The following is a 144,179-nucleotide window of genomic DNA, read 5'->3' as shown; positions in this document are numbered from 1 at the left end:
TGAGAGAGAAGGGCTGCATTCTGTTCTACTAGGCCCTCTGCACCACCAACTCCCCTGAAGTACTACCACCATATCCTACACCCAACTCAGTAGTGGTCTTCACTGAGGTGCACGGCTGCAAATTTTGTCCTGCATGACTGGGAAAGGCCCAGAAGATCCTACATCTGGGACCTGATGATCCTACATCAGGTCCCGGAGGAGTTGAGTCCTAGGACCAGGCCTCAGGACTACCTGGCCTGATGACTCCTGGCTGTCCCCGTCCCCATTCCACCTGGTCGTGCTGTTGATCCAGTTCCTGCTGTTTTGCCTGTGGCTATGGAACCCTGAACTGTTCACCAGACGTGCTACCTTGTCGTGCTGCTGCTCCAGTTTCAACTGTTCTGCCTGTGGCTATGGAACCCTGACCTGTTCACTGGACGTGCTACCTTGTCCCGGACCTGCAGTTTTCAATCCTCTCCCTCGACCTCTGAATGCTCGGCTATGAAAAGCCAACTGACATTTACTCCCTCGGTCCTGACCTGTTGCACCGTCTACACCCAGTGATTATTATTTGACCCTGCTGGTCATCTATGAACGTTTGAACATCTTGAAGAACATTCAGGCCTTAATGGCCATGTACTCTTATAATCTCTACCTGTCAGCCAGAAGAGGACTGACCACCCCTCAGAGCCTGGTTCCTCTAGATTTTTTCCTAGGTTCCTGCCTTTCTAGGGAGTTTTTCCTAGCCATCGTTCTTCTACTTCGCTTGCTGTTTGGGGTTTTAAGCCGGGTTTCTGTATAGCACTTTGACATCTGCTGATGTAAAAAGGGCTTTATAAATACATTTGATTGATGCACCTGGTTTGCATCTCAATATTGTGTGCATTGTTTTCACAGCCCTTTAACTTCTTAGTGATCCCTTCGTGCGCCAATCCCGTTAACGGGATCGATTTGACAACACCCAGTGAAATAGCAGCGCGCCAAATTCAAAAACAGAAATACTCATAATAATAATTCATAAATCATACAAGTGTTATACATCGGTTTAAAGATTAACTTCTTGTTAATCCAGCCAGTGTCAGATTTCAAAAAGGCTTTACGGCGAAAGCAAACCATGCGATTATCTGAGGACAGCGCCCAGCATACCAACACATGAAAATCACATTTCAACCAGGCAGGCGCTACACAAAAGTCAGAAATAACGATATAATTCATGCCTTACCTTTGAAGATCTTCTTCTGTTGGCACTCAAATATGTCCATTAAACATCACAAATGGTCCTTTTGTTAAATAAATTCTGTCGTTATATCCCCAAAATGTCCATTTATTTGGCGCGTTTGATTCAGAAAATACATTGGTTCCAACTCACGCAACATGACTACAAAATATCTAATAAGTTACCTGTAAACGCTGTCCTAACATTTCAAACAACTTTCCTAAAACTTAAATAATCGATCAAATTTAAGACGGGATAAACTGTGTTCAATACCAGATAAAAACAATGTGAAGCGCGTGACCTGGAGCGCACATTAAAACATTAGAGAGCACTAGGCTGGACCCTTGTTCTGAATAGCCGTACTTCTTCATTTCTCTAAAGAAAAACATCAACCAATTTCTAAAGACTGTTGACATCTAGTGGAAGCAATAGGAACTGCAACCAAGTGCCACAGAAATCTAGGTTCCCATAGAAATACAATTGAAAACAGTCACCTCAAAAAATGTAATTCCTGGATGGTTTGTCCTCGGGGTTTCGCCTGCCAAATAAGTTATGTTATACTCACATACATAATTTTAACAGTTTTAGAACCTTTAGAGAGTGTTTTCTATCCAAATCTACCAATTATATGCATAACCTAGCTTCTGGGCCTGAGTAGCAGGCAGTTTACTTTTGGCACACTTTTCATCCGGACGTGAAAATAGTGCCCCCTAGCCTTAAGAAGTTTGTAATGAGACTTAGACCGTGACGATACAATTAGGAGTAAAAGGACTAAGCATGTGTGGGCTACTATGCTATCTGGACTATGTATGCAAAGACAGACCGTTCTACACATGTGGCTCAGTTGGTACAAGCAATAAAAAGACTTATATGACAACAAAAACATAATGGGTTCAAATGTTTTATTTGGAGTTAGAGTACCAGTTTGGACACACCTACTCATTCATGTGTTTTTCTTTATTTTGACTATTTTCTACATTGTAGAATAATAGTGAAGACATCAAAACTATGAAATAACACATATGGAATCATGAAGTAGCCAAAAAAAGGGTAACTGCTTAGCGAAACTGTTAACCAAAACACAGGGCCCATACATGAGTCACAGAGAGGGCAGTACAGACATACTTTTGTAAGTATTAATTGAGGACCCAGTTGAGGAGGGACAATACACTAATACAATGTAACAGTACAGTCTCACATCAAATGCAATGCAAGCCAACAATAATAGTTCCCAACCAAGTGGCATGTAATGCGTGCAGCTGAACATTCCTTGAAAATATATTCTTCAGGTTCTCCATGGCTGAGGATAGCTGACTGTGTTGCATCCCAGCATATTTTACATACTGACAAAATAAAAGTCTGTCGTTCTGCCCCTGAGCAAGGCAGTTTATAACCTGCTGTTTATAACCACTGTTCCCCATGGATGTCGATTAAGGCAGCCACCCGCACCTCTCTGATTTAGAGGGGTTGGGTTACAGGTGGAAGAGGCAATCAGTTGTACAACTGACTGATGACACATTATATAAACTCTTTAGTGTTTTATTTACATTTTAGAGATGATAGGTTGGACAGGTCGGGTGAGAACCACACGGCTTGTCTCCCCCTTTCCCTATCACAGTAGGTTTCGCTTCCCCACCCGCCATTTTTAAAAAGACCCTACGGAGCTTATTGCCTTCTTCAATCATGCAGAGACAGGCAGCAAGGTCTCATCACTGACTTTTCTGGAAAGGAGAGAAATTGTGCTTTACATTGGCTATCATATTACAGTTGACCGAGAAGTATTAGGTTTTTTTGGGAGCTAAAATAAGGTAAATTGTACGTTACAGCGCGATGTACAAAAGTGCGTTAGCTAGCTATGGCTCTATACCGACTGTATGAAAAAACACTTTACCTAATCGATTTTCGTAGCTAGCATCAGACTAAAACATTATAGTTACAAACTCTTAATAACAATGACTTGGACAATAGCTTCCAAAAACGTATTACAACAAAGAAAAAAGCTTGCCAACTAGCCATAAAAGAAAGACATTTAAACTTACCCGCCATGACAACTAACAGGTGGACATCGCGCAAGTGGTAACCTGGTAATGTACGTCGTGATTGACAGGTGGTTGCGCCAGACAACACGGCCCATGTGAGCTGTCACCAACCAACCAGTGTAGAGTATACTGGTCTATGAAAACCTCATCTGATGTCCCACCTCGCGCACTCTCTCATTAATAATTCTGCTGGACGATTTGGCATAGACTGTAATAACTGTCACCTTAATAAATACTTTACAATTATATTATGTGAGCTAAACAAAAAAATAAAACATAAAAAAATACATATTGTTTTTATGTACCATTTTGGGAAATTAATAATGTTACTGTCCCCACTACAACAAATACATACTTAAATACATGTCATTGTCACGTCCTGACCAGCAGATGGAGCTAGTGTTTTAGTTTTGGGGTCAGGACGTGGCAGGTTTGTGTTTGTATATGTTGGTTGGATGATTGGGACTTCCAATTGAAGGCAGGTGTGTATAGTTGCCTTTGATTGGAAGTCCTATATAGGTGTGTGTGTTTGTCTTTGGGGTTGTGGGGAATTGTTGTGAGCACTGCTGCGTTTGTTTGAGCCTGCCACACTGTTGCGGTTGTGAGTATTGTTTGTTGTTTTGTTTTTTCTCAAGTGGATACCTTACATGTTTTTATCAGTAATAAACATGAGTGTCCACAATCCCGCTGCGCCTTGGTCCTTCTATCTCCCATACGACATATTCAACGACAAGTATGACATTTTCGGTGACAGAATTCCCCACCAACACAGGACCAAGCAGCGGAAGAAGGCTGGCAAGGACTGGGAGACCGAGAGGCACCCCCAATAATTTTTTGGGGGGGGCACAAGGGCTGTGTGACGGAGCTGCCCGCCAGTCAACAGTCGTCAGAGCTGCCCGCCAGTCAACAGTCGTCGGAGCTGCCCGCCAGTCAACAGTCGTCGGAGCTGCCCGCCAGTCAACAGTCGTCGGAGCTGCCCGCCAGTCAACAGTCGTCGGAGCTGCCCGCCAGTCAACAGTCGTCGGAGCTGCCCGCCAGTCAACAGTCGTCGGAGCTGCCCGCCAGTCAACAGTCGCCAGAGAGGTCAGACTGCGCTGAACTGCCGGAGTGGCCAGACTGCGCTGAACTGCCGGAGTGGCCAGACTGCGCTGAACTGCCGGAGTGGCCAGACTGCGCTGAACTGCCGGAGTGGCCAGACTGCGCTGAATTGCCGGAGTGGCCAGACTGCGCTGAACTGCCGGAGTGGCCAGACTGCCCTGAACTGCCGGAGTGGCCAGACTGCCCTGAACTGCCGGAGTGGCCAGACTGCCCTGAACTGCCGGAGTGGCCAGACTGCCCTGAACTGCCGGAGTGGCCAGACTGCCCTGAACTGCCGGAGTGGCCAGACTGCCCAGACTGTCCCGAGTTGCCAGACTGCCCAGACTGTCCCGAGTTGCCAGACTGCCCAGACTGTCCCGAGTTGCCAGACTGCCCAGACTGTCCCGAGTTGCCAGACTGCCCAGACTGTCCCGAGTTGCCAGACTGCCCAGACTGTCCCGAGTTGCCAGACTGCCCCGAGCTGCCAGACTGCCCCGACTGCCCCGAACTGCCAAAGTGGCCCGACTGCCTGGAACGGCCAGAACCGGAGCCACCTCCAGGATAGGTGGGTTGGGGAGGGAGGGTGTAGCACAGTGCCGTCGGTGACGGCAACCACCCTCCCTTCCCTCCCTTATGGTTTAGGGGTTATTGTTTGTTGGGTTTTGTTGGGGTATTGGGGATTTTCTTGTGTTTTTCTTGTGTTTTTCTTTTTAGGTGCATTCCGGGGACTGCACCTTGAGGGGGGGGGGGGGTACTGTCACGTCCGGACCAGCAGATGGAGCTAGTGTTTTAGTTTTGGGGTCAGGACGTGGCAGGTTTGTGTTTGTATATGTTGGTTGGATGATTGGGACTTCCAAATGAAGGCAGGTGTGTATAGTTGCCTTTGATTGGAAGTCCTATATAGGTGTGTGTGTTTGTCTTTGGGGTTGTGGGGAATTGTTGTGAGCACTGCTGCGTTTGTTTGAGCCTGCCACACTGTTGCGGTTGTGAGTATTGTTTGTTGTTTTGTTTGTTTCAAGTGGACGCTCTACTCCTTTTTTTGAACATTAAAAAATATGAGTATCCACACTTCCGCTGCGCCTTGGTCCTATTTCACTGAAGACAATCGTGACAGTCATTTTGTACTTGAAACATTTAACTGAAATACTGTAGAATACCATTCATTCCGATGAAGGCTTGCTTCTACTGGGGATTGGAGTCGCATTTCAATGGCTCAGACACGAGCCGTATGTGGCAAGGACTCCAGACAATCACGGATTACAAAGGGAAAAGACGTCACATTGAGGACACCGACGTCTTGCCACCGCACAAGCTAAACACCTTCTCCTGTTTAGAAGATAACAATGCCACCGACGCAGGCCGCTCCCAAGAACTGTGGGCTCACATTCTCTGTGGCCAATGTAAAACATTTTAAGCGTGTTAACGCTCGCTAGGCTGCTGGCCCAGACGGCATCCTTAGCCACATCCTCAGAGCATGCGCAGACCAGCTGGCTGGAGTGTTTACGGACATAAACTCCCTCAACGTCAACAAAATGAAGGAGCTGATCGTGGACTTCAGGAGACGAAAGAGGGAGCACGACCCCATCCACATCGACGGGGCTGCCATAGAGAAAGTGAAAAGTGATTTTCTTGGCTCCAGCGACACAATCCCTCTATTGACTGGGCTACTGGTGCCATTGTGGGTGGGAGCCCGGGCGGGAGCCCGCCCTGCCACACTAATTGCCTGAAATCAGCTTTGCCTGCCCCGGGATGTCTGCCTGGGGTCTTGGAAATTGCCCCGGACCTTTCCGCCAGCCCCGCGGAGTACCAGGACCTCCGGGAGGGGATCAGTAAGGCCCGGGCCACTTCTGTAGCACTGACCGGTATCCAGATGCGCTGGCTTGACCTGTCTTACAGTTCTTTGTCTCCTTTTTCCCAGAAGGTTCGACCTGGGGGCAGGGGATTCCAGTACCTGGTTGACTGGGAGGGTTATGGCCCGAAGGAGAGGTTTGGGTCTTAAACGTGATAATACCAGGCAGTGTCAGAGGAAGGTCCTAAAAATTGTCAAAGACTCCAGCCACCCTAGTCATAGACTGTTCTCTCTGATACCACACGGCAACCAGTACCGGAGCGCCAAGTCTAGGTCCAAGAAGCTTCTAAACAGCTTCTACCCCCAAGCCATGAGACTCCTGAACAGCTAATCAAATGGCTACCCAGACTATTTGCATTGCCCCCCCCACCTCCCCCTCTTTTACACTGCTGCTACTCTCAGTCATTATCTATGCATAGTTACTTTAATAACTCTACCTACATCAAATCAAACTTTATTTGCCACATGCGCTTAATACAAGTGTAGACTTTACTGTGAAATGCTTACTTACAAGCCCTTAACCAACAGTGCAGTTCAAGAAAAATAAAATATACTGCTCAAAAAAAAGGGAACACTTAAACAACACATCCTAGATCTGAATGAAAGAAATAATCTTATTAAATACTTTTTTCTTTACATAGTTGAATGTGCTGACAACAAAATCACACAAAATAATCAATGGAAATCCAATTTATCAACCCATGGAGGTCACACTCAAAATTAAAGTGGAAAACCACACTACAGGCTGATCCAACTTTAATGTAATGTCCTTAAAACAAGTCAAAATGAGGCTCAGTAGTGTGTGTGGCCTCCACGTGCCTGTATGACCTCCCTACAACGCCTGGGCATGCTCCTGATGAGGTGGCGGATGGTCTCCTGAGGGATCTCCTCCCAGACCTGGACTAAAGCATCCGCCAACTCCTGGACAGTCTGTGGTGCAACGTGGCGTTGGTGGAGGGAGCGAGACATGATGTCCCAGATGTGCTCAATTGGATTCAGGTCTGGGGAATGGGCGGGCCAGTCCATAGCATCAATGCCTTCCTCTTGCAGGAACTGCTGACACACTCCAGCCACATGAGGTCTAGCATTGTCTTGCATTAGGAGGAACCCAGGGCCAACCGCACCAGCATATGGTCTCACAAGGGGTCTGAGGATGTCATCTCGGTACCTAATGGCAGTCAGGCTACCTCTGGCGAGTACATGGAGGGCTGTGCGGCCCCCCAAAGAAATGCCACCCCACACCATGACTGACCCACTGCCAAACCGGTCATGCTGGAGGATGTTGCAGGCAGCAGAACGTTCTCCACGGCATCTCCAGACTCTGTCACGTCTGTCACGTGCTCAGTGTGAACCTGCTTTCATCTGTGAAGAGCACAGGGCGCCGGTGGCGAATTTGCCAATCTTGGTGTTCTCTGGCAAATGCCAAATGTCCTGCACGGTGTTGGGCTGTAAGCACAACCCCCACCTGTGGACGTCGGGCCCTCATACCACCCTCATGGAGTCTGTTTCTGACCGTTTGAGCAGACACATGCACATTTGTGGCCTGCTGGAGGTCATTTTGCAGGGCTGGCAGTGCTTCTCCTGCTCCTCCTTGCACAAAGGCGGAGGTAGCGGTCCTGCTGCTGTGTTGTTGCCCTCCTACAGCCTCCTCCACATCTCCTGATGTACTGGCCTGTCTCCTGGTAGCACCTCCAGGCTCTGGACACTACGCTGACAGACACAGCAAACCTTCTTGCCACAGCTCGCATTGATGTGCCATCCTGGATGAGCTGCACTACCTGAGCCACTTGTGTGAGTTGTAGACTCCGTCTCATGCTACCACTAGAGTGAAAGCACCGCCAGCATTCAAAAGTGACCAAAACATCAGCCAGGAAGCATAGGAACTGAGAAGTGGTCTGTGGTCCCCACCTGCAGAACCACTCCTTTATTGGGTGTGTCTTGCTAATTGCCTATAATTTCCACCTGTTGTCTATTCCATTTGCACAACAGCATGTGAAATTTATTGTCAATCAGTGTTGCTTCCTAAGTGGACAGTTTGATTTCACAGAAGTGTGATTGACTTGGAGTTACATTGTGTTGTTTAAGTGTTCCCTTTATTTTTTTGAGCAGTGTATTTACCAATAGGCTAAAATAAAAAGTAACACAATAAGAATAACGAGGCTATATACAGGGGGTACCGAGTCAGTGTGCAGGGGTACAGGCCAGTTGAGGTAATCTGTACATGTAAGTGGGGGCGAAGTGACTATGCATAGATAACAAACAAACAGCGAGTAGCAGCAGTGTACAAGAGGGGAGGGGGTGTCAATGTAAATTGTCTGATGCGGTAGCAGAGAAAACAGTCTATAACTTGGGTGACTGGAGTCTCTGACAATTTTATGGCCATTCCTCTGACACCGCCCGTTATATAGGTCCTGGATGGCAGGAAGCTTGGCCACAGTGATGTACTGGGCCGTTCGCACTACCCTCTGTAGCGCCTTACGGTCAGATGCCGAGCAGTTGCCATACCAGGCCGTGATGCAACCGGTCAGAATGCTCTCGATGGTGCAGCTGTAGAACCTTTTGAGGATCTGGGGGCTCATGCCAAATCTTTTCAGTCTCCTGAGGGGGAGAAAAGTTTTGTCTTGCCCTCTTCACGACTGTCTTGGTATGTTTGGACCATAATAGTTTGTTGGTGATGTATACACCAAGGAACTTGAAACTCTCGACCTGCTCCACTACAGCCCCGTCGGTGTTAATGGGGGCCTGTTCGGCCCGCCTTTTCCTGTAGTCCACGATCAGCTCCTTTGTCTTGCTCACATTGAGGGAGAGGTTGTTGTCCTGGCACTACACTGCCAGTTCTCTGACCTCCTCCCTATAAGCCGCCTCATCGTTGTACATATTACCTCGATTAACTGGTGCCCCCGCACATTGACTCTGTACCGGTACCCCCTGTATATATCCTCACTATTGTTATTTTACTCTTAATTATTTGTTACTTTTATTTCTTATTTTCTAGTTATTTTTCTTAACTGCATTGAATACCTATTGTATTCGCGCATGTGACAAATCAAATTTGATTTGATGACACCGGTATGGTAGACCCCAGTCAGTGAGGTTGACTTATATCTGATCTGTTTTTGTAAACTCAACCAAGTTAAGCCAGATGGTACACCTTTGGGGGAGGTAAGTGCTAGCAACAACATTGAGTGAAGATTTTGAAGAATGCACATTCACAGGTAGGTACTTAGAGCCTATTGAGCCTTCAACCTTTCTAACCTTGGACACCCAGCGCATCTGTCCACAAGAGATTACCGCCTTTTGTGACAGTTATTACTTAAATCGGATGTAGCTGAAAAGAAACTAAACACTAAATTGGTCATTTCAGTGGAGACTTTCCCATTTGCAACAAGCATGGTAACAAGCATTTGTTGTTACACCTCTGCAATTAGACTGCAATTACCACCAGTTATGTTATTACAGTGTAAATATGAGTTACTACAATTAACTCTTAATACTTTACAATGTAATTACACATGTAATTACACTGTAATAAGGACCCCTTAAAATGAAGTGTTACCCATTTTTTTATACGTCACCCTTTTGTATCAATTGCAAAGACTTTGTATTTGTAGTCTACTTTGTTCTGAAGTTATAGCCAGTCACAGAGAGGGCCGAGGGAGGGCAAAAGAGCATCTAACGACGTACTTAGCTGTTATACGAGTGATCTGAGGTAGGCGTTAGATTAAGAGCATTTTCAAGTGCAACCTTAATAAATATGGTTTTGGGAAACAGCTCAGAGATTTAACGATGCTCCTACAAAGATCCTTTTGGATAACCGGGTCCAGTACCGTTTTCATCTCATTTGATGTAAAAACCTGTTAGGTTAAGTCATTGTATTTAAGTTGAAGTTTTACACTCATTTCAATGTTTACAACACTGTTGGAAATGAGATAAAAACAGTACTGATTGATATATCTTTACAAATTCAAATGTGTTATCCACGTAGATTCCACATCACAATAAATTGACAAATTACGTTGAAACAACGTTGATTCACTTAGCCCATACCCATTAGGTGTTTACAGATCAGAGAAGACTAGAATCTCACCAGATACAAAGTAAGTGATAGATACGGTGGAGGGTGGTTCGCCTATTGTGATGCGGAAAACACATTTAGATTTGATAAAATGTATCAATCAGTACTGTTTATCTCATTTCACTCTTACGAAAAAGATTGCATTCAGAGTGCAGTATAGCTGCAGTATGCTGCAAATACTGCATCCAAAATACCATAGTCAAATGCAGTTACTGCACTTTTAAAACGGCTATCTTTTTTTGTAATGGCAACCAGTGTTGTAAACACTGAAATTAGCATAAAACTTAAACTTTTCCAAATCGACCCTTTCCCCAACCCCCTAGGCATTTGTGTCGACCTGAAAGCGTGGGGGGGGGGGGGGGGGTTCTCTATTGGGTGCATGCTCTTGCACAAAAACCTTTTATTGGCCTAATAATAAATATGTCATGTAACGGTAAAAATTAATTACCTTTTAATGTGGCATAAACACAAACAGTCATGATGTTTATCTGATTGTCATACAAATTACTTTTAAAAAGTAGGCTACCTGTGCATGTTAGTCCACTCCAAAATAATTCCAGCATCCAAACAGTATACTCGTGCCATTTGATGAATGGAAATAGACATCTGTTTAAAAAACACCAAACATTGTGCCTGTTTCAGTGATTGCCATTGATTAGGCCTACATGAATTGACGCATCTTGTCTGACAAATGTACCTTTTTTTGCAGCATGAAAAGCCGGGACACGTGAAATGGGTCTGAAACTGTCGTGGATAATGGTCAGCCTAACACACAGTCAATTTACTTGGCTAAGCTACAATGTGTATTACCATGAACTTCCAATAGGCAGTGGTGGTGGTAAAAAAAAAAAAACAGGTAGCCTACATTCAATATAATAGGCCTACATGAGTTTAATCAAGACACGTTTACACCCTAGTTCATGAGTTGTCCATGATTCATGAGTTAAATACTTGGAGTCTTCACAGATCATGTGACATAAAACACTACCTTTCTTTCCTTACGTTAATAACATGTATGACAGTGCTATGTCATTATAAAGCGTTTAATAATTGAATTTGAACATTGAACTTAAACCCTGTAGGAATCCTGGATATCTCAGGAAGTGCACGGTAAGTGTAACTATGCCTATGTATTCATTATGTTTCGCTGTAGAGGTCAACACAGCCCCCAAAAGGACAATTCTTATCAACTGTATGCAAGTATTCCTTTGTGTTGTCTTCGGAGTGCTTCATTATCTTGCCAAACCACATTGCTTCTCAGAGATGTGACAGAGGTTCTGTTGTGGTTGCATCATATATGTCTGATATCTGATTGGAGGTTAACTTTATAGCAATACTATTGGTCAACAACTCAGATTTTGAATCCAAACAACTCAGATGCTTATAAAAGTGTCTTAGATGCATTGTTCTTTTTCTCTCTTTTGTTCCTGAACTGCTGTGGTGAGATTCTCTCTCTCTCCACCACATGGACATCTGGGGCATGGCCTTTCAGGCTATGATATCTATTTCTCTCTCTCTGAGTGGCGCAATGGTGTAAGGCACTGCATCTCAGTGCAAGAGGTGTCACTACAGTCCCTGAGGCTGTATCACATCTGGCTGTGATTGGGAGTCCCATAGGGCGGCGCACAATTGGCCCAGCGTTGTCTGGGTTTGGCCGTCATTGTAAATAAGAATTTGTTCTTAACTGACTTGCCTAGTTAAAGAATAATGCTCTGTTAATGTTAGTATTGCCTTGTAACTTAAGCTTTATGCCTTGTATGTGAATCCATACATTTAAAAGTAATTAATTACACTTGTATTTGGAATTACATTGTCAGCTATTTCATCATTGCCTATTACTGTAATGCAACTATAGTCTCCTGCATATTGCTGTTTCTTTTGGAATCAGATAAACATTTTAATACACTAATTGCTTAGTCTTATTACTGTGATATAGATATATACATATAATATACTGTATATACTCACATCAAATTACTGCCCACTACATCGCCGTGAAAACTGTTCTCATGGGCACACAAATGCAAAATAATGTTGGCCTATGCCATTGCAAAAACAAATTCTAACCGAGAGTGAACTATATGCTTACTGTTATTAATGTATACTTGGATCGATTGGATGGGCATTGGTGACTAGCTGTAGGCTAGTGATAGTCGACCATCAGCTGATCCAGTAGGAGAAAAGAAAGAAAATGAACTCCTTCTGGCTGCGGACGGCACGGAGAACACCAATACACCTGAAAAACAACGAGCACTCTAAACAGCTGATTGACAAAAGCAAACAATGATAAATCAACGGATAAATCTAATGCATTGGAATATTAGGCAATTTTTTATCAAGATGCAAGGCCAACAAATTGTAAAAATGAGGAAGTACAAAGGAAAATCTGTGTGTTTAAAAGCTCGGCTGAGGCCGAAATTCAGCACTGAGTGGACAGTGCTGCTATAGAATTCTACAGTACCATTCGTGGACAGCGAGACTTTGTGCAGCCACATAGTAATAAACTGTTTAAACCATTATTTTCATATTTACCACTATAAAAGATATGTACCACTGCATTTTAAACAAAGAATGGTTCAATTAGCATTATGTAGGAGGCCCCACCCAAAACACTACTTTTGTTGCATGTAGGAGAGCTAATGTGTCAAGGAAGTTGAGCACCCAACACCCCCTCCCCTGTCATTTATAGCCTGCTTGAAAGGATTGGATAGCTGTATCAGGGAAAGGTGATCCTACTACCAATTTAGTCATGATCTTATTTGTAGGCTAGGTGGACCCACTGCTGTATTGGCTAAACACACACCTTTTAGATTAGTGAATGGAGGGGTAAGAGCTAGAGGAGGCTACTGAAATTCATCTCTGCAGTGCTGACTAGCCAAACAAATAGGAACCACAATTGAGTAGCCTAGTTCTTATTCACGTCGTCAAACTTTTAATGACAAACGAGCAAAACAATAGATCTGATGAAAAAGGCTGATTTATTATAAAATGATATTGAAATACGAGTTCAATTCCACCTTCAGCACATTGACAGGAAACCCAAGAGGAAATCCCTTAACTTGTAGAAGGATCAGCCTGAAATCCCTCAGCCTTAACTCCTGTATCCAACAGTCAACGCGTGGAATGAATGAAAGGTTCATGAAATATTGAGGTGAAAACTGGAAAGGCGATTTATGAAGGAGACAAATCCTGAACAAAATAAATATCCATGTGATGTTAAAGGTGTAGCCTACACACCAATGTTTTGTGGCACAGTGCACTCCACTTTTAAAGAATCCACTGATTAATAGTGAAATCCTTTGATAGAGCACTATATTAAAAATATGAATACATTGTATTTCAAATACCTATAACATAAGGCAACGCCTTAAATGTATAATGCTAAAATAACCTAGTTTGTTTTTTTGACAGTAGTACAATACACCGTGTAGACAAAACATTAAGGACACCTTCCTAATATTGAGTTTTGCCCTAAAAACAACCTCGTAGGGGCATGGACACTACAAGGTGTCGAAAGTGCTCTACAGGGATGCAGGCCCATGTTGACTCTAATGCTTTCCACAGGTGTGTCAAGTTGGCTGGATGTCCTTTGCATTTCTTGACAAACCGGTACACCTTGCACCTACTACCATACCCTGTTCAAAGACACTTAAATCTTGTCTTGCCCATTCACCCTCTGGGTGGCACACATACACTATCCAAGTCTCAATTGTCTCAAGGCTTAAAAAAAAAAAATACTTCTTTAACCCGTCTCCTCCCCTTCCTCTACATTGAAGTGGATTTAACAGGTGACATCAATAAGGGATAATAGACTGACCAGGTGAAAGCTAAGTCAAGGAAAGAGCAGGTGTCCTTAATGTATTGTACACGCAGTGTATGTGGACTAAAGGAATATGTTACTGTAGTTCAGGCTATCGTGTTGGAATAAGGCACATTGTAAAGTGAAAGAACAAAAGAAAGCGAGAGAAAGGGCAGTGACAGAGCTCTGTGATTCAGCGCAGCATCAGTGAAAACATTCATTCCATACCATTAAAGGGTAAATGCATCGTAAAACTACTCTGTCATTGGAAAACATGAGTACATTACTCGCACCAGAGAGAACCCTCAGAAGAAACATTTTAATGGAAAATGTCCCCTTTAGAGAATTTCCCTGGTGGATGAAAAAAAAAAAAATCCCTCTGGAATGAAAAAACAATCCCCATCACATCAGGAACGGGGAGTTTGAGATTCAAATCATATACTTAACAGCAGAAGGGAAAAAATGAAAACAATTTCCACAAGCATAAACATCTAGCCAGGAACATTGACTTCCTGAGCAGAGTGTTTAGTCCCCCATAGCCCTGGCAGGCAGCATTAAAATCCCAGAGTGCCACGGTAATTCTCAGGGAGCAGAGGGAGAGTGATGAGTGTTGTTGTGGGAGAGGGCACCAAAGCTGGGCTGCTGGGCCCCAGAGGCAGAGTCAGTAATCTCAGAAACAGAATCAATCAGAGAGATGGAGTGGAGCCATCAACTCCCCGCCATTACCGACGCTTTTTGCAACAAGGCGCTGCCTCGGTTGTTGGAACAGCCCAGTGCTGGCTTCTTCAATCTGAACCCCGCCACAGCGGGGATCACGGTGGTAAACCACCCCCATGAGATCCTCTTTATTTTCTGTCAGAGGTGCCGGGCTAGTCATTGATCACGGATTGTCTGACTGCCAGGTGACGTTCAAGTTTTCAACAAACACAGCAATGAACATGAACAGCGCCTAAACATGGTGAAAATATTCACGGCATGTTTCTTCAACAGTGGCCGAGAGATTGAACAAATATTACACAATAAAATTGGCCTAATGTTTTCTTGGTTGCCTTCTATCTACAGTAAATACAACATTCAGTCAGTCATTTCATATTTCAACAGTTTGAGGCACTGGTTTATATTACAGACAAAGATGGGTGGGGTGGCCCCTGCATTGCTGAACAGAAAACCCCTTATTTAATCTCGCCCTCAGTGGCCAGGCCACATAATATGGGAGTGGTCCATAGACACTCGCGGATCAGAGTGTCGAGCCCTCCATGAAAAGTGAATACACACGACATTGTTGGATTCCTCCGTAGCCCTCCAGACTAGGCGGATCAGACACGACATGCACGATACCCAAAATGGCACCGTCTTCCGCCCCTCCTCAATCAGACTTGTCCTTTTTCTTGCCCCCTCCAATAGGAACTTTACTGGCTACCGCTGAGCCTACTGCGGACACGCCTCCTGCTACAGCACACACCCCTCCTTTCACCAGCCCCACCCCGATGCTGGGTACAGCGGCCACCGAGGAGACAGCGGTCTTGGTCAGGTCGAAGCTCTTCCCTCCTATCCAGGCCACCCCACCCACAGTGGCTCCCACGGCACCTTTAGTGACACTGAAGAGGCCGCCGGTCACTCTGGAGAACATGCCTGGCTGGGGCACGGGGTGATCCTTGTTGCTGTCTGATGAGAGACAATAGGGTTTTAGTGTTGAGAGAAGTTAAGCAGAAGAACAAAGTAACTTCCCCAGCTTATGGAAAATGTTCTTCGTTCCATACTGCACAGAATGAATAGGCTACTACATGAAAGTTTGTGTCAAACCATGACTTCTGCTTAGAATTGGCCATTATACGGTAGTAACCCCAGTAGAAAGTTAAAACCAAAAAAATAGTAATGACGGCCTTCAATAGCCCTCATTGCTTTGAATGACAAAATAATCAGTGTGTGGTGGGCTAGACAGAAACTGTAGAACCACTAACAGTGTAGAAGATGGAACGGTAATGCCACCTAGTGGTACACAAACACAAACGCTTCAGACAGAGATCCTGACGGCTTCCAATTTGTGAGGAAATTAAAATCTGACGCCGATGACATGGACGTTGATTAAGGCAGCCCCCCGCACCTCTCTGATTCAGAGGAGTTGGTGGTAAATGTAGAAGACACATTTTGGTTGAATGCATTCAGTTGTGCAACTGACTAAGTATTCCCTTTACATTACTGAGTGTCAGTGTACATTTTTTTTTATCAATGTCCATCAGCATGTGAGTGGCCACTAAGGAGACTGAACTGACCTGCTGGAGGCTCATCTTTGAGGTATGCTGGGACTATATCCTGCTGATCACGTTGACTCATCGTCCCTCTAGGCAGGAGAGAAAACAGGTCAAGTCAACCAATTCCTCAATATTCCCAAATGAGGCACCAATCTCTGAAGGACTGTAGAGAAAATGTTTCCCTCTGGCAGTTAAAATGGCTAGTTCTTGAAAAACAAGATGGAGAATGATTGCTCATAGGCCTAACCATTCCTCAGTCTGACTTCATGGGTGTGCTGCCTGCTTCTAACACCACCAAACAATGCAGTCCCTGTTTACTGTTGAAGCACAGGATAAGCAGAGATAGAAGACTCAGTGAAGGAATACTGGGCCTGATTGAGACAGCCTAATCATCTGTTTTCCCCCTGGCTGTCTCAACTATGTTCAACAAGATAAAAACAATGAAAGAACATTTAAATAAATTGATTTCACTCAAGCACTGCTGTTTTTTTGCCTTTATCTGACAGACTGCACCACCTGCAAAGTAGGCTCAATAAAAACCTTTCAAGACCAGAGCAGCATGTCATAACTGCATCAGTTATGACTTGCCGCGGCAATGTAACATTCATAGCGTAGTTTAGGAAAAGTTTTTGTAAAACATGCACCTTAGGCTACAGTTGGTAGAGCATGGTGTTTGCAACGCCAGGGTTGTGGGTTCGATTCCCACGGGGGACCAGTACAAAAAAAAATGCATGAAATGAAATGTATGCATTCACTACTGTAAGTCGCTCTGGATAAGAGCATCTGCGAAATTACTAAAATGTAAATTACTAAAATGTCAGCCTTTATTCTTAGTAGAAAAGCCTTGAACAGTCATGACCATTAAATGCTTGCTGAGGGCCTATGAACATTCTCATAAGCCTAATTACAATGTTGAAATGCATGTGCTGCTCAACAGCCCAGCTACGTGCATGTGGCAGTAAAAATGGCATCAAACTGAACTTCACACTACAGTAGCCAGCAGATCCGACCAGCTTGCCTACAGCTGCACTATGGTCAGACAGCCTTCCTGTGTAGATTAATAAAACAATGCGGAGCAGGTGTGAGACGTGGCTAGGAAAACGTCATCCGTGGATTTTGGTACGCTTTCCGAGGCATATCTCGTGCCGGCTCCGCGTTGTCTTGGGGTGCTTTCGTAAATTCACCCTGGCTTCTCCAATTTCAGAGCACTCTCGTCTGAGTGTACCAGAGTGCAGAATAACTGACGAATTTACAAACCCTCAACACCCGTTGAATATGGCCGGTGTCAGTAAACGTCGGCAAAAAAACGTAATTAAATTGTTGCAAGCAGCAGTTAGTCACCAACACTCTGGATAACATGAAAACAGCCTAACCAGCTCCGCTAAGGCGAGTAAAATGGTCAGAGTGAGAGTTGATTAACAAACACACCTTTAATCTACACAGGAAGGCTGTCCTACCCTAGTGCTTGTTTAGCTGTAAGCAAGTGGGTTGAATCTTCTGGCTAACACTACAGTAAACTATGCTAGTCTACAAGCAAACTTTGCTCTCCATGTCCCCGCATTGCACACTCACAGATACATCATTGTGTAAAAGCTTTCATTAGCCTATCCTTAGGCAAAGTACTAGAATGGAAATTAGAAATTGACCAACACATACATACGTGCTGGCTAAAGTACATTAATTTCACAATAAAAGGGTTTGATTGTCAATTGTATTCAGTAAGCGACAATTGAAAACAGTTTATATGGCCACCCAGTAGGCATATAACGTTAGATAGCCATGCGGTCATTAATCTAGATTCAATAGACCCAATTTGTGGAAAATCAATTGATATGGTTCTTGAAGTTGAAGGTGTGGAGCTGGAGTTAATTTAGTTATATTATCTAAATATCAAACTTGTAGTACTAACGTTAGCTAGCTAGTTAAAATAGCTGTGCCCATGATAAACATACAAAAGATGTTCAATTTAAAATTGTTCGCGTTATCTACGTTATGGATTACTGAGTGACGACGTGGCAACAGGCTACCCAGTCCAACTGAGTTGACGTTTGGCAACTAGCTGTGTAGCTAGGATAGCAACCACTAGCATAGACTGTTAGCTAAATTAGCGTTTGTTAGCAACATGTTTTAGCAAAATATGCTCTCATTCACTTCGATTTTAAACTCCACTTGCTATGTGAAACACTTTTCTTTAGGCGCGCACGGGCGAAAAACAACAACCAACTTTTAGCTAGCTAAATCACTCATCTTGACTGAAGCTGCATGGCTAGCTAACGTTAGCTAGCTACTAGGTAATTAGAACACTAGTTAGCTAACTAACGCTAATTTGTTGGTTGGAAATGACTTAATGTAGTGCAGAATGCCTTTCTATTTGAATTGTGTGATAACACAAAATAGTTGGAGTTCAAATAAATCGATAATTGTTTTAGCTAAATAATATAGCTAGCGTTATGTTAGCCAATTTACAACGTACCTTGCTGTTTGTGTGTCTGTTATCTCTGACTCTGACACCACAACTACCATCAGCAACTTTTCTTTTGAGAGTAACGTTAGCTACAGTAGCCAGGCATTAATCAGTAAACTACAAGCTTTGTTTCCACCCCTAGCCAGAAAGGTCACAATACCTTCATTTATACTGAACAACAATACAAACGCAACATTTTCAAACATTTTAATGAGTTACAGTTCATAGAAGGAAATCAGTTAATTTAAATAAATTCATTAGGCCCTAATTTATGGATTTCACATGACTGGGCAGGGGAGCAACCATGGGTGGGGGGGAGCCAGGCCCAGCCAATCAGAATGCGTTTTTTCCACACAAAAGGGCTTTATTAGAAACAAAAACATACTCCTCAGCACCCCAGGCTCCCCTCCTCAGACCATCCCGCAGGTAAAGAAGCCGGATGTGCAGGTCCTGGGTTCACAAAACCTTGAATACATTTCTTCTTAACTGCCATTTTCTCCTTAACTTTAGATTTAAGAAGAAGTTAAGCAAAGTTGCTATTCCTCAAAGTTATTGGAAATGTTAAGGTTTTTCCTAAATTTCTTCCTAAGAGAAAAGTTAAGAAATGGATTCTTGAAAATAATTATTCAGGATTTCTTCTTGGAAATGTACTTAACTTTAGGATAGCTAAACCCTTGTCTTGAGACGAATGGATACTTTTCTTGCGCCACAGACAGTTGGCTACCGGATATTTAAATACAGCAATAATACAAATTAAACACACATTATCTAGCTAGCTAGTAATTAACAATATATTACAATATTCTAGAAGTGTTAAATAGCTAGCGCTATCTCGTCAATTTGCAAAGAAGAACTTGGCTAACTTAGCTAATGTTAACGTCATTAGCTATTTTGGCTTTAATGTCTTTACACGTTAGCTAACGTCCCTCTACCACCATCTCTATGATGGACTACACCTTCTCCTCCAGCTGGCCCACATGAATGGTCTCTCAGCACCCTTCTTAGCAGCTTACTTGATGTCGGACAACTTTTTTACTGTGTCACTGTCCCATTGCCATACCCCCGACGGCAGAGAGACTCGGCCACTCTCGCCCATCCTTTCTTTTTGGTCTCTGCAGTTATCAAGTCTCCCCAGCAGCAACCTTTTCCTGGCTGCTCTCTCTTTTCTTGGTTATCCATTTTTGATATAGCTAGTCTGATGGCTATAATGTGTGAAAAATAGTGAAATAACCAAAGCCGATCATCCCTGTCACATAGGCTTTTTTTTATTGGTTTCAAGCACGTCACTAATGTCAATGCCACATAAGATATTTATGAAGTTCCTAAGAAAACTACGAATTCCTAAGAACATTTTGAGGAATTGCATTTACGAACTTCCTATTTTTGTCCTTAATAAGAAACTTGCGTTTTTTCGTAAATAAGGTTTTGTGAATCCAGCCCCTGGGCTGCCGTGGTTACATGTGGTCTACGGTTGTGAGGCCGTAGACCACATGTTCTGCAAAATTCGCTAAAATAACAATGGTATGGTTCAGCTGTTGCCAGAGAATTTGTTAATTTCTCTACCATAAGCTGCCTCAGTTTATAGTAGAGAAATTAACAATCAATTCTCTAGCAACAGCTGTGTTGGACATTCCAGCAGTCAGCATGTCAATTGCACGCTCCCTCAACTTGAGACATCTGTGGCATTGTTTTGTGTGACAAAACTGCACATTGTCGAGTGGCCTTTTGTCCCCAGCACAAGGTGCGCCTGTGTAATGATCATGCTGTTTAATCAGCTACTTGATATGCCACACCTGTCAGATGGAGGGATTATCTTGGCAAAGGATAAATGCTCACTAACCGGGATGTAAACAAATTTGTGCACAATTGACAATGTTTTTTTGTGCATATGGATATTTTTTCAGCTCATGAAAATTGGGACCAAGACTTTACATAGAAGGCTGGTGTGACACAGAATCTGAGTTTACAGGAGACTGACTACTGCGATCCTTGATCCAACCCTTTTGAAAACCCATTCTGGTTGACAGCTTAATACATTGTGTCATGACAAGCATTTTGCTACACCCTCAAGAGCTGCAAAACACACATGTGACAAAGTTTGACAGGCTCAGTCTGGTGGCACAATTTTCCAGCATAGGCCTATTAGCCATACATTTTATTGGTCTTTGAGAAAGGTTATGCATCTCTACAAAGAACTGGGAAATGTATCAGTTATATACTGACACTGCAGACGGCACATCTCGCAATAATGTTAATCAGAGTCAAATATTGGACAATGTAACACCTACTCCATATGCAGGTTGTGTTACCATTGACAATGCTTGATTTACACTAGTCAGATATTAAGTTAATCTTCCCAATTTACAGTTTAGAGACACCTTTTGGCTTAAATAGTCAGGTGCAGTCTGAATGCACACAAAATGTTACTTGCAGATGTACCAACAATTCCTGTTGCCATGTCAATTGCTAATCTTCTTTGAGTATGCAAATTAGCCTACCCCGCCCAAAGTTGAGACACCCTGCTAGGACCTTATTGCAATTACACAGCCACACCTGCCAAGTTCCAAACCATCATACATAAAGAAATGCAATGTAAAAAAAGCAAGAATTTAAATGCTTGGAGTTTCATTATAATTAGACAAGGAGCTGAAGTATACAAATTAATTGGAGGCAAATGTAGTATTAATCTTCTTCACAACCATCACCAGAGTCTGCCCCCACCTCTTCATAATCCTTCTCCAGAGCAGCCATGTCCTCTCTGGCCTCAGAGAACTCCTCTTCCTCCATGCCTTCACCCACATACCAGTGCACAAAGGCCCACTTGGCATACATCAGGTCAAACTTGTGGTCCAAACGACTCCAAGCCTCTGCAACAGCTGTGGTGTTACTCAGCATGCACACAGCTCTCTGCACCTTGGCCAGATCACCCCCAAGCACAACAGTAGGTAGTTGATCCCCACCTTGAATCCTGTGGGACACCAGTCACCAAATTGCATGGATTTGCGGGTCTTGATGTGGGCAATGGATACGTTGACATCTTTGGGCACCACATCACCACAGTGCAGCAAGCTATGTACTTGCCAAGCCTGGGATCACACTTCATCTGGTTAGCCGGCATTTGTGATCTCAGGAACAGAGAGTTTCTCGTGATAGGCCCTTTCTGCTGAGATGATGGGAGCCTAAGTGACCAGGGGAAAGTGGATACGGGGGTAAGGTACCAGGTTGGTCTGAAACTCTGTCAGGTCCACATTGAGTGCACCATCAAAGCACAGGGAGGCAGTGATTGAGACAATCTGGGCAATGAAGCGATTCAGATTGGTATAAGATGGACACTCCACACAAATATTATGCTTGCATATGTCAAAGATGGCCTCATTATCCACCATGAAAGAGCAAGCCGAGTGCTCCAGAGTGGCGTGTGTGTTCAGGATGGAGTTGTAGGGCTCCACAACTGCTGTAGACACCTGGGGCGCAGGGTAGACAGAATTCCAGTTTGGACTTCTTGCCGTAATCTACAGACTCCATCAACAGCGAAGCAAAGCCTGAGCCAGTCCCACCCCCAAAACTATGGAAGATTAGGAAGCCTTGTAGTCCAGTGCATTGGTCTGCCTGAGAAAATTCACACATTAAACCATTTATCCAAATATCACCATACAGGGACTTGCAATTAGACATTTAGAGCCACTCACCATTTTACGCATCATGTCCAGTACAGACTCCACAATCTCCTTTCCAATAGTGTAATGGCCACATGCATAGTTATTGGCAGCATCCTCCTTGCCACTGATGAGTTGTTCAGGGTGAGACAACTGACGGTAGTGCCCGTTCCTTATCTCATCTAGAATAAATTATATTGACACATGCAGAAAGGCACAAAATAAAACTACACAGCACAAAATTCAAGATATTACATGCCGATGAACACCATGACATTTGAATAGCATGATCAACATCTTCCATACCCATAACTGTAGGCTCCAAATCTATGAAGACATCCCTGGGAACATGTTCCCTGCCTCCAGTCTCATTGAAGAAGGTACCAAATGAGGAGTCAGCCAGGGATGCAGTTCTAGACTCATGTATTCTTCCATCTGGATGGAAACCATGCAATACAACACCCAACATGCATTGCCCATCTGGATACCTGCTTGGCCAATGTGTACAGAAATGCACTCCCTCTGTCAACAATAAATAATTGGATTCCATGTCCATATCAGTTATTGTTTTCAATTTACTATACTACATGTAGCCCAACTATTGAGGTTCACTTACAGGGAAGTAGGGTTCATAACACATTTTTTAGGAGATTACCTAAATACTAGTGCAAACATAACTCCAGAGAAAAGCTCAAGCGGTACCATTTGAAAAGGCCATTATATATTTGCTTTGTTATGAAACAATTCAGCTTACCATTGTTCAGCAGCTGCAAATGGAATGTGATTTCAAAATGGGACACTTGACCAAAAACTGAAACAGTTTAACAGAGTCAACATGTAAACTACAAGTGCAAACAAAACAAATAATACATTTTCATGCCCACCTGGTAATACTACACACTTCAGTCTAAAGCGTACCACAACAGTACACTCACCTTGCACAGACAGAACATTGTTAATGGGCCTGGCTTATAAATTATTCAGCAATCAAGTGTGGGGGTGTGGCTTTCAATTGACTTTGATTTAAAGAGAAGGTTAGTTGAATTAACCAAGCATGTTTGGATAATGAGCTAAAAGGTAAGGAAAGGCTTAGGACTAGCTAAAAATAAACTACTTTTGACATCAATTAGACAAAAGCTGTTTCCCATCCAGACATGGCTGTACTATAGCCCAGGGGTATTCAAATCTTACCCGACGAGGTCTGGAGCCTGCTGGTTTTCTGTTCGACCTGATCATTAATTGCACCCACGTGGTGTCCCAGGTCTAAATCAGTCCCTGATTAGAGGGGAAGAATGAAAAAAGCAGTGGAAATGGCTTCAAGCGAGGTCTAGATTGAATTTGCGGGATATAGCCTATCTATTTAATGATTCATTAATGGAAATGCCCTTCTGATCACAGGAGGCTGCTGAGGGGGGAACGGCTCATAGTAATGGCCGAAATGGAGTTAATGGAATGTCACCAACACATGGAAACCATATGATATGATACCATTTCACATATTCCGCTCCAGCCATTTTTATGGCACCACCAACTTCCTGTGCTAGTGATTTTCTTAGGAGCCCCAAATCAAAGCCTAGTCATGGACTAAAAGGCACTTTCAATAGAGGGGTCATTCTACGTATAGAGTGCCTTTTGGGTAGGGTATTTATTTCACCTAGAGCACATGAAGAGTACATCTATAAAGAGCACATGTTTTACCATCTCGAGGTTAAATAAAAATAACTATAAAAGTGACAAGGTTGACTGTAACAGGGTTGACAATTTCATCTTAAATCAGCAAAACTCCCCTTGTAGCAAGGGGAATGGAAGATTGGGAAGGGAAATTTAATGCAAGCTTAACAATGTTACTTTTTAACAAATATTTAAAACATGGACAGTTTTACCATATTAAAATAAGAGTTCAGTTCATGTTACAAGGCTGACCTTAAACCGTAGGGACAAGTAAAGTCATCACCAATCACATAGAAACAAGTGGTTTAAAATGCCATTCATTAAGGACAACTCATTTAATTTAATGAAAACACACTACTGATGAACATTTTAATATGGTTTAGTTTGTACAGTAGATGTGCAGTATTTGATCCAACTGTTCAATTGAGTGTTTTTTCAACAATTGCACACATAAAAGGCACTCTATTGGTGGAAAAACCCTGCGATTCTCCACTGAAAATGCTTTTTAGTTCAGGACAAGGCTTACTCATTGTCTGGGAAACCAGCCCATAATCTTACATAACAGGACCTTACTTAACCTCCTGTCCATCCGCCAGTAATTCAAGTTGGAAATTCAAACATTGCAGATTGTCAAATTAACTTTCGATATAACAGAATACTAATCAGCTAACATTTGATTATTTTTTTTTTTAAATATACAGCTGTCCTGTATAGGCTACCTAAACCTGCATGACAGGAGCCGTCCTCCCGCTCTCTCCCAGCTTGGATAGAAAGTTGTTGTGCGTAAAACTCTATTAATGCCAAATAATACAGTCACTCTACCCTCAAACTACTAGGAATTGTTTTATTATGGAGTGTACTATCTATAGCTATACCGTCTTTGGCAGTGATTTGGGTGTTACCTATAAACGTTTTATACAAATTTGACTACACATCAAATAGCCTAACAATGAGGAAAAGGTAATTGGCTTGAAGATAAATTCAGCCTCTATTTATTGTTGAACTCAGCGGGTTTTGTCTGGCTAATAACCTACACAAATGGGCTGCAATATTCAAGGTAAAATAAATTAGGCCTAAATCAAATTAAGTCTAATTTGAGATTCCCTTGGTGTTCAAAAGCTGCGAAGTATTTGTAGTTAATCATATCAGTAATTTTAGTTCATCATATCAGAGCTGTAGCTCCAAACACCGGTGAAGAGGAGCAGAGCATGCTGGGCGATTTCCAGCTCAGAGAAGATCAGCTCGAGAGAAGTAAAGCGAGAGAAAGTTCCAGCCATCCTTGTGCTTTCATTGTGTTATCAACAAGGACGCACACTGGCCTTGGCTATGTAAGTACATCTCAAACTGGCTCTAACCAGAATAGAAAGAGGAGTGGGAGGCCCCGGTGCACAACTGAGCAAGAGGACAAGTATATTAGAGTGTCTAGTTTGAGAAACAGACGCATCACAAGTCCTCAACTGGCAGCTTCATTAAATAGTACCTGCAAAACACCAGTCTCAACGTCAACAGTGAAGAGGTGACTCCGGGATGCTGGCCTTGTAGGCAGAGTTGCAAAGAAAAAGCCATATCAGACTGGCCAATAAAAAGAAAAGATTAAATACTTACTTCCCTCATTAAAATGCAAATCAATTTCTAACATTTTTGGCATGCGTTTTTCTGGATTTCTTTGTTGTTATTCTGTCTCTCACTGTTCAAATAAACCTACCATTAAAATTGTAGACTGATCATTTCTTTGTCAGTGTCAAACGTACAAAATCAGCAGGGGATCAAATACTTTTTTCCCTCACTGTATATATATATATATACAGTGCCGTTGGAAAATATTCAGACCCCTTGACTTTAAACACATTTTGTTTGGTGAGGGTGGATTTGGTGCCTATGAGGAGTTCCATTTTATCACTGTTGAGCTTGAGGAAGCTTTGTTGCATCCATGTTTTTATTGCAGAGAGGCAGGATTCAATGTGGGTCATAGGTGTTTTGAGGAGGGATTTGGTGCCGAGTTAGATCTGGGTGTCATCAGCATACCAGTAGATGTCGAAGTAACGGAGGATCTGACCAAGGGGGAGGATGTAGATGATAAAGAGTAAGGGACCCATTACAGAGCGCTGGAGGACACCCTGTAGAACTGCAGTTGAGTCTGAGGTGTGGCCATTGAGGGAGATGTAGTCAGTCCGGTTTGTGAGGTATAATTATGGCAAGGAGAGTGTGGTGCCTTAAACACACCCTCAAGCCTGGTGAGGAGGATCTGATGGCTCACTGTGTCAAAAGCGGCACTCAGGTCAAGGAGAATCAGGATGTTGAGGGCACCAGCATCAGCAGAGGTCAGGAGGTAATCAACAACTTTGAGGAGTTCAGTTTCAGTACTGTGGAGGGGGCGGTAACCAGACTGGAGGGGCTCGAACAGGTATGTAATTGGGAGGCAACAGTACGTTCCATAGTCTTGGCAAGGAATGGGAGGTTGGAAATGGTTCGGAAGTTATTGAGGATGGTGGTGTCCAGTCCTGGCCTTTTTAAGATGGGAGTGACTGCAGCTGTTTTGTAGGGGACAGTTCTGTGGGCGAGTGAGTGGTTGACGATGTGTGGGATATATGGACACAGAGCAGGAAGTCAGACTTTAATGAGAGCAGTGGAGAGAGGATCCAGGGAGCAAGTTGTAGTCTTGGATGACATGAGTTTTGAGATATATGGACAGTCAATGGGGGCGATTTCAGGGAGCCGGGCGTCAGGGGTGACTATTGGGGAGTTGACAGGGGGAGGGGAGGCTGAGATATTGATCAGTCACATAATTAGTCATTCTATCCCGTGTTTTACTGCTTAAAGAATAGTATCTTGTTATATGCTAGTGTTCATTCTAACAACATACAAACTTCTCTTGGTGTGACTTATTCATAAGACTGGGCTTACAGGTAAGTGATGATTGGGTGCAACCGTAGCATGTGGGTTTACTATCTAAGAAAGTCACATGTACGGAACCTTGCAGAAAGAAGTATAATAGTGTTTGTTGTTTTGAATGCAGTTAGACGGTTGAGCCCTCGGGTTAGCCACCTCGTGCTATCTTAAAGTCTGCACAGACAACTAATTTCCTTTTACACACTATCTGCTGACTGCCACATATACAGAAAGGGGTTGTATTTTCTCTATAAATGCAGATACCTGGCTATGTTTGTTAAGCTTTCAACTCTGAACCATTCTTGGTGATGTTGATTGCTTCATTTTTGCAAATCTTATAATAAAGCTGTTGTTGGAAGAATTTACAGTCTCTCTATTCCTATAGAATTACCCTGACAAAATTGAGCTTGCTGATTGCTCCCGAGGAGACCAAGGTTACCTACGCACAGGGCTGCGTTAGATGTGGCTCGGGAGCCAACAGAGCAGAAATGGACCCGCCTCGGACCGGCTGGGAGTGTCAGTGAGTGGATACGCCATTCCAGACAGACAAAATAGATTAAGGGTGAGACTGATTTTCTTTTAAACACCATAGAAAATCCTGTTCTGGGACAGGTTGTGCACATTATGTCTTTGTTGTAGCAAAGACACCCCTAGTTAGAAGTTTTGTTGTAGCAGAGTTATTTCTGAATAGAGGAAGTCCTGGAAGTAATTCTAGGGCAAATATCCTGTTGAAGCAGGGTGATCTCCAATTGGGATCTTTTTGTTCAAGCAGAAGTATCCTGGTTAGAGACAGGGGTTGTGTAGGACGCGGTTACAAGTTATGTGATCCTAGGGCACAATCCTGAAATAGAAATAAATACATTGTAATAATGAAAATTAAAATGAATTAGTGTACTGGTAAAACATTTGGTTATGATTGGGAAACCAGCTATACATTTGAAAACCTGCATGGGAATTTGCATAGGAGGAACTACCATGTGGGCATAGCATTTAAAATTACATAGAATAATTCTATTAAAAAAAATGTAAAAGGAAGGAAGGAAGACGTTCGTTATTAAACACTGTTGTTTGTATGTTTGTGTTTGAGTGTGTGTGTATAGCGGAGTTTCACAATGGGAGCCATGAGCAGCAAGAGAGAACCTTGCCTGCCCGAACCACTAACCAGACCAGTGAAGGTCATGGCGGATAAATGGGGCGGGGATATTCTGGAACAGGCACCACTCTGGCACAAAGTAGCAGATTTTCCCTTAAAAGGCACATTGAGTGAAATTTTATTAGCAGAATATAGAAAGAAATTAGAGAAGTTTGAGGAAACCAAGAAAGGCAAGACATGTCTAATAGATTGGGGAAAGTTTAGAAAGTGGCAGAGGGAAGCCAAAAGACAGTCAGACAGGAAAGTTAAAGGAATAATGGTGAAAGAAAGTTAGGAGAAACAGGGATGATGATGATAATGACTTTCCACCCCCCTATTATACCCCTGTATCCACTGTACCAGCACCAGCCCTGGTTGTTCGAGAGCAGCTCGCTCAGCCGTCTCCCATACCGCAGCTCTACCAGCAGACCCCTCGGGGGTGGCCCATGAGCAGTGGAAATCCATGCACCGCCCACATTGAGTCCCATCTCTGGTGTTAATGGACTCTGGGAATATAGTCCACCATCGATGTCGACCCCTACCACGCAGCTAAGTCCCTCATCCGCAACAGTCATGACCAGAACAGGTGAAAAAGGGGACCCAAACACAACCTTTCTCCAGGCACCTCTGGTAATGTTCCCTAATCCACAACAGCAACCTGTGGACGGTGAGGAGGGCCATCATGAATGGCACCCACTTGCCAACATCCAGAAGAATTGGAGACAGGACAAAATTAAGGACATTGCTAAAGAACTTCCAGATTCTACAAAGGACGCTGGTGATTTTACCACACAGCTACTTGAGATGGCCCGGCTGAACAAGCCATCTGCAGCTGAGATCGCGCACATTTGCCATATCAAGATGAGGCTGCGATGGGCGGACGTGGAGGGAGGCTTTGATTAAAACTTTCAATGGGAAGGGGGTAAAGCCTATCAGACCCAACTGGCTATGCTGTGCGATCGCATAAAAGAACATTACCTACCCATGACCGATTGGGCAGCTATCCATAGTTGCACGCAGAAAGCTAAGGAGTCATTGGAAGACTACAGACAGACTGGAGACCTGCTACCGTAAGCATAGCGGGCTCAAACCAATGACTGATGGCTGCCACAATGATGACTACAACAACCTCTTTAAAGCTGCCCTAATGAATGGACTTTTGCCAGCCCTTGATAAACAGTTTAAAACGACTTGCATTGGCTGGGAAACTACCAGTCTACAAGCGGTTATTTAACACTGTAAACATGCTGAGAGGCAGCAACTGTCTCAAGAAGACAAGACAAAACAGAATAGAAAAAGAAGGAGTGAAGTTACAAGCTGCACAGCTGGCTTTTATCAAGAACAGGGCCAGCAGCGGCAGGCTCAGGAAAGATCTCAAAATGATGGACAGAGGGGAAGAGGAAGAGGTAGAGGATGAGGAGGGGGAGCCAGTGCTGAATGGTGGGCCAGACAGCAGCAACAACAGGACAGGAACTTTGTTTGTTATAACTGTGGAAAAGAAGGAAATTTTTCTAGAAAGTGTCGAAACACAAGTGAGCAGGGAGCAGCAGGGGGTAGTTGGAAAACCGGACCTCTATCGAAACACCTTCCTCACCTCTGCAATGAAATCCTCCAGATGACGACAAATGGCGGATTGTTGATCCCAAACTGCCGTAGCCCAGGAGAGCGCCCTTCCTGAAAATTATCGTAATAATATACGCTATCTTTGATCGGTCCGAAGGAAACGAAGATGGCTGATGCTCCAAAATATTGGAGCATTGAGAAAGAAAACCCCAGCAGGTACCCGGATCCCCAGAATATCACTCCGGAGGAGGTAAGCGGGGTTCTTGGAGAGCCGGGGTAGCCTGTACAAACTCACCCCTCATAGGGAAAAACTTACTGGGTGGTTGGGGGGTTCTCAGAGGTGGCAGGCTGCCTATGAGCTAACTCCCTGATTTGCTCCATAATAGCCTTAAACCCTTGGTCGTGGCGTTCAGTCAGGGAATGAAGCCCTTCCAGAAGGTCCTGTAGTAGCTCCTCATGCCTCCCAATGGTGGCTCCCTGCAGGGAGACAGCGTGGCTGAGCTGGTCCAGGTCTGCTGGGTCTGTTATGGCCAGTTCGTACTATAAGGATACAAGGCCAGACCCAGATGCAGACACGGGAGGCAGATGGTTTGAGTCTCTGATATTTATTGTATTCCAAAAGGGTAGGCAAGAGAATGTTCGTGGACAGGCAAAAGAGTTCAGGGGGTACAGTGTGGCAGGCAGGCTCGAGTTCAAGCCATCAGAATGGTCAGGCAGGTGGGTACAGAGTCCAGAAACAGGCACTACCCTAATAGGGTAGTGTCAAGCACTACCCTATTCTGTATGGCCGTGAGGCGAGCGGCTTGCAATTCTGTCTTATTATCGAAAATCCTCAAGTGGTTAAATTTACCAGTGATTGTAAATTATATCCTAATCGATCTAAACCATGGGCATTTTCCGATGCCCCATACCAAGGGATTAATATGTGGGTATCTGGAAACCGCAGTCAATTCAGCTCCTCCTCATTAAGTCCCCCCACATACCTGATGTTTTGGGTTTTTCTTGGCTCCAAAAACACAACCCAGATATTGACTGGACTACGGGTTCCATTCTGGGTTGGAACTCATTTAAGTATTAAGTATGGCCTTGGATCTCTCTGCCGTGCCCGCAGAGTATCATGACCTCCTGGAGGTTTTCAGCAATGCTCATGCTACCTCCCTTCCGCCACACCGTCCTTACGATTGTGCTATTGACCTCCTTCCGGGCACCACACCGCCTCGAGGCCGGCTATATTCCCTATCTTGTCCTGAGACCAAGGCCATGGAGGAGTACATCGAGGACTCACTGGCTGTTGGGAGCATTCACACTTTTGCCTCTCCTGCCAGCGCAGGATTCTTCTTTGTGGGGAAGAAGGACAAGACCCTGCATCCATGTATTGATTACCGGGTCCTCAATGATATTACGATTAAAAATCGGTACCCTCTACCACTCCTCTCCTCAGCTTTCGAACCTCTCCAGGGGGCTACTATCTTATCCAAATTAGACCTTCGGAATGCCTACCACCTTGTGTGGATACGCGAAGGAGACAAGTGGAAGACAGCTTTCAACACTGCCAATGGACACTATGAGTACCTGGCTATGCCGTTTGGACTCAAGGACTCACGTCTAAGGTGCAGCTCCAACGGTTTCTGGGTTTTGCAAATTTCTACCGCCGTTTCATTCAGGGCTCAGCAACCTTGCGGCTCCCCTCTCTGCACTCAACTCTCCCAAGGTACCGTTCACATGGTCCCCAGCAGCAGACAAGGCTTTTGGGGATCTAAAGCAGCGATTTACTACTGCTCCCATCCTCATCCATCCGGACCCAACTTGTCAGTTTGTGGTGGAGGTTGATGCTTCCGACGTGGGAGTAGGGTCCGTTCTTTCCCAGCCATCAGTCCAGGACCAAACGCTTCATCGCTGTGCCTTCATGTCCCATCGTCTCAACTCTGCGGAGAGGAATTATGATGTTGGGAACCGGGAACTCCTAGCAGTTAAGATGGCTCTGGAGGAGTGGAGACACTGGCTGGAAGGTGCGGAACATCCATTTCTGGTATGGACGGATCATAAGAATTTACAATACCTCCGCACTGCCAAGCGCCTCAACCCAAGGCAAGCTCGTTGGGCTCTGTTATTTACCAGGTTCAATTTCACCATCTCCTATGGCCCAGGGTCAAAAATTGTGAAGCCAGACGCTCTATCCCGTCTGTACAGTTCCACTGCCACTCCCTCTGAATCTGAGACCATCCTCCCTGCCTCTTGTTTGGTGGCTTCTGTTGTTTGGGAAATTCAGGCTCTGGTCCGCAAGGTACAGCATTCCCAGTTGGACCCTGGGGGGGCCTGGCTAACCGGCTGTTCGTTCCTGATTCGGTCCGGCCTCAGGTCCTGGAATGGGCTCACTCTTCCAGGCTTACCTGTCGTCCTGGCACTCGTCGAACTCTGGCTTTCCTTCGTCAATGCTTCTGGTGGCCCACCATGGTTCTCGACATCTCGGCCTTCGTTGCCGCATGCATGGTGTGCGCGCAAAGCAAGATTCCGCGGCAAGCTCCTTCTGGCCTCCTACAGCCACTCCCTGTCCCTCATCGCCCCGGTCCCATATTTCCCTGGATTTTGTCACTGGGCTTCCTCCGTCAGATGGCAACACCACCATCCTGACAGTGGTAAATCGGTTCACCAGGCCACCCAATTCATCCCTCTTCTGAAGTTACCTTCAGCCAAGTAGACGCCCCAGTTTATGGTGCAGCACGTCTTCCGAATCCATGGACTCCCGGCTGACATTGTCTCGGATCGGGGTCCTCAGTTCTCGTCCCAATTCAGGAAGACGTTCTGCACTCTTATCGGGTCATCAGCCAGCCTGTCATCTGGGTTTCATCCCCAATCTAACAGCCAGTCGGAGCGAGCCAATCAAGATATAGAGACGGGACTCCGGTGTCTTGTTGCTAGTAACCCCAACACCTGGAGTCAGCAACTGGTCTGGGTGGAATATGCCAGGAACACTCTCCCCTGCTCGGCTACTGGACTATCCCCCTTCGAATGCTCCATGGGGTATCAGCCCCCACACTTCCCAGAGCAAGAAGTTGAGGTCAACATACCTTCAGTCCAGATGTTCGTCCGCCACTGTCGGCGTACCTGGAAAAGAGCTAGTGTGGCTACTTTTTCTGAGATTGTCCTACTAACGGTGCGTTGAACTGTATTCGACCCAGGATGCCCACGATGCTGCACAGCTCTAACTGTGTCCTCACAGGGAAGATGGTCATGGAGTACTCCAAACTCAATGAGTGCCCTCTGGGCTCTGGTAGGCAAAACCTAGCTGAACACCTTACATGGTGGCCACTCTGCTCCTGGAGGGCTGCCTGCAGTATGTGCTGCCTGCAGGTAGGCTAGAATAAAAAACATGCACACACGGTGGCCCATCCCTAGTACCCTAGAACGTGTGTGTGTGTGTGTGTGTGTGTGTGTGTGTGTGTGTGTGTGTGTGTGTGTGTGTGTGTGTGTGTGTGTGTGTGTGTGTGTGTGTGTGTGTGTGTGTGTGTGTGTGTGTGTGTGTGTGTGTGTGTGAACTTGTGTCCTCTCTACATCCACAGGGGGCCACTTCATTGTCAAAGGTCAGGAGAAGGTCATTCTGATCCAGGAGCAGCTGTCAAAGAACTACATCATCGTGGGGCAGGACAGGAAGGGAGCAGTGGGAGCCTCTGTGCTGTCACTCATATCCAGAATGACTCGACTAGATTGTGAGTCTCCCTAGTTAGGCTCTAGCTGCAGTTTGGTGTAGACGCTTTGCTCCTATTGATATTTCCATACCTGCTTTCTTTCATCATTTATTGCTTACTTTAGTGCTTTATCATTGTAAGACTGTATTCGCATGTCTGTTTATCCAAACGTCAGTTCACTTGCCACCACACTCAACTCAAACTGCTGTGTAAATGTGGTTACAGTTCTACCCATGAAAATAAGAGCAGGACTAATATGATCGTTAAGCGGAGACGATTCTACCTGAGACACAACACACTGTCAGAGGACGCCCCCATCGCCATTATTTTCAAGGTAAGAATGTCACCTGAGTCCACATGAGGGCGCTGTCTGACTAAAATATGCCAACAGAATACAGATAATGCCAAGCTCTTCCACCTCGCTACCCTGTTCGGCCTTGTTGTTCAATGCATTGGTAGTGGAACCCACTTGTGCTACTCATTAAGACCTAATTTGCTAATGTAATGTAAAATTAGCTAATCTAATGTTTTAGCTAATTTCAGTTTGTGAACATGCTGCATCTATTACCATTATATAACAATTGCTAAAAAATTTTGAGCTGAAAATTTGATTGGATTCATTCAAGCAACAGCAGAACACTTTTAAAAAAAGATCCTTCTACTTTCAGTGAGTTGTCTTAGCTTTCAGTCATCCGCTACTGTTAAACATTTGGGCATCTCTATCACTCAATATGGTCCATATCCGTGACACCCAGATTAAAATTGCTCTATTAACCTGTTGGCAGCAGTAGCATCGCTGATTACCTCTTGGCCAGCCCTCTCCAAACATGTCCAATGTGGCCTTGTAGCATTTTGAGTAATCACCAGTGTGGAGTGTTGGCCTGCTTGGTTTGTTTGCTCTGCCTTCATGCATCCTGGGTGAATTCCTCCTGGCCCTCGCCGCACTCTGCAATGCTGCCAACCAGCATGGCCCCAGATGCATTGTGGGCCAGCCAGCCCCGTTCCCACAGCTCCTCAATAGCATAAGCAAATGTCAGAGAACCTGCCTCACCTCTCCCTGACTTCTCGTGTCTGTACCTCTCCCTTTCTCTTTTCCACCTTTCACTCTGTGTACACCCACACAACCCCTTCCTCCACCCACTTCCTCACCTCTCCATCTCCTGCCAACCTCTCTTTTCTTCTGCCATCCATCTCTCCCATCCTCTTTGTCACATTACATCCTTTATACCTCTTTCTCCTCCACTTCATCATCATCCATTCACTTATACATTTCCACCATATGTCCTCACCCCTCCAAACTTCCCTGATACCTCCGTCATCCACCTCAATTCTTGCCCTTAAACCACCTCCTCCACATTTCTCCTCTATTTTGCCCTTATACCTTCCCTCCATCCCTCCCACCCACGCTTAGTCTCGTTCATACCTCACCCTCTAATAATGTCTTCCTGAGGACTAGGACTTTGACTGAAGAATAGAATGTATTCTAGCAAGAGGAGATGAGTCTTGCGTTTGGGACACAGCCTTTGTCTTGCCTAGTAATTAAAGAATAATCCTCCTCAAGTAATTTCTCAATAGGCCAACGTGTCCTTTTTGATATGTGTTGATAAATGCAATACCCCAATTTGTCTGAATAAAGACCCTTATTCAGTAGGAGGAACCAGCAATGCATTGACGAGGGCCATATTAGCATCCTAGCAACGGCCGTTGGATCAGATTTGAATGCATGTTGTTGATGCCTTTTCAGTGTTGTTCTCATTATACCTTTGATGTTTGATACGTCAAACTATGTCTCAGTAGACATATAGCCTTAAATAGATATTAGACCAGGGGTGGGCTCCTGGGTGGCGCAGCCGTCTATGGCACTGCATCTCAGTGCTAGAGGCGTCACTATAGACCCATAGAGCGCCGCACAATTGGCCCAGGGTCGTCCAGGTTAGGGGTTTGGCCGGGGTAGGCCGTCATTGTAAATAAGAATTTGTTCTTAATTGACTTGCCTAGTTAAATAAAGGTTCAATTGAAAATAAAATAAAAACCTGAGATTTAGAAATTCAACAGAGGGCGGAGGGCCGCACAGATTTTTGGGGGACTAATTTGTTGTTCAAAATCTATTGGTGGGCCAGGAAAAGGGAATTTATCAAAACATATATAGGTCCATTAGAATTTGTACATAGTGCATTCAGAAAGTATTTACACCCCTTGACTTTTTCCACATTTGTTGTGACAAAATGGGATTAAAATGTATTTAATTGTCATTTTCTTGTCTACGAGCTACACAAAATACTCTAATGTCGAGGTGGATGAAAAATTTGAACATTTGTAAAAAATAAATAAATATATACATGTTTCCCATGTTTCATGAGCTGAATAAAAGATCCCAGAAATGTTCCATATGCACAAAAAGCTTATTTCTCTGAAATGTTGGGCACAAATTTGTTTACATCCCTGTTAGTGAGCATTTCTCCTGTGCAAAGATAATCCATCCACCTGACAGGTGTGGCATATCAAGTAGCTGATTAAACAGCATGGACATTACACAGGTGCACCTTGTGCTGGGTACAGTAAAATGCCATTCTAAAATGTAATGTTTTGTCACACAACACTGCCACAGATGTCTCAAGTTTTGAGGGAGCGTGCAATTGCCATGCTGACTGCAGGAATGTCCACCAAAGTTGTTGCCAGAGAATTGAATGTTCATTTCTCTACCATAAGCTGTCTCATCGTTGTTTTAGAGAATTTGGCAGTACGTTCAACTGGCCTCACAACTGCAAACCGCAGACCAACCGCAGCGTAAGCTACAAACAGCGAACACAATTGCATTTTATCGATGGCAATTTGAATGCACAGAGATACTGTGACAAGATCCTGAGGCCCATTGTCAAGCCATTCATCTGCCTCCATCACCTCATCTTTCAGCATGATAATGCACTGCCCCATGTCGCAAGGGTCTGTACACAATTCCTGGAAGCTGAAAATGTCCCAGTTCTTCCATGGCCTGCAGACTCATCAGCCATGTCACCCATTGAGCATGTTTGGAATGCTCTGGATCGACGTGAACAACAGCATCCAGCAACTTCGCACAGCCATTCAAGAGGAGTGGGACAACATTCCACAGGCCACAATCAACAGCCTGATCAACTCTATGCGACGGAAATGTGTCGTGCTGCATGAGGAAAATAATATGAAATCCATAGATTAGGGCCTAATGAATTTAGTTAAATTGACTGATTTCCTTATATGAACTATAACTCATTAAAATCTTAGGAATTGTTGCATGTTGCGTTTATATTTTTTGTTTAGTAAAAATGAAAAATTAAACACTAATATATCTTGATTAGATAAGTATTCAACCCCCTGAGTCAATACATGTTAGAATCATCTTTGGCAGCGATTACAGCTGTGAGTCTTTCAGGGTAAGTCTCTGGATTGTGCAACATTTGCCCAATATTCTTTAAAAAATTATTCAAGCTCTGTCAAATTGGTAGTTGATCATTGCTAGACAACCATTTTGCGGTCTTGCCAGGTAAATTAATCTTCCAGTGTCTTGTGGAAAGCAAACTGAACCAGGTTTTCCTCTAGTATGTTGCTTCCATTCAGTTTGTTTCTTTATCCTGAAAAACTCCCCAGTTCTTAATGATTACAAACATATCCATAACGCGATGCAGCCACCACAATGCTTGAAAATATGGAGAGTGTTACTCAGTAATCAAATCAAATCAAGCTTTATTTATACAGCACATTTCAGACATGGAATGCAACGAAATGTGCTTCACAGGAAAAAAAACAAATAAAAACAATGAAACTAAAAGCTGAAATATTTACTACACAACAGACATAAGACAAAAAAAACTAAAGAATGACAAACTGAACAACATAACACATAAGTAATGTGTTGTATTGGATTTGTTCCAAACATAACACTTTGTATTCAGAACAAAAAGTTAATTGCTTTGCCACATTTATTGCAGTATTACTTTAGCGCCTTGTTGCAAACAGAATGCATGTTTTGGAATAGTTTTTATTCTATTAAAGCTTCCGTCTTTTTACTATGTCAATTAGGTTAGTATTGTGGAGTAACAATATGCTTGTTGATCCATCCTCAGTTTTCTCCTGTCTCAGCCATTAAACTCTGTAACTGTTTAAAAGTCACCATTGGCCTCATGGTGAAATCCCTGAGTGGTTTCCTTCCTCTCCGGCAACTGAGTTAGGAAGGACGCCTGTATCTCTGTAGTGACTGGGTGTATTGATACACCATCCAAAGGGTAATTAATAACTTCATGCTCAAAGGGATATTCAATGTCTTTTTGTTGTTGTTACCATCTACCAATAGGTGCCCTTCATTGCAAGGCATTGGAAAACTTCCCTGGTCTTTGTGGTTGAATCTGTGTTTGAAATGCACTGCTCAACTGAGGGACCTTATAGATAATTGTATGTATGGTGGGGTACAGAGTTGAGAGAGTCATTTTAAAATCATGTAAAACACTATTATTGCACACAGAGTGAGTCCATACAACTTATTATGTGACTTGTTAAGCACATTTTTACTCCTGAACTTATTTGGACTTGCCATAATAAAAGGGTTGAATACTTATTGACTAAAGCATTTAATTTTTTATTAATTTGTAAAAAAACATCATTCCACTTTGACATTACGGGATACTGTGTGTGACAAAACATCTCTCAATGCAATCACTTTAAATTCAGGCTGTAACACAACAAAATGTGGAAAAAGTCGAGGGGTGTCAATACTTTCTGAAGTATAAAGAACATTGACTATACAAAACATTAAGAACACCTGCTCTTTCCATGATAGACTGACCAGGTGAATCCAGGTGGAAGCTATGATCCCTTATTGATGTCACTTGTTAAATCCACTTCAATCTGTGTACTGTAGATGAAGGGGAGGAGATGGGTTAAAGAAGGATTTTTAAGCTTTGAGACAATTGAGACATGGATAGTGTATGCGTACCATTCAGAGGGTGAATGGGCAAGACAAAAGATTTAACTGCCTTTGAACAAGGTATGGTAGTAGGTGCCAGGTGCAACGGTTTATGTCAAGAACTGCAACGCTGCTGGGTTTTTCACGTTCAACAGTTTCCCGTGTGTATCAAGAATGGTCCACCACCCAACGTACATCCAGCCAACTTGAAACAACGATGGGAAGCATTGGATTCAACATGGGCCAGCATCCCTGTGGAACGCTTTTGACACCTTGTAGAGTCCATGCCCTGATGAATTGAGACTGTTCTGAAGGAAAAAGGGGGGTGCAACTCAATATCAGGAATGTGTTCCTAATGTTTGGTATACTCAGTGTATATCGAAGGCTACTCATGTAACCACGGGTCTATGAACCAAGCGGCGCATTTAGTTAACTACAATTTGTTTTGATTAAATTGTTTACGCTAAATCCACTGCAGGCCGCTTTTAATTGGCCGTAGTTTGCCCCCCTACTATATACTGTAAGTATGTCTATTTAAATGGAAAATATGTTGTTTGTTGAAGCAAATAAGCTTTATAAATATCCATGTTCCATTGTACATGCATTTCATAAAGCTCACAAATGGACTTCAGATTTACTCTTTTTACATAAGCCATTATTGTAGTGTAAAACACAGGACAGGACATAGTTGAACAGGCTGCCATGGTTGACTCTTCACTGGTCGTCCTCAGTAGCCAATGGTTATAGCCTGCAGGGTGGGTGGTCTGGGAGGACGTGCTCAGTCTCACTGACCATCTCTCTAGAGCACGACACAGACTATTGCTGACTCAGGTGTGACGGTGGTGTGTTTGTGTAGTGTGGGTGTCGAGGGGGGTGGGGCATAAGGGCGGACTCATCCCTGGTCGTGGCTTTTGTGAGTCACTTGACCTGCTGCAACTTTGATCCCTCAGAATGTTAACTTGTGTCCTTCTTTTCTTATCGCGATAGTAAACGTGCGTCTCACATTTTCATTACTTTAGAATTACACCTCTGGTTCTTTCTTTTAAAGTTTGTCACTTTGTGATCTGAGATACAGCTTGCCTGTTTTATATTGCTGGGCAGTTTCAGAGTTTGTACTCATATCCCTCTGCATGTGTGTGTACCCTAGGCTCTGAAATACATTGGGAATAAGTGCGGAGACAGCGCGGGTGGGGAGGGCACAAGAAGACCAAGATGGAGGAGGCTAGAGAGCTTCCCTCATCCTCCCTTATGTAAGTGCTATCAGATTGACCACACCAACAACAGCTTTATACACATCTGCGCTGCCCAGTGTGGCATGGGATTTACTATGGACTATCAGCAGTATCAATGAGATAGGTGTTGGTAGGGTTAAAGCACTGTGCTCACCATACCATCAGATGATTTAGTTTTGTCACCTGTACCCTTACCTACTCTTTATTAATATGGCTATAAGTGTGTTAACATAGAACCGATTCCATATCATTTAGCTAGGTGGATGAAGCCTCATTATTTTGTATATTGCAGTCAAAAACGTTCCTTATTGGTCCACTTAGGTTTGATCGAGTGACTTCCTACTACTACCAGGGTTGGGGTCAATTCCATGCCAATTCAGGAAGTAAACTGAAGTTCAAATTCCAATTTTCCTCATTGCTTATCTGAGAAATTGTCATTTCAGTTTACTTGCTGAATTGAATTTGAAATGGAATTGACCCCCCCGAACCCTGTCTTTTATTCCACATCCAGGTGAAGGAGTTTAAATTCTGGGCCAAGTGTATTTAGCTGGCGGTGATGGTGTGCAGGGTGATCCTGGCCCAAGGAGAGAACAAGGTGGACGACAGAGTCTACTATGGCAACAAGCGTCTGGAGTTGGCTGGACAGGTAGCTCCATCTACGGAATCAGGGTCTGTTTTTCTCTATCCTAACATAACCTCTCTGTCCTAATATAACCTCTCTATCCTAATAGTAAAATATTACTCTTGCGAACCTCCTCTGGTGTGTTTAGTTTACCCCCTCAGTTAGTAGACTCCAGCACATTGTCTATGCAGACTGCACATTGGCCTATAGAGATGCACTTTATCACATTGGGATGCACAGACTTACACTATATATACACCCCTTCAAATTAGTGGATTTGGCTATTTCAGCCACACCCGTTGCTAACAGGTGTATAAAATCGAGCACACCGCCATGCAATCTCCATAGACAAACATTAGGAGTATAATGGCCTTACTGAAAAGTTCAGTGACTTTCAACGTGGCACCCATCATAGGATGCCACCTTTCCAACAAGTCAGTTCATCAAATTTCTGCCCTGCTAGAGCATCCGCGGTCAACTTTAAGTGCTGTTATTGTGAAGTGGAAACATCTAGGAGCAACAACGGCTGAGCCACGAAGTGGTAGGCCACACGAGCTCACAGAACGGGACCTGCGAGTGCGTAACAATCTTCTGTCAGTTGCAACACTCATTACCAAGTTCCAACCTGCCTCTGGAAGCAACGTCAGCACAAGAACTGTTGGTCAGGAGCTTCATGAAATGGGTTTCCATGGCCAAGCAGCCGCTCACAAGCCTAAGATCACCATGTGCAATGCCAAGCGTCGGTTGGAGGGGTGTAAAGCTTGCCGCCATTGTACTCTGGAGCGGTGGAAACGCGTTCTCTGTAGTGATGTATCACACTTCACAATCTGGGTTTGGCAGATGCCAGGAGAACGCTACCTGCCCAAAAGTATAGTGCCAACTGTAAAGTTTAGTGGAGAAGGAATAATGGCTTGGGCTGTTTTTCATGGTTCGGGCAGGACCAATTAGTTCCAGTGAAGGGAAATCTTAATGCTACAGCATATAAATACATGCCCGACCTCACTAATGCCCTTGCGGCTGAATGGAAGCAAGTCCCCACAGCAATGTTCCAACATCTAGTGGAAAGCCTTCCCATATTAATGTGCATGATTTTGGAATGAGATGTTCGACAAGCAGGTGTCCACATACTTTTGGTCATGTAGTGTACCTGAGTACATTGGGCTGTGCAAACTTCCTATAACACATTTCAATCAATCAATTAATCAAATGTATTTATAAAGCCCTTTTTACGTCAGCCGATGTCACAAAGTCCAAAACAGAAACCCAGCCTAAAACCCCAAACAGCAAGCAATGCAGATGTAGAGCACGGTGGCTAGGAAAAACTCCCTAGAAAGGCAAGAACCTAGGAAGAAACCTAGAGAGGAACCAGGCTCTGAAGGGTGGCCAGTCCTCTTCTAGCTGTACATGGTGGAGATTATAACAGTACATGGCCAAGATGTTCAAATGTTCATAGATGACCAGCAGGGTCAAATAATAATAATCACAGTGGTTGTAGAGGGTGCAACAGGTCAGCACCTCAAGAGTAAATGTCAGTTGGCTTTTCATAGCCGAGCATTCAGAGTTAGAGACAGCAGGTGCGGTGGAGAGAGAGTTCTAAACAGCAGGTCCGGGACAAGGTAGCACGTTTGGTGAACAGGTCAGGGTTCCATAGCCGCAGGCAGAACAGTTGAAGCTGGAGCAGCAGCACGACCAGGTGGACTGGGGACAGCAAGGAGTCATCAGGCCAGGTAGTCCTGAGGCATGGTCCCAGGGCTCAGGTCCTCCGGGAGGGGAGGGAGAGTGAGAGAGAAAGAATTAGAGGGAGCATACTTAAATTTGCCTGTACAGACTTCCTTTACCACATTTTCCTGTACAGCCTTCCTCCAGCACAGTGGCCTATAGTGTGCTGCTCCACAGTGTAGATAAGCAGAGGCTGCATGCTCTGGGTCTATCTGCACAGCACGACTCACTCACTCTGTAATTCAATTAAGATGACTGTCAGCGTTTAATGCTAATGTTTTAAAGGGGCTGGTTGTGTGACAGTGCTGTACAGGCTCACTGCTGGTGCCCATGGGATGAATGGTTTTAAAGCTCCCAGGTAGAAGTTTCCTGTATTCACAGATCTTGGTCATTTTACCATCCTCTAATCCCAACCTTAATCCTCAGCGGTGAAACCCCAAACTGACTTTAGATCATGACTTTTAATCCGTTCCCGCTCCCCAGTCAAAACGATGGTCTCTATACGCAGTGCTACATCTCTACGTACTTTGTACTTATCTGAGAACTGATCCCAGGCCGCTGGTAGTTGAGACGGACTCTGCACCAGCCTCCCCATGCCCTGATCCCAGGCCTGCGCTAGTGGATACAGACTCTACACCAGCCTCCCCATGCCCTCACCTGCGTCTTTATTCTCTCCCTCCTTTATTAATACCTTCATTATTTTCCTCCTGCTTTGTTGTTGCCTGTTTTGTTTTCCTCATTCTCCCCCCACCCTCATCCCTCCTTCCCCGCCTCGCTCTGTATTCCCGCCTTGACTGGCTTTGTCAGGGGGAGAGATACGCAGCAGCCGCACCGAAATCCCAGGGCCGGGGAAGCGGAGGGATTTTTTCCACGCTATGACAAAAGAATGGCCGCCTTGACTGGAGCGATTGAGCTAATCCTGCAGGCCTCAGGTCTGATAATGTAATTATGGCTGTCTTAAGGCCTTTAATTTCCCCCCATCCCGACCTGCTCTGGCTGAGGAGTGGGGGCGAGGAGGTGGGGGTGGAGGGGGGTACAGGGCCTCCTTTCAATAGGGGGCTTATGCACTTAGAACGCCCAGCAATCTCCTCTCTCTCCAATTATGATTCCCTGACATTCAACTAATTGGCCCGGCTGTGCAACGGAAGCTTAATTTCTTTATTATTAATTTTGCCGGTGCTGCTTGTTTGTTTTGATGTATGCAAATGTGTCGGGAGGGTTGGTGGGGGGTTGAGCGAAAGAGAAAGAGAAGAGAGAGGTTCCCCAGTGAAAGCCTTACTGGGTAAAGGAAAGGAGAGAAGAGAGACCTGGGAGAGAGGCCAGGTCAGGCTTATCTCAGGGTTGGCACACCTGGTTATTAAATCTGTCTCTTTGGTCATTTTCTCTGAGCTGATAACGGAGAGGAACAGAACAACTGGCAGCAGAAGCCAAGAGAACTGGGAGAACAGAGGGTTTGATACGACTATCTCTCGGAGTATTGTTGTTTCACATCTAGTTTGTTGCATCAGATACTCGGTCTGTAACTTCCAGTGTTGAGTTTTGATATTTCCAATGTGTCAGTTTTGCCTTTTAGATCATAATTAATCGGATTGTTATGGACAGGGAGGACCTGATCCTAGATCAGCACTCTTTCTCAGAGACACTTAATAAATATGGGCCCATAGGTTCTGACTGTACTAAGAGAAAGAAAGAGAAGAGAAGAAAATGTAAAATGTAAGAGCTCAGACACACCAATAGCGTTTGCTGGCCGAGAGTACATAGCACCTTTGAGTGTAATTTGCGAACCAAGCGTGCACCGATTTTACATGTAGAATCGCATGAAAAATGTTGTCAGTCAGACATCGACAGCGGGTGGTCCCTGAAACATTGCGCTGAATGATCGGCAGACGAACGCTAGATCTACATTCGGTGCAAGCCTTAACACTCTCTCTCCCCCTCTGTTCACTTCAGAGCTGAAGAAGATATCAGACCAGATCATCCCCAAGCAGCCCAGTTCGACATAGTCAAACGTATGCACTAGGACAAGTTCACCAACGGCATGGTCAACGCCATCTCCGCCGTGAGTGCTGCCCCTGTATCAAGATCTGGTCCCTTATGCCAGACAGAGGATCCAAATGGTCTGACATATGGCAAAAGGGGATTTGACCTGTCCCTCTCTCTGTGCCCCCGGGGGAACTGGTCCCTGAAGAGGTTTAAGATGGACTGTCAGGGTGTGACACAGGTGTTGTCCAGTCTCTCCTTCATCTCGGCTCTGGGCATGATGACCAGGACCTCCTCCCAGTTTAGAGAAGATCAGGAAGGTCATGGGACCCCGCTCCCTGCAGCCCTCCCAGTGGGGCATGCTGTGCCCCTCCGACACCCTTGAGGGAGAGATCAATCAGCGAGAGAGAAAGAAACACATGAAAGGACAGATAGACAGTCACATATATACTGTATATATTGGCAAGCACGTACACATAAATGAGCAAGCGCGCACACACACACACACACACACACACACACACACACACACACACACACACACACACACACACACACCCACCCAGAGGCTCGCATGCACGCCCACATGCGTACACACCAGACATCCAGAGGCATACGCATAAGCACTTGATATGCATAACCAGCAGTAGGCTCTCAAGCCAGGATGGTTGCTGCTGGCTTTTCCCTTGTGTTTGATTACTTACAAACTGCTTCTCTTCTTAAGCCTTCCTCTGCTTTTCAATACAATGCCACAAACATGAAGGGAAAGAACATGGAATGTCCAGTTTACAGAAAGCATATGTTGTGCTTCATACAGTGTGTCTGATAAGCTACTAATTTAGTGCTACTAATGTGCCATGAAAAAGTCTGGACTGGGTTCATTAATTAGTGTGTATGTTTTTCAAGCCACTGATAACTGTCAAATTATGTTGACTGTCTGCCACCAGGCTTAATTAATTAGTAACAGCAGGTGTCAAAGCGCCACAGAGCGCGCGCAAATCCTCCCACACACACGGAGCCATTTCACTGTGGCTCCTCCATTTCCTCAAGTTCAATATGCACAGAACCCCTGCTGGAGTGTGTGGCTCTGCAAACTGTGTGATAGATACAGTAGCCAGCTGGACGTTTTGTTCTATGCATTATTTCTGTGCACGTTGATCAAACAACCCCTAATAAAGTCACGACAGTAAGAACTGAGAGTAAGGAACTCTGCCTTACAGTCGTTCTCTCTGGGTGTGTCCATCCTGTCCACAGGTAACATCCTGGGGGTGATCCGGGACCACCAAAGGCTGGTGTACACCTTCAGACTTATGCGCAGGGCCGGCTTCATCAACGAGGTTGTGTCCATCTCCACCAACCTGACCGACTGCTGTGTCTACATCTCCTTATGACTCAGCCCGGGTTCTGCACTCATTTTTTTATACTAGTTCACTCCTTCATCTCTCGCTACCACCCACCTTTTTTTAAATGGTGCTATTTCTCCTGGCAGACCGTACATCATTGTGAAGGTAGAGCAGCCGATGGTCAACAACAAGCACATCAAGGAGTTGACCCAGGTGGGCTCCAGATCATCAGCTCATACAGCTAACGTTATTCAACACAAAGAAACTAGCGTCATCTACCGCCAATGAATTTAGCTCTGATATGAGCTATGAACTCAGCCAAGTGTACTTTTTTAGGGGGGTAAAATGTTAACATTAGTGGTGGAAGTTGTGGATTTTTAAAATGTTTACATGTTGATGATCTTTTATTTCATTGCTGTCAGAACCTTAGAGGAGCCTGGTGGAAAACCTGGATGTGAACGAGGAGAACGACTGTCAGATCGCCCTCTATGAGCACATGATTAATATGTGAGTAAGCCATGGCTCTCTACCATGGCTCTCTACCATGGCTGTCTACCATGGCTCTCTGCCATGGATCTCTGCCATGGATCTCTGCCATGGCTCTCTACCATGGCTCTCTACCATGGCTCTCTACCATGGCTCTACCATGGCTCTACCATGGCTCTCTACCATGGCTCTCTACCATGGCTCTCTACCATGGCTCTCTACCATGGCTCTCTGCCATGGTTCTCTGCCTTGGCTCTCTACCATGGCTCTCTGCCTTGGCTCTCTACCATGGCTCTCTGCCATGGCTCTCTGACATGGCTCTCTGCCATGGCTGTCTACCATGGCTGTCTACCATGGCTCTCTGCCATGGCTCTCTGCCATGGCTCTCTGCCATGGCTCTCTGCCATGGCTCTCTGCCATGGCTCTCTGCCATGGCTCGCTTCCATGGCTGTCTACCATGGCTGTCTACCATGGCTCTCTGCCATGGCTCTCTGCCATGGCTGTCTGCCATGGCTCTCTGCCATGGCTCTCTACCATGGCTGTCTACCATGGCTGTCTGCCATGGCTCTCTGCCATGGCTCTCTGCCATGGCTCTCTGCCATGGCTCTCTACCATGGCTCTCTACCATGGCTCTCTACCATGGCTCTCTACTGTCTGAAACGTTAGGCCTCTTTTGTCTTGCTGCATACTTTTTTTTCTTGTACTCAATATTATCTGCTGATGGATATGATTCTTATCAGTCCTAATGCTCTTGTTTACAAGCATTCCGCTACACTCGCATTAACATCTGCTAACCGTGTGTATGTGACCAATAAAACTTGATTTTGTACTACTAGGAGTCTGTGCTGGCCTGATCCCCTACCCCCATCACAACATGTCCCTCAGGAATACATACCACTGTGCTATGGGTAAGCAGGCCATGGGTGAGACACCTCTCCAGTCCTCTGCTACTGTCTGTAAAGGGTGGCTGTTTTAAGCTGCACCTTTGAAGATCAGGCAACAGTACTCATCAAACATCCTCCACAGGAGCACTGTGTACCGCTGTGAACACACACACACACACACACATTTCTTGTCAGAATGCATTTTGTGTGTGTGTGATTGAGTGTTTGTGTGTGTGTCAGTGTGTGTACGCGCATGGACATCAAACATGGGGTGCTTGCGTAGGCCCTCCTTTGTGCCCTGTGTGTGTGGAGGCCCTTTCCCTGCCAGTCACCCAGAGTGTCATTAGCAATTCATTGTGTCTACTGGTCGCTGTGCTCAGGGGGTCAGTGTGCTCAGCTGCTAGGGAGAGACCAGAGTGCACACCCAGGAGCTCCCTGGTAACCAAAAGTTCTCCAAAAGACACCACTAACATTCGCAAAGACCTAGTCAACCCCATCCCCCTCCCTGTCTCCATCCACCCCCTCCTCCTCCCTTCCCCCATCTTTACACAAAAACACTGCTAGTGGCACTATATTTGGCCCAATATCCTCTGCCGTGTCTGTTTTGTGTGGCCAGGCCTATACATGTGCAAATGTGGCTCTATGGGTGGGGGCCTATTATCACAGGGCTCTGTGTCTTGTAGCCTGATTGTGAAGTAATAGCATCTGACAAATGTCAAGGCCTCCAGGGAGGGCAGTCATTATGCCATAACTTGCCCTGCCCAGCTCCTCTCCCCTGTCTGTAGCACAGAGCTGGCCCTGTTGGCCCTGGCTCAACCCCAGCCCATGGAGAAGCAAGATTAAAACAACTCAGCCACCCTAGGATATTCTCTGAGACACTGCTTGGTTAAGTGGCTCAAGCATTGACATTGAGAAAAGTTTGTTGTTTCTTGGTGAAAATGTGTTCTTATTTTTGCTTTGTCTTTGTCAATTGATTAATCAAATACTTAGGAAAGTTTTAAAGACTTGAATAGGTATGTCCATTCTAATTGTATTTCTATGGTTTCTCCTGTCAGGTACAATTGGCAACAACCATTGGAACCGTATAGACACTGATGTAAAGTTGAAGTCGGACGTTTACATACTCCTTAGCCAAATACATTTAAAACTCAGTTTTTCACAATTCCTGACATTTAATCCTAGTAAAAATTCCCTGTCTTAGGTCAGTTAGGATCACCACTTTATTTTAAGAATGTGAAATGGCGGTTTTTATGGCGGTTTTTGAGTAGTGGCTTCTTCCTTGCTGAGCGGCCTTTCAGGTTATGTCGATATAGGACTAGTTTTACTGTGGATATATATACTTTTGTACCTGTTTCCTCCAGCATCTTCACAAGGTCCTTTGCTGTTGTTCTGGGATTGATTTGCACTTTTCGCACCAAAGTACGTTCATCTATAGGAGACAGAACGCATCTCCTTTCTGAGCGGTATGACGGCTGCGTGGTCCCATGGTGCTTATACTTGCGTACTATTGTTTGTACAGAAGAACGTGGTACCTTCAGGCGTTTGGAAATTGCTCCCAAGGATGAACCAGACTTGTGGAGGTCTACAATTTTTTTTCAGAGGTCTGGGCTGATTTCTTTTTATTTTCCCATGATGTCAAGCAAAGAGGCACTGAGTTTGAAGGTAGGCCTTGAAATACATCCACAGGTACACCTCCAATTGACTCAAATTATGTCAATTAGCCTATCAGAAGCTTCTAAAGCCATTACATAATTTTCTGGAATTTTCCAAGCTGTTTAAAGGCACAGTCAACTTAGTGTATGTAAACTTCTGACCCACTGGAATTGTGATACAGTGAATTATAAGTGAAATAATGACTTGCGTCATGCACAAAGTAATGTCCTAACCGACTTGCCAAAACTATAGTTTGTTAACAAGAAATTTGTGGAGTGGTTTATTTTTAATGACTCCAACCTAAGTGTATGTAAACTTCCTACGACAACTGTACCTGCTGGGTTAACTCCTGAAACCCATGGTCACGACTAAGACCATAGAGCTGATAGACTTTGAGAAGCAGCCAGCAGGACAGAACGCCACAGTGGCTGTGATGAGATACAGTGCTTATGACATAGAGGATGCTCTGATCCTCGACAAGGCCTCTCTAGACAGAGGTGAATTACTGATCTACGTTAATGTATGTCTATTAGCTGAGCAGGCAAATTGTATTGTATTCTGCTGGGGTTAAAGTCTCAATTCTGTTTGTACACTTGTTTACATGGATATGCTTCTTAATAAAAACATATTTGAAACGAGCCATTACACTTCGTTATTATCATGTCATTTCATTATTATTATTCAGTTTATTACTTCTAAATATTATTCAACAAATTAAGAAATGGCAAGTTGGAGAGGATCTGTCACATGTTTGTATTGACACAACATTAACAGAGTGAAAATAAAGATATGCCTACGTTGGCTTTGTCTGTTAGCTTTTCTGCATATAATTGATCCTATTTCGACGCAAAAACCATTAAAACAAAGTTCAATGGGTTTTCTCCCCCTTTTCCCGAAATATATGCATAAAGTTACAAACCCTGCTGCGGCCATTCGACCGTTCTTCAAAGAGAGGACGCCGTAATGAAAGAAATAATGTAGCCTAAACTACAGAAAATTGGCCTTTTACAAGATTAAATCGTGACAGGAGTGTTCGATTCTTATTAAAGAGATGGCGTCCAGATAGGCTACTTTAGGAAGCGTTCTCGATGGACATAATTTTAGGCCTACTGAGAGAATCAACAAACTCACCCACGCACACCCCCATAAAAGCACCTGGAAATCAAAGCCATTAGCGTATGTCGGAACAAGCAAATATTTCTCCTTTCCTTAAAACGTATGAAAAAAACCTAGACCTACCTTAGGCTTTGCGAAAGTAGGCTATAAGATAGTGAATTGACGAGGAAAGTATGAAGGGGACAGCTATGCTATAGTATGAAGATGAAATTGACAATCATTAAAATAGAAACAAATAAATAGCCTATTTATCAGCAACGCTGATTATCGATGGGGAGAGTTGGAAAGATTTTTCAAATACCGTGGCGAACTATTATAATTAGAATGATGTAAAAAAAAATGTTTTAAAAACTACTTCATTGACTTACTGTGTGAGGTGAAGAAAAAAATTACTAAGAAACCCAGCTGGGCACTTTCCTACATTTTACATTTGCGAGAATCAAGCCAGGAGAGCGTGAATGATGGTATGAAACACTTTTCTTACTGAAGTGGCATAGCCTATAGCGCTCTACAGCCCGCACATCATCAGTTGGAAACGGAAGAAGATGTGGAAAGTTTAATAGACAGAATAGCAAAACAATTCCTTATAATCATTAGTAAACACTCCCGCTAATAGGTTAAGTTTATCTACATGGAAACAAAATCAAACAAAACCAAAATTTTATCCTAAAATGTATTTAGACAGTCATTTTATTTTCATGACTGTCTTCATCCATAACCATCAGTTACACGGTTATTCAATTACCATCACAGCCCTACTCACCGACTTCTGAACATAATCACTGATTCATTTTAGATGTAGTGTTCTTGTTACTCTATTTAAATACACAGAGTTCACTCTTCTGGTTCACTTTTTACTGGCAGTCTAATGCCATCAGACTGATACAATACTGAACTCTGTCCCTCTTCTTCCATTCATTCCTCCCCAGGGTTCGGGAAGGTGCCTGGTCTACAAGAAAGCCAAGTGCACATTGAGGCTCTACACCAATCAGACCTTTGACAAGGTGATGGGTCCCGTGCTGGAAGCGGCCACACACAAGCCCATCTGGAGGCACAGTATCCTGGACCCTGACAGCATCTGCTGCCCAGGCGAGTAACCAACAATTAGTAGAACCTCACTGTCACCCATTTTATTGTTACAACCTGTTGGTTACATCCATCTCCCTATAGAAACACGCTGAAGGATGTATTTGTGTTTTATGCAACCTAAAATGTGTATAATATGTCTAAGATTTGACATTCATACATAAAGAACTAGCAAATATGGAAACAATGTGAGAGATACGTAAGTAATTGTGTGCGTCCCAGGTGAGAAGGTGGAGAACAAGCAGGTGCTGGTGAACAAGTCCATGCCCACCGTCACCCAGAAACCACTGGAGGGCAGTGCCCAGCCAGGACAGCCCCAGTACAGACACATGCCCATCAGGTGGGTCAGCCAGCCTCCTCCCCTCACCACTCATACACCCCTGCCTGCCCCCACACAGAACTATTATTATAGACTGGGTGGTTCAAGCCCTGAATGCTGATTGGCTGACAGCCGTGGTATATTGGAAATATACCACACCTCCACTGGCCATATTGCTTAAATATAACGTTTGTTCCTCATCTACTATCTCTTCTGAACTTTGAGCAAAATACTTAGTGTCCACTATATGACATCAAACAACCAAGTCCTTTCAGGTCTCTTTCAGCGACCTGAAAGAGATCAGGTCAGCTGATACACGTGCTTCCCTCTCTTCCCTACAGGCGCTCCACAGACTCCTACCTCGAGAAGGTGATTATCTCCTCCAATTCAGACGATGCTTTCCTCATCAAGATCCTGCTGAGACAGACCAGGAGACCAGAGATAGGAGAGTTCAGCAGTCGGCACTGACAGAAAGGTACTACTGACCCTCCCTTATCTGCCCTCTCAGGGCCATCTGATGCTTATGATCGGGAAAGCAACTGATCTGTCGCAGGCCTGAAGTGTCTGTTGTCTGCATGAACTGCAGAGTCTCAGTGCCCCATGTCAACATTTAGTGACGGGAGAATATACAGATGTAATCTAACACAGTGTTGACCAACTGAAATGGTAGATTCCTTTGCAAGACTTTGTGTTTGTGTGTGAGCGTGTGCGCGCATTAGTGTGTGTGCACGTGTGCATTTGTGTGTGTTGAGTCAGGCCCCAGTGTTGCCAGTAGTTCCAGTGAGGGCCTCTCTCCTCGTCTTTCGAGGGGCTCTGCTTTTCAATTAATTGGCTCTTTGTCCTGCGCCAGACTATGCAAATGTATTACACCCCAGCAGTACACTGCCGCTCCTGGGAAAAGTGTTTACAACCGCCATTGTTTTGCTGCTGCACCTCCCTCTAGAAGAGAGGGCCTGTATGATGTTTTAATCGGAAAGCTAACTGGCGCCATGCATAATTTACTCACTTCATTAAACGGGGTCGCTGCTGGGGCTGGCCGGTCAGTATAGTCATGGGACAATGTCCTCTGTCTCTTACAGGAGTGAGGGGTCACCAAGGGGTTAGGCATAGCAGGAGAGGGGGAATGCTAGAACTGGGGAAAGGCCCGGGATGGAGCTACAAGTGAACAACCTGAGAGTAGTGCTGTACTGTAGCAATGCTGGAGTGTGTTCTTGGGTTGTTTCATGTTGGTGCACTAAAGAGCTATCTGGATTTTTTTCCTGCTGACATCCTCACAAGGATTTTGTACGGAGTGACGGACTGTTAGTACTGTTGTATACACTGTAAGGGTGGTATAAGTGTTGCAAATTACTTCGTTTTTTGTGAAGCAGGCTATATATTTGTTATATGAAATACAGAGAATCCACTTTCAAAAAGCAATTCTGTATTAGTTAAAAAAAATGTGTTTAGCTGAGTTTTGGCAATTGCATTAAATTCTACGTCTAGCTGGTCATGACAAGTCTCATAAGTTATTGTAATCAGAGCAGAATAAGTTGGGGCAGCAGGTAGCCTAGTGGTTAGAGCGTTGGGCCAGTATTTCAGTTACTGGCCCAAATCCCCAAGCTGACAAGGTAAAAATCTGTCGTTCTGCCCCTGGACAAGGCAGTTAACCCATTGTTCCCCGGTAGTCAGTCATTGTAAATAAGAATTTGTTCTTAACTGACTTGCCTAGTTAAATAAAAAAAATTAAGTAAATGATTTAGCACACACACACACACACACACACACACACACACACACACACACACACACACACACACACACACAGCTGCAGGCCAGGGGTGGCGGGCGGGGGTTGGTGTGTGTGGTTGTGAGTGCTGGGGGCCCATTGTCCTTGCCGCCAGTGTGGAGCTGTATAGGGCGTGATGGAGGGCTGTGGACCCTCGCTGTTGTCTTGGCTTTCTCTGCCGATTTCATGCCTCTTTTATCATTCACTTTCACACAAAACAAACAACACAGAGGACGTCTGCTATGGGAACTAGTCTCTCTCTCTCTTTCTCTCTCTCTCTCTCTCTCTCTCTCTCTCTTGCCTGCTCCTTCTCTCTCTCCATTTTCCCTCTCTCATTTTATGCCTTTCTCTCCTTTGCCCTCTGGTCTATTTTTTCCTGTTGCTCTGCCCTTTCCCTCCCTCACACTTCCCTCCACTCCTGTTTTTCCCTCCAATATCCTCTCTCTCTCGGTCTCTCTCTTTCTCCCTCTGTATAGCCTATTAGACGTTTGCCCTTTCTTGGTTTTCGCTCTTCCTGTCCTCTCCTTCCTGCTGTTGGATGGGGCTCACTCTCACAAGGCATGGACCTCCTTAGTCCTTAGAAAAGCACTGTTCTTGTTCCCAATCAAAACATTTTACATTTACATTTTAGTCATTTAGCAGACGCTCTTATCCAGAGTTAGCTAAGAGGTACAACCACATATTTCAGTCATAGTAAGTCAATTCTTCCTCAATAAAGTAGCTATCAGCAAAGTCAGTGCTAGTAGGGGGGAATAGTCAAGTGCGAGTGTTAGTTCACGAAAGGCATGCTTTTTTTGGGGGGGGGGGGATTATTTAAGATACTGTTTAAAGAGGTAAGGTTTCTGATGTGGGAAACTGGTTCCACCATTGGAGTCCCAGGACAGAGAAGAGCTTTGACTGGGCTGAGCAAGAGCTGCCTTCTTGCAGGGGTCTATGGCACTAATGGACCACTAAGTGTGGCTAACACTAACAGATCTGCCTGAACTTTACTCATGACTATCTGTAGAACAGTGACGCCAGCAGAGGTAACAACCATAGAAATAGAATGTAGACCTATTGAATACACATTTTTATTCTATGATGAAACCCCGTCATAAACAAGTGAATGACTGATACCTAATTCAGAAATACTACTACCCATCATCTTACTGGTATATGTCATTGCAGGGAAATGGGTTAAAGGGTAAATCCATTTGAATTCAATCACTTTTTGACGGCATTTACCCGTTTTGCATACCCCACAATACCATGAGACATCCATGTCTTCATCACTGGAAAAGATAAACGATTGAGTTCAATACCATTAAAAAGCTTACAAAAGGGTTGTTAAACTATTTTATAATTTCTTGGTAAAAAGTTTTTAATAAAAATTGAAGTTTTTTTACCTTAACATCAATTATCTAAAAATGGGTCTGATGTACATTAGCTTAGACATTACATAATCTGAGTTTTTTATGTTGCGCTCGCCATCGGTTGAGACACACCATGCTCCACAGGGTGGGTGTCATTTCAATCATAGAAATACAATTCACAGAATGGATCTATCCCTTCAGACCACTGCAATGTAGCAGGTACCCCATTGAAATTCCAACTGATTTGAGAAATGTTTTCTCCTAATTACTACCACCGAGATGGCTGCTGGTCCACCCACCATTGAATGTCAACTTAAATGGTCATGCCTATTCTGTTATCTATATTTCTATGATTTCAATAGGCTTCCTATGGAGGATTGACATTATTTAGAACAGATATTCCCATTCAAGTCAACATTCTCTGATATCTGGACCTCCAACCATCTTTGTGGTACCATTTGTAAGTTGACATTTCAATTTGATTCCCATTTTGGACCATTTGATTTAGTACATTTATCAGCCAACACATCCACCTTGTATTCAAGAGCATGTTGTGTCTCAGCCGATGGCGAGCACAACACAAAAACCTCAGATAGTGATGATATGGTGGGGTATGCAAAATAGGTCAACTTTGAGCACCTTTATCTCTTTAATGCTTTGTCATTCAGGGCCAAAAAGTTACTTTTTGAGCACTTCCAATATGGACAAATATGAATGGAAGGTTTTGTTCAAATCAAAGGGGTGCTGTCAAAAAGTGATTGAATTCAAATGGATTTACCTTGAAGGCATTTCTCTTATGTCAAATTGGAACTTTATTTTATTATCCTCACATATAGTATACACAAAACTACAGGAACATTTGTTTGGGTGATGTTAGGCACAGCGTATTTAGGGTGTATCGTTTAGCGTTCCCCATCTAGTGACCAACAGGTTCTACAGTTACAGTGAGGGAAAAAAGTATTTGATCCCCTGCTGATTTTGTACGTTTGCCCACTGACAAAGAAATGATCAGTCTATAATTGTAATGGTAGGTTTATTTGAACAGTGAGAGACAGAATAACAACAAAAAGATCCAGAAAAATGCATGTCAAAAATGTTATAAATTGATTTGCATTTTAATGAGGGAAATAAGTATTTGACCCCCTCTCAATCAGAAAGATTTCTGGCTCCCAGGTGTCTTTGATACAGGTAATGAGCTGAGATTAGGAGTACACTCTTAAAGGGAGTGCTCCTAATCTCAGCTTGTTACCTGTATAAAAGACACATGTCCACAGAAGCAATCAATCAATCAATCAGATTCCAAACTCTCCACCATGGCCAAGACCAAAAAGCTCTCCAAGGATGTCAGGGACAAGATTGTAGACCTACACAAGGCTGGAATGGGCTACAAGACCATCGCCAAGCAGCTTGGTGAAAAGGTGGCAACATTTGGTGCGATTATTCGCAAATGGAAGAAACACAAAATAACTGTCAATCTCCCTCGGCCTGGGGCTCCATGCAAGATCTCACCTCGTGGAGTTGCAATGATCATGAGAACGGTGAGGAATCAGCCCAGAACTACACGGGAGGATCTTGTCAATGATCTCAAGACAGCTGGGACCATAGTCACCAAGAAAACAATTGGTAACACACTACGCAGTGAAGGACTGAAATCCTGCAGCGCCCGCAAGGTACCCCTGCTCAAGAAAGCACATATACATGCCCGTCTGAAGTTTGCCAATGAACATCTGAATGACTCATAGGACAACTGGTGAGTGTTGTGGTCAGATGAGACCAAAATGGAGCTCTTTGGCATCAACTCAACTCGCTGTGTTTGGAGGAGGAGGAATGCTGCCTATGACCCCAAGAACACCATCTCCACTGTCAAACATGGAGGTGGAAACATTATTCTTTGGGGGTGTTTTTCTGCTAAGGGGACAGGACAACTTCACAGCATCAAAGAGACGATGGACGGGGCCATGTACCGTCAAATCTTGGGTGAAAACCTCCTTCCCTCAGCCAGGGCATTGAAAATGGGTTGTGGATGGGTATTCCAGCATGACAATGACCCAAAACACACAGCCAAGGCAACAAAGGAGTTGCTCAAGAAGAAGCACATTAAGGTCCTGGAGTGGCCTAGCCAGTCTCCGGACCTTAATCCCATAGAAAATCTGTGGAGGGAGCTGAAGATTCGAGTTGCCAAACGTCAGTCTCGAAACCTTAATGACTTGGAGAAGATCTGCAAAGAGGAGTGGGACAAAATCCCTCCTGAGATGTGTGCAAACCTGGTGGCCAACTACAAGAAACATCTGACCTCTGTGATTGCCAACAAGGGTTTTGCCACCAAGTACTAAGTCATGTTTTGCAGAGGGGTCAAATACTTATTTCCCTCATTAAAATGCAAATCAATTTATAACATTTTTGCCATGCGTTTTTCTGGATTTATTGTTGTTATTCTGTCTCTCACTGTTCAAATAAACCTACCATTAAAATTATAAACTGATCATTTCTTTGTCAGTGGGCAAACGTACAAAATCAGCAGGGGATTAAATACTTTTTTCTCTCACTGTACAGTGTATTGTTAGACAGAATTTTCCCACATGCACTGATTTGATGTCCCCTCTCGAGTTGAGTTGATCCCCCTCCACTTCCTCTCTGGGCTGGACTGACTGAAAGTCATGTGTGTGTAATCCTGGTCTCACTGTCAGGCTAATCACCTCTCTCCACTTCCTGCTCCCTTTCTTTTCACTTCTCTCCCTCTCTTTTTTGGTTTGCAAATGGGCCTACAATCTGTTTGCTCTAGCCAGGGATGGAAGAGTGCCTCAGCCCCTGGGCAAACATTTGCCCTCACACTTAAGGCCTCCAGTCCCAGGCAGCTACCGGAGGCCCGGGGCCCTTGCCTCTCACATCATGTGAATCTAAAGAGGGCCACACCAGACAACAGCAGCATGGCAGTGTATGCTGCACTGGGGGTAACTTAGTGTGGAACATGCAAGTGTCACATTTTCCTTCAGTTAGTGTTGTTTTTTAGCATGCTCCACCAGAAGCAGCAAACTGAGGCAGAAATCAAAAGCTCAAGCCACTATCAATTGATAACGCTTCAGAGATGTGCATAGAAACTCTTGAAATAAACTTGAAATGTAGAAAGACTTCACTCACTCTTAGCTGTAGCATGGCTCATTGATTACAGTGGGTCCTTTTCATCCCCATGTCCAGTATATAATTTGTGCCTGCACTTGGACCTCTTCAACTCAATCTCCCTCTCTGAGATGTGTGACAGGTGTGTGTGGCCTCATCGTTCCTACGGAGGACCTGCCTTTCTGTGACTCGGGCATCTGCCCTGTTATCATCACGAACCCTCACGACTACCACTCCAGAATGACGATACAGTACCTCCACACAATTCAACATTACCTATTCTTTGCTTTGGGGGGTACAAAGTCCCACTCAAGGGAACTGGTAGCTAGCAGATTTTAACAGGCTAATGTGGACGAAGATAGTGTCGGCAAGTTAAGGTTGGTCGAAAATTCTCTGTGCTACTCCGAACAGTACCTGTCCTGTAACGGCTAATGGAGCATCACATCCGCCCGTCACAATCTGCTAACTAGGGTACTGGATGTGGAAGATCAGACTTATCAAAGTATCCCAAGTTTCAAGCTTCAATAACTCATGGGGAAAATGAATGAACATTTGTTTTGATACAGTTTGAAACCTAGCCCCCCGAACCACTTATGGAGAAAATAAATCAACTTTAGTTTTGTTTTGGGTTGATAGTTTGATACCTACTCCACAAATCTCCCTCACTTTCTCCATTTTGCTCTCTCTGATATCCAACAGAAGCAGAAGCCCAACACGACTGCTGTGTTGACCCTCACTCTTCACAGGTTTGAATTAGCCCTTCTGAGACAAAGCGCTCATTATCCCCCCTACTCCATTGACTGGGTTATCATGGGCTTCCAGAACACACGTCCATTGACAACACTAAGCAGTCAATGTTATTGTTCACGAACAGATATCGGTTGCTGTGGAAACCGCTGTTAAGGAAGTCGCTAGCTTCGTAGCTACTGGTATTCCAACTTTTTTTTCTTTCTGAGTTTAGAATAGAATAGAAAACGAGATTTTACAATGGACCTAAAACGCCGAATGACACACGATGAAACCTTTGTCATATGTTGCAATGGTATTTATTTGATATAAATGTCTGGACTGTTCAGCAGCATTACACATGTCCCAGTCTTTGATCTGTCAGTGTACTTACGGTCTCTGTTACACATACGTTGTTTTAGATACAGTTCAATTTGATCCGTCTTTTTGAGAGAGTGGTTCCTTATTATTGGCTAGTGTTGTCTGAGGTTGTCATGGACAGGACACAGCAATGTTTGGCCAGAGAGGATGATCATGTGTGCTAAAGTCAGAGGTTAGAGGTTAGAGGTCAGAGCTCTTCCTTCCTGTGACCTTAGTGATGGCTACTGCTTTTCAGTGGAATGGTCTGGAGTAGGGGGTGCACTGTACATTACCCTCAACAGCAACACTCATGCTGAATTTTTTTTTCTCTCTGGCACTTAATTGATCAATCACTGTTATTGATTATCTAGAGAATGCACACTGGTTAGCCTGTTATAAATTTGTCTCATTAACTTCTTGGGGCTATGTGGGACGTTAGCGTGCCACCCGTGGCGCACCCTATCAACAGCAGGTGCATTTCAAGAGCGGCAAATTTGAAACCAAATAAATGTCAAAATTCAAATTTCTCAAACATACAACTAACTTACACCCTTTGAAAGATAAACATCTCCTTAATCTAACCACGTTGTCCGATTTCAAAAAGGTTTTACGGGGAAAGCATAAAGTTAGGTTATGTTAGGAGAGTACATTGACAATTGCTGTGTGTAATGTATTGTCGATTCAAAGACAGGCGTCACCAAAACCATAAAATCAGCTAAAATTATGCACTAACCTTTTACAATCTCCATCAGATGACACTCCTAGGACATTATGTTAGACAATGCATGCATTTTTAGTTCTATCAAGTTCATATTTATATCTAAAAACAGCGTTTTACTATGGCGTTGATGTTCAGGAAATCGTTTCCCTCCAATACCGGCAGTCAAGTCATGACAACAAAATAATGAATTAATATTAGAAAACATTGGTAAAATATTATATTGTCATTCAAAGAATTATAGATTTACATCTCTTGAACGCAATACTATATGATTCCATATGTGTTATTTCATAGTTTTGATGTCTTCACTATTATTCTACAATGTAGAAAATAGTAAAAATATAGAAAAACCCTTGAATGAGTAGGTGTGTCAACTTTTGACTGGTATTGTATGTATTGTTTTGAAACGTATTGTGATGAGTTGAAGGATGGCGCGACCTGTCTCCCGGGAGTTATTCATTAGGGCACACTGTTGCAAAATGTTTTGCAGGTTCAGGTTGTCCCTCCCTATTTCAGTCAGTGTTTTGTCCAGTTTGGTGCATATTGAATAGCATGTCTCCTCCACCAGGTGGGGAAGATGATCGAGCTGCTGGCTGGGAAAGCAGGGGTGCTGGACGGAAGGTTCCACTACGGCACCGCCTTCGGTGGCAGCAAGGTGAAGGCTGTGTGTGAGGACCTGATCCGCTACGGGTACAACTACCAGGACAAGGATTAAGTCACCTCGGGCATCACTGTGTAAACACATTTTGAATAAAAGACATGGAATGGAGGAGTGTTGTATGTCAGCTTGGTTAAACCAGACTGTTTGATAAGTGAAACATTGGTGAGCGCGTTGTTCAGTCTGATTTAACCTGCTAGTTGTATTTAAGAATGTATACGTCACTTATGAGCATTACACTATGGCTACGGACATGACTTCTGTGGCCAATAATTTAACAGTATTATACAGTATTATAGCCATTCTCTAGCTCAGTGTTTCTCAATTCTGGTCCTGGGGACCCAAAGGGGTGTACATTTTAGTTTTTGCCCTAGAACTAACACAGTTGATTCAAGTAATCAACTCAACACCAGGCCTTTAATTTGAATCAGGTGAGTTCTAGGGCAAAACAAAAATATACACCCCTTTGGGTCCCCAGGACCAGGATTGAGAAACACTGATCTAGCTGTAAGCCCTCGAATTTGATGATGTCTTGTGTTCTCTCCTTCAGAGAGCCAATTGAGGCCTATATTTGGACCAGTGTATTATCAGAAGCTGAAGCACATGCATGCCAGATGCATGCCAGAGCCCACGGCCCCAGAGCTGTGCTCACCAGGTCAGATAAACCCAGGAATGTTATGTGCAGAACCATATGCAGAGTTTGGCCAAGTTTTACACAGAACGCCATGTTAGCACCTTTTATCAAGCTGTTGGTGACGTAACAATACCAGAGCTCCTTAAAGGTCTACATGGCTGTGGTTGTATGATACCTCCCCTATCCAATATTACAGTACTGTACTCCATTGTGTCATATTGACATTTCAATTTAATATTTGTCTGCTAAGTACAGAAAGTCATCCTCAAGCCATACCTGACCTGATCCCCCCCCCCCCCCCCCCCCCCCATCTTACCTGCCTGCTGCTGTCCTGTCCATGTCGGCACCCCCCCCAGACAGCCCACAGAGGGGCGCTCTAGAGACAGAGGCCTGGGTCTGGGGGAGATTGAGCGCGACTGTCTGATTGGCTACGGGGCCAGCATGCTGCCGCTGGAGCGCCTCATGATCTCCAGTGATGCCTTTGAGGTGGATGTGTGCGGCCAGTGTGGCCTGCTGGGATACTCTGGGTGGTGAGTGTCCTTTTTCGTCCATCTGTAATACCGGAGAATAGTAGTTAGAATCGAACTTGATACCAAAGGTTCAGTTTCCTTGCATTGCAGCTGCAGATTTTTACTGTGCTTACAACCAATAAAGTATGTGATGTGTGTGTGTCTGCTCTGAGCAGATGACTGAAATTAAGCTAGCTATAATCAAAAGATGGGCTTATAAGTTCTCATAACAAAATACATTTTCTTTATACAGAGTAGTGAGACAGACAGTGGTGTGTCAGGCTGCAATGAAGGAGGCAAAGGAGATACACAGAGAGAGGAAACGATGAAGCAAGCAGGGAGAGAGGTTAGTAGTACAGTGGTTCCCGAACTTGGGGTCCGGAACCCATGTGGGGTCCCCTAAAATTTTAATGGGGTCCCCTGAGATAGTCTAATCTTTTCAAACACATTAAAATTGTGTTGGGACAGCCTGTGGGACCTAAAATGTTGTGAAATGTAAAGACAATTTAAGTATAAAGACAATTTAATATTATGTAAACTGAACAAAACTATAAACGCAACATGCAACAATTTCAAAGTTTTTATTTAGTTACAGTTCATATAAGGAAATCAGTCAACATCAGTCCTGACTTACCATTCGTGTATGTAGTAAATAAGTAGTGAAACATGTATTATTGAGTAGAACTTGAATAGTAAGTTCGTTTTTTTTCATGAGGTTGTGACTTTATACTGCCATCTGTTGGCGACTAGAAACAATTGCATAATAGGAACTATTACAAATAGATGGTCTTTGAAAATAAATATTAGTGCTGGAAAAGGTACTTGAAAGTCCTTGAATTTGACTTGCCACTCTCTGTATGAACCCTGATGATAATGAGTTAAATGCCAAAGCATACAAAAAGCAGTTGTTTGCAAAAATAGCCAAATGAAGGCTACTGCAAGTGGGATACTGGTATTCAATTTTTGGTTGGCTTTTGTTTAAAAAATAAATATTTTTATATTTCTAAACATTTCAATAGTTTTGAATGTATGTTTAGCTACATTTGTGCTTTTCACCCTTTTTTTGTGTACATAATAAACAACACATATTATTTAATGTTTTTTGTTTTCATTTTAAATTTTTGTTGTGGACCTGAGAACAACTTGTCAAATAGTTGATCGAGACATTGTTGAAAAATACATCAACAAAACTAAACTGAATGTATATTGGAAATTACATTTGAAGTGTTTTTGTAATTACAGGAAGATTTGGACACTAAAATATGGCCATGATTCGTCAATAAAAGGCGGTGACCCGATCCTGTAGGTTCATGCTCTACAACATTCGCAGAGTACGACCCTGCCTCACACAGGAAGTGGCGCAGGTCCTAGTCCAGGCACTTGTCATCTCCCGTCTGGATTACTGCAACTCGCTGTTGGCTGGGCTCCCTGCCTGTGCCATTAAACCCCTACAACTCATCCAGAACGCCGCAGCCCGTCTGGTGTTCAACCTTCCCAAGTTCTCTCACGTCACCCCGCTCCTCCGCTCTCTCCACTGGCTTCCAGTTGAAGCTCGCATCCGCTACAAGTCCATGGTGCTTGCCTACGGAGCTGTGAGGGGAACGGCACCTCCGTACCTTCAGGCTCTGATCAGGCCCTACACCCAAACAAGGGCACTGCGTTCATCCACCTCTGGCCTGCTCGCCTCCATACCTCTGAGGAAGCACAGTTCCCGCTCATCCCAGTCAAAACTGTTCGCTGCTCTGGCACCCCAATGGTGGAACAAGCTCCCTCACGACGCCAGGACAGCGGAGTCAATCACCACCTTCCGGAGACACCTGAAACCCCACCTCTTTAAGGAATACCTGGGATAGGATAAAGTAATCCTTCTAACCCCCCCCCCCCCCCCTAAAAGATTTAGATGCACTATTGTAAAGTGGTTGTTCCACTGGATATCATAAGGTGAATGCACCAATTTGTAAGTCGCTCTGGATAAGAGCGTCTGCTAAATGACTTAAATGTAAATGTAAAAGCTACAGTAGAAATGAGAATTGGATAATGTCATTTAGCAGTCTTTTTTTACTGATGTTAACAGAACAGTGAAGACAAATCCATTTACATTTCAGAGACACACTATGACCCAACATGTGTGGGTAGATAAGTTGGACACTTCACACTGAATACCAGACACTGCTGAAGACGTGTTCAGTGTATGAAAGCTAAAGAAAGGTATTATCCTTCTCTGATTGTGTTACCGCAACACAGCAATACATTGACAGCTGAAAAAAGGCTATTTTGTGTCATCCTCTTTCCCCTTTTACTCCAAAGCTTTAACACCACCAATACACAGCTCAAAGCATGCCCCCACCCACAAAGCTGAATTGGAGCTCTTTGATTGGACAAAAGCAGCGCACATCAGTAGGACGACGTGGAGGGTAGAGTGGGCTCTTTTGGGGTGGCTGCACCTGTCCAAGCTAATGAGGCTCTAATGAGCCAGTGACGGGCAGGATGGGAAAAGGATGTCTGCGGAGGGAGAGACAAGACCCCGCATCCTCGTTCCTTTTTTAAACTAAAATTAATTAGATCCTCATTTGGGGCCGTAGCTTCCCGTGACCCATTCTCTGGGCCCGTTTGATGTGGATGTGTTAGGCTGTCCTAGGATGTTCTGACAATGCCGCGGCCGTGTACAGGCTCTTGTAGACATCTTAATTAGGAGTTACTTTTTGCTAATGGGTTATTTACGATTTATTGGTGATCCAGTTCCCATTCTCTCATCAGAACAGACTGCTGACCGAGCAGATATTATCTCAATGGCTATGATTGAATGCAGACTATAAGTACATACATTGATTAGACAATGGGTTTCTATAGTAGCCCACTCCTTATACTGTCCTGTGGATTACTTGGAGATCTGTAATCCCATAGATTATCTATACATACATAGCGGTTTTGCTTCATATAATATTGTGTTGTAACTCACTTATAGAGTGTCTGGGATCTATACACATCCTGATCTGTGTATGCTGTAGAGCTATTTGGAAAGTATTCAGACCCCTTGACTTTTTCCACATTTTGTTACGTTACAGCCTTATTCTAAAATGGATTAAATAAAAAAATATCCTCATCAATCTGCACACAATACCCAATCATGACAAAGCAAAAACAGGGTTTGAGGATTTTTTTACAAATGTATACAAAAATTTAAAACAGAAATAACTTATTTACATAATTATTCAGACCCTTTGCTATGAGACTTGGAATTGAGCTCAGGTGCATCCTGTTTCCATTGATCATCCTTGAGATGTTTCTACTACTTGATTGGAGTTCACCTGTGCTAAATTCAATTGATTGGACATGATTTGGAAAGGCAAACACCTGTCTACTGTATACAAGGTCCCACAGTTGACAGTGCATGTCAGAGCAAAAACCAAGCCATGAGGTTGAAGGAATTGTCCGTAGAGCTCCGAGACAGGATTGTGTCGAGGCACAGATCTGGGGAAGGGTACCAAAAAGATTCTTCAGCATTGAAGGTCCCCAAGAACACAGTGTCCTCCATCATTCTTAAATGGAAGAAGTTTGGAACCACCGAGACTCTTCCTAGAACTGGCCGCCCAACCAAACTGAGCAATCGGGGGAGAAGGGCCTTTGTCAGTGAGGTGACCAAGAACCTGATGGACACTCTGACAGAGCTCCAGAGTTCCACTGTGGAGATAGGGGAACCTTCCAGAAGGACAACAATCTCTGCAGCTCCACCACTCAGGCCTTTATGGTAGAGTGGCCAGACGGAAGCCACTCCTCTGTAAAAGGCACATGACAGCCCACTTGGAGTTTGCCAAAAGGCAAGATTCTCTGGTCTGATGAAACATAGATTCAACTCTTTGGCCTAAATACCAAGCGTCACGTCTGGAGGAAACCTGGCACCATCTCTACGGTGAAGCATGGTGGTGGCAGCATGTGGGGATGTTTAAAAATAAATAATATATTTAGTATATTTAGTATTTTCCAATAAAAAAAGAAGACAGAGATACAAACATTGACATTCATTGTAGTGTTGAATTTAGAGTACAAAACAATTTTTAACTCACACATACAAACATTTAAAAATCCTATTAGGTGGTACATTTTCTAAGAAGACAGCGTATAGTCATTACAAGCAGTGTAGTTAAACCAAATATAAATATTGAGTGGAGTACAGCACAGAGGAGCAGCAGATCATCAACCCAGTTATGAAGGGGTAATAGACCATTTATCCTGTATCGGCTGCCATATTTTGTAAAACATTGGACTTCTATTGGAGGTATTGTATCAAATCTTTTCCATATAAATGACATTGCCTATATCCCGTAACCTAATTTCAAAGTTAGTTGTAATATTAGTCTTTTGGCTAATAGAGTACAAAGAGAGACAGCCTTCCCTTCCTGGTTATTCCCGTCAACTGTACCAAACAGAGCGATCAATTGGTCTGGGGCTATATCTCTATCGAAGGCTTTAGATAAGTCATCAAAAATGAGAGCCCAGAAAGCATGTAACTTAGGACATGTCCAAAATAAGTGGTTCAAAGTTCCCTCATCCTGCTTGCACCTCTCACACAGTGGTGAGGTGTTTGGGAATAGTTTATGCAGTTTCACTTTTGAGTAGTGTAACCTGTTTATCACCTTAAACTGAACAAGGTTGTGTCTGGCATTCACTGAACTGTGGTTTATATTCCTGAGAGCTTCTACCCAGTCCTCATCTGAGATTTCTGAACTAAGTTCCTGATCCCAAGCCCATTTAATAGTGTCTGTGGATACCTCTATGTGGGCCTGTAGCACATCATACAGTCTAGAGACTGACCCTTTTGAATGGGGTTTGACAAGGATCAGGCTATCTAATGTAGGATTATTTGGCTTAATGCCACACTGTGGGATAAATTCCTGGTTTTGAGGTATTTGAAAAAATGTGTTGCTGACATGTTGAACTTTCCCTGTAATTGTTGAAATGAAGCTAAATGACCATCAATGTATAAGTTACCGATTGTTGTGAGCCCCTTCTCCCTCCACTGTGAAAACACCACATCATCCAATTCAGGGTGGAAAGCATGATTCAGGCAAATTGGGCTGTCAATGTATACAGTGTGTATGTTAAAAAAATACCTTATCTGTTTCCAGATCCTAAGAATGTGACAAATTACTGGGTTAGAGTCATAAGTGTATTTCTTTCGTGGGGATGTTTTTCAGTGGGAGAGTAGTCAGGATCGAGAGAAAGATGAACGGAGCAAAGTGCAGAGATCCTTCATGAAAACCTGCTCCAGACAGCTCAGGACCCCCTTCCAACAGAACAACGACCCTATGTACACAGCCAAGACAACGCAGGAGTGGTTTCGGGACAAGTCTCCTTGAGTGGCCCAGCCAGAGCCCGGACTCGAACCCGATTGAACATCTCTGGAGAGACCTGAAAATAGCTGTCTAGCGACGCTCTCCATCCAAACTGACAGAGCTTGAGAGGATCTACAGAGAAGAATGGGAGAAACTCGCCAAATACAGGTGTGCCAAGCTAGTAGTGTCAAGACTCAAGGCTGTAATTACTGCCAAAGGTCCTTCAACAAAGTACTGAGTAAAGGGTCTGAATACTTATGTAAATGAGATATTTCCGTAATTTTGGTTGTTTGTAAATTAGCAAAACTTTCTAAACCTGTTTTTGCTTTGTCATTATGGGGCATTGTGTGCAGATTAATGAGGGGGAAAAAACAATTTAATTGATTTTTGAATAAGGCTGTAACGTAACAAAGTGTGGAAAAAGTTGAGGGGTCTGAATACATTCCGAATGCACTGTATAGTGTTGTGCTACATATCAGTCAGTGTCTCATGTATGACCTGTACTCTCATGGACACCACGTGTTCTTTCCCAACTGACCTGGACGCATGGTAAGAGCACCAACACCGACAGTGTCCCTACGCCTGCGCACTGGCAACTCTGAAGAAGAGCAGAGTCTTCCAGTGCCATCCACAGTGTGGTGGGGAGTAATTCAGCAATAATCCCCCTTTCTCCTCACTCCCCCTCTCCCCCTTCTCCTGTGGTTCTATTCATATTCTAATCACAGCTTTCCCTTCTCCAGCTCACAGGCACTCCATCAGAGCCCTCCCAACTTCCTCCCTTTGTGGCCAGTGCTCTCCTCCGAGGCACACTAAAATAAGGTTGCCTCAAGGAGAGGGGGAGATGGGGAAATGACACCCCCCCCTACAAAGTTCGCACTTGTTGCCGTTTTAAACTAGGCAACATTGTGATTGTTTTTATTTTTATAAAGGCATCATAGTAAAGAGGGTGTTTTGAAATAAGAAAGTGATTGGAATGTGTGGAAAAAATGAAATATAGTAGCACTCTCTTTAAGTAGTTTCCTAAAAACTTGCTCCAGTGGTCATGTTGCAGTTCCCATGGCCAATGGAGGAAGACAGACATCAAAAAAGTTCTGAAACGGGCCAACAAGTGTTGATGGGAGCTTGGTCTTTAAATAAGAGGGGTGGAGGAGGCGGTGGGTGTGTGTGTGTAGGACCGGGGTGGGGGGGTAGAAAAACCTATTAAATGCTATAATGGAAGACGGGGAGGCCACAGTGCTAGGATTGCATAGATCTAAGCCTCTTTTTTTCTTGGGGAGGGAGCCTTTCTTATTCAAAGCAGCCCCACAAAAGACTTCCAGTGAGCCTTGCCACATCCCCATCTGACTTGAGGCCATTCATCAGCCTTCTGAGCCTATCAATGACATGTCCCCATCAGGGCTCCTATAAAATCAGACCCTTTCCCATGAAACATCAGCAAACATTTTGACGGGTCTGGCTTTCCCCCCGCTGGATTTCTGGAGTCTCTACCCCCCCCCCCCCCCACCCCCACCACCTCCCCTCACCACCAACACCACCCCTCTCTCAGCAGAGCCCAGAGCCTCACCATCTCCTGCCACGGATAGGCAGTGGTCACGGAGACACGGAGCTAGACAAGTGGAAGCCAACTGAGGAGGGGGAGACGTGCACAGAGCCATTTTCTTGGAGGAGCCAGTGTGCCGTTGATGGGAAGAGGATGCATTGTGGGCTGCTGGAGGAGCCTGATATGGATTCCACAGGTTGGTCATCCTGTCCTGCAACACTGCAGACTTGCCTTATCAGGATGCATGGGGAACCACTTTCTGTTGTGGATCACTATAGCCACTGGGCCCCTGGGAATTTGTGACTTTCTCTACAGCCAGTTTAGAGCCATGTGTTACATTTTAGTTTCTTTAAGATGTCAACAAAAGAGGCATTGTGGTTTTGTGCCATTAACTCATGACAAATATATACCAACAAAAAGCAGATTTTAGGGATGGTTTGATTATGGAATGACATTAGGCCATTTATTTTGTGCCTAAACGTTGATTTAGGAGCATGAATGAAATGTCAACTATTAGACTACATTCAGCAAATTACAGCAGGATTCCTAAAAGTTTTCAATCTCTTTGGGAAAAAAATATCTTCCAAGCCTTCGAGGCGCGTGTAGCCTGTGATGCACCTGCTTCTTGTAAACAACTTCTGGGGGAAATAAGCGGCCAGTCGCCCGCAGCAGGATAAAGTCGTACGGCATGACCCAAGAAGCAGCCTAAAGTAAATTCGATGTAATATCAAAAACGAAATATTTATGGTAAACGTATTGTATCGCAAAAGTAACAGAAATAGCCTTCTTCTGAAAAGTGGGCTCTTAAAATGTTCAAATAAGGCGATTATAAGAAACAGCCATAATATGCAGATGTAGGCTATAATTAGTTAGAATGAATGTTGCGGCTTTAGCTATGCGTTTTTCTAATTGTGCTCTTAATCTAACGTCATACTTCATTTTATTCGACACATTTATTTACTTTACTGTATAATCGTCGGGGAGTTTTCCCCCTGCTGTTTATGGTAATTCGCTGTCTGGTGGGGAGTTGGTTAACATGAAAGAGTGTGCCTATAAAATTATCAGAGATCCGTTTAGCCCGTTGATCGAATTTAATCCAATTATTTAGAGCTCTACCTTATCTGTGCTCATGGCAAATGATTCAATTACTACCCAGGGACCAGTGCTACAATGGAGAATTATTTTCACCTCAGTGGACTAACTTCATCAATGATTGGGGAAACATTTTAAAGTATCAGCTAGTCTAATGCACAACACATTTAAATAAGTTACACGTCAGCCTAATAATGTACTGGTATTAATTGTAATGATTGATCTAAAATAATACTTGATGAGGGTGATATTAGTATAAATAATTATGATGATGACAATAATGATTATTTTTGTTTATTCATTTGATAATTCCGTTCAACTTTATGGACCTGATGACAGCACGTGTTCTCTGGTCAACCTGTGGGTTGTAAACAGTGTTAGGCAGCCTAATCATACTGTTCTGTTCTTACAATTAAAAACGAATGCCTGGCCTAAGGCTATAGAATAGGAGGGCTTTGCAAAGATCAAAGATAAATTAGGCATAGCCTACACGTTTGCTTTTATTCATGATAAAGCATTCTAGCTCATTTCTTAGGCTATTTATTGTAACAGCGCGTGCCACTCATCAACCAAATGTTCATTTATCCTTATAGTTCGGAGTCTCTAACTTTTCTATTTCCATGACCTCTTCTCTAACCCCTTCTGATGGGATGGAACAGGTTGCCTTGCCAACAGTCAAACCTGGCAACTGCTACTATGGTGATTGTTGTCATGCGGGCAACAGGATCTACAGGACTACGAGAAATATTAGAAGTGTTTCTGTCCCAAGAAAGGACACCAGTTGAGCTATTTCTAAGTAGAAATTAGAATGGGACAAAGGCCTCTGTGTCGCGAGGCTGCTCCAGCAATGAGCGCGGGCTCAATTGGGCAAGTGTGCGCGCTTGTAGTCCCCTCAAGAACAATGAATGATTCCTGCAGTGTTGGTGAAAACATTTCACATAGAAGCACAGCTGCGCTAGGCCCGAACAATAGATTGTAGTCGAATTGCTCTGTCACATTAGGTGACCAAATGAGTGTGTGTAGGCAGTGATATGCAACTGGTTGTGCACTGTTTAGACGTGAGCTAGACTGAGTCTATGGTCTTTTTTTGCATCTGGCAAAATGTGTCTTAAAATGAAGTTATAAAAAGGCCACCTGTTGCAGCTGCAGCTTTAAGCAAAGTCAACTTTTGATAAACAAACCTGATTGTTAGATTGTGATTTATTTAGATTACTTTTTTTGTGAACCACATCTTAAAATAGGCCCTATATTGATTAGGGCCAATAGAGTAGGCTAACCAAATATTGGACAAATCTGACCACCCAATTGGTGCCACATTTTGATGGGCCATAGCGCAAATTAATAAAGAATTAAACCTCATGTGGGCTACAGAAAGAAACCTAAAATTGTACATTTCTGTAGGCTTTTCCCTGATCTGTGGGCCATCTTGCCTTTTTCTAGAGAGCTGGATTGAAAGATGCCTCAACGAGAACGAGAGCAAGCGGTATTCCAGTCACACGTCCCTGGGGAATACGTCCAATGACGAAAGTAAGCAGTGACTGTATAACGCTTTAATGTTGCATTTATTACTCCAACGCATAAAGTCATGGATAAATATCTCTTGAAATAATCTATTGTCATGTGGCTAAATTAAAGAGTGCTATTGATTAAATTGATATTTGCTATAAAAAGGTGCGCAATAATAAGATGCGCAAAATATGGCAAAAGTCAGTGCACTTGTAGGATTGGAATTTGTTCAAATAAAGCACACAACTTTATTCACAAAACGTGTCAATAACAAATGTCCGTGATAATCCACTGATTATCATAATCATAATATTGTTGTAGAGTAGAATAGTTGGATAAAGAGAGAAAGTATCACTTTTTTAGTTTTAGTGTACTGCATCAAGCATCAACCTTTTGGCTGGCCCTGTTCAGTTTAGATTACATTTTTTAATTTTTATTCACAGCAACTGGTTATTTATTAACATTTTATATTGCGCTGGCTAGGTACTTAATTGAAGAGGTGTGATGGTTGAAAATAGCTGACACATTCCTTTTTTGTCTGTGAAAGATGAGGAGAAGGAAAACAACAGGGCATCTAAACCACATTCAACACCAGCTACTCTACAATGGTAAGTGATCGTATATTCACCTCTCTCCTCACCTGTTTATTTCATTATGTACTTTTTGGTGAAAGTATGGAACTTGGTCCAACAAAATCCAATCAGATTTGCATAATGTTGCGTTGTCCTAAAGCTGTAATTCTAGAGATGTAATGCTAATTCAATGTTCTCTACGCATGAACTATTCTGCACATTTATTTTGTATTATGTGATGCATTTGCAATGTAGCTTTTTGTTTGTTGATCAAATTAACAAGTGCATTTCCCTATTTTGTTCTTATATTGTTTGCAAAAATATGTTTGAGGATTCTTTGTATACAGTCTTCTCATGTAGTGGCCTATAAAATGTAATCATGTAAAGATGAAGGACATAATTGTAACATCAAACAGCACCTTTTAAGAAGCGAACTATCAACTTACCAGCTTTAGTGAGCATTGTAAGGGTGCTTACAGTTTACATTTACAATATGACATGGAAGCCGCTGTTGGGCTGGAAGGATGGTTTAATTAGTATAATGGCTTTTTCACAAAAATATAAATATTTTCATGCATTCATAGGACCTGTGTAGTTGCACCTTTTATGATCAGAAGGGAATAATATGCATTAGACACAATTAAAACAGTAAGCTGGCTATGCCAAGACATTCTTCTTCGTTTAATTATTTGTTGTCTGTATCTGATATTTCATTCCTTCTGGTGAAAACACAATGGTGAAAACACTTGATCGGTCTGTTTGTTGGAGATGTCATTTTTTTGAAGGGTGGTGAATATGTGTTTATCAGTCATTTTCATGCCACTGTAGTTGAATCGGGTTGGTTTGTGTAGTGTTCAATCAATCAATCAAATGTATGTATAAAGCCCTTTTTACTTCAGCAAATGTCACAAGGTGCTATACAGAAACCCAGCCTAAAACCTCAAACAGCAAGCAATGCAGATGTAGAAGCGCGGTGGCTAGGAAAAACTCCCTAGAAAGGCGGGAACCTAGGAAGAAACCTAGAGAGGAACCAGGTTCTGAGAGGTGGCCAGTCCTCTTCTTGCTGTGCCAGATGGAGATTATAAGAGTACATGGCCAATAAGGCCAGATCGTTCTTCAAGATGTTTAAACGTTCATAGTGTTGTTGTCATACACATAGATTCCTATTTAGATAGATATACCTGGTCTATGGGAATATAGAGGAGCGTTGTAAATCCCCAGGGATTACACACAGTCATTCACATTTCAACAGCAGTGAGGGAACTTCCCATTTTCATCACACTCCTCAAATGGTCCTTTTTGTTTTGGTTTATTGCTTGAGGGAGGTGTTCATGAGTCAATATATTGAGGATTCTTGTGAAATGTTCTTATTTAACGCTGCTCTGTAATAAGACAGATAAAATAATAGTTGTTGCTTTATTTTGCACTTAAAATACAGGTGTACATAGCCTCTTGATACTTATGAGTAATAGCAGACATCACAGTTCATTTTATGTTCATGAGATGTTCAAAATAAAGTTATTTATCATCCTGAATTGTATTACATGTATGCTACTAAGAGTGATTGATCACAACCGATACATTTTTTATAGCACTTTGAAGCTCTTCATGCATGTTGTAATGCTTAGTTTTGTTAAGTATTTATGTTATACAGTAGAGTATTTATGCTATACAGTAGAGATATTATGCTATACAGTAGAGATATTATGCTGTACAGTGGAGATATTATGGTATACAGTAGAGTATTTATGCTATACAGTAGAGTATTTATGCTATGCAGTAGAGTATTTATGCTATACAGTGGAGATATAAGGGTATACAGTAGAGTATTTATGCTATACAGTGGAGATATTATGTTATACAGTAGAGTATTTATGCTATACAGTAGAGTATTTATGCTATACAGTGGAGATATTATGTTATACAGTAGAGTATTTATGCTATACAGTGGAGATATTATGTTATACAGTAGAGTATTTATGTTATACAGTGGAAATATTATGTTATACAGTAGAGTATTTATGCTATACAGTGGAGATATTATGTTATACAGTAGAGTATTTATGCTATACAGTAGAGTATTTATGCTATACAGTGGAAATATTATGTTATACAGTAGAGTATTTATGCTATACAGTAGAGTATTTATGCTATACAGTGGAAATATTATGTTATACAGTAGAGTATTTATGCTATACAGTAGAGTATTTATGCTATACAGTAGAGATATTATGCTTTGAAATGATGGTTGTAATTCCGTCTTTCCCAGATGTTAAAAAATAAATCCACATGTAATTTCGCAAAGTAGCTCCTTATTTAGGTTTGATTATTCATCTAATATGGTCCACTAGAAAATAACCTGTCCTTAACTGAATAGATACAGGAGTAAACTGGGTAACACTTTATTTGGATGCCGGTAGATACGGTAGATGCCAGACTAAAGATGTCTTTGAGGTCGGTAAGAAGTCCATGTTATTCGATGGGGATTGACTGACAGGTCTGCTTTTCACCTACAGGCTGGAGGAGAACTATGAGATTGCAGAAGGGGTTTGTATACCCCGCAGTGCTCTCTACATGCACTACCTGGACTTCTGTGAGAAGCACGACACACAGCCTGTCAACGCCGCCAGCTTTGGGAAGGTAGGACACAGCACTCTACCCCGTCACTGACCACTTTAACAGGAAACTTAGGAGGCCTGCTTGGTTTAGCCCAAACTAATGTTGTGAACAATACTTCACAGAAAGAGAAAGTGAAATAGTCCCATTGGTGCAGTAGGCTATACCTGCGTAGGAAGGTTACCATTTTTCAGAACTATCTTCTTCATCGACAATAGTAAAACATGAAGGGGGAAATAAATAGCATTGAACAAGTATGCTTACTGATTGTGTATGTAAATCAGTCTCATGGCTTGTTACGATATATTTGCAAAGTAATATCGACATGTACAGTCCCTTTGGGAAGTATTCAGACCCCTTGACTTTTTCCATATTTTGTTACATTACAGCCTTATTCTAAAATAGATTAAATAAATACAAATCCTCAGCAATCTACACAAAATATCCCATAATGACAAAACAAAAACACGTTTTTTAGACATTTTTGCTAATTTATTAAAAATTTCAGACCCTTTGCTATGAGACGGAAAATTGAGCTCAGGTGCATCCTGTTTCCATTGATCATCCTTGAGATGTTTCTACAACTTGATTGGAGTCCACCTGTGCTAAATTCAATTGATTGGACATGATTTGGAAAGGCAGACACCTGTCTATATAAGGTCCCACAGTTGACAGTGCATGTCAGAGCAAATACCAAGCCATGAGGTCGAAGGAATTGTCTGTAGAGCTCCGAGACAGGATTGTGTCGAGGCACAGATCTGGGGAAGGGTACCAAAAAATGTCTGCAACATTGAAGGTCCCCAAGAACACAGTGGCCTCCATCATTCTTAAATGGAAGAAGTTTGGAAATACCAAGAATCTTCCTAGAGCTGGCCACCTGGCCAAACGGAGCAATCGGGGAAGAAGGGCCTTGGTCAGGGAGGTGACCAAGAACCCGATGGTCACTCTGACAGAGCTCCAGAGTTCCTCTGTGGAGATGGCAAAACATTCCAGAAGGACAGCCATCTCTGCAGCACCACCAATCAGGCCTTTATGGTAGAGTGGCCAGACGGAAGCCATGCCTCAGTAAAAGGCACATGACAGCCAACTTGGAGTTTGCCAAAAGGCCCCTATAGACTCTCAGAACATGAGAAACAAGATTATCTGGTCTGATGAAACCAAGATTGAACTCTTTGGCCTGAATGCCAAGCATCACATCTGGAGGAAACCTTCCAACAGGACAACGACCCTAAGCACACAGCCAAGACAACACAGGAGTGGCTTCAGGACAAGTCTCCGAATGTCCTTGAGTGGCCCTGCCAGAGCCCGGATCAAACTCGATCAAACATCTCTGGAGAGATCTGAAAATAGCTGTGCAGCAACAATCCCCATCCACCCTGACAGAGCTTGAGAGGATCTGCAGAGAAGAATGGGAGAAACAACCCAAATACATGTGTGCCAAGCTTGTAGCGTCATAACCAAGAAGACTCGAGGCTGTAATCGCTGCCAAAGGTGCTTCAACAAAGTACTGAGTAAAGGGTCTGAATACTTATGTAAATGTAATATGTTTTCTGTTTTCTGTTTTTTTCATATATATAATTTAGCAACAATTTCTTAAAACCTGTTTTTGCTTTGTCATTATGAGGTAATGTGTGTAGATGTTGAGGGGGTAAAAAAACGATTTAATGAATTTTAGAATAACAACCTAACCTAACAAAATGTGGAAAAAGTCAAGGGGTCTGAATACTTTCCGAAAGTACTGTAGTTATTGAGAGCCAACTGAACAGCCCACTGATGGTTCCTCTGAAAACCGCTGGACTGATTACACAGCTAGAGTAAACATGCTCGCCTCTGTTCCTGAAACCCAGAGAAGCCCGTCTACCCAGCCACCCCGAACACCCGGACCCTGACCCCCAGCCCCATCCTCATCCCACTCCCCCACCCCACCCCACACCTCCCCAGCTCCTGTCAGAGGATATTGAAAAAGAGAAGGGGCCTGGATTAATGTGTAATTAAAGGAAATCTGGAAGGGTGAGATGTTGCGGAATGTTAGATCAGTGGCTGGAGCAGTGTGGGGTGTCCTTTAGGAAGGCTTCATTGATTCGGGACAAAAAAACGAGCAAGGGCCTGGGCTGCCTCCCTGTCTGCTCATTTATCAAGCGGGGCCTGACAGAAACTTCACAGCTTGGCCTCTTTTTTCATCCCGCACAATGGAAAGCTCCACTGTTTGCTAAAGTTTCTGCACCGGGAGCTGAACCAAGGAGCCAATCTCATGGACAAAAAGAAAGAGGGGGAGGGGAGAGATTTTGTTGAGGTTTTTAATATATAAAAAATAATACCCCTGAACATGTAAAAAAAATGTATGGTTCTCAAAGCCTTTTTCTCCAATACAGACCTCCCTGGGGTTAAGGCTCTGGGAACTTCACAGCTCTTCCCATCCAGAACAGACCTCATTAAACAGATACTAACCCAAAACATTTGAGCTACTTTCACTTGATTCATTGATATGTTCAATATAGATTTTCCTGTCATTCTTTGAGCTGTACAAGAATATTGATAATTCTGGATGGGGTAGTTACTTCAGCCGCTAGCTGAGGAAATTGTGGACTTTTTTCTCGGGTTGTCCTTTTAGTGTATCTCTTCCTTTACATCTACAGTATGATATCCTGTCAAGAGTGATAATGCATTTTTAATAGGTGCTTTACATGGGGGATATACACATCAAAAAGCATGAAGAACCTCACAGAGGAAAAATAATTGATACACTTCTAATTCTCTGATTCTAACAGATTATTAGACAACAGTTTCCACAACTAACCACAAGAAGACTGGGGACCAGGGGACAGTCAAAGTAAGTCAACGTTGTTTTCTACTTTTCTGATCAAAATTCCTCAATGCATAAGCTGTCATGTCCTTCTTTGTGCGCATTGGTTTCAGGACTTTTTTCATTAATTCAAGAGAAATGCCATTGTTTTGTATGATGAAAGTTAAAAGCTCAGCCTTTCAACGAAAAAATACTCAGTATCGGAGAATGATAGTTGGATGGAGATAGTGAAGAGTGAGAGCCTGCTTTTAAGGATTCTTCAAGCCAGTACTCTTCACTATTTGAGGATGCAACCCCTCAAAATCCTATGATGACATGCCATACCCTCACACCCCGATTAAGGCTCTTTAGTGGAAATGTTGGTCAAATAAATCCACAGCAAGAAAAGATGACTGTGAAAACTTTATTTTCCATTTTTACACGTCTCTAACAACTATTCCCTAAAGGTACCACTACTATGGCATCGCTGTGAAGGAGAGTTCCCAGTACTACGATGTGATGTACTCCAAGAAGGGGGCAGCGTGGGTGAACGAGACGGGCAAAAAGGAGGTCACCAAGCAGACAGTGGCGTATTCACCACGCTCCAAACTGGGGACGCTCCTGCCAGACTTTCCAAATGTCAAAGACCTAAATCTGCCCACCAGTCTGTCAGAAGAGAAGGTAAGCAGGACTCTAAAACGTCCCACAACCCCCTCCTCTTTCGTCCAGCCAACCTATCGTCCCTCTCGCACCCTCTGGCTCTCTCCTTTTATCTGACCCGGACCTTCACTGAGTCTGGGTTAAGAGAAGAAGGACCTTGAGGATTTATATGTTTCTGGCTTCTCACTAACTCTTAATCTTGTGGGGAGATAATAAGATCCAGTGCGGGACAAAGGACAAGCTCTAGCTGTCCTGCTTTTAAAAGAGGGGGTCATCATTTTCAATGGTTTATGAGTTGCTGATCTCTAAAGCCGGTTTTATGTAACATAGTTTTGGTGTGGGACCTGTTGCAGGTATTTATCGCTGCTGAGGCTTTTGGAAGGGATTTATTGTCTTGTTTTTTGTATCAATCCCTTTGTGTATTATATCACTTGAAAACACTAGCTTCCGTATAAATATTGTAGTTGAATCTAGTTCCCTGATTAGAATACATCCTAACTGGAGCAGCATCCTGGTCATTCACTAAGAAAGTCACTAAGAAACAGTATGTCCCTTTGATAAGTAGCAGTGTGTTACAGACTTGGACCACGTTATTGCCATGCATTTAGAGTACATTAAGAAAGCATTCAAACCTTTTGACTTTTTCCACATTTTGTTACGTTACAGACTTTTCTAAAATGGATTAAATCATTTCCCCCCTCAATCTACACAATCTAAATACCTCATAATGACAAAGCAAAAACAGGTTTTTAGAAATGTTTGCAAATGTATATTTAAATAAAATAAAAATGAAATCACATTTACATAAGTATTCAGACCCTTTACTCAGTACTTTGTTGAAGCACTTTTGGCAGTGATTACAGCCTTGAGTCTTCTTGGGTATGACGCTACAGGCTTGGCACACCTGTATTTGGGGAGTTTCCTCCACTCTTTTGTACAGATTCAAATTTAGACAACATTTTTAAAAGAAATACCTTATTTACATAAGTATTCAGACCCTTTACCATGTGTCTCGAAATTGAGCTCAGGTGCATCCTGTTTCTATTGATCATCCTTGAGATGTTTCTACAACTTGATTGGAGTCCTCCTGTGGTAAATTCAATTGATTGGACATGATTTGGAAAGGCACACACCTGTCTATATAAGGTCCCACAGTTGACAATGCATGTCAGAGCAAAAACCAAGCCATGAGGTTCAAAGGAATTGTCCGTAGAGCGCCGAGACAGAATTGTGTCGAGACACAGATCTGGGGAAGGGTACCAAAACATTTCTGCGGCATTGAAGGTCCCCAAGAACACAGCGGCCTCCATCATTCTTAAATGGAAGAAGTTTGAAACCACTAAGACTCTTCTTAGAGCTGGCCCCCCGGCCAAACTGAGCAATCGGGGGAGAAAGGCCTTGGTCGGGGAGGTGACGAAGAACCCGATGGTCACTCTAACAGAGCTGGGAGATGGGAGAACCTTCCAGAAGGACAGCCATCTCTGCAGCACTCCACCAATCAGGACTTTATGGTAGAGTGGCCAGACGGAAGGCACATGAAAGTCCGCTTAGAGTTTGCCAAAAGGTACCTAAAGCACTCTCAGACCATGAGAAACAAAATTGTGAGTGATGAAACCAAGATTGAACTCTTTGGCCTGAATGCCAAGCGTCACGTCTGGAGGAAACTTGGCACCATCCCTATGGTGAAGCATGGTGGTGGCAGTATAATGCTGTGGGGATGTGTTTCAGCGGCAGGGACTGGGATACTAGTCAGGATCAAGGGAAAGATGAGCGGAGAAAAGTACAGAGAGATCCTTGATGAAAACCTGCTCCAGAGCGCTCAGGACCTCAGACTGAGGCAAAGGTTCACCTTCCAACAGGGCAACAACCCTAAGCACACAGCCAAGACAATGCAGGAGTGGCTTCAGGACAAGTCTCTGAATGTCCTTGAGTGGCCCTGTCAGAGACTTGAACCTGATTGAACATCTCTGGATAAACCTAAAAATAGCTATGCATCGATGCTCCCCATCCAACCTGATAGAGCTTGAGAGAATCTGTAGAGAAGAATGGGGGAAACTCCCCAAATACAGGTGTGCCAAGCCTGTAGCGTCATACCCAAGAAGACTCAAAGCTGTAATCGCTGCCAAAAGTGCTTCAACAAAATACTGAGTCAAGGGTCTGAATACTTATGTAAATGTGATTTCAGTTTTTTTTATATATATATATATATATACATTTGCAAACATTTCTAAGAAGCTGTTTTTGGTTTGTCATTATGAGATATTGTGTGTAGATTGATGAGGAAAAAAACTATTTAATACATTTTAGAATAAGGTTGTTATGTAACAAAATGTGGAAAAAGTCAAGGGGTCTGAATACTTTCCGAATGCACTGCGTACTTAGCGTGCTCTACCTTTTCCCACAGGTGTCAACGTTCATCATGATGTACCGAACTCACTGCCAGAGAATACTGGATACAGTAATACGCGCAAACTTTGACGAGGCAAGCCACTTTTTATATCTGTCCATCTCAATATCTCTCTCATCGTCACTCAATGCATAGGTTTACCTCAACTGTAATCACATCCTACCATTCCTTTGTCTGTACATTATGCCTTGAATCTATTCTATCGCGCCCAGAAACCTGCTCCTTTTACTCTCTGTTCCAAACGTACTAGACGGCCAGTTCTTATAGCCTTTAGCCGTACCCTTATCCTACTCCTCCTCTGTTCCTCTGGTGATGTAAAGGTTAATCCAGGCCCTGCAGTGCCTAGCTCCACTCCCATTCCCCAGGCGCTCTCATTTGTTGACTTCTGTAACAGTTAAAAAGCTTTGGTTTCATGCATGTTAACATTAGAATCATCCTCCCTAAGTTTGTTTTATTCACTGCCTTAGCACACTCTGCCAACCCGGATGTCCCAGCCGTGTCTAAATCCTGGCTTAGGAAGACCACCAAAACCCCTGAAATTTCCATCCCTAACTATAACATTTTCCGACAAGATAGAACTGCCAAAGGGGGCAGAGTTGCAATCTACTGCAGAGACAGCCTGCAGAGTTCTGTCTTACTATCCAGGTCTGTGCCCAAACAATTTGAGCTTCTACTATTAAAAATCCATCTCTCCAGAAACAAGTCTCTCTCACCGTTGCCGCTTGCTATAGACCACCTTTTGCCCCCAGCTGTGCCCTGGACACCATGTGTGAATTGATTGCCCCCCATCTATCTTCAGAGCTCGTGCTGTTAGGTGACCTAAACTGGGACATGCTTAACACCCCGGCCATCATACAATCTAAGCTTGATACCCTCCATTTCACACAAATTATCTATGAACCTACCAGGTACAACCCCAAATCCGTAAACACGGGCAACCTCATAGATATCATCCAAACCAACCTGCCCTCCAAATAAACCTCTGCTGTCTTCAACGAGGATCTCAGCGATCACTGCCTCATTGCCTGCGTCCGTAATGGGTCTGCGGTCAAACGACCACCACTCATCACTGTCAAACGCTCTCTAAAACACTTCAGCGAGCAGGCCTTTCTAATCGACCTGGCCCGGGTATCCTGGAAGGATATTGACCTCATTCCGTCAGTAGAGGATGCCTGGTTATTCTTTAAAAGTGCCTTCCTCACCATCTTAAATAAGCATGCCCCATTCAAAAAATGTAGAACCAGGAACAGATATAGCCCTTGGTTCACTCCAGACCTGACTACCCTTGACCAGCACAAAAACATCCTGTGGCGTACTGCATTAGCATCAAATAGCCCCCGCGATATGCAACTTTTCAGGGAAGTTAGGAACCAATATACACAGGCAGTTAGGAAAGCAAAGGCTAGCCTTTTCAAACAGAAATCTGCATCCTGTAGCACAAACTCCAAAAAGTTCTGGGACACTGTAAAGTCCATGGAGAATAAGAGCACCTCCTCCCAGCTGCCCACTGCACTGAGGCTAGGAAACACTGTCACCACCGATAAATCTGCGATAATTGAGAATTTCAATAAGCATTTTTCTATGGCTGGCCATGCTTTCCACCTGGCTACCCCTACCCCGGTCAACAGCCCTGCGCCCCCCACAGCAACTTGCCCAAGCCTCCCCCATTTTCTCCTTCACCCAAATCCAGATAGCTGATGTTCTGAAAGATCTGCAAAATCTGGAACCCTACAAATCAGCTGGGCGAGACAATCTGGACCCTCTCTTTCTAAAATTATCTGCTGAAATTGTTGCAACCCCTATTACTAGCCTGTTCAACCTCTCTTTCGTATCGTCTGAGATCCCCAAAGATTGGAAAGCTTCCACGGTCATCACCCTCTTCAAAGGGGAAGACACTCTAGACCCAAACTGCTACAGACCTATATCTATCCTACCCTGCCTTTCTAAAGTCTTAAAAAGCCAAGTTAACACACAGATCACCGACCATTTCGAATCCCACCGTACCTTCTCCCCTATATGCAATCTGGTTTCCGAGCTGGTCATGGGTGCACCTCAGCCACGCTCAAGGTCCTAAACGATATCATAACTGCCATCGATAAGAGACAATACTGTGCAGCTGTATTCATCGACCTGGCCAAGGCTTTCGACTCTGTCAATCACCACATTCTTATCGGCAGACTCAACAGACTTGGTTTGTCAAATGACTGCCTCGCCTGGTTCACAAACTACTTCTCAGACAGAGTTCAGTGTGTCAAATCGGAGGGCCTGTTGTCCGGACCTCTGGCAGCCTCTATGGGGGTGCCACAGGGTTCAATCCTCGGGCCGACTCTTTTCTCTGTGTACATCAATGATGTCCCTCTTGCTGCTAGTGATTTTCTGATTCACATCTACACAGATGGCACCATTCTGTTTACTTCTGGCCCTTCTTTGGACACTGTGTTAACTAACCTCCAGACGAGCTTCAATGCCATACAACTCTCCTTCCGTGGCCTCCAACTGCTCTTAAATGCAAGTAAAACTAAATGCAGGCTCTTCAACCGATCGCTGCCCACACCTACCCGCCCGTCCAGCATCACTACTCTGGACGGTTCTGGATTAGAATATGTGGACAACTACAAATACCTAGGTGTCTGGTTAGACTGTAAACTCTCCTTCCAGACTCCCATTAAGCATCTCCAATCCAAAATTAAATCTAGAATCGGCTTCCTATTTCACAACAAAGCATCCTTCACCCATGCTGCTAAACATACCCTCGTAAAACTGACTATCCTACCGATCCTTGACTTTGGCGATGTCATTTACAAAATAGCCTCCAACACTCTACTCAGCAAATTGGATGCAGTCTATCACAGTGCCATCCAATTTTGTCACCAAAGCCCCATATACTACCCATCACTGCAACCTGTATGCTCTCGTTGGCTGGCCCTGGCTTCATATTCGTCGTCAAACCCACTGGCTCCAGGTCATCTATAAGTCTTTGCTAGGTAAAGCCCCGCCTTATCTCAGCTCACTGGTCACCATAGCAGCATCCACCCGTAGCACGCGCTCCAGCAGGTATATTTCACTGGTCACCCCCAAAGCCAATTCCTCTTTCGGCCACCTTCCCTTCCAGTTCTCTGCAGCCAGTGACTGGAACGAACTGCAAAAATCACTGAAGCTGGAGACTCATATCTCCCTCACTAGCTTTAAGCAACAGCTGTCAAAGAAGCTCACAGATCACTGCACCTGTACATAGCTCATCTGTGAATAGCCCATCCAACTACCTCATCCCGATACTGTTATTTGTTTTATTTATTTTGCACCCCAGTATCTCTACTTGCACACTCATCTTCTGCACATCTGTCACTCCAGTGTTTAATTGCTATATTGTAATTATTTTGCCACTATGGCCTATTTATTGCCTTACCTCCCTTATCCTACCTCATTTGCACACACTGTATATAGACGTTTTCTATTATATTATTGACTATGTTTATTTACTCCATGTGTAACTCTGTGTTGTTGTTTGTGTCGCACTGCTTTGCTTTATCTTTGCCAGGTCGCAGTTGTAAATGAGAACTTGTTCTCAACTAGCCTACCTGGTTAAATAAAGGTGAAATAAATAAATAAAATAAATGATGCCCCTTTATTTACCAGTCCCACTAAATGGAACAGGTCTTTGTGGTTATTTCTTTGTGGACTTTTTTTATTCTCTTGTTGAAATTGGTAAAAAAAAGAAAAAGATCATGAGCTTCCAAATTAAAACCTTCCATTTTCATGATCTAATCTCATAACCCTTAATCAAATGTTTATGCTAACAGTCTATCGCAAGAAACTGCTTCTAACCTGAATTCATCTCATGAGAAATATTGTTTACGTCTTTCTAGGTGTATTGTATATGATGTTAAGACAATAACCCACCTATAACCCTCCTCTCTTGGGTGTCTCCAGGTCCAGAGCTTCCTGCTGCACTTTTGGCAGGGCATGCCCCCCCACATGCTCCCTGTCCTGGGCTCCTCCACTGTGGTCAACATTGTGGGCGTCTGTGACTCCATCCTCTATAAGGCAATCTCTGGGGTTCTCATGCCCACAGTCCTTCAAGCACTGCCTGATAGGTGAGTGAGTGTGCACTGTCGCTCCTATCCACTCCCCAGGGATGACTAATACCACAATCCTGTGTTTCAGCCCAACATTTCAAATTCATATACAGATCTATGAATGCAAAGACTGACAGTCCATGAGATCCACACACTTGTTTTAAACATACTTTGACCTGTATATTGTTTGTTTAAAAAGACTGACATGGCAAACTTGCCATTTCGAAAGCTTCCCACTGGGCACACACTGGTTGAATCAATGTTGTTTCCACGTTATACAATTACGTTGACCCAACGTGGAATAGAAGTTGAAATGACATCTGTGCCCAGAGGGTTGGGACTATAAGGTTCTATCTGCCTAAAGATGATTCTGAGACAATTGGCTTTAAAGTTCTGAACCCTCATTGGTTTGAATGGTGTCAGCAATTTTGATCTTCTTTTTAACTTAACAACATGAATTGGGGTATTTAGAGTATATGGGTAGAGAACATTGAACAGAACAAGGCTATGTCAATAACTAATTTTTCGGCAAAAATGCAGATAGAACCTTATAGTCCCAAGCTCTCATTTTGCCTCGTTATTTGTGATGTAATTTAGATGTACTCTATGTGTGTTGATCCAGTTTGACCCAGGTTATCCGGAAGTTTGCCAAACAGCTGGATGAGTGGCTTAAAGTAGCACTTCACGACCTGCCTGAAAACCTGAGGAATATCAAGTTCGAATGTAGGTGTCAGCATTGAAAAATAGCATTGTTACTCTTACTCCTATTATGACAACAACGATGATATACTGAGTCTTAGAATAAGAAGAAAGCGCCGATTTTAGAATACTGGTTCCGATAGCTAAATGGTATTCTGTATAAAGCACAACAGTTCATATTTCCTCTCCCTTTAATCCACAGTATCTAGAAGATTTTCTCAGGTTCTCAAGCGGCAGACATCTTTGAACCATCTATGTCAGGTAGCTATATCCCTGTATCAATGTAATGAAATCCATATGAAGATATGACTGATAAAAGTATGTGCAGTGTGTATCACTATCTAATAATGCACTATCTAATAACGTGTGTGTTGATGCGTCTCTGGGAAGGCGTCGCGGACGGTGATCCACAGTGCAGACATCACCTTTCAGATGATGGAGGACTGGAGGAACGTGGACCTGAACAGCATCACCAAGCAGACACTTTACACCATGGAGGACACACGGGAGGAGCAACGGCGGCTCATCATCCACTGTAAGGGCAAGACAAGCACACACGTAGGGACGCAGACAATGACTTATGTACACACACACGCACGCACACACACACACACACACACACACACACACACACACACACACACACACACACACACACACACACACACAATCCCTGTAACAGCATTCACATTAAGTTACGTTTAGTCCCAAAGTCTAGAATCCCCATTCTAAACAACCCTCTTGAGCTCCAATACACTTTACTTAAATTGCTTGCTCTCCTTCATGCATTGTAGGAGAGAAATGAACTTCATTCCCACACACCCACACAACACAGCTGCCAATAACACACAGTAGATGTCACCCATTGGACAATCATTCCCACGGCCAGGAAAGTCAAGCCATAATGATGGAGGCTGAAAGGTTAAGCAAGTCGACTCTGCTCTGAAACACCCCGTGGAGCATCTCAAATTCATTTCAGCAGTATCCCTCTGAAATGGCCGTGATAGGGTCACAGGTCACAGATTGGCTGGTGTCGCATAAATAACTCTCATTTTGTTCTATTAGACAGAGAGAAATGATGCACTATAACAACAAATAAGATACATAGCCATATACAAGACATACTGTATATGCTGCTGGTTTTGGTAGTTTGATTGATTTAAGTAATGGTTATTTAGGTCCACACACTACAATTTTTCCAATTCTTAATTTGATCCAAATTGCTATCTGTCAAGGCTCTCATCTGTGTAGACAAGTATGGGACTTTCTTCACCAGTTACAAATGTATGTGGCCTGAATAATGACATAGGCTATGTGTTGACAAACTGTGGCTAGATGCAGCTCTCGTCTCCTTCCTCTCTCAGTGTACCAGGAGTTTGACCGTCTGTTGGAGGAGCAGTCTCCTATAGAGGGCTACATAGAGTGGCTGGACTCCATGGTGGACCGCTGTGTTGTCAAGGTCAGTTAAAGAACTCATGAATTCATATTTCCACAAAAACATATATTTTTTTATGCCCTGTTAAGATCTAGGATATAGCATCAGAAAACATCCAGACATCCTCTTGAGGCATGTGCTTTCTACTATTGTTACAGCATGGTGTATGCTGTTCGTAAGTGGAAACTCTAGAAATAACCTCTTCAATTGTCCCGCTAAAAATGTCCACAGTGTGTGTTACATTTACCAAGGCCATTCTGGACGACAATGTGTTATTTTATTGTTGAAGTATATTTATACAGAAAATTATGGATTATGGGATTATGGCCCTTTAAAAATAAACTATGCATTTGAATGATATCCGTTTCTCCATGCTGACGCAGAGCCACTCTCCTAGTTAATGATGTCTTCATGGCTCCCATTTGCGGCCATTATGCTCCAGATATGGGCTTGTAAAATGTTGTTGCCCTGGCAACGTCCTGGACTCCCCAGACAATGGTTCAATGGGAAGGCTTGTCCCCAGGGGCAAATTAAATAGTTAACTTGTTGACATGTTTTTCGTTCCTGAGGGTTAAGCCCCAATACGAACCCAGGGGTTAATTCTCTCCCTCCCCAACCCTTCCCCTTCTTTTCTCATGGAAATGTCCACTTTAGGTGGCAGGGAAGAGGCCTGGGTGCCTGAAGAAGGTGGCTCAGCAGTTCCTGCTCATGTGGTCTTGCTTCGGGACACGAGTCATCCGGGATATGACCCTCCACAGTGCGCCTAGCTTCGGTGAGTGGTTGGATCTAGCATTGGGCTGGGGCATGTATCAGCCGAGGAGGGGAAAAAAAGTTTGTTTTCGGGGGGTTATGTAATGTTATTGGAGCATGTTGCTGGTGTCACTAATGTCAGACAGTAGTTGACTAGAAAATACTTTGAAGAACACTAACATATTAACCAGGGTATTATCCAAAAACATGCTCAACTGAGATATGAATATGCTACTATGCACGTAGGTCCAAAAGTAGTTTAAGCCCCTCGCCCCATTTTTGGGAAATGATAATAAGAAAAGTTGTGCGCAGACTCAGCAGAGAATCCCCTTCGATTGTTCTCCCAATCCAAAACGGGGAAAGCGTGGTCGTAAGATGGCTGCCTTGTTGGCATGGCACCCCAAGCCTTTACTTTACTAGCTAGCGGTGCATGACGAAGGCACTGAAATATATAGGGGCTGTAAAATGTTTAAAAAAATGACTCCCCTTCCCTCTCCTCTCCCCTTCAGGCCTGTCTGTAAATATCAAAGCCACAGCTGGTTGCAGTGTTTTGATAAAGCAGCTCTCTGTGCAAAAACAGTTAATTAACAATGGCTACCCCCCCCTTCCCCAATGTGTTTGCCTATCTTTTAAATTTTATGACCAAGCAATATTGCACTGCTCCATTCCGTGAATAGCTGCTGGTGTTTATTATGCGCACGATGGCTGGAGTGACCAGCACAATGTCACGATTGTGTCACGCTCCTTTCCTTCCCCAGCGACAGTCTCAGTCATCTCCCATACCAGACCCAGGGGTCAGCTGTCATATTTGGGGCAGTGACTTTGTACCAGGAAACAAGAAACAGCCCCCCTGTCTCTTTTGATGACAATGACTGCCCAGTCGTTCTGCTCCCTCACACTGCCTGTTCAGTTGAGTGTGCAGCTATGATGCAATCAATGGTGTACCGCAGTTTTGCGAAGCCTGCCCGAAAGGTCAGAGAAAAGGTGTGTTCAGCAGTAGTTATATCGGATGAACCATGACTAGAATACAGTATATACATATAAAGTGGGTAAAACAGTATTCAAGTGACCAGTGTTCAATGACTCTATATACAGTTGAAGTCGGAAGTTCACATACACTTAGGTTGGAGTCATTAAAACTAGTTTTTCAACCACTCCACAAATTTCTTGTTAACAAACTATAGTTTTGCCAAGTCGGTTAGGACATCTACTTGTGCATGACACAAGTCATTTTTCCAACAATTGTTTACAGACTGATTATTTCACTTATAATTCACTGTATGTCACGTCCTGACCATAGAAAGCTTTTATTTTCTATGGTAGAGTAGGTCAGGGCGTGACTGGGGCGTTAATCTAGTTTATATTTTCTATGTGGGGTTCTAGTTTAGTAATCATTGTCTCTAATTGGGGATCATACTTAAGTAGCATGTTTTCCACCTATGGGTTATGGGATATTGTATTTATGTTTAGTTGCCTTTACCTTCTGCACATATACCAGCCCTTTTTTTTAGCCTGGATAATACTCGCCAGCCTACCAGTATCGGACTGTCTCTCCACTACAACGCCGGATTCCTGCCGTAATCCCAGGACCATTACTCCTGATCTTCACAGCTAGCTAGCACCCACAGAGTTACCTAGTACCGAAGCTATCCCTGAGGCCCACCTCCCGGCCTAATCAGTTGTTCACCCGGACACGGCTAGAATCCACTACTCCACCGGATCCTTGCCGTAAGCTCTGGACCTTGGCACCGGATCATCGCTGCTACCGAGCGGCTATAGTGGCTAACCCCCCTGCCCCGAAGCTAGCACCAGTTAGCCGTGAGCCAGGCGCATCTCCCGGCTAGCAAACTAAATTACTACAACTACAATACCTCTTTTGTCATCTGGCTTGGATCCTTTGTCGACACGGCGCCCCGCCACACCACCACGACTGGTCTGCCGACGAATACTCCATCTGCTGTGCCTTCAACCGGCCTCCGTCGGATGTCGGCGCAGACGCTTCTATTAGCCTCGGACTGCTAACTTTAAACGCCGTGTCGCGCGCGTGCTAGCGTAGTAGCGACTAATCCGCAGCTTCCCTGTTCCATCTATTGCTGTCCCCTGGACCCTATGATCACTTGGCTACATAGCTGATGCCTGCTGGACTGTCCATTAATCACGGTACTCAATTCTGTTTATTTTTTGTTTATCTGTCGGCCCCAGCCGTGAACTCAGGCTCTGTGTGTAGTTAACGACCCTCCCTGCCCATTCATTGCCATTTTACCTGTTGTTGTTTTAGCTGATTAGCTGTTGTTGTCTTACCCGTTGTTGTCTTAGCTAGCTCTCCCAATCAACACCTGTGATTGCTTTATGCCTCGCTTTATGGCTCTCTCAAATGTCAATATGCCTTGTATACTGTTGTTTAGGTTAGTTATCATTGTTTTAGTTTACAATGGAGCCCCTAGTTCCACTCATCTGATACATCCTTTGTCCCACCTCCCACACATGCGGTGACCTCACCCATTATAACCAGCATTTCCAGAGATGCAACCTCTCTTATCATCACTCAGTGCCTGATCTTACCGCCGCTGTACCCACACCCCACCATACCCTCCACTCCCAGCTGTGCCCTGGACACCATATGTGACTTGATCGCTCCCCATCTAGCTTTAGAGTTCGTTCTGTTAGGTGACCTAAACTGGGATATGCTTAACACCCCAGCCATCCTACAATCTAAGCTAGATGCCCTCAATCTCACACAAATCATCAAGGAACCCACCAGGTACAACCCTAAATCCATAAACATGGGCACCCTCATAGACATTATCCTGACCAGCTGGCCCTCCAAATACACCTCTGTTGTTTTCAATCAGGATCTCAGCGATCACTGCCTCATTGCCTGTATCCGCTATGGGTCTGCGGTCAAACGACCAACCCTCATCACTGTCAAACACTCCCTAAAAAACTTCTGCGAGCAGGCCTTTCTAATCGACCTGGCCCGGGTATCCTGGAAAGATATTGACCTCATCCCGTCAGTCGAGGATGCCTGGTTGTTCTTTAAAAGTAATTTCCTCATCATCTTAGAAAAGCATGCCCCTTTCAAAAAATGCAGAACTAAGAACAGATCTAGCCCTTAGTTCACTCCAGACCTGACTGACCAGCACAAAAACATCCTGTGGTGGACTTTAATAGCATCGAATAGTCCCCGCGATATGCAACTGTTCAGGGAAGTCAGGAACCAATACACGCAGTCAGTCAGGAAAGCAAAGGCTAGTTTTTTCAAGCAGAAATTTGCATCCTGTAGCTCTAACTTCAACAAGTTTTGGGACACTGTAAAGTCCATGGAGAACAAGAGCACCTCCTCCCAGCTGCCCACTGCACTGAGGCTAGGTAACACGGTCACCACCTAAAATTTCAATAAGCATTTCCCTATGGCTGGCCATGCCTTCCTCCTGGCTACTCCAACCCCGGCCAACATCCCCCCCCCCCCTCCGCAGCTACTCGCCCGAGCCTCCCCAGCTTCACCTTCAACCAAATCCAGATAGCAGTGTTCTGAAAGAGCTGCACAACCTGGACCCGTACAAATCAGCTGGGTTAGACAATCTGGACCCTCTCTTTGTAAAACTATCCGCCGCCATTGTTGCAACCCCTATTACCAGCATGTACAACCTCTCTTTCGTATCGTCCGAGATCCCTAAAGATTGGAAAGCTGCCGCGGTCATCCCCCTCTTCAAAGGGTGACACTCTAGACCCAAACTGCTATAGACCTATATCTATCCTGCTCTGCCTCTCTAAAGTCTTCGAACGCCAAGTTAATAAACAGATCACTGACCATTTCGAATCCCACCGTACCTTCTCCGCTGTGCAATCCGGTTTCCAAGCCGGTCACGGGTGCACCTCAGCCACGCTCAAGGTACTAAACGATATCACAACCGCCATCGATAAGAGACAATACTGTGCAGCCATCTTCATCGACCTGGCCAAGGCTTACGACTCTGTCAATCGCCGTATTCTTATCGGCAAACTCAATAGCCTTGGTTTCTCTAATGACTGCCTCGCCTGGTTCACCAACTACTTTGCAGACAGAGTTCAGTGTGTCAAATTGGAGGGCATGTTGTCCGGACCTCTGGCAGTCTGTGTGGGGGTACCACAGGGTTCAATTCTCGGGCCGACTCTTTTCTCTGTATAGATCAATGATGTCGCTCTTGCTGCGGGTGATTCCCTGATCCACCTCTACGCAGACAACACCATTCTGTATACTTCTGGCCCTTCCTTGGACACTGTGCTAACTAACCTCCAAACAAGCTTCAATGCCATACAACACTCCTTCCGCGGCCTCCAACTGCTCTTAAACGCTAGTAAAACAAAATGCATGCTTTTCAACCGTTTGCTGCCCGCACCCGCCCACCCGACTAGCATCACCACCCTGGACGGTTCTGACTTAGAATATGTGGACAACTATAAATACCTAGGTGCCTGGCTAGACTGTAAACTTTCCTTCCAGACTCATATTAAACATCTCTAATCCAAAATCAAATCTAGAATCGTATTTCTATTTCGCAACAAAGCCTCCTTCACTCACGCCGCCAAACTTACCCTAGTAAAACTGACTATCCTGCCGATCCTCGACTTCGGCGATGTCATCTACAAAATAGCTTCCAATACTCTACTCAGCAAACCGGATGCAGTCTATCACAGTGCCATCCGTTTTGATACCAAATCACCTTATACCACCCACCACTGTGACCTGTATGCTCTAGTCGGCTGGCCCTCGCTACATATTCGTCGCCAGACCCACTGGCTCCAGGTCATCTATAAGTCTATGCTAGGTAAAGCTCCGCCTTATCTCAGTTCACTGGTCACGATAACAACACCCACCCGTAGCCCACGTTCCAGCAGGTATATCTCACTGATCATCCCCAAAGCCAACACCTCATTTGGCCGCCTTTCCTTCCAGTTCTCTGCTGCCAGTGACTGGAACGAATTGCAAAAATCACTGAAGCTGGAGACTTATTTCCCTCACCAACTTTAAACATCAGCTATCTGAGCAGCTAACCGATCGCTGCAGCTGTACATAATCCATCTGTAAATCTACCTACCTCATCTACATTTTAGTCATTTAGCAGACGCCCTTATCCAGAGCGACTTACAGTAGTGAATTCATACATTTCATACATTTTTTTCTTCTTTCATACTGGCCCCCCATGGGAATCAAACCCGCAACCCTGGCGTTGCAAACACCATGCTGGCGTTGCAAACACCATGCTCTACCAACTGAGCCACAGGGCTGTTTTTATTTACTTTTCTGCTCTTTTGCACACCAGTATCTCTACTTGCACATCATCATCTGCTCATTTATCACTCCAGTGTTAATCTGCTGAATTGTAATTCTTCGCTACTATGGCCTATTTATTGCCTACCTCCTCATGCCTTTTGCACACACTGTATATATACTTTCTTTTTTTCTACTGTGTCATTGACTTGTTTGTTGTGTTTTTGGCTTGTTTATTCCATGTGTAACTCTGTTGTTGTCTGTGTCACACTGCTTTGCTTTATCTTGGCCAGGTCGCAATTGTAAATTAGGACTTATTTTCAACTAGCCTACCTGGTTAAATAAAGGTGAAATAAAACATTAAAAACCGCACAGGAAGGAGATGCGTTCTGTCTCCTAGAGATGAACGTACTTTGATGCAAAAAGTGCAAATCAATCCCAGAACAACAGCAAACGACCTTGTGAAGATGCTAGAGGAAACCGGTACAAAAGTATCTATATCCACAGTAAAACGAGTCCTATATCGACATAACCTGAAAGGACGCTCAGCAAGGAAGAAGCCACTGCTCCAAAATCACCATTAAAAAAGCCGACTATGGTTTGCAACTGCACATGGGGAGAAAGATTGTACTTTTTGGAGGAATGTCCTCTGGTCTGAGGAAACAAAAATAGAACTGTTTGGCCATAATGACCATCGTTATGTTTGGAGGAAAAAGGGGGAGGCTTGCAAGCCGAAGAACATCATCCCAACCGTGAAGCACGGGGGTGGCAGCATCATGTTGTGGGGGTGCTTTGATGCAGGAGGGACTGGTGCACTTCACAAAATAGATGGAATCATGAGGTAGGAAAATTATGTGGATATATTGAAGCAACATCTCAAGACATCAGTCAGGAAGTTAAAGCTTGGTCGCAAATGGGTCTTCCAAATGGACAATGACCCTAAGCATGCTTCCAAAGTTGTGGCAAAATGGCTTAAGGACGAAAGTCAAGGTATTGGAGTGGCCATCGCAAAGCCCTGACCTCAATCCTATAGAAAATGTGTGGGCAGAACTGAAAAGGCGTGTGTGAGCAAGGAGGCCTACAAACCTGACTCAGTTACACCAGCGCTGTCAGAAGGAATGGGCCAAAATTCACCCAACTTATTGTGGGAAGCTTGTGGAAGGCTACACGAAACGTTTGACCCAAGTTAAACAATTTAAAGGCAATGCTACCAAATACTAATTGAGTGTATGTAAACTTCTGACCCACTGGGAATGTAACGAAATAAATAAAAGCTGAAATAAATCACTCTCTACTATTACTCTGACATTTCACATTCTTAAAATAAAGTGGTGATTCTAACTGACCTAAGACGGGGAATTTTTACTTGGATTACATGTCAGGAATTGAGTTTAAATGTAAAACTGAGTTTAAATGTATTTGGTGTATGTAAACTTCCGACTTCATGTAACGGTCGTTGTACGTAGTGGACCAAGGCGCAGCGGGTTGAGTGCTCATAGTGACTTTTATTAAACACTAACAAAACAAGAAAACGATCGAACGAACAGGATTGCAGGCTACACACACAGCTATGCAAACAACAACTTCCCACAAAGGGACAGGTGAAACAGGGCTACCTAAGTATGACTCTCAATCAGCAACAACGATGTACAGCTATTCCTGATTGAGAGCCATACCAGGCCAACACAAAGAAATACACAACATAGAAAACCATAGAAATACAAAACAAGAACATTACCCAAAAACCCCGGAACACAAATCAAACACCCCTCTTACATAAATACATATACCATTAAACCCCGAACCACATAAAACAAATACCCCCTGCCACGTCCTGACCAAACTACAATAACCAATAACCCTTATACTGGTCAGGACGTGACAGTACCCCCCCCCCCCCCCCCCCAAAGGTGCAGACCCTGGATGCACCTCACACAAAAATAAACACAAAATAAACCCCCCAAACTAAAGGGAGGGAAGGGAGGGTGGCTGCCGTCACCGACGGTTCCCGTGCTTCACCCCCCCTCCCCAATCCTCCTACTGTGGAGGTGGCTCAGGCTCTGGCCTTAGTCCACCACCTAACCTGTCCACCCCCGCTGAATACCTCTGGCTGAGGCACGTCGCTGTAGACCTCGGGCTGAAGCACTTCGCTGTAGACCTCAGGCAGAAGGATGATTCTGGGAGCTCCGGACTGTAGGGCGACTCTGGGAGCTCTGGACTGTAGGGCGACTCTGGGAGCTCCGGACTGTAGGGCGACTCTGGGAGCTCCGGACTGTAGGGCGACTCTGGGAGCTCCGGACTGTAGGGCGACTCTGGGAGCTCCGGACTGTAGGGCGACTCTGGGAGCTCCGGACTGTAGGGCGACTCTGGGAGCTCCGGACTGTAGGCCGTCTCACTCGGTTCCGGACTGTAGGCCGTCTCACTCGGTTCCGGACTGTAGGCCGTCTCACTCGGTTCCGGACTGCAGGCCGTCTCACTCGGTTCCGGACTGCGGGCCGTCTCACTCGGTTCCGGACTGTGGGCCATCTCTAGACGGGGCACTGTCGCCGGGCACTCTGGACGGGGCACTGTCGTCGGACACTCTGGACGGGGTACTGCTGCCGGAAGCTCTGGACGGGGTACTGTCGTCGGAAGCTCTGGACGGGGTACTGTCGTCGGAAGCTCTGGACGGGGTACTGTCGTCGGAAGCTCTGGACGGGGTACTGTCGTCGGAAGCTCTGGACGGGGACTGCGCACTGAAAGCCTGATGCGTGGGGCTGGTAGTGGAGGTACCAGACTGGAGGCACGCACCCCAAGGCTAGTGCGAGGAGCAGGAACAGGACGAGTTGGACTGGGCTGACGCACTGGAGGCCTGGTGCGTGGGGCTGGTACTGGAGATGCCAGACTGGATACACGCACCCCAAGGCTAGTGCGGGGAGCAGGAACAGGACAAGTTGGACTGGGCTGACGCACTGGAGGCCTGGTGCGTGGGGCTGGTACTGGAGATGCCAGACTGGATACACGCACCCCAAGGCTAGTGCGGGGAGCAGGAACAGGACGAGTTGGACTGGGCTGACGCACTGGAGGCCTGGTGCGTGGGGCTGGTACTGGAGATGCCAGACTGGATACACACACCCCAAGACTAGTGCGGGGAGCAGGAACAGGACGAGTTGGACTGGGCTGATGCACTGGAGGCCTGGTGCGTGGTGCTGGCTTTGGATGTGCCAGACTGGAAACACGCACCTCAGGGCTAGTGCGAGGAGCGGGAACAGGATACACTGGGCCGTGAAGGCGCACTGGCGGTCTTGAGCGTAGCACTGGCACCACCCTTACTGGCTGGATGCCCGCTTCCCCCTGGAAAATGCGGGGCGCTGGCACCGTGCACACCGGCCTGTGAATGTTCGGCCTCGACGCCGTGCGCATCACCCCATAGCACGGGGCCTGACCAGTAACAAGCTGCCTCCGATAAGCACGGGGAGTTGGCCTGGGGCTTAACCCTGGCCCAGCCAAACTACCCGTGTGCCCCCCCCCCCCAAACATTTCTTGGGGCTGCCTCTCATGCATCCTACGTTGGGCCCGCTCTTCGCTCCACTTTTGCCGTTCCTCCCTCGCTGTCTCCACCTGTTTCCATGGCAGGGTCTTGTCCCCTGTCATTACCTCCTCCCATGTCCAAAATGTCCTCCACTCCCTTCTCTCCCTGGCCCAGGATCCTTCCTCTTCCTGGGCCCGCTGCTTGGTCCGTTGGTGGTGGGAAGTTCTGTAACGGTCGTCGTACGTAGTGGACCAAGGCGCAGCGGGTTGAGTGCTCATAGTGACTTTTATTGAACACAAACAAAACAAGAAAACGATCGAACGAACAGGATTGCAGGCTACACACACAGCTACGCAAACAACAACTTCCCACAAAGGGACAGGTCAAACAGGGCTACCTAAGTATGACTCTCAATCAGCAACAACGATGTACAGCTGTTCCTGATTGAGAGCCATACCAGGCCAACACAAAGAAATACACAACATAGAAAACCATAGAATTACAAAACAAGAACATTACCCAAAAGCCCCGGAACACATAAATCAAACACCCCTCTTACATAAATACATATACCATTAAACCCCGAACCACATAAAACAAATACCCCCTGCCACGTCCTGACCAAACTACAATAACCAATAACCCCTTATACTGGTCAGAACGTGACACTTCAACTGTACATAGGGCAAAGCAGTCTCTAAGGTACAGTGTAGAGTACCAGGTGGTAGCTGGCTAGTAACAGTGACGAAAGTTAAGGACAGTGTACTGGCGGGAGGCCGGCCAGTGGCGACTGTTTAACCGTCTGATGGCCTGGAGATAGAAGCTGTTTATCAGTCTCTCGGTCCCAGCTTTGATGCATCTGTACTGTCTCCGCCTTCTAGATGATAAAAGCGAATAATTGAAATGTGCCCTTGAAACAATCATTGTTAAGCTGCGTATGTCAATATACAGAAACTTTAATCTCACCTCTCTCTCTGTCTGTGTGTAGGCTCGTTCCACCTGATCCACCTGATGTTTGATGACTATGTACTGTACCTGCTGGAGTCCCTGCACTGCCAGGAGAGGGCCAACGAGCTCATGAGGTCCATGAAGGCAGAGGGCAACACAGGTCAGACCCCCACCCTGTCAACAACTACTAAGGGAACTGCTTCCAAAACTGCTACAGCACTGCATTGCCACTGCAACTATTAGTATTACCACAATCACAATTACTAATACTAGAATTTCTACTACCTTTACCTTTTACTCCTACTATTACTAATAATAATAATATTACTAATACTTCTGTATAGGACTACCATCAGTATTGCTGCGGCTACAAAAACAACCAGAAATGCATTTTAACAACAACAACAAAAAACAACATGTATTTTGACAGACTGATATTGAATGCTGTATGAAGTACACTGACTCTTGAGAACATAATAACCTGCTGTCTCTCGAATAGTTTATTGACCTCTGACCCCTTCTTATAGCTGAGGAAGAGATGATGCTGACGGAGACCACGCCCACCTCCACGTCCCCAGGGCCCTTCTCCCCGGCCAAGTCTGTCACCTCAGTGGGGGTCCCAGCCGCCAGCTCCCCCACTGCTGCCCAGTCCCCAGAATACACAGGGGCCACAGCCACCACAGGTGAGAGAGACAGACAGCAACACTGGAGGACTGGGGAGGGAATCTGTAAGTGGGGAGTGTTGCTTGGATATTGAGCTAATACTAGACTGGAACTACAATACTATAGAAGCAATCCCACATGTCTGTGGTCATGTTCTGTAGGTAATGTTACAATCATGTCCAACAAAGTACATCATGTCAGAGTCATTAATTAATACATAGCAGTTGAATTAAATTATTTATTAGAATGGGCATATCCTGCCTGTGCTCATGCATTGGTTTGGTTTCTAAGGGTCATGGCAAGGTAGATTCCTCTGTGCCAATCCCTTTGTCTCTGTGTGTGTATGTGTTACGTGTGTGTGCCAGGAGCTGTTCAGTCATATACCTGGTCCCTTACGTACACAGTGACAACATCAGGCGGCACCCCTTCTGAGGGCGGACAGCAGCAGCCTTGCATGCGCAGTGGTGCCCCAGTGCCCCCTCCTTCCTCCGCCCATCGACTGCCAGTCTACGCACACAGGGATGAACACGGGTGAGCTGTCATAGAGGGCTGTTATGAGCTGTCATAGAGGGCTGTTATGAGCTGTCATAGAGGGCTGTTATGAGCTGTCATAGAGGGCTGTTATGAGCTGTCATAGAGGGCTGTTATGAGCTGTCATAGGGTGGTTATGAGCTCTCATAGGGTGGTTATAAGGTCGTATAGGGGCATTATGAGCTCTTATAGAGGGGTTATAAGCTCTCATAGAGGGGTTATCTGATTTTGTAAAAAAAAATCTATGAAAACATTTAAAGTACTACATTGAATACATTATGTTGACCTGTTTTTGTGCACGCTCTCCAGGTTCACTGGAAGCTATAACTACGGAAGCTACTCCAACCAGCACCCCCACTCCATCCAGAGCCAGTACCCCAGTCTGGCCCATGAACCGGGCATCCCTGCCCCCCTCCACTATCCCGCCTACCACCGCACTTCTGCACAGGTCAGTCCAAACTTGGACTCCCAAATTACAAATCAGACCATATCACCTACATTCACCTGAGAATCTGCTAACGGTGTATACTGGATGGAATCACAGTGGAGAAAATTCTGTAACTTTATACTATACTACGCACATCCAGTCGAAAAGCGTTAGCTTACATTAGCCTGATATTAGTCTCTCAGAAAACACACAACATTTGGTTCTGGTTGCCGAGATTGACTTTATATTTGCTCAACACTTTACCCTTTGTCATCCAACATTTATCTTTCTGGCCTGTTTGATAATGCTGAAATTTAGCCACAGAGTCAACAATTCCAACTTTTCACACAGTTCACCACACCTGCAATACTTTGTTGGTGACAATAGTTGTTCTTGGCTTGGGTCCTGGAGTGGACTCCATTGTATTTCATTGACGTCAGAGCAGAGAGGGAAGAAAGCCAGTGAAACACTGTATCAAATCCATTACAAAGATTAAACAGTCTGCTGGGTTATTTGACAGAGAAAAGCTGTGAAATCACCTAATAACCATAGTACATCATTAGAGGCGCTAGACCCACTGACACATTGAATCAGGCAGAATGACGCAGAAGGCATACTTGTTTATTTTTCTTCAATGTGCCACTAAAGACCTCCCTCTGATATCTATTCACGTCCCTATGTAATATAGATGTGATATTCCTGGTTGGGTTGTAGGCGAGGCGTCAATTCTATCCTAGCTTTTGTAAGGTTGAATTTTACACAAGGCGGTAAATCAGAGAGGAATGTTAATATGAACAGGATGTGTAAATGAGAACGGGGCTTGTTAGTATGCAAAACACACTCTGTAGCATGGCATGCCGGGGGGTATACAAGAGTGAGTGTGAAAGAAGAGAGAGAGGAATCCAACAAGAGCAAGAGCAGGCGAGAGGAGGACGGTGCAGCAGCATTGTGGTGGTGTCGGTGGAGCTCATACACTGTTATGGTGTCCGCATGCTTCCCAGCTGAAAGAGTTCGGAAGAGTTTGTGCATATATTATGATGACATTTTGTGACTTATTTGTTCATTTTGGACTTCAGGGAGGGTTTTTTCGGATGTTCGGGCACACACTTTTTTCTAGAGGCAAACCGAAGTTGGTAGCCAAAGTCTACACCCCTTCATCGGTGATTGGTCAACAGTAGGGATTCTTCAATAAAGTCTTTGTTGACCTTCAATGAGAGACGACTCATTTTCATGTACATTCTTTCTTTGAGAAATACTGCACCAAACATCTTAGTTAGATGTAAAACTGCACGACTAAGAACTCCTCGGTAAAAATGTTGGTCCAATTTCTTGAGTTATTTTAGATTAATTCTGACTATTTTGAGAAAGTGGTTATGGCATATCAAGATGGACAAACAGTACTACCACTGTTTGTACTTGCCACTTTTTTCTCATATTTCAAGCAAATGTCCTTTAAGGGATTATGCGAGCACACTTGCTCAGTTCTGCTAGCCGATTTCAGCTAGGCACCAGCTTAACTGAAGCATACTGATGCCTTTAGCCATAGCAGCGAGTGGTATGAGTTGACCCTTCTGATGGTAATTTCCTGTCAAGGGTCCTCCAGCCTCCCCGTCTTTGTAGTGGGAGGAGATCAGCTGGTTGTCAGTAGTCTGAATCCCCCTCTCCTCTCTTATCCAGAGCGACTTAAGGCGTCCGCATGCTTCCAAGCCCAAACAGTTCGGAAGAGTTCATGCATATATTATGAAAACATTTTGACGTTTCTGTTCGTTTTGGACTTAGGCAACGTTTTTTTCGGCTGTTCAGGCACACAATAAGTGGTAGCCAAAGTCTACGCCCCTTCGTTGGTGATTGGTCAACAATAGTGATTCTTCAATAATGTCATGTCCTGACCAGTATAAGGGGTTATTTGTTATTGTAGTTTGGTCAGGACGTGGCAGGGGTGTGTTTGTTTAAAGTGTTTCGGGGTTTGTTGGACTATGTTCTGTTTTAAGAGGGGTGTTTGTTTAGAGTGTTTTGGGGTTTGTTGGGTAATGTTCTTGTTAGTCTATTTCTATGTTAGTTCTAGTATGTCTATTTCTATGTGGTGTTTGTTGGGTTGACCTTCAATTGGAAGCAGCTGCTCCTAGTTGCTTCTAATTGAAGGTCCTATTTAAGAGGGGTGTTTTTCTATGGGATTTGTGGGTAGTTGTTCCTTGTATAGCTGTAAGCCTTACAGGACTGTTTATCGTCGTTGTTTTTTGTATACATTTGTTTTGGTATTCCTTCTTTCTACCTAATAAAAAGAAGATGAGTATACACACTCCTGCTGCGTTTTGGTCAAATCCATATGACACCTGTGACAAATAAAGTCTTTGTTGTCATTCAACAAGAGACGACTCGTTTTCATGCACATTTTTTCATTGAGAAATACTGCACCAAACATCTTACTAAAATTGCGTGACTAAGATCTCCTCTGCAGAAACGTCATAACTCAAGAAATCTGTCATTAATTATTTTAGATTAATTTGGACTATTTCGAAGAAGTGTATACTGGCTATGGCGTCTCAAAATGGACAAACAATACTATTGCCTCTTTTTTCTCGTTTTCCAATGGTCTTTTAAGGGATTATGCAAGCACACTTGTTCGGTTCGCCTAGCCGAACTGAAGCATGCTGACACCTTTATAGAAGCAATTGGGGTTAAGTGCCTTGCTCAAAGGCACATCGACAGATTTTTCACCAAGTCGGCTTGGCAATTCGAACCTGCCGCCCCTCCCCTCTCCTCTACTCCACACGAGCGGAAGCAGCACACAGTGAAAGGTGGTATAGCCAGTGGCCCGGGTCCCTGTTCTCTGCTCTGCTGTGCCTCCCCTTCCCACCACTCAATAGTCTCTTCACCTCTCTGAGCCAGTGGCCATAGACCCCATAGACCAGGGCAGGGGGGTATTTATTAAAATATTGTTATTCAATGGTCTCTTTTCAGCATGAACAAGAGGTCGCTGAGCCACCCTGACCCGTGATGACAGCCTTTTTCCGTTGCACCATCCCTCATAATCAAACCGACTGTTGCCTGTGTTTATATTTAGTGGGATAAAGAGGAAAGACTTTTACTTCCACTTTTGTCCGCCCTGCTCTGAACTTAAATCGGGCACAATGTGTGCGCTTTGTCTGAGTGGGTCTGAGAGGATCTCTCAAGAGGAAGGGAAGGAGAAGACACAAATGGGACACTTGTTGGATTTCTTGACCAGTCCCAAATATTTTGTAAGAGGAGCTGATTCTGTCCGCGCTGTTAGTCGTCAGTCACCCTGGGCAATGAAAATACTACCGGTTGACCATTTACCCTAGTCCAACGCTCATCTCAGTTTCAGGAAGTGACTTATTTATGTCCATCATTTACAATGTTTTGGTGTGCATAGGGGTTCTACTGTTGCTGTTCATTATGAATGATAAACTTCATAGTGTTACAGAGAAATCAAAGATTTGTGTTGTTACATATCATTTAGTACATAAGGGCCAGTAGTTTTGACCAGGAAAAACTCTGGAGTCCAGCTATAGCCTAATTAGGGGTGGGGGGTTTCTTCTGTCAGGTCATGTGTTCAGGGAAAAACCCAGCCCTAGATATGATACATACATGTTACATACAGTATAATACCATAACCCTAACACCCAAGATTCTCTTCTGTTTGGCAGTACCCACTCAACACCCAGATGTCTCGGATGGATCCCTGCTTAATGGGAGGTACTCCTCGGCTGCACCCTACGCCCGTGGCCCCCCGGTGGGCTGATGTCTCACCGGCCAACAGCTGTTACACCAGTCCCCCTATACACTCCTCCCGCTACGCCGCCTCTGGAGACATGTACTCCCCCCTGGCCCCTCGCAGGAACTCTGAGTATGAACACTCACAACACTTTCCCGGTTTCGCCTACATCAACGGAGAGGCCACCACAGGCTGGGCCAAGTAGGCTTTCAATTCAGCCCTCAGAGAGAGGAGCTCCCCTGGGCACAGTCATCCCCATGCAGCCTGCCTGCCAAGCCTATGGATGCAAACGTCCCACTGCCTTTCCCCAACACGACCCAGAGGCACCTAATCAGGAGTATCAGTGTAATGGTAGTGGAGAGAGGCTGCAGAGTAGCAACACTGGGTTACCTGAGCCACAGGCCACAGCACAGACAACCAAGCTAAGATTCAGGACCTCTTCTCACATTACACAATCAGAATATTGTGGCGTAGGCCCAGTCTGTTCAGGGCAGCAATCATCTCAATGGTGGAGCTGTTTGCAGAAAATGGCAGTGCAAACGGAGGCAGTGTGCAGTGTGGACTACACAGCTGTGCCTTTGCAATCGATGAACACCCATCCCTGCAGTCGACCTACAGATGTAGGATCTTAGTTTTATCACCCTGTTGTTGCAAGAAATATCCTGCACAGTAGTAAATGCAAATTTGTAGTGTTTTAAAAGACTTCTAGAATTTGTCATTTCCACATCAAAATGATTTGCCGTAACAAGAAATGTATCAAACCCTACAAAATTGCTGCAGCATTATTTTCCTGCAGTGAGAAACTGGTCAAATTAAGATCCTACATCTGTACCAAGTCAAAACACTCATCACCCCTCCCTGTACTCAGCCACTAATGTACGCAACCGATGTAACTCTGTTTACATTGTCCACTGTGGCTGACATCAGTACAGTCTCGTAACAACGTACGCTGTTTTCTCTTGGTCAGCACCACCTCATTGCCTGTGTGGGCTCAGAGCAGGCCTCTCAGATGCTGTTCAGAAGACAAGCTCCAGCCTGCTGCAGAACCAGGGTCGTATTCATTACGGCACAACAGAGCAATACATTTTGCAACAGAAAATGAATATAGTGTTTCTTATTGGGTTCAGATTGTCATTCCCTATTTGTCTGTTTTCTTCAGTTTGGTGGCTAATGAATACAACCCAGGATGGATTGCCTTATTGTTTCACCGCTGGAGTGCTGTGCCTCAGCCAGATTATTTGTGTGCTTTGTCACAAGCTCTGTTGCTGTATTTGTGGGAGGAGGAGGAGATACTATAGATGTATTTTCTGTAACTTTGTAACATGGTGTTCTTTTTTGTTTGGTTTTCTGTGTTACGGTTGGTATTTTGTTCATTTTTGTATGGATAGTGAAGGAAACATTAACCTAGGTTTGTGTGTTTCATAATGCACTCAAAGCTACTGTGGACCTATTACCCTATGGGTAGGAATAAAAAGGAACAAATATCAAAGTGTAACATATATGAACTCTAGTCACTTTTTTTCTGTAAATAAAAGCACTCGACAACTTCTGTGGTGACAACTGTTCCAGTTTAAACTGATATGTATGTGGAATTATTTGCTGCCACATAAATAATTTTGAAAACCCCAATCAAAACGTGGACCGCGTTCTTATTTCTTCATTCTTATCTTCTCTCAAACACATACCATTGGTAATAAACATGTCACTGTTCTGCAGTCTGTTTGTGTATAGCCTAGAAACCTTGTTCAACCTCATAGTTTTGGCCAGGCTAGTTTCTTTCCAGTGGAATTCTCCAAACTAACTTGTCTGACTGATAAAAATGTTGCACTTATTTCTTGATATTGATGATACACTGATCGCACATTGGAAATGTTGATCAATACATTTTCACAGGAGTGTTCCGTATTACAATGCAATGACACCACACATCTTAATTTACTTGCAGTTTGGCTTGCGTGAAAGTATCGCCACATAGTAGCTCTTGGTTCAATATTTGGTGTAGTATGTCATTGCACAACTCCCCCTGCCTTAAAGCGGAAATCAGCAGTTGAAACAATAACAAAGCGTTCTCCACGCCCATGTTTCAGTAAAAAGCTGAGGGATGGGGCTGGAGAAGTGTAACTACTCTCAAATTCATAAACATATCTATGGATGCAAAGACTGACCATGCATGATATTACAATTAGAGTTTTATCCATGTTTTGAGGCTATTTAGTGTTTGTTTATATTTACTTTAACATTGGAGTATAACAAGCTTATATTTTGTGTTCTAATGATGTATGACGGATTTAATGATCTAATGATGTATGACGCATATAATGACGCATTTATAAGTTATATTCTTCAAAAATCAAGGGGTACATATCATTAATTTATAAGTCCAAAATTGGATATAGAAACTGCAGATTGCCCCTTTAAACCTCCATTTTGAGTTTGATGTCAACAAAGGAGCCCAAATCTTTTCAAATCCTCTGAGCTGATTTTTACTCCAATCACTTGCCAGCAGTGGGAAGACTGGGAACACAGTGGGGGCTGGGCGAGAAGCGAGAGGGACACTGCGGAAAGAATTACATTTCTATAGAGAGATCCTGCTGGGGTCATCGCACCTCTGTCCCTTAACCTTTGACCTCTAACCCTTTCAAGGTTTCTTTTATTTATTTGAACGCAGATCCCCTGTGCTCTGAGCCCATTTTCCTGCACACCATAAAAGTTCACAACTAAGGCTTTGCATGCTGTAGGCCCGTTTGATACAAAGGATACAAATGCAATGAACACGGGAAAACCACACAGTCCTGAAAGACTATAAGCCTGATCAAAAACATCTGATACCAGCTTAGACCATTTGGGAAGTGTCAGAATGCAGAGGAGCATCAGAACTATAACATCATATCCCCTTGGCCTATGCTCACCATATCTAATATCCCTTCCCCTTTTGTCCCGTCAAGGATTAGTTCATTTTGAAAATTGTAATTCCAAATTCAAGATTTAATGTAGACGTTAGAGCTGTGAGACTCTCTATTTCCAGTTCCAGAATGGGGATTGAATTCAGTTTCCAGTGCTTGGAATGATTCATGACTGACTATACATCTTGCCAATAGATCGCAAGGAAAGGATTAAGGCATCACTTAACTTGAGCCAGAGGTGGCACCACAGGTCCCAGAGTGGTGTGGCGAAAACAACATTCTGGGGCCTGTAGTTTTTCCTGAAACCCTGTCAAACTGCACCAACCTTGTATTTGTTCATATGAATAATATTTTTAAATACTAGGGGGGTTTCCTATACACAGACACAGAGAAAGCAACATGATTGGACAATATAACACAGGGCTGAGCTTGCTTTATGCAGGTTTGCATTGTGTAGTCCACTCCTGCCCTATGCAACTGTAGGTCTAATGAAACATTTACTCACAGTCTATGTATGCTATTTTGTTTATTGCTTAATTCCAGTTAATCAATTTGTATTGAAAAAGTCTAGGTACTCTAGTCAGCCCAAGTTTGAATATAAACCACATTTGATCACATTCACATTTTCTCATAAACAAATTAGGGTTCAGAGTGGCGCAGCCAGACCCTGGTTCAAATCCAGGTTGTATCACATCTGGCCGTGATTGGGAGTCCCAAACGGGCGCCGCACAATTGGTCCAACGTCGTCCGGGTTTGGCCGGGGTAGGCCGTATTTGTAAATAAGAATTTGTTCTTAACTGACTTGCCTAGATAAATAAAGTTAAATAAATAAAAAAATACAACACTACTGAGCACTACTGTATGGCTGCATCATGTTATGGGTGTTTTCATAATCATTAAGAACTGATTAGGTTTTCAGGATACAAAAGAAATGGAATGTAGCTAAGCACAGGCAAAATCCTAGAGGAAAACCTGGTTCAGTATGCTTTCCACCAGAGACTGGAAGACAAATTCATCTTTCAGCAGGACAATAACCTAAAACACAAGGCCAAATCTACACTCGAGTTGTTTACCAAGAAGACAGTGAATGTTTCTGAGTTACAGTTATGACATAAATCTGCTTTAAAATCTATGGCAAGACCTGAAAATGGTTGTCTAGCAATGATCAACAAGAGCTTGAAGAATTTTGAAAAGAATAAATGGGCAAATGTTGCACAATCCAGGTGTGGATAGCTCTTAGAGACTTACCCAGAAAGACTCACAGCTGCCGAAGGTGATTCTAACATGTATTGACTCAGGGGGTTGAATACTTAAGTAACCAATATATTAGGGTTTTATTTTCCATGATTTTTTTTACAAATGTTAGAATTTGTCTTCCACTTTGACATTACAGAGTATTTTCTGTAGACCGTAGACAAACAGAGAATTAATGTCACGTTTGTCGTATGATAAAGGAGACCAAGGCGCAGTGTGTGTATCGTTCCACATTTTATTATAACTGTGAAACTATGCAAGACATACAAATAAACTAATAAACAAAACAACAAACCGTGACGAAGAGGTGCAACATACACTAACTCAAAATAAACTCTCACAAAACCTAGTGGGAAAAACAACAACTTAAATATGATCCCCACATAGAAATACATAAACTAGACAAAAACCCCAACATAGAAAAAAGAAACTAGAACCAACATAGACATAAATAAACTAGACAAAACCCCCGTCACACCCTGACCTACTCTACCATAGAAAATAAAAGCTTTCTATGGTCAGGACGTGACAATTAAATCCATTTTAATCCCACTTTGAAACACAACAAAATGTGGAAAAAGTCAAGGGGTGTGAATACTTTCTGAAGGCTCTGTAGCTAGCTAACTAGCTAATGTTGGACACTACCGTTAGATAGCAGACGATCGTTAGCTTTGTTAATTCAGGAATTTGTCAATTTTGAAGAACCACTCAGTTTTAATATCCTGAATTGGTGATCTGGCTAGCCAGCTGATGAGAAGTGTTGCAAATCATATTTTTCAATCTGTTTTCTTTCAGGGACTAAACAAAGCAATTGATGCTTTGGCAGGACAAAGCACTCTTTCCCAACTGGTGTGGCGTAAGTAATTGTAACATTATCTTATTGAAAATGTTAGAAATTCAGCTAGCTGCTTTCTGTTCCATTGCTAGCTAGTCAAGTCATTTGTTGTGAATCCTTAGCTACATTTGTTTCCTAGTCAATGCATGCATTCCGTGTATGATTACTGTCAGTTCCCTCCCTCTCTCTGTATTGTGTTGCACCATTAGGTTGAGGGGCTGGGCAATGTTACCAGTAAAAAAAAGGCAAAGTTATACTGTAAAGACTTATCAGTAAAAATCATTAATCGGACTATAATAACATGAGGGTTTAATTGTGTAACAGTGCACAGGCCATGTTATGATGATGTTACAAGATAATCTGATCATTGTTATGAAGAAAATGTTTTAAAGTATGAAAGTAAACCTGTGACAACTTGATCAAGCTTATGAATATGTAAAACTGCATAATGATGGCATATTGAAGGTCAGAAACACTACATGCACTGATTCACACACATTGACACACTGTCATCCATTCACACACGCACAAGGAAGGCGTTAACAAGTAATCGGGAACAAAAACCGTGTGCTATTGGCTTGGGTTCCAGCATGTAGTCTCCTTTTACGGTGCGACTCCTGTTTATAAGCTTGATGAAATAGCTTAACAACATGCCATTTTAAATGTCTTGTTCTGTGTAACAAGTGGTTTGGGCAGCCCAGTTGACATCTAACTCAATATTGTTATTATATTCCTACTGTTCCCACAGAGCTGTCCATTCTGAGTCAATCTAAGAAAACCCTGCTTGTCCTGTTCTACCACTGACCAGCTGCTTTTGGACCCTACTGCAACTCCCCACTAGTCAAGCACCTGTATCTTTCAGGACCTTCCTGAGTTGTTTAATTGGACTGCTGACTCAGCTAAGGACCTATAGCATCGTTTCCCAAACTTGAACCTGGGGACCCCAAGTGGTGGACATTTTGGGGTTTTGCACAAGAACAACTACGCAGCTGATTCAAATAATCAACTAATAATCAAGCTTTGATAATTTGAATTAGGTGTGTAATCAGATCATTAATGTTTAGGTGTGTAGGTGGCTACATTTACGTAAGGGTGAATGCTTGTGTCTGTCAGGAGTGATGTGTTATCATTCACGCTTGCTAAATAAATACCGGAGGAAAGTGGAAAGCGTGCCTTGAGCTTTGTGCATTTTGCCACGCCTGTGCAACCTGCGATTTCCATGAATCTGATTGGTCAAGATTCCTAAAGAGCCTGCAGCAGCACTCTGACGTGAAGGACAGAGAAAGTGTGCACAAGTTGACAAATGAGTCATTCCTCGCACAATGCAGTGCCTTTCGGACATCAGATAAGTCCGTGGATCAGTATGTTTCTCCGCGATTGTATCGTTGGGCCAGCTGAACACAGGCTACTGCAATGACTCATGGAAGAAGAACGGCTGCTCCATGAAAACTCCTAATAATGTAAGCATTAGCACTACTAGCTACAGTAGCTTAGTAGCTTCTGTTGAAAGACTCAGCATTGTGCGTAGAGTGAAATGCGAAAGTATTCACCCTACTTGGCATTTTTCCTATTGTTTTGCCTTACAACCTGGAATTAAAATAGATTTTTTGGGGGTTTGTATCATTTGACTTACACAACATGCCTACCACTTTAAAGATGCAAAATATGTTTTATTGTGAAACAAACAAGAAATAAGACAAAAAACTGAAAACTTGAGCGTGCATAACTATTCACCCTCCCAAGGTCAATACTTTGTAGAGACACCTTTTGCAGCAATTACAGCAGCAAGTTTATTGGGGTATGTCTCTATAAGCTTGGCACATCTAGCCACTGGGATTTTTGCCCATTCTTTAAGGCAAAACTGCTCGAGCTCCTTCAAGTTGGATGGGTTCCGCTGGTATACAGCAATCTGTAAGTCATACCAAAGATTCTCAATTGGATTGATGTCTGGGCTTTGACTAGGCCATTCCAAGACATTTAAATGGTTCCCCTTAAACCACTCGACTGTTGCTTTAGCAGTATGCTTAGGGGTCATTGTCCTGCTGGAAGGCGAATCTCAAATCTCTGGGAGACTGAAACAGGTTTCCCTCAAGAATTTCCCTGTATATAGCTTCATCCATCATTCCTTCAATTCTGACCAGTTTCCCAGTCCCTGCCAATGAAAAACATCCCCACAGCATGATGCTGCCACCACCATGCTTCACTGTGGGGATGGTGTTCTCGGGGTGATGAGAGGTGTTGGGTTTGCGCCAGACATAGCATTTTCCTTGATGGCCAAAAAGCTCAATTTTAGTCTCATCTGACCAGAGTACCTTCTTCCATATGTTTGGGGAGTCTCCCACATGCCTTTTGGCCAACACCAAACATGTTGCTTATTTTTTTTTAGAAGCAATGGCTTTTTTCTGGCCACTCTTCCGTAAAGCCCAGCTGTGTGGAGTGTACGGCTTAAAGTGGTGTGCTATGGACAAATAATCCAATCTCTGCTGTGGAGCTTTGCAGCTCCTTCGGGGTTATATTTGGTCTCTTTGTTGCCTCTGATTAATGCCCTCCTTGCCTGGTACGTGAGTTTTGGTGGGTTTGTCTTGGCAGGTTTGTTGTGGTGCCAAATTCTTTCAATTTTTTAATAAAGGATTTAATGTTGCTCCGTGGGATGTTTAAAGTTTCAGATATTTTTTTATAACCCAACCCTGATCTGTACTTCTCCACAACTTTGTCCCTGACCTGTTTGGAGAGCTCCTTGGTCTTCATGGTGCAGCTTGCTTGGTGGTGCCCCTTGCTTAGTGGTGTTGCAGAGTCTGGGTGTCACGGTTGTCCAAAGAAGCAGACCAAAGTGCAGCGTGGATGTAGTTCCACATTTTATTTAATCCGTGAAACTTTGCAATACATAAATAACTGAAAATGGCAAAACAACAAACCGTGACGCAGAGAGAAACAAACACTGCTCAAAATATAATAACCCACAAAAACCCAGGAAGAAAAACCCCTACTTAAATATGAACTCCAATCAGAGACAACAAGGACCAGCTGCCTCCAATTGGAGATCAACCCCCCCCCCAAAAAAACATAGAAATAGAAACCTTGAACATAAACATAGAAATACAAAACATTTGAAAACCACCCAAAAACACCCCCTGTCACGCCCTGACCTACTCTACTATAGAAAATGACATCTTACAAGGGTCAGGACGTGACAGTACCCCCCCCCCCCCCCCCACCAAAGGTGCAGACTCCGAATGCAACTAACAAAACCAACAAAAGAAACCAGAAAACAAAAAGGGAGGGTAGGGAGGGTGACAATTGTCTATGGCGGCTCAAATGCAGTCCACATAACCTCCAGCAGAGGCGGCTCCGGTTCGGGGCGTAATCCCCTCTCCACCCACTGATCCCTCCGCTTTAGTACCACCAGACCGTGTGTAACCGATGTGAAATGGCTAGTTAGTTAGCGGTGGTGCGCGCTAATAGCATTTCAATCAGTGACGTCACTCTCTCTGAGACTTGAAGTAGGGTTTCCCCTTGCGTTGCAAGGGCCGTGGCTCTTGTGGCGCGATGGGTAACGATGCTTCGGTGGGTGTCAGTTGTTGATGTGTGCAAGGGTCCCTGGTTCGAGCCCGGGTTGGGGCGAAGAGAGGGACGGAACCTACACTGTTACATTGATGCTGTTGACCCGGATCGTTGGTTGCTGCGGAAAAGGAGGAGGTCAAAGGGGGGGTGAGTGTAACCGATGTGAAATGGCTAGTTAGTTAGCGGTGGTGCGCGCTAATAGCATTTCAATCAGTGACGTCACTCGCTCTGAGACTTGAAGTAGGGTTTCCCCTTGCGTTGCAAGGGCTGTGGCTCTTGTGGCGCGATGGGTAACGATGCTTCGGTGGGTGTCAGTTGTTGATGTGTGCAAGGGTCCCTGGTTCGAGCCCGGGTTGGGGCGAAGAGAGGGACGGAACCTACACTGTTACATTGATGCTGTTGACCCGGATCGTTGGTTGCTGCGGAAAAGGAGAAGGTCAAAGGGGGGGTGAGTGTAACCGATGTGAAATGGCTAGTTAGTTAGCGGTGGTGCGCGCTAATAGCATTTCAATCAGTGACGTCACTCGCTCTGAGACTTGAAGTAGGGTTTCCCCTTGCGTTGCAAGGGCCGTGGCTCTTTTGGCGCAATGGGTAACGATGCTTCGGTGGGTGTCAGTTGTTGATGTGTGCAAGGGTCCCTGGTTCGAGCCCGGGTTGGGGCGAAGAGAGGGACGGAACCTGCACTGTTACACGTGGATCGTCGGAGGAGGAACCGGACTGTAGATCATCGCCGAAGGTTCTGGGCTGCAGGCCGCCGCTGAAGACTCTGGGCTGCAGGCCGCCGCTGAAGACTCTGGACTGGGGAACTTCTCAGGAGGTTCCGGACTGTAGGCCGTCTCAGAAGGTTCCGGACTGTAGGCCGTCTCAGGAGGTTCTGGACTATAGACCGTCTCAGGAGGTTCCGAACTGTGGACCGTCACTGCAAGCTCCGTGCCATGGATCATCACTACAGGTTCCGCACCATGGATCATCACTGAAGGCTTCGTGCCATGGATCATCTCTACAGGCTCCGGGCCATGGATCATCCCTACAGGCTTCTTGCCATGGATAATCGCTACAGGCTTCAGACCATAGATCATCACTGGAGGCTTCATTCGTGGAGCTGGAATAGGTCTCACCGGACTAGGGAATGTTGCTGGGAGTTCTGGACTAGGGAACATCTCTGGGAGTTCTGGACTAGGGAACGTCGCTGGAGGCTTCCTTCGTGGAGCTGGAATAGGTCTCACCGGACTAGGGAACGTCGCTGGGAGTTCTGGACTAGGGAACGTCGCTAGAGGCTCCGGACTGGAGAGCGTCGCCGGAGGCCAGGTGCGCAGAGCAGGCACAGGGTATACTGGGTTGTGGAGGCGCACTGGAGATCTGGAGCTTATGGCTGGCACAACCCGTCCTGGCTGGATAACTTCCGTAGTCCGACAAGCGCGAGGCGTTGTGACAGGTCGCACAAGTTTGTATTGGCGAACTGGGGGTACCATCCCTCATGGCATCACCGTTTGACAGTGGGGAGAGTGGCTTGTCCTTCTGGAAGGTTCTCCCATCTCCATTGAGGCACTCTGGAGCTCTGTCAGAGTGACCATCGGATTCTTGGTCACCTCCCTGACCAAGGCCTTTCTCCCCTGATTGCTCAGGTTGGCCGGGCGGCAAGCTCTAGGAAGAGACTTGGAGGTCACTGTGTTCTTGGGGACCGTCAATGCTGCAGAATCTTTTGGTACCCTTCCCAGATCTGTGCTTCGACACAATCCTGTCTCGGAGCTCTACAGACAATTCCTTTTACCTCATGGCTTGGTTTTTGTTCTGACATGCGCTGTCAACTGTGGGACCTTATATAGACAGGTGTGTGCCTTTCCAAATCATGTCCAATCAATTGAATTTATCACAGGCGGACTCAAATCAAGTTGTAGAAACATCTCAAGGATGCACCTGAGATCAATTTCGAGTCTTATAGCAAAGGGTCTGAATACTTATGTAAATAAGGTATCTGTTTTTATATAACTTTGCTCTGTGCTTCTCCGAGCATGCACTTCATTGCCTATAGGTTATGGATAATTTGATTGAGACCACACTAAATAGCCAATAGGCGCAATTGATATTGCGTGCCCTGCGGAGAATGAGAGATGAGGGGCGGCATCGGGCACACATCAATATATAGCCTAATAAGAAACTAATTCTAAAATACAGAAATACTGAAATGTCATCAATTACATGACCCTCCCCTGGACTAGATCAAACACATACTAAACCCTCCCCTTGACAAACTGAAAAAGCATGACCCTCCCTCATTTCCCTCTAGGTAATCATTCTGTAAATTTCGATGAGTCCATAATGCTGATCCCAATGAACCAATATCATGATGAAAAGCGCATGCGAATACCTTTTCATATCTAAATCTATCGGCAGTATGATTAGAAAGACAAAGGCTGAATATAGAACCACATTAAAATGACAAATATTGACACTTTTTCTGTACATCATTGCTCACATATGGTGCTTTCAAGACAACTGGGAACTGAAAAATCAAGGTCAAATCATGACATCAGTGATCTTCAGGTCAGAAAGTCAAAGCTCTAGAAAGATGCAGAGTTGCCGACTTGGAATTCCGAGTTGGCTGACCGTTCAAAAACAACTGTTGTTTTCAGAGTTCCCAGTTGTCTTGAACGCCGCAATAATTGAGAACCACAGTATATTATGAGTGGTAATACCCATAAAACCTAGCTGTCAAACATGGAAATGGTTCCAATCGTTTTTCCACCCTTCATTTTTCCATAGGGTATTTTACAACGACTTCATATAAGATCTGTGTTTCGTGTAGGCTTACCATGGCTTGACGTTTTGATAATCATGTAAATCTCTCTCGGACAAGGAAACTTTTGTCAATATACTTGCACGTAATTACGCCCCCAAAATGAACTACACATCCTGTCACAAGCTTTTACGTCATCACTCAAGGCAGTGTTGCAGGGTGGGGGAAAACCTACATTTCTCCACGCAAACTCTCAGCAACAAGTAGCAAGGAACCTAGCGAGTAAAGTCAGATTGAATAACTAGTAGATATTATAGCCTTTTTGTAGTTTCTCATTTAAATAATTGATGTTGTGTATTTCTTGTGTGTATTGTTGTGTAATCAAATCAAATCAAATCAAATTTATTTATATAGCCCTTCGTACATCAGCTGAAATATCAAAGTGCTGTACAGAAACCCAGCCTAAAACCCCAAACAGCAAGCAATGCATGTGAAAGAAGCACGGTGGCTGGGAAAAACTCCCTAGGAAAAACTCCTGAGAAAGGCCAAAAACCTAGGAAGAAACCTAGAGAGGAACCAGGCTATGAGGGGTGGCCAGTCCTCTTCTGGCTGTGCCGGGTGGATATTATAACAGAACATGGTCAAGATGTTAAAATGTTCGTAAATGACCAGCATGGTCAAATAATAATAATCATAGTAATTGTCGAGGGTGCAACAAGCACGTCCGGTGAAACAGGTCAGGGTTCCGTAGCCGCAGGCAGAACAGTTGAAACTGGAGCAGCAGCATGGCCAGGTGGACTGGGGACAGCAAGGAGTCATCATGCCAGGTAGTCCTGAGGCATGGTCCTAGGGCTCAGGTCCTCCGAGAGAAAGAAAGAAAGAGAGAAGAGAGAATTAGAGAGAGCATATTTACATTCACACAGGACACCGGATAAGACAAGAGAATACTCCAGATGTAACAGACTGACCCTAGCCCCCCGACACATAAACTACTGCAGCATAAATACTGGAGGCTGAGACAGGAGGGATCAGAAGACACTGTGGCCCCATCCGATGATACCCCCGGACAGGGCCAAACAGGCAGGATATAACCCCACCCACTTTGCCAAAGCACAGCCCCCACACCACTAGAGGGATATCTACAACCACCAACTTACCGTCCGAAGACAAGGCCGAGTATAGCCCACAAAGATCTCCGCCACGGCACAACCCAAGGGGGGAGCGCCAACCCAGACAGGAAGACCACGTCAGTGGCTCAACCTACTCAAGTGACGCACCCCACCCATGGACGGCATGGAAGAACACCAGTAAGTCAGTGACTCAGCCCCTGTAAAAGGGTTAGAGGCAGAGAATCCCAGTGGGAAGAGGGGAACCGACAAGGCAGAGACAGCAAGGGCGGTTCGTTGCTCCAGCCTTTCCGTTCACCTTCACACTCCTGGGCCAGACTATACTTAATCATAGGACCTACTGAAGAGATAAGTCTTCAGTAAAGACTTAAAGGTTGAGACTGAGTCTGCGTCTCTCACATGGGTAGGCAGACCATTCCATAAAAATGGAGCTCTATAGGAGAAAGCCCTACCTCCAGCCGTTTGCTTAGAAATTCTAGGGACAATTAGGAGGCCTGCGTCTTGTGACCGTAGCGTACGTGTAGGTATGTACGGCAGGACCAAATCGGAAAGATAGGTAGGAGCAAGCCCATGTAATGCTTTGTAGGTTAGCAGTAAAACCTTGTGTAGCATCTCTCAAATGACCTACCGTAGTATTTTTTTTATTACTATAATTTTTTTGAATTAGCTTAATTAGCTAAACTTAGGTCTCTCGATCAGAAGCAAGAATGGTTCTGTGCTATAAATCGGATTGCAACAACTACTACGATAAGCACACGTGCAGTTGATTGTTTTCTGACCTCTGTAAGCGAGAGCTGTGTTCCAGATAATTTCTCCATCCCAGCAGAAATGTCCCTTCCACATAGTAGGGTTTTAGATATGCAGATAGTCCAAAGCCCAGTCTGTTTTACTGTTACTATAATCAAGTCTGTGGGTTATGATATTTAAATATAGATCTTACCATTTTAGTAATCAACCTAGCTAGCTAGTAAAATGAAACATTTTTTGGTCTTTCAGACGGGCGGAACCGGAAACCCAGTGACAACACTGCAGTTGCCATTTTCCATTGGGAAAAGAAATGGCCCTCTATTTACCAGAAAAGGTAGTTCATCCACCATTGCAGAAGAGGAAGATCCAGACACATCCACCATAGCAGACGATGAAGTTCCAGGCCTCTTGGCCGCTGAAGAATGTAGGAGGCTGCTGTCTCCATAGTTGCAGAATGTTCTCACTGAGGTGCATCTTGAGGAAACATTAGCACAGTTGAAGGTTATACAGGAGAATCAGCTGAATACCCGCAACAGATATTCAGCATCACAGCTGTCTGATAAAGTACTTAGGATGGAAACAGGACTTCCAGAAAACGACATGTTCAACATCGTTATTGAATACTTGGAACGTTACAAGGACTGCGTTGCCTACTTTGCCAAGTGGAGGGTTGAGGTGCTGTCATTTGAGGATCAAGTGTTTATGGCACTTATGAAGCTGTGTCACAGCTACACCAACTTGCACCTGGCTCAATTATTCCATTATAGTGCAAGCACTGTCAGAAATATTAGCATCACTTTCATTCACGTGATCCACAAGCTTTTTTTTCATTAGCATCATGAAGACTGTTCCATGTCGGGAGACTAACCAAATGTGCTTGCCTGCATCTTTTCAGGGGCCCAGCACAAACTGCAGGATTGTCATTGACTGTACTGACATAGAAGTTGCTACTCCAAGTCAGATGGATCTGCAGAAGCAATCCTACTCTATGTATCGTTCAATGCACTCCTTCACGCTACCCCTCAGAGTTGCAACTAATGTGGTTATAACATACTGCAGCGATCTGTATCCAGGATCTGTGTCGGACAAAGCCATTGTCCAGAAGTAGGGGTTTGAGAAGATCACGTTTGGATACAGGGTATCGCAGACAAAGGCTTCTTGATCCAGAGCTTGATGCCTGTGTAACCGATGTGAAATGGCTAGTTAGTTAGCAGTGGTGAGCACTAATAGCGTTTCAATCGGGTGACGTCACTCGCTCTGTGACCTGAAGTAGTTGTTCTCCTTGCTCGGCAAGGGCCGTGGTTTTGTGGCGCGATGGGTAACGATGCTTCGTGGGGTGTCAGTTGTGAATGTGTGCAGAGGGTCCCTGGTTCAAACCCAGGTTGGGGCGAGGAGAAGGACGGATGCTAGACTGCGACACCTGCACGAGTCACTGTGAACATTTCTCCATTTACAAGCGTTGTTATAGTAATGTGCCGGTGCAGACTTGCTGTGCACTTGTAAACCTCCAAGACCCACTCATCAGTGAAGTAGCTATTGACTGGAAAACAAGAGCAAAGCATGAGGATTGGGTGTTGAGGGACCCCTTTCACATTGCCCAAGGTGGATTTGTGTTCTTATAAAGATTACATTTTCTGTCCAGATAAAGATGCTGATACGGCATTGAAAAAAAACACCACTAATCCAAATGTCTCTTTGCTTTTCAGTCCAACAGGAGTCCCTCAGGCCATCCGGTGCATGGACATCCTGTGCCAGTGTGATCTGAGCACAAGCGTCGAGCCTGTGTTTTAGACATGGGGTGTGACATGCGGAACATTAGGCTCACCCCACGAGAAGCAGTGCATGATCAACACCACCCTCAGCAAGGAGATCTGCTGGAAGTGATGGCTATCCTTAGATGCTTGCTCGCTCTCTCTCTCTCATAACTTTAGTTGTCTGCTTTGCGCAAAACTTGTATGTAATATAACCTATTCTAGGAGCCGATTGTTTGTGTATGATCTTTATTCATCGTTCACTTGTTTTTCAACAATGTCAGGTACAGGCAGGGATAACTGGGGCTTTCAGCAAGTAAGGGGTAAGAAATTATATAAATATAATTCCCACTGCGCCCATGATGAAGTTAACTACATCATTTTAGTTGGCTGCTTTGAGCAAAACTTGTATGTAATATAACCTATTCTGGGAGCCTAGTGTGTGTGTGTGTGTGTATATGAACTATGGAGTATTTTTGGACCATTGGCTTCCCTGAAAACAGGTACTGCCAGGAGGCATGATGAGAACGCTGATCCATTGCCAGTTTAAGTGGAATGATTAACTAATAATATTTCAATTGAACTGAGAATAGGTCTCTGATCGCACTGATGAATGGTAGCTGACAGTGTCAGCTAGAGATGTGTCCAACAAGCTTTCTCTGCCCTTAACCTTGTTCTGAACACCTCAAAAACAAAGGTAATGTGGTTTGGTAAGAAGAATGCCCCTCTCCCCACCAGTGGTACTACTACCACTGAGGGTTTAGAGCTTGAGGTAGTCACCTCATACAAGTACTTGGGAGTATGGCTAGATCGTACACTGTCCTTCTCTCAGCACATATAAAAGCTGCAGGCTAAGGTTAAATCTAGACTTGGCTTCCTCTAAGGTAATTGCTCCTCTTTCACCCCAGCTGCCAAACTAACCCTAATTCAGATGACCATCCTACCCATGCTAGATTACAGAGACGTAATTTAATTGTGCTCTCGAGCGGCTAGATGTTCTTTACTATTCGGCCATCAGATTTACCACCGATGCTCCTTATAGGACACATCACATCACTGCACTCTATACTCCTTTGTAAACTGGTCATCTCTGTATACCCGTCGCAAGACCCACTGGTTGATGGTTATTTATAAAACTCTCTTAGGCTTCACTACCCCCTATCTGAGATACCTACTGCAGCCCTCATCCTCCACATACAAATGCCATTCTTCCAGTCACATTCTGTTAAAGGTCCCAAAAGCACACACATCCTTGGTTCGCTCTTTTCAGTTCGCTGCAGCTAGCGCCTGGAACGAGCTGCAAAAAACTCCAACTGGACAGTTTTATCTCCATCTCTTCATTCAAAGACTCAATCATGGACAGTCTTACTGACAGTTGTGGCTGCTTTGTGTTATGTATTGTTGTTTCTACCTTCTTGCCTTTGTGCTGTTGTCTGTGCCCAATAATGTTTGTACAATGTTTTGTGCTGCTACCACGTTGTTGTCATGTGGTGTTGCTACCATGCTATGCTGTCATGTGTTGCTGCCATGCTATGTTGTTGTCTTAGGTCTCTCTTTATGTAGTGTTGTGGTGTCTCCTTGTGATGTGTGCTTTGTCCTATATTTTTATTTGTAATCCCCCGTCCCCGCAGGAGGCCTTTTGGCTTTTGTTAGGCCGTCATTGTAAATAACAATTTGTTCTTGACTTTCTTAGTTAAATAAAATATGAAGCGCAGGAGCTTCCTGCTGGCATTTGTAGTCTTGCTAGAGATTAAGTGCAGGAGCTTCCTGATGGAATTTGTAGTCGTGCTGAGGTCTTCTCTGTTGCAAATTAGCATTTTGGATTTTTAAGAGTAAATTGAGGCGTATATATTGATAAACCTTACCTTGTCTGAGAGAGAATTACACGGTTAGCAAAACGTAACGCCAAGGTAAGCCTACACCAAACACATACTTAATTTGAAGTTTTTGTAAATTCATTATGTGAAAAAAAAAATGAATGTTGGAAAGACGATTGGAACCAATTACGTTTGAATACTAGGTTGTATAGGTATTATAACGAGTCCACTGTGGGGGACTATAGGCGGATCACCGAGTTTGCACACTGCTCGCACGGTTTCGATGAGATCGTGACGTTAACTGGTGAAAGTTGAAACAAGGAAGAAGGGTGAATGTAGCCGGAACCAGCTGTGTACTGTATGTCAGACGAATACAAAACAAATAGGGTGCTGCAAATTATTCAGAAACGTACTCTAACGTTACAGTTGTTGAATTGTCATTGAGATATTTTAAGAATGGATTTAAACAGTATCCTGTCTCAGCTCGAGACTAACAATGAAGAGGAAATTAGACGGCTTTTGCACCAGTACAACGGAGAGGTGGGTGTAATTCTCCTCGCTTTGACGTCAACCAAAACAAAGTTATTAGCTACTTCGCCAGCCATCTAAAAACGTTTACATAATCATAGCTGCTAAAATTAGTACTAAAACTATGTGTATCTAGAACTTGCATTCCCCCTTTCATTTTGAAAGGAATCAACGAGTTTAAAACCTATTGCTGTGTTGCAGGAAGCATATTTTCATCCTGGCTAGCTGGGTTGCTAGCTAGCTAACGTTAGCTAGTGTTGTGGCCAAATATTGTAGGGTATAACTTTCTAATCGTGTACTGTAGCTAGCTATGCATACAATGACAGCATGCGTATATAATGAAACATTCTAGCTAGCTCCCATTTAGTGATAGCTGTTGCTGCATTTCCTGCTGTAACTTGAGCTAACTAGCTAGGTACATTTGCTAGCTAACGTCGTTGGCCGCTGATAACCAGACAGAGCCTGATGGCGATATACTTTGCATTACACTCGTATATCCTATCTAATGCACTCATACTTCCAATCTGTCTGCACAAGCTATTTACTGTATCATAGAAACAAATTAATTCTAGATAACATTTATGAGAATATTTAATTCATGCACAGATGAAGGTGACAAAGCACATTTAGCATATGCATTTGACTTTTCTCTCATTAGTACTTAACCTTGCTGACGTAACTCACATGGTACACAGCGAGGGAGACCTGCCAGGAACACTGAGTTTGTTTCAGCAAGACTAATGTATACTGTCTTTTTCAGAATAGTCGCACATTCACCTTTGACCCAAAAGAGGAGGACCTTCGAAGTGTAAGTAAACACTCTGCCTTGTCTGGTGCTTCACTTTCACTTATAGCCTAGATAATGCTTCTGCCCCCTGTGTGTTTTATGATGAACTAACCTTCTCTCACTGTGCAGAGGCTGTGTCAGGGTCTGCTGACTGTGCTGGGGAGGCAGGTTGGGTCCTGCTGCCAGAGCACCTGCCTGGAGACCCTTCGTATCCTGTCCCGGGACAAGCGAGTCCTGGGCCCTGTGGGCACCCGGGAGGGCATGCTTGTTCTGGCCGGGCTGGCTCGGCTGCAGGCGGGAGAGGAGGGAGGTGACAGTCTGCAAGAGGATGCCCAGACAGAGGAGGAAGAGAAGGTGGTGGTGGAGGCCCTTAAGTGCCTGTGTAACGTGGTGTTTAACAGCGTGGCGGCACAGCAGGTGGGTGCCGACGTGCAGCTGGCACGTGGTCTGTGTTCCCGCTTGCACGCCGCCCGTGCCGGGTGTCACGAGGTGGGCCTGTTCTCCCTGCGCCTGCTCTTCCTGCTCTCGGCTCTGCGGCCAGACGTCCGGGGGGGCCTCCAGAGGGAGCTGCATGCCGTGGGGCTCCTCACAGAGGTGCTGGAGCGTACCCTGGACCTACGCTGGGTGGGCCCCTACGAGGTGGCCCATCCAGGCCTCCAGGCCTTGCCTATCCCTGCTGAAGACAACGAGAGGGCCATGGAGGCCCTGAAAGCCTTGTTCAACCTCACGCTGTCTGACACTAGCGATGAGGTGAGTTACAGTTACACCCCCTGTCTGTTACAGAATGTTTTTCTCCTTTTGGAGTTTTTTCCTTTTTAAAGAGGATATGTACGCTGTACTTGTAACATGGCAGTCACGTGGTCCTGTATGGCTCAGTTGAAGGTATGCACACATACCTTTAGTCGCTTTAGATAAAAGCATCTGCTAAATGGCTATTATTATTATTATTATTCAGAGCTCAAAGAGGGCTAGACGCTGCAGCCATGAGCCCAGCCTATAGTATCACAGCATCACACAGTGTTTAGAGTTACTGCATAAACATAAATTCTTTGCATCTCACTGGCTGTGGATGGACACATCCCCTTGCATATTTTGAATTCAGCATAGAAGTCACCAAACTTTGCATGCTTTGGTTGAAGGCTATTATTTACAGATAGTTTAACAGCAAGACACTTGCCTTTATTGAGTAACATCCCTTAAATTGAAAGCCCTAACTAAGCCTGTGCAGCAATAAGAGGTTTATCAGCTATCAGACCTCGCTTAAACTCCTTTGGCACCTTTACAGCTTTCTTGATTAGCCAGGGGGAGTTAGTGAAATAATCCTATGTTGCTCACTCCCCTCAAAGCTCGCTCAGCCTATAATGTCACAGCATCACATCATGAAGCAGAGGGGCACATCCCGCTGCTAAATCAAAGATATTAATCTGTTGGATCCGGTATTGAATGTCTATCAGTGATAATTTGACACGCCAAAAGTGTCATTGATATTTATAGATTTGCAAAGAGTTCTCTAATTCAGGCTGGTCAGGAGAGCTGCCTGCTTTAACTACTGGCTCGTATTGTGCCTCAAAGTGCTATTGGTCCAAATATGTTTTTCTCCATGTTAGTTGTGAGATTGTGGATTTTCATGATTGGGGCTGGTCACCCTTGCCTCTCACCATTGTAGCTGACATCTTGTTGAGTCCCTCCCATCCTATTGTTGGCAGAGAGGAAAAGGTGAAGCTAGAGGGATAACTGGGACCAAAATCTGTCTTCTGCAGCAGGTGGTGTTTTTGTTTTGTTTTTTTGCTCACAAAGCGAGGAGTTTTTGTATGGAAAAAATATATATGGCTTATTTGCTACACATGGCTTATTAATCGAATAGAAATGTGGTAATGCTTAGGTTGTTACGAGTGTACTGATATAAGTAGGAACATGTGGCATCCTGGCAACATTGAGAAGAAATGTGTGCCTGTTGTTTACACACGTATCTGCCCTCTCATTGGCTAGAATGGCCCCACCTGGTCTTGCCTCCTCCCGACTACCTTCCATTTCTTTTCATTGTCAGAGCGGCCACTTGAGTATCTGGTCAATATAATGGATAATCTGTGGCGTTGATCAGAAAAGCCCTGTGTTCATCTCATGAGTCAATCCCACATGGTCATTTGCATGGAATGGAAAGCCTGTGCTCAGTGACTCACAGCTCTTAGGTCTGACTTCCAGATCCGGAAATCCATAATTCCTCTCATCTTTCCTCAATCTCTCCATAGTTACAGTCCCTCCCTCTTTCTCCTTTCTCTCGCTCTCTCTGTTCATGTCTTTTAATATAAAAAAACAACAACATTTTACCCCTGTATTGGAATAATAAATGTTACCTAAATGATACAGGTTATGAGCTATGACCAATGTCTTCCTATGTTTTCTTTTTGACATGACCGCCTCCCCTTCCCGGTTCTTCCATAGCTAATTTTATCATTCTTACCCCTACCTGCTTAGTCCCTCCCCTCCTTTTGTTTGAAGCAATGAAATGCTTCCTTAAGGATCAGTCTGTTGTACGTGGCCGATGTAAGACATTTAAGCGTGTTAACCCTGGCAAAGGCTGCTGGCCCAGATGGCATCCCTAGCCGCGTCCTCAGAGCATGCGCAGACCAGCTGGCTGGTGTGTTTACGGACATATTCAATCTCTCCCTATCCCAGTCTGCTGTCCCCACTTGCTTCAAGATGTTCACCATTGTTCCTGTACCCAAGAAAGCAAAGGTAATTGAACTAAATGACTATCGTCCCGAAGCACTCACTTCTGTCATCATGCTTTGAGAGGCTAGTCAAGGATCATATCACCTCTACCTTACCTGACACCACAGACCCACTTCAATTTGCTTACCGCCCCAATAGATCCACAGATGATGCAGTTGCCATTGCACTGCACACTGCCCTATCCCATCTGGACAAGAGGAATACCTACGTCAGAATGCTGTTCATTGACTTTAGCTCATCCTTCAACACCATAGTACCCTCCAAGCTCATCATTAAGCTCGAGGCCCTGGGTCTGAACCCCGCCCCGTGTAACTGGGTCCTGGACTTCCTGACGTGCCGCTCCCAGGTGGTGAAGGTAGGAAACAACACCTTCACTTTGCTGATCCTCAACACAGGGGCCCCACAAGTGTGCATGCTCAGCCCCCTCCTGTACTCCCTGTTCACCCATGACTGCGTGGCCAGGCACGCCTCCAACTAAATCATCAACTTTGCAGACGACACAACAGTAGTAGGCCTGATTACCAACAATGAGCAGACAGCCTACAGGGAGGAGGTGAAGGACCTGGCAAAGTGGGGCCAGGAAAATAACCTCTCTCTCAACGTCAACAAAACGAATGAGCTGATGGTGGACTTCAGGAAACAGCAGAGGGAGCACTCCCCTATCCACATCGACATGACCGCAGTGGAGAAGGTGGAAAGCTTCAAGTTCCTCGGCATACACATCACTGACAATCTGAAATGGTCCACCCACACAGACCATGTGGTGAAGAAGGCGCAACAGCGCCTCTTCAACCTCAGGAGGTGGAATAAATTTGGCTTGGCCACTAAGACCCTCAGAAACTTACAGATGCACAATTGAGAGTATCCTGTTGGGCTGTTTCACCACCTGGTACGGCAACTGCACTACCAGCATTTGCAGGGCTCTCCAGAGGGTGGTACGGTCTGCCGAACGAATCACCGGGGGCACACTGCCTGCCCTCCAGGACACCTACAGCACCCAATGTCACAGGAATGCCAAAAAGATCATCAAGGACATCGACCACCCGATCCACAGCCTGTTCACCCCGCTATCATCCAGAAGGCGAGGTCAGTACAGGTGCATCAAAGCTGGGACCGAGAGACTGAAAAACAGCCTCTATGTCAAGGCCATCAGACTGTTAAATAGCCATCACTAGCCTTGTACCACCCGGCTGCTCAACCTTTAGAGGCTACAGCCCTATATACGTAGACAAGGAATCACTGGCCACTTTAATAATGGAACACTAGTCACTTTAATAATGTTTAAATACTGCTTTTCTCATCTCATGTGTATATACTGTATTCTATTCTACTGTATTTAGTCAATGCCACTCTGACATTGCTCGTCCTAATATTTAGATATTTCTTAATTCCATTCTTTTACTTTTAGATTTGTGTATTTTTGTGAATTGTTAGATACTACTGCACTGTTGGAGCTTGGAACACAAGCATTTCGCTTCACCCGCAATAACATCTGCTTAATATGTGTATGTGACCAATAAAATTGGATTTGATTTACATCCTTCATTTGATAGGGTGGTGACCACCAGCTCCGCCTTGTCACCGCCATCATGCGCCATCTATTGATGCTAAAGACTCAGACAGAGGACAAAACAGAGGAAGCACACAGGTTGGCAACCCTTCTCACTGCTCTCCACATAACAGGGCAAAACTGCATCCTGAAAGTACACATTCATCATTTGGTTTGTACGAATGAATCACCATCCAATGATTACTCTCTGTAGTCAACAGTGACAGCATCCAGCTCATGAGAAAGTTAAAACTTTAAGCCAAGACTGTTTTTTGAAGTCATATGGCAGTATGTCTTTTCTGGACGTCTCCTTGATGCAAATTAACTACAAAGCTTTCTTTTGAAGGACATGCGAGAATGTAAAGAATGTATCATGTAAAAGTGATTGATAATGCTCCCTGTGGTCCTATGGATTATGTTGTTGTGTCCCTCTGGTCACGGGGTTAGCCCATTGTCCAGAATCCAAAGTAGACCTTAGGTCCTTGTCTGTTTAGACTGATGGAATGCCCTGTGGTCTTGACGCAAACACAACAATGTGTATTCATGCTAGATGAAAGTGCTTTTAACAAACACGTAGTCTTTAAAAAGTCTCATGATTGGTAGAAAACAATGACATGGATGTAGCCTATTCTTAAGAACGAAACCATATTTAGCATTTGTTAATCTTTCCTACATGCTATAACCAACGATTAACCACTGTCCTTTCTCCTTTTTCCTCATGTCTTCCTTCTTCTCCTCCAGCCACACCATCAACCTGCTGAGTAACCTGCCAGTGTCATGTCTGGATGTGCTGATTGACTTGCCGGTCCAGGGGGGCCAGGAGGAGTACAGCGGGAAGAACATGGACGCTGTGCAGGTGCTACTGGACTTTATGGAGAAGAGGATAGACAAGGTAAGAACTGGTGGACCAGAGACATTGGGCGAATCCTTCCACTTAAGTCAAATGTTCACTTAAAGTCACTTACATTTTCACTGAGGCTGCAGGTAGCCTAGCGGTTAAGAGCATTGGGCCAGTAACCGAAAGGTTGCTGGTTCAAATTCCCGAGCTGACTAGGTAACAAATCTGTCTGTGCCCTTGTGCAAAGCACTTAACCATAATTGCTCCTGTAAGCCGCTCTGGAAAAGAGCGTCTGTTAAATAACTTAAATGTCTCTCACTGACATCAATGCACGTGTAAGTGAAATTTGACTTCAGTGGAAGTTAGGATTCGCCCCATTGTGTGTGTTTGAGATATCGGACTACACAGAATCACTTATCTACAAACCAGTCCTTGCTGATTCTGCGTCTTTCTTCAAACTGATTGCTTGATCTCGGTGGCTGCTATTACAAACCATGCCAACACTTTTGCATTTCCTCTTGACCAACAAGTTAAACAAAACAATGTTTCAAGCCAAAGTAGAATTAACCTCAATGATGCAGTCCACCAGTGGCTTCTCACCCACCATTTAAGGAACTGACTATCTAACTGTTAGAGGCCATTTAGAAATTCATATGGCTGTTTATGTAGTAACGTCATTCTCTACTGAACAAGCCAATGAAATGATGTGGAAATCTTGGCCATCCTATTAGAAGCTGTCCACACAACATAGAAATTTAATTACTAATACATTCCTGAATAGTTATTTTGCTAATGGTCCACAATCCAACTGCTACAGTGCCTCTGTGGGCATGCCTGTCGTCACTCGCCTCATGTGTGTCTCATTCCAAGCAGGGTGCCAACTACAAAGAGGGGCTGACCCCAGTGCTCAGCCTGCTGACTGAGGGCTCCAGGTACCACAGGGAGATCCGCAGATACATCAAGACACAGGTAGGGTGCTGGAGCTAGAGGGGCCTTGAGCTTGAACATACACTTTATGGGCATGTTCTAATCTATCCTATCCTTATACATAAAAAGTGATGCAAAATTAAGATCTTCAAAGTTAGTGAAACTACTTCATCAGTGTGAAATACATACATACATACAGAACAAAAATCTAAATGCAACATGTAAAGTGTTGGTCCCATGTTTCATGAGCTGAAATAAAAGATCCCAGAAATGTTCCATAACCACAAAAAGCATATTTCTCAAAAAAAATTTGCACAAATTTGTTTACATGCCTGTTAGTGAGCGTTTCTCCTTTGCCAAGATAATCCATCCACCTGACAGGTGTGGCATATCAAGAAGCTTATTAAACAGCATGATCATTACACAGGTGCACCTTGTGCTGGGGGCAATAAAAGGCCACTCTAAAATGTGCAGTTTTGTCACACAACTCAATGCCATAGATGTCTAAAGTTGAGAGTGTGCAATTGGCATGGTGACTGAACGTTGTTTTATAGCAGTGGTTCCTAAACTTTTTATAGTCCCGTACCCCTTCAAACGTACAACCTCCATCGCACTCTCAAATGTTGTTTTTTGCCATCATTGTGAGTCTGCCACACACACACTATACAATACCTTTATTAAACATAAGAAATAGTATGAATTTTTGTCACAACCCGGCTTGTGGGAAGTGACAAAGAGCTCTTATAGGACCAGGGCACAAATAATAATAATCAATAATTTTGCTCTTTATTTAGCCATCTTACATATAAAACCTTATTTGTTCATCAGAAATTGTGATGAACAAATAAGGTTAAATAGAAGGGTGTGCTTGAAAGGGTGCACATAACTCTGCAATGTTGTACTGGAGAGAGTCTCAGTCTTAAATCATTTTCCACACACAGTCTGTGAGGGCTGAGAATCCACTCACATAGGTACAGTTGAAATCGGAAGTTGACATACACTTAGGTTGGAGTCATTAAAACAAGTATTTCAACCACTCCACAAATTTCTTGTTAACAAACTATAGTTTTGGCAAGTCGGTTAGGACATGTACTTTGGCCATGACACAAGTAATTTTTCCAACAATTGTTTACAGACAGATTATTTCACTTATAATTCAATGTATCACAATTCCAGTGGGTCAGAAGTTTACATACACTAAGTTGACTGTGCCTTTAAACAGCTTGGAAATTTTCAGAAAATGTCATGGCTTTAGAAGCTTCTGATAGGCTTATTGACATCATTTTAGTCAATTGGAGGTGTACCTGTGGATGTATTTCAAGGCCTACCTTCAAACTCAGTGCCTCTTTGCTTGACATCATGGGAAAATCAAATGAAATCAGCCAAGACCTCAGAAAAAAATTGGTTCATCCTTGGGAGCAGTTTCCGAACGCCTGAAGGTACCACGTTCATCTGTACAAACAATAGTACCAAGTATAAACACCATGGGACCACGCAGCCGTCATACCGCTCAGGAAGGAGATGCGTTCTGTCTCCTAGAGATGAACGTACTTTGGTGCGAAAAGTGCAAATCAATCCCAGAACAACAGCAAAGGACCTTGTAAAGATGCTGGAGGGGAACAGGTACAAAAGTATCTATATCCACAGTAAAACAAGTCCTATATCTACATAACCTGAATGGCCGCTCAGCAAGGAAGAAGCCACTACTCAAATTCAGCCATAAAAAAGCCAGACTATGGTTTGCAACTGCAAATGGGGACAAAGATTTGGAGAAATGTCTTCTGGTCTGATGAAACAAAAATAGAACTGTTCGGCCATAATGACCATCATGTTTGGAGGAAAAAGGGGGAGGCTTGCAAGCCGCAGAACACCATCCCAACTGTGAGGGACGGGGGTGGCAGCATCACGTTGTGGGGGAGCTTTGCTGCAGGAGGAACTGGTGCACTTCACAAAATAGATGGCATCATGAGGGAGGAAAATTAAGTGGATATATGGAAGCAACATCTCAAGACATCAGTCAGGAAGTTAAAGCTTGGTCGCAAATGGGTCTTCCAAATGGACAACATGTCAGGAATTGTGAAAAACTCAGCTTAAATGTATTTGGCTAAGGTGTATGTAAACTTCCGACTTCAACTGTACCAGGAGCTGTGCCAGGCCCGCCACGTCTGTTGACTCATCCAGCAGTAACGCATAGAATTCACTGGCTTGTATGCAAAGCAGTAATTGTTTTAAAACATCTCATGCCATGTCACTGATGCGTCGTGAAACGGTGTTGTTTGATGAAGAAAGTTACTGTATCGTTTTTTGTGCCTTTTCTCCCAGCATTGTCCCAACCATATTCCCGGCAGTAGGAAGAATTAAGTCCTCCACAATAGTATGGGGCTTGCATGTCATAGCTCACCATATAAGACGCTTCTAGCCCCTTCTTATTAATGGTTTCTGTTGCTTTTATACATGTCTTACTACTCGAAAGTCATCTTAATTCTTGCTCATACTCCAGTGGCTTATTTTTCAAATTGACATGTTTCTAAATGTCTGCGCAAGAGTGAAGGTTTCATCAAGTTAGTACTTTTGCACATATAACACACTGTGGCTGAGGAAAGGCACTACTTCCAATATAAGTGAACCCCAAATCAATGTAGTTCTCATCATATTTGCGCCTCTTCGATGGTCCAACGTCTCTGTCTGTTTGATGCTTTCCCGGGTAAGGGGGCAGTAGCTCTTCAGCTGCATCAGATTCACAACTGTCAGTGTCCATGATAGCTGGGCTAGCAACAAATGTAGAATTACTCATGCTAGCATTGGATGTGCTTGTGGAAGCAGAACAACTTTTGTCGTTGACAGGTGTAGTACTGCTGGTAGTTGCGGGCCTTACTTTTTTTTTAACCATTTATCTATTTTTTAGCAAACGGAATGAGCAGCAGCTACATTTGGCTACATACGGACCGTTAGGGGAATTCCCGCAAGAGAGTAACGGTTACTGTGATTGGATGTTAATTATTTGACATTGTTGTTATTTCACTGAACACTATATGGTTTCATTTTATTTTTGGCAGTGAAACGTGGCTACTCGGGCTCGAAAAAAACATTACCCAAATGTATAGCCCCGTTGGAAAATCTAAATGGACTATTTGAAAATGTGAATCACATTTTTATTTGGCGTACCCCTGACGGCATTGCACATACCCCAGTTTGGAAATAGCCGTTTTATAGAATTTGGCAGTACGTCCAAGCTCACATCCGCAGACCATGTATAACCAGGCCAAGACCTCCACATCTGGCTTCTTCACCTGCGGGATAGTCTGAGACCAGCCACCCGGACAGCTGATGAAAATGTGGGTTTGCACAACTGAATAATTTCTGCACAAACTTTCAGAAACTGTCTCAGGGAAGCTCATCTGCCTGCTCGTCATCATCACCAGGGTCTTGACCTGACTGCAGTTTGGCGTCGTAACCGACTTCAGTGGGCAAATGCTCACCTTCAATGGCCACTGGCACCCTGTAGAAGTGTGCTTTTCTTGGATGAATCCCGTTTTCAACTGTACCGGGCAGATGGCAGACAGTGTAGTGTGTATGGCGTCATGTGGGCGAGCTGTTTGCTGATATCAATATTGTGAACAGAGAGCGCCCCATGGTGGGGTTATGGGCAGGCATAAGCTATGGACAATGAACACAATTGCATTTTATCGATGGCAAATTGAATGCACAGAGATCCTGAGACTATTGTCGTGCCCTTCATCTACTGCCGTCACCTCATACAGTATTTTAGCATGATCTGTCGCAAGGATCTGTACACAATTCCTGGAAGCTGTAAATGTCCTAGTTCTTCCATGGCCTGCATATTCATCAGACATATCACCCATTGAGCCTGTTTGGGATGCTCTGGATCAGCCACCCGGGCAGCTGATGAAAATATGCTGTGTTCCAGTTCCCTCCAATATCCAGCAACTTCGCACAGCCTTTGAAGAGAAATGTGACAACATTCCATGGGCCACAATCAACAGACTGATCAACTCTATGCGAAAGAGATGTGTCACGCTGCATGAGGCAGATGTTGGTCACACCAGATACTGACTGGTTTTCTGATCCATGTCCCTACCTTTTTTAAAAAGGTATCTGTGACCAACAGATGCATATCTGTATTCCCAGTCATGTGAAATCCATAGATTAGGGCCTAATTAATGTATTTCAATTAACTGATTTCCTGATATGAACTGTAGCTCAGTGAAATTGTTGCATGTTGCATTTATATTTTTGTTCAGTGTATTTAGATCACATATTTTACAACATATCTTACAAAATCTGCCTAGATTACATTTCTTCTAACATATCCTCCAGCAGTGGCAGATGGATCATTAGCTGGCCTGATCACTCAGTTCACTAGTCTAGTGTACTACAGTGTTAATTTTCACTGTGGCTCTGCCCCCGTTGGATGTGTTTGTCTCCAGGTACTGCCCCCGCTGAAGGAGGTCAAGGTCAGGCCGGAGATAGGGTCCACCGTTAGGAACAAGCTGGTGCGCCTCATGACCCACGTGGACATGGGCGTGAAGCAGAGCGCTGCAGAGTTCCTCTTCGTCCTCTGCAAAGAGAGTGGTGAGAGAGACAATGAGCAGACTGTATGATAGGGATGTGCACGGTTATTCGAATATCCGAACGGACAACGTTAGTATTCGAATACTTGTGAGTTCATTTTTTCTGAATAAAAAATATATAATAATGATTTACTTATTTTTAACACTGAAAAGGTTTTTTATAAATTAAAATATTCATGTTACATACAGGGATATACCATGACATTTAAAATTAATAATATAAGAAAACGACAAACGTCATAGTTTTATGACGTGCGCACCGTAAATGTGTAGCTTGTTTATGTTGGCCAATCAAAGCGGAAAATATTCTTAATATATGGCAAGTGGAGTGACAGTTCACTTAATGCAATGCAAGATGGAATAAAATAACGGAATTAAAAGTTAGCGAGAAGGAGTAGGCTACAACAATTAACTAACAGGGAGGCTGTTTTAACTGAATGGGGTGGTGGAGAAAGTGCAGCATGTGGCCTCAATTATCCTGGCTAGCTATAGCTGGCTATCTTGGCTAGCGATAGCTGGCTGGCTATCTTGGCTAGCGATAGCTGGCTATCCTACCAAGCTAGCTTCTCTAAGCTACTCCGGTCAAGACAGGCACTGTTATATGGGATAATAAATAACATTGTGTCTGCTATAAGTTAGATAGTCTTGGCTGATGCCGAGTTGCCTTTGGTACTGGTCGTCAATAGCCCATTGAAAAATATATATCTTCTTCACCCCCCCCCCCCCCCCCCCCCAGGTCGATGTCCGTGGCCCCACGGAAATCTAATTAGTATAATAAAAAACAAAAAAAAATGCTAATCGGTCAGTTTAAGCTGGAGATGTTTTTTTTTTTTTTTTTTTACATCGGATGCGGTATTTGTCAGACCATGGACATCCCACAAATTGGTCTTCTCACAAAATTGTCTGTAGGGTCCGAACGGTTTGACCTATAAACTATTATGACCCCTCTATGGGAAGGTGAGACGTACATGTCGGTTGTTATGCTCTAGGACGCCTACAGGCCTCACAAGACTCATCTGAATGTCCCCTGGTACCAGTTGAAAAAATGAATGGAAGTATACAGTACCAGTCAAAAGTTTGGACACACTTACTCATTCAAGGTTTTTCTTTATTTTTACTATTTTCTACATTGTAGAATAATAGTGAAGACATCAAAACTATGAAATAACACATGGAATCATGTAGTAACCAAAAAAGTGTTAAACAAATACAAATGTATTTTATATTTGAGATTGTTCAAAGTAGCCACCCTTTGCCTTGATGACAGCTTTGCACACGTTTGGCATTCTTTCAAGCAGCTTCATGAGGTAGTAACCTGGAATGCATTTCAATTAACAGATGTGCCTTGTTAATTTGTGGAATTTCTTTCCTTAATGCATTTGAGCCAATCAATTGTGTTGTGACACGGTAGGGGTGTATACAGAAGATAGCACTATTTGGTAAAAGACCATGTCCATATTATGGCAAGAACAGCTCAAATGTGACCCGTTTCAGGAAACTAGGCATATGTCGCGGGTCACTACTTCACAAGAGAGTTGTTTGAACGTAAACTTTAAAAAAAAATCAAAATGCATTTTTTTTGCCAGAAATGCCTTCTCGAACTTGTGAACTTTCATGTGCCTTAATAACAAACCTGTAAATACTAATACAATTGTTAATTTACGAGCCTAGTTGGTTTAGCCAAAGAAAAAGTGAGCAACCTTCCCACTAGCCATGATTGGCTGAGATGAGTGGGCTGGACATGCCGAGAGATGAGTTTGGATTGGTCTGCCATATAGCATGCTTTTGTCTATTTGAGCTGGTCAGTATGTCTAGGTAATCCTGTCTAACGCGGCTTTAAAAAAATATGTATCTTGTATTAAAACTGCATAAGTGTTGCTCGCCACTTTCTGGAGGACTGAAATCAGTGGAATTTAACCTCTCTAGGGTAGGGGGCAGTATTTGCACGGCCGGATAAAAAACGTACCCGATTTAATCTGGTTATTACTACTGCCCAGAAACTAGAATATGCATATAATTGATTTGGATAGAAAACACCCTAAAGTTTCTAAAACTGTTTGAATGGTGTCTGTGAGTATAACAGAACTCATATGGCAGGCAAAAACCTGAGACGATTCCAAACAGGAAGTGCCCTCTCTGACCATTTCTTGGCCTTCTACACTCTCTTTATTGAAAACTGAGGATCTCTGCTGTAACGTGACACTTCCTACAGCTCCCATAGGCTCTCAGAAGGCGGCAGAACGTTGAATGATGACTTTGCAGGCCATGGCTGAAAAACAGTAGCGCATTTGGTAAGTGGTCGATCTGAGAACAATGAGACGGGGGCGCGTGAAGAGTCCATTTTAGATTTTCAGTCTTTGAACGAAAACAAGGTTTCCTGGTCGGAATATTATCGCCTTTTTACGAGAAAAATCACCATAAAAATTGATTTTAAACAGCGGTTGACATGCTTCGAAGTACGGTAATGGAATATTTAGAATTTTTTTGTCACGATACGCGCCGGGCGCGTCACCCTTCGTTACCCTTCGGATAGTGTCTTGAACGCACACAAAAAACAGGATATTTGAACATAACTATGGATTATTTTGAACCAAACCAACATTTATTATTGAAGTAGAAGTCCTGGGAGTGCATTCTGACGAAGAACAGCAAAGGTAATCCAATTTTTCTTATAGTAAATCTGAGTTTGGTGAGTGCCAAACTTGGTGGGTGTCAAAATAGCTAGCCCGTGATGGCGAGCTATCTACTCAGAATATTGCAAAATGTGCTTTTGCCGAAAAGCTATTTTAAAATCGGACATAGCGATTGCATAAAGGAGTTCTGTATCTATAATTCTTAAAATAATTTATGTTTTTTGTGAACGTTTATCGTGAGTAATTTAGTAAATTCACCGGAAGTTTGCAGTGGGTATGCTAGTTCTGAACGTCACATGCTAATGTAAAAAGCTGGTTTTTGATATAAATATGAACTTGATTGAACAAAACATGCATATATTGTATAACATAATGTCCTAGGAATGTCATCTGATGAAGATCATCAAAGGTTAGTGCTGCATTTAGTTGTGGTTTGGGTTTATGTGACATTATATGCTAGCTTGAAAAATAGGTGTCAGATTATTTCTGGCTGGGTACTCTGCTGACATAATCTAATGTTTTGCTTTCGTTGTAAAGCCTTTTTGAAATCGGACAGTGTGGTTAGATTAATAACCTCTTGAGCGTCTCATCCCGTTAGCGGGATCATTTTCCAGCGAAAAACTCCTAGCGACATTAGCAATGTCAATATTTTTTTTTTTTTCAAATATAGGACTGTCTCATATCGTTTTATAGATACCCTCTCTTGAATCGACCCTCGTCGTCCGATTTCAAAAAGGTTTTACAGGAAAAGCACAACATTAGATTATGTTAGAGGAGTACATGGTAAAAGTAGCATCATTTGAATTTTCCGACCAAGCACATGCATCACAAATAACCAAAAAACAGCTAAATGCAGCACTAACCTTTTACAAACTTCATCAGATGACACACCTAGGACATCATATTACACACAGCATGCATTCTTTTGTTCAATAAAGGTCATATTTCTATATAAAAACAGCATTTTACATCGGCGTCTGACGTTGGCTAACTATTTTCCCATAAAATGCGTCCCGGGAAACAGTGCTACAATTTCATAAATTACTATTCGAAAACGATTTTTTTATTTTATATTGTCAATCTAAGATTTATAGATGAATATCTCTTGAAAACACCCGTCATAACAGATTTTAAATTAACTTTACAGGGTAATCACACTTTGAGATAAAAGGGGATGCGATACTCAGAAAATGAGCTAGAAAACCTAGCTCGGCGCCATCTTGGAACAATCGCAAATCACATCTGATCTTGTATAATATTGTCAATAATCCCTTACCTTTAGTTGTCTTCATCAGAAAGCACTTCCAGGTATCCCAGGTCCACGACAAATGTATTTTCGGTCGAAAAAGTCCATCCTTTATGTTCCATTAGCTTGCTGTTGTTAGCGCGTCTGAAGGCTGTATCCAAATGTTGATCCGGGCGCGGGACTTAGGTTACGAAAAATAACTTTTTCCCCTCCTTTAGGTTCGTTCAAACATGTCAAACGTTGTATAACATTAATCTTCAGGGCCTGTTTCAACAAGAGAGCCAATAAGATTCGAGTGGGACGATTTCATTGTGTTTCAAAACGTTTCCAAAGGTGGGGGTAGACACGGCCGCCGACGTCACAATGCTGATGGCCCTCCTACTATGACCAATTGCCACAGCGTCTCCTTCACTGAGTTTCGACAGTAGAAGGCTCAAAACACTTTGTAAAGACTGGGGACATCTAGTGGAAGCACTAGAAAGTGCTCAATGAACGTTTTGTCACGTTGTGAATTACAGGGAAGGCTGTGAAGTCGAGTCCACAATTCAGAATCCCACTTCCTGTTTCAATCGGTCTCGGGGTTTTGACTGCCATATGAGTTCTGTTATACTCACAGACACCATTCAAACAGTTTTAGAAACTTTAGGGTGTTTTCTATCCATATAAAATAAGTATATGCATGTCCTAGCTTCTGAGTTTGATTAGTAGGCCGTTGAAAATGGGAACGAATTTTTTCCAAAATGCGCTGTGGCGCCCCCTATTTGTAGGATATCCGTAAGAAGTTAACGAGAGTCTTGTCTTTTTAAAATGGTGTAAAATAGTCATATGTTTGAGAAATTGAAGTAATAGCATTTGTAAGGTATTTGAATATCGCGCCACGCGATTCCACTGGCTGTTGAGTAGGTGGGACGATTTCGTCCCACATACCCTAGAGAGGTTAAGTATGATAGCTAAGGAGATGGAGAAAATACCTGTCTCTGGATTACATCTTCAAACTAACTAAACTAAACTAACTAGCGTCCAACCATGAATGATGTATACGGGTAAGATAGTCTAGCTAGCTACGTTTTCAGATATTACTAATTTTAACAGACATTTGCCTGGCTAGCTATAGCCTAATGCTAACTAGCTAACATTGAACCTGGTTGGTTAGCTACCTGCAGATCCATGCAGGGTAATAATGTCATGAGTTGTGATTATGGTTCATTGTTTACCTAGCCAGCTAGCTATGTAACGTTAGCTGGCTGGCTCGCTAGCTAATGTTACGTGTATGACCTTATTTTTCGTATCTCAGAGCCATTTACTTAGCTAGCTATAGACTAATATTATCTAGCTAACATTGAACCTGGTTGGTTAGCTACCTGCAGATTCATGCAGGGTGTAACGTCATGAGTAGGGATTATGGTTCATTGTTTACCAAGCTAGCTTGCTAGCTACATGTCTTAATAAAAGACTCCACTATGCAAGTAACCATTTCGGGTGCGTTCGTAAATTCAGTCTGGCCATCTACTCCGATTTCAGAGCACTCTAGTCTGAGTGTGGCAGAGAGCGCTGAATAACTGATGAATTTACAAACGCTCAACACCCGTTGAATATGGCCGGTGTCAGTAAACGTCAGCAGAAAAGCGTAGTTGTTGCCAGCAGCACAGTTACAGTCACCAGCGCTCTGGATAACATGAAAACAGCCTAACCAGCTCTGCTAGGGCGAGTAAAATGGTCAGAGTGGGGTGTTCTCTCGTTATGTGTCTGGAAGTAGCTCGCAAACTAGCCAATGTTAGCCAGTTAGCTTGGGTGCTTGACCGCTGCAGTGAGGTCAGAATGTTCAGATCAACCCTGCTCAACGCGAAACGTTCTGAATTTAAGAACGGACAATCTGACAGCACAGTTGCAGTCACCAACGCTCTGGATAACATAACAGCCTAACCATCTCTGCTAGGGTGAGTAATGTTCAGTGAGCTGTTCTCTCTCACTTAGATGTCTGGATGTAGCTAGCAAGTTAGCTTGGATGCTTGACTGCTGTTGTTGGGGCTAAAGCTTAAGAGGCTGTGAACGATGCTGAATGGGTGTAGACAAAGAAGGGCTCTCCAATAGTAGTACCAAAACATTGAAAAGCCATTTTCTCAAAAGTGAGTTTAAAAGTTAATCAACTTTCAATGCAGAATAACTTTCCCATTGTTCCTCAACTGTAGTGTATGATATACCATTTTGTAGCTCTGAGTCTCTACTTTTATTCAATGTAAAAAACACAATTTGAAATTGACCGATTTTGAGCCGGTCGTGCACAAATAAGCCAAGAGAAACGACAGTCCATGAAGGTCAGTCAATACAGAAACTTTCAAGAACTTTGAATGTTCCTTCAAGTGCAGTTGCAAAAACCATCAAGCGCTATGATGAAATTGGCTCTCATGAGGACCACCACAGGAAAGGAAGACCCAGAGTTACCTCTGCTGCAGAGGATAAGTTCATTAGTGTCCAGCCTCAGAAATTGCAGCCCAAATAAATTCTTCAGAGTTCAAGTAACAGACACATCTCAACATCAACTGTTCAGAGGAGACTGCGTGAATCAGGCCTTCATGGTCGAATTGCTGCAAAGAAACCATTACTAAAGGACACCAATAAGAAGAGACTTGCTTGGGCAAAGAAACGCGAGCAATGGACATTAGACCGGTGGAAATCTGTCCTTTGGTCTGGAGTCCAAATTGGAGATTTTTGGTTCGAACCGCTGTCTCTTTGTGAGACGCAGAGTAGGTGAACGGATGATCTCCGCATGTATGGTTCCCACCGTGAAGCATGGAGGAGTGATTGTGTAGAGGTGCTTTGCTGGTGACATTGTTTGTGATTTATTTTTAATTAAATTCACACTTAACCAGCATGGCTACCACAGCATTCTGCAGCAAGACGCCATTCCATCTGGTTTGTGCTTAGTCCCACTCATTGTTTTTCAACAGGACAATGACCTGACACACCTCCAGGCTGTGTAAGGGCTATTTGACCAAGAAGGAGAGGGATGGAGTGCTGCATCAGGTGACCTGGCCTCCACAATCACCCGACCTCAACCAAATTGAGATGGTTTGGGATGAGTTGGACTGCAGAGTAAAGGAAAAGCAGCCAACAAGTGCTCAGCATATGTGCGAACTCCTTCAAAACTGTTGGAGAAGCATTCCAGGTGAAGCTGGTTGAGAGAATGTCAAGAGTGTGCAAAGCTGTCAAGGCAACGAGTGGCTACTTTGAAGAATCTAAAATCTAATCCTATATTTTTTGGTTACTACATTATTCCATATGTGTTATTTCATAGTTTTAATGTCTTCAACATTATTCTACAATGTAGAAAATAGTAAAAATAAATGAAAAACCCTTGAATGAGTAGGTGTTCTAACTTTTGACTGGTAATGTGGAGACTGTTTAGTGCCAGAAATAAGGGGTTGCAGACATGTAAAAAAAAAAAAAAAACAATAATAATAACACATTTTTCCTGATCTTTCTTATCTCTCAGATATACAGTGAATTTGCAAAGTATTCAGATCCTTTTACTTTTTCCACATTTTGTTATGTTACAGCCTTATTCTAAAATGGATTATATTGTTTCCCCCCCCCTCAATCTACACACAATACCCCATAATGGCAAAGCAAAAACAGTTTTTTATTTTTTTTTGCAAATGTATTAAAAATCTAAACTAAAATATCACATTTACATAAGTATTCAGATCCTTTACTTTGTAATCCTTTGGCAGCGATTACAGCCTTGAGTCTTCTTGGTATGACACTACAAGCTTGGCACACCTATATTTGGGGAGTTTTTCCCATTCTTCTCTGCAGATCCTCTCAAGTTCTGTCAGGTTGGATGGGGATTGTCGCTGCACAGCTATTTTCAGGTCTTTCCAGAGATGTTCGATCGGATTCAAGTCCGGGCTCTGGCAGGGCCACTCAAGGACATTCAGAGACTTGTACTGAAGCCACTCCTGTGTTTTCTTGGCTGTGTGCTTAGGGTCATTTTCCTGTTGGAAGGTGAACCTTTGCCCCAGTCTGAGGTCCTGAGTGCTCTGGAGCTGGTTTTCATCAAGGATCTCTCTCTGTACTTTACTCTGTTTATCTTTTCTCGTTCCTGACTAGTCTCCCTGATGCTGAAAAACATCCCTACACCATGCTTCACCTTAGGGATGGTGCCAAGTGTCTTCCAGACGTGACGCTTGGCATTCAGGCCAAAGAGTTCAATCTTGGGTTCATCAGACCAGAGAATGTTGTTTTCTCATGGTCTGAGAGTCCTTTAGGTGCCTTTTGGCAAACTCCAACTGGGCTGTCATGCCTTTTACTGAAAGTGGCTTCCATCTGACCGCTACCATAAAGGCCTGATTTGGTGGCGGGCTGCAGAGATTTCTTTCTTTCTGGAAGGTTCTCCCATCTCCACAGAAGAACTCTGAAGCTCTGTCAGAGTGATCATCGGGTTCTTGGTCACCCTTCTCCACTGATTGCTCAGTTTGGCTGGGCGGCCAGCTCTAGGAAGAGTCTTGGTGTTTCCAAACTTCTTCCATTTAAGAATGATGGAGGCCACTGTGTTCTTTGGGCCCTTCAATGCTGCATAAATGTTTTTGTATCCTTCCTTAGATCTGTGCCTCGACACAATCCTGTCTTGGAGCTCTACGGACAATTCCTTCGACCTCATGGCTTAGTTTTGCTCTGACATGCACTGCCAACTGTGGGACCTTATGTAAACAGTTGTGTGCCTTTCCAAATCATGTCCAATCAATTTAATTTACCACAGGTGGACTCAAATCAAGTTGTAGAAACATCAAGGATAATCAATGGAAACAGGATGCACTTGAGCTCAATTTCGAGTCTCATTGCAAAGGATCTGAATACATATAAATACAGTATTTTATTTTTAATATTTGTTTTAATTGGCAAAAACTTTGATGGGAAAAATAAATATTTAATCTGTTTTAGAATAAGGCTGTAAGGTAAAAACATTTTGGAAAAAGTCGAGGGGTCTGAATACTTTCTGAATGCACTGTAGGACAGACACTTCAGTCCCAACCAAAAAAATCAAAAGGAATTTTGTTCTGTTGTTCCATGTAATGAATGTTATTCAATGTGTTTCTATGGGCTAATGGCAGTAAGGCCAAGTAAAATGTATGAAACTCTATTTTTATATACTTCAAGGGGTCTTAAAATTCTAAATCAAATACCAAAATTATCCTTTTTATGACCGTCTTTAAATGGTTTTTCGAATATCCAACAAAAATGTATGATACTATTCGAATAGTGAAATGATTTCAAACCCCCATCCCTACATAAAGTACAGTTGTCCATCGTTTTGTACTGATTTCTCCCCCTCTAATCCTCCAGTGGACCACCTGTTGAAGTACACTGGGTATGGTAACGCAGCAGGACTCCTGGTGGCTCGAGGCCTGCTGGCAGGGGGGCGAGGAGAGACTCTGTACTCAGACGACGAAGACTCTGACACCGAAGAGTACAAATCGGCTAAACCTTTGTGAGTAGGCAGAAGCTTTGAATACATGACCATAGACACGCATGCCTTGCTTTGAATGACTAAATGTATTGGGTTGGCTTTAGGGTGTGTCATGGGAGTGCCACAACATTTATTTAACTACAACAGAATCCATTGGACCAAGGGGTGTTTAATTTATCACTTTTAGGTGAGACCACTTAAGTGCCACTCTAGTGGCCAGGGCTGTTCGATGTTGGTTCTGGAGTGCCGAAACACTTCTTCTCTTTGTCCTATCTCTGTCTGACTCAGCATCAACCCCATCACGGGTCACGTGGAGGAGCCCATGCCTAACCCCATCGAAGACATGACTGAGGATCAGAAAGAGTATGAGGCCCAGAAACTGGTCAACATGTTTGACAAGTTGTCAAGGTAAAGCAACCACCATACAACCTCATCATGTATGAATGCAACAACAACTGTGTTTGCCAGCAGTGTTTCTATTCATTGTAACCCTCAATGCCAGATTATTAACCTTTCTGAATTATATAGCTTTGTATCCTGTTTGAATGATTCTCTATGGCTTATTATTTGTCCCCCTGAACCTGAACGTCTGCTGTCTTCATTCATACTGGCCTTTCCTTAGCAAGCAGCACCTAGCGCTACTCAGAGAATGATGTGGATGCGAGGCTGAGCGACACTGAGCGCGCTCCCTGCCAACCAGTTCATTTGAGGAAGAATCTCCTGCCGTTAGCCCCGGTGCTCAATTAGGCCCCGGCCATACCACCTCGGCCGCCACTGCATTCAGCTAGAGTCAATGGAAGCCGCCGCCGTTGGCGTGCCACTGCTGCATCATTACCAGAACGCCATTAATTAGCGTCCTAATTGGCCCACACAGTGGGGTCGGAAGCCCTCGGCTCCTTTCTACTCCTTTATGTGGTACTTTATGTCAGGGTTTTTAATAACGTGTCTACTTCCCTTTATTCACCTTTCTCCTCATTCAGCCCACGAGCCAAACATTGTACGCTAACTGACAGGGGAGTAGGACTGAGACATAGGCACAATTAGAGAGAAGAGGCATTGGTTTTGGGGTGGAGGGGTGAATATGTTTACAGACACAAGAAAAGCTGACGTTGTCATTGTTCAGCCACAGAGAGGGGGTTGAGTCGTAATGAGACGCGTGTGCCTGTCTACAAGAGGCTGATTCCTTTCCTCTGAAGCCAGATCCTCCTCCTCCTGTATCCCTCCAGCTCTCTATTCTGCTGTGTCAGTCAGTGTCAAGTAGACATGGCGAGAGGGTGATGACACAGGTTTTATCCCAAATGGGACCCTATTCCCTATATAGTGCAGTACTTTTCACCAGTCTGGGACTATATAGGGAATAGGGTGCCATTTGTGATGCAACCACACTCACCAGCTGCTGCCCTTCCTATCCAACATGCCACGATGGGCTCTCAGGAGATGGCTCAGGGCCCTGCAAGAATGTGCTTCCCCTCGCAGCTTACCTGCTCCTCCAATTAGCACATGCTCTGAATCTGACCCCCTACACAAACCATATCTGCTTGCCTGGGTCCTCAGATCCTGCAGAGTGGGGAACAGGACAGGATGCACCATGGGATTAATTGGTAGAACGGACTACAATGTAGGAGTGTTGTCAGTGGCTGTTTTTTTTTCTAGACTCATTATCTTGTTTTTCACCCTGTTAGAAGTTATTATATCTTTATAAAGCCCATCTCTGGTTGATGTGATTGGGATTGGGACAGGTGGATGGCTGAATGGCTCTCTGTTTGGAGATACTGAAGTGTCCTGAAGGAGGCTAAACCTCAAAAACGTATCTGTCAACAACACTGACCCCATAACCGTTAACCTGCCATCTTTCCGCCATAGCCTGCCATATACAGTACCCAATCATGTCTCACTAAAAATCCTTCTTTAACCTGTCTCCTCCCCTTCATCTACATTGATTGAAGTGGATTTAACAGGTGATTTAACATAGCATTGACCTGGTCAGTCTGTCACGAAAAGAGCAAGTGTTTCTAATATTTTTTGGTCTTGGTTATTGTTGATGGTTTCATTACGCATTTGATAGAGGATGTATAGAGGATGTGGCACCGTGAAACAGGGTTGTGCGTTGTCGTCAGAATTCGCCCCAGCTTACGTATCTTTTTTTATAAAACAAATGATTTAGTGCTTTTCACTGAAAGGACATGAGATAAGATCTTCAAATTTCCTTTGTGCCGTATTCATACCGCACAATCATATTACATGGCTCACCTCCAAGTCTTCTTTATCATAGTCCTCCTCCAGAGCTTTACTCTGTTTTTGGGGGGAGGAACCAGGAATGAGGAGTTATATGTTAATTTGTGTTTGAATTGTGCAAATGAATGCAAATGTAGCCATGGTTTTAAGACTTTGATTGGCTAATTCTGTGATAACACATCTGAGAGGGAGCTGGTGGCACACAGTGCAGATATAATTGGATTAGGATAGAGGGCCTGGTGTGGCTTTGAGGAGATTACACAGAGCACTGATCCTGTAATTAAACTGACCCACAGAGGAGAGGAGAGCGTGGAAGGGGAGATGACCAACAATAAGAGTCTGTGTGTGTGTTCACATGTGTTTTGAGTGAATGAAGGGGGGACGGGTCGTCATCCAGGGTTCTTGAGCGCCAGATGTAAGAAAAGACGTGCCACCACCACTCAACAACGGGCCTCTTTAGAAGGTGTAGAATGAGTGACATAAAGGGTTTTGAGGTTCAAAACAGCGCAGGTGGATTGTGGCAGCAACAGATTGGTCTACCAAATGAAACGTGGGCGTTGTACACTATTGTGTCAAATGTTGAAGGAGAAGATTTCTAAATCCATACACTGGGACTAAGCATCTGCTAAATGACCAAAATGTTCTAAATGCTTCTTATTCGGTTCCATTACAGGTTATCAACAAAACGTTACAATACAGTGTAGTGTTCGATTTGGCTGCTGTGGGGCAAGGAGACCCCCAGCTCTGCTAAAACCATTGACCACTGCATGCCGTTTTAAGAGATTGTTAAATAAATGTTATAACTATTTGGTTTTAATATCAACACCTCTTGAAGAGCATAGTCAGAACTACACATTTTCGATTATTCGACATTTAGCTCTATCATCAGTTATACAGCAAGTAACTGAATGCTTTTCATGATCAGTAAACATCAATTGATCAATTATTTTCAGATACGTGAGGGTAGCCTATCCATTTGGCATGGAGCTCGCTAGCTAAGCAAACGTGCCATTTAGCTTGTTTCATCAGAGATCAGACCTTTTGGAAAGACCTTGACACCTGCAAGTCCTCATCCTGGTAGTTGTCAGTCAGACTACTGTCATCACCACTATAGATGGCAAGCTAAAATGGCCATCTAGTTTATCCTCTGAAAGTTAGCATGTTAACTAGCCATATTGACATGATCGGTTATTAGGTAGATAGACAATTTGTGATTAAACACTCTTAAAAACATTGAAAATGGGATAATGTTAGCTAACTTCGCTAGGTAGGCTGTTTGGAGAAAAAATTATATAAGGTCTACTTACCACTATGTTTAGCCAACTACTACATTTCTAACGGTAGCTTGCAAAGTAAACATCAGCTAACAGTACATCGGCAAATGCGCCCTTCTACTGCTTGACAGGCATCCTTCTGGGGTGCATCCTCTTCTCAACCTTGAGTGACCTCTTCTGGGTTGTAACATGTTTGTTTTCCTCTGCACTCCCCCTAGTCTTTGTTGGTGACTATTTGTTTTATCCTGCTGTGATGTACAAACTGTGTGTTGTGAATACCACAAAGTAATATTCTTGTTTCTAACAGGGGTTGTGCTCAATTTGAATAGAATATAGTCAATTCAGGAAGTGATTTGAATTTAGAAATGTAAAATGTTTTGAAATAGCTTCTACCTTTCAGTTTATTGAGAAGTCATTGAAAATAAATGACCTTTTTTCAATTATTGAATTGTAATTTTTGTTTACTTCCTGAATTACTGCCTTCAATTTAAGTTGAACCCAATCGTGGTTTCTAATCACCGTCAAACACGGTTCTCCAGACCAGGGTTGAATTCATTTTGAAATGGAAAATTAAAACAAGTGTTTCTTATTGGACAAGTTCAGGTAGTCCCGGCCTGTTTCAGTTTGTTTTCTTCCGTTTGGTGCCTAGTGAATACGACCCAGTTGTGATGTTGTTTGTGTCTGTTTTTGTGCTCCACAGGCAGCAGCTGATCAGACCGATGGGGGTGAGGAGGGACGGCACACTGGCACCCCTAGAGGAGGCTCTTAGACAGCCCACGGCTGACAGCTGCAGCTCAGACTCAGACTAGAGCCACTACGACACAGATCAGACCACCCTATACAGTGCCCTCAAAGTATTCATACCCTTTTACTTATTCAACATTTTGTTGTTACAGCCTGAATTCAAAATGGATTGAATATAATTTATTTTTTCAACCAGCTACACACAAAACCCCATAATGACAAAGTGAAAAAAGGTTCTTAACATTTTTGCTAATTTATTGAAAATACAGAAATATCTAATTTACATAAGTATTCACACCCCTGAGTCAATACATGTTATAATCACCTTTGGCAGCAATTACAGCTGTCTCTAAGAGCTTTGCACACCTGGATTGAACAACATTTTCCCATTATCCTTTTCAAAATTGTTCAAGCTCTGTCAAATTGGTTGTTGATCATTACTAGACAACAATTTTCAAGTCTTGCCATCGATTTTCAAGCAGCTTTAAGCCAAAACTGTAACTCTGCCACTCGGGAACATTCACTGTCTTGGTAAGCAACTCCAGTGTAGATTTGGCCTTGTGTTTTAGGTTATTGTGGAAAGCAGACTGAACCAGGTTTTTCTCTTGGATTTCGCCTGTGCTTAGCTCCATTCATTTTCTTTTTATCATGAACAACTCCCCAGTCCTTAACAATTACAAACATACCCATAACATGATGCAGCCACCAATCTGCTTGAAAATATGGAGTGTTACTCAATAATGTGTTGTATTGGATTTGCCCCAGTCAAACAGTTACTTGCTTTGCCACAT

General features: G+C 43.8%; 3 protein-coding genes, 2 long non-coding RNA genes and 1 pseudogene across 7 annotated transcripts; 3 read left to right on the top strand and 3 right to left on the bottom strand.

Annotated features, from left to right (window-relative positions):
* Nucleotides 1–14,205: 14,205 nt before the first annotated feature.
* On the bottom strand, nucleotides 14,206–18,938 carry LOC115152186 (transmembrane protein 263). The gene is made up of 3 exons (XM_029696766.1): nucleotides 18,760–18,938; nucleotides 16,308–16,375; nucleotides 14,206–15,699 (listed from the first exon to the last, which is right to left on the bottom strand). The coding sequence occupies exons 1-3, from the start codon at nucleotides 18,807–18,809 to the stop codon at nucleotides 15,401–15,403; spliced, it is 417 nt and encodes a 138-aa protein (XP_029552626.1). The 5' UTR covers nucleotides 18,810–18,938; the 3' UTR covers nucleotides 14,206–15,400.
* A 2,494-nt stretch (nucleotides 18,939–21,432) lies between these two features.
* On the bottom strand, nucleotides 21,433–23,324 carry LOC115152185 (tubulin alpha chain-like; annotated as a pseudogene).
* A 3,017-nt stretch (nucleotides 23,325–26,341) lies between these two features.
* Nucleotides 26,342–27,507, top strand: LOC115152184 (uncharacterized). Its single transcript, XR_003867438.1, has 2 exons — nucleotides 26,342–26,481; nucleotides 27,352–27,507. It is a non-coding gene; the product is annotated as an uncharacterized LOC115152184 (long non-coding RNA).
* Nucleotides 27,508–67,419: 39,912 nt separating this feature from the next.
* On the top strand, nucleotides 67,420–102,732 carry LOC115152183 (transcription factor RFX4-like). Its single transcript, XM_029696765.1, has 18 exons — nucleotides 67,420–67,637; nucleotides 69,974–70,060; nucleotides 70,587–70,647; nucleotides 73,128–73,251; nucleotides 75,996–76,057; nucleotides 76,477–76,690; nucleotides 79,074–79,151; nucleotides 83,007–83,170; nucleotides 83,775–83,875; nucleotides 84,054–84,112; nucleotides 84,242–84,386; nucleotides 85,216–85,310; nucleotides 85,941–86,058; nucleotides 95,787–95,906; nucleotides 96,274–96,429; nucleotides 96,775–96,940; nucleotides 97,250–97,388; nucleotides 101,036–102,732. The coding sequence occupies exons 1-18, from the start codon at nucleotides 67,595–67,597 to the stop codon at nucleotides 101,306–101,308; spliced, it is 2,205 nt and encodes a 734-aa protein (XP_029552625.1). The 5' UTR covers nucleotides 67,420–67,594; the 3' UTR covers nucleotides 101,309–102,732.
* Nucleotides 102,733–113,215: 10,483 nt separating this feature from the next.
* Nucleotides 113,216–118,000, bottom strand: LOC115152182 (uncharacterized). 2 transcript variants are annotated; one of them, XR_003867437.1, is made up of 3 exons: nucleotides 117,884–118,000; nucleotides 114,594–114,741; nucleotides 113,216–113,253 (listed from the first exon to the last, which is right to left on the bottom strand). It is a non-coding gene; the product is annotated as an uncharacterized LOC115152182 (long non-coding RNA). The 2 variants fall into 2 exon arrangements; XR_003867436.1 differs by lacking the exon at nucleotides 113,216–113,253 and having other exon boundaries at nucleotides 114,174–114,741.
* A 131-nt stretch (nucleotides 118,001–118,131) lies between these two features.
* On the top strand, nucleotides 118,132–143,553 carry LOC115152181 (synembryn-B). Of its 2 annotated transcripts, none has more exons than XM_029696764.1 (10): nucleotides 118,132–118,375; nucleotides 119,124–119,171; nucleotides 119,280–119,900; nucleotides 123,437–123,531; nucleotides 124,174–124,324; nucleotides 125,144–125,239; nucleotides 129,646–129,790; nucleotides 139,012–139,156; nucleotides 139,424–139,543; nucleotides 143,345–143,553. In XM_029696764.1, exons 1-10 carry the CDS (start codon nucleotides 118,292–118,294, stop codon nucleotides 143,451–143,453), a joined length of 1,614 nt encoding a protein of 537 aa, XP_029552624.1. In that variant the 5' UTR covers nucleotides 118,132–118,291; the 3' UTR covers nucleotides 143,454–143,553. The 2 variants fall into 2 exon arrangements, with proteins under 2 accessions (XP_029552624.1, XP_029552622.1); XM_029696762.1 differs by having other exon boundaries at nucleotides 125,141–125,239.
* The last annotated feature ends 626 nt before the right edge of the window (nucleotides 143,554–144,179 follow it).

This window comes from Salmo trutta, chromosome 17 (genome assembly GCF_901001165.1).
Source record: "Salmo trutta chromosome 17, fSalTru1.1, whole genome shotgun sequence".
Taxonomy (NCBI): Eukaryota; Metazoa; Chordata; class Actinopteri; order Salmoniformes; family Salmonidae; genus Salmo; species Salmo trutta.
The sequence above is the reverse complement of the archived record's forward strand: the minus strand, read 5'-3'. Positions and strand labels throughout refer to the sequence as shown.

What these genes read in the sequence shown, in the direction of transcription:
- LOC115152186 (XM_029696766.1), bottom strand. Translation starts at nt 18,809, where the DNA reads ATGGTAGTTGTGGTGTCAGAGTCAGAGATAACAGACACACAAACAGCA. An exon ending in ACAGACACACAAACAGCAAG is followed by an intron (nt 16,376 to 18,759) that starts GTACGTTGTAAA and finishes TCTCCTGCCTAG; the next exon opens with AGGGACGATGAGTCAACGTG. An exon ending in CAAAGATGAGCCTCCAGCAG is followed by an intron (nt 15,700 to 16,307) that starts GTCAGTTCAGTC and finishes GTCTCTCATCAG; the next exon opens with ACAGCAACAAGGATCACCCC.
- LOC115152181 (XM_029696762.1), top strand. Translation starts at nt 118,292, where the DNA reads ATGGATTTAAACAGTATCCTGTCTCAGCTCGAGACTAACAATGAAGAG. An exon ending in TGGAGAAGAGGATAGACAAG is followed by an intron (nt 124,325 to 125,140) that starts GTAAGAACTGGT and finishes TCTCATTCCAAG; the next exon opens with CAGGGTGCCAACTACAAAGA. An exon ending in TACAAATCGGCTAAACCTTT is followed by an intron (nt 139,157 to 139,423) that starts GTGAGTAGGCAG and finishes TGTCTGACTCAG; the next exon opens with CATCAACCCCATCACGGGTC.
- LOC115152183 (XM_029696765.1), top strand. Translation starts at nt 67,595, where the DNA reads ATGCATTGTGGGCTGCTGGAGGAGCCTGATATGGATTCCACAG. An exon ending in TGGACCGCTGTGTTGTCAAG is followed by an intron (nt 85,311 to 85,940) that starts GTCAGTTAAAGA and finishes TGTCCACTTTAG; the next exon opens with GTGGCAGGGAAGAGGCCTGG. An exon ending in ACCACCGCACTTCTGCACAG is followed by an intron (nt 97,389 to 101,035) that starts GTCAGTCCAAAC and finishes TCTGTTTGGCAG; the next exon opens with TACCCACTCAACACCCAGAT.